At 41.4% G+C, this 125,091-nt stretch overlaps 2 protein-coding genes across 10 annotated transcripts; one reads left to right on the top strand and one right to left on the bottom strand.

The window, feature by feature from the left end:
- Positions 1 to 4,187: 4,187 nt before the first annotated feature.
- Positions 4,188 to 36,189, bottom strand: cog1 (component of oligomeric golgi complex 1). 2 transcript variants are annotated; one of them, XM_041217362.1, is made up of 15 exons: positions 35,875 to 36,189; positions 32,480 to 32,724; positions 30,074 to 30,255; positions 29,688 to 29,855; positions 28,628 to 28,784; positions 25,900 to 26,110; positions 22,791 to 23,591; positions 20,409 to 20,555; positions 16,694 to 16,855; positions 14,428 to 14,555; positions 14,208 to 14,316; positions 13,340 to 13,449; positions 12,266 to 12,344; positions 7,884 to 7,940; positions 4,353 to 4,415 (listed from the first exon to the last, which is right to left on the bottom strand). In XM_041217362.1, exons 1-14 carry the CDS (start codon positions 36,187 to 36,189, stop codon positions 7,923 to 7,925), a joined length of 2,832 nt encoding a protein of 943 aa, XP_041073296.1. In that variant the 3' UTR covers positions 4,353 to 4,415; positions 7,884 to 7,922. The 2 variants fall into 2 exon arrangements, with proteins under 2 accessions (XP_041073295.1, XP_041073296.1); XM_041217361.1 differs by lacking the exon at positions 7,884 to 7,940 and having other exon boundaries at positions 4,188 to 4,415.
- A 17-nt stretch (positions 36,190 to 36,206) lies between these two features.
- On the top strand, positions 36,207 to 57,825 carry LOC121293906 (soluble calcium-activated nucleotidase 1-like). 8 transcript variants are annotated; one of them, XM_041217372.1, is made up of 7 exons: positions 36,617 to 36,783; positions 41,129 to 41,192; positions 42,034 to 42,114; positions 45,869 to 46,524; positions 47,311 to 47,514; positions 50,102 to 50,259; positions 57,206 to 57,825. In XM_041217372.1, exons 4-7 carry the CDS (start codon positions 45,891 to 45,893, stop codon positions 57,212 to 57,214), a joined length of 1,005 nt encoding a protein of 334 aa, XP_041073306.1. In that variant the 5' UTR covers positions 36,617 to 36,783; positions 41,129 to 41,192; positions 42,034 to 42,114; positions 45,869 to 45,890; the 3' UTR covers positions 57,215 to 57,825. The 8 variants fall into 8 exon arrangements, with proteins under 8 accessions (XP_041073300.1, XP_041073305.1, XP_041073306.1 ...); XM_041217363.1 differs by lacking the exon at positions 57,206 to 57,825 and having other exon boundaries at positions 50,102 to 50,810; XM_041217365.1 differs by lacking the exon at positions 57,206 to 57,825 and having other exon boundaries at positions 41,129 to 41,174; positions 50,102 to 50,810.
- The last annotated feature ends 67,266 nt before the right edge of the window (positions 57,826 to 125,091 follow it).

A 125,091-nucleotide genomic window follows, 5' to 3' on the forward strand; every position in this document is an offset into this window, starting at 1 on the left:
AGCCTTTGGATTGATGGAAGAGGCAGAGATAAAGTTAGATGTGATCAACTTATATGTGGAAGCATAACTGCAAAACAATACACCACTAATTTGGAAAAGTTGAGATAGGGCAGTTATTATGATTCCTGTAGAAACTGATAACATTTACTTCCAATGGGTTCACGTTTGCCCATTTCACTAAGTAGTAACTTCAAGTGACCATCTCCAGGCACTTCCCTCAATTTTCAAAGTTTCCTGAACCCACTACCAGCAGTAAGGTTCACTCTGGTGATTCCCCCTGGCCACTCCATCTCCTAAATTCCTTAGATGGCTGCATAATGCATCTCTTCAAATAGAAACTGTCTCCTTTCCGCATCCATCTTGGATAGCTGACACAGCAGCCTCTTCTCTCTGCTGATCACACCAACTGCAGTTCTTTTTTTCTTCTTCAACCCAAAAACTTGGAGCCAGCAAATCTTTCTACTGTTAACGCAGCTATCCTTGACTTTTGTTCCCAGGCATGAGAACTTCACACCTTGCTCAGCAGGTCCCTTGACTTAGCTAGGCTTGTTGTCAAGAAGGATTTAGAATAGTCACATGACCCTCTTCATTTTAACCTTTATTTTAGGACACAGTCCAAAACATAATCTTATAAACCTCATAATTGTTACTCGGCAATCATAGATAGTGAAAAATCTATGGAGAGATTTCTCAGAGATATAACAAGTGGGCCTGAAGGAGGGTAATTGCTAATGGAAAAGTAGACAAGCATGGGACCAAGGATACGAAGCTGGAAGGTGAAAAGCCTGTATTAGAAGAGATCAAGGGAGCAGGTAGTAAAGTCCATTAGAGATAAATATACTGAAGAGAACAGATATGGAGATAGAGTGGGAAGATGGAGTTGAGGTAGAAGATCAGCTGTGATTTTGTTGAATGGTGGAGCAGCCTCAATGAGCCAACTGGCCTACTGTTCCTATTTCTTATGATTCTTATTAGGGTAGGTGGGGCCTCAGTTGGATGATAGACAGCAGGAAGACTTGGTGCACTAGAGAGGGGAAATCAATTCAGGAAAAAGCTTACTGATAAGCAATAAGTAGAGGTGAAAAAGGATTACAACAGTTAACAACATCATAGGGATAACTAAGGCAGTTGATGCTGTGGACAAGACAGAAACCAGACTAGAGATTTTCAGAATAAATTTTGGGAGATGAACACTAGGTCAGGAAGGTTAGATGTGGGATGATAGAAAATACACAAGGGGAGGGTAGGATTTTTGATGGAGGGTGCGATACTGGTTTTAGCTGTCAATACCTATGCATGACAAAAGGAAGCCATTTAGACAAGTAAAAATAGTTGTGTCTAGGATTTTGGGGGTGGGGGGGTGGGGCTGAACGATTGAAAAAATAAGTTAGTTTGAGGAAATGCCCTGGTTTCATGTTTTTTATGCTTGCTTGACTACTGCATATTAAGCAGTTACACATGTGCAAACCACTGAAAGAATTTGAACTCAGAGAAACTTGCTGTTATAATCTGATTTGCAGGACTAAAGCTTCAGTTTAAATGTTTATTATGGTAATTTCTCCAAGCCTAAATTGACCTACTACTCAGAGATCATCCTTAAGGCTAAGCAAACCATGGACTCTTGAAAGACCAACAACCTCCTTTGACTTCCTACCACCTCCACCACTACCATATATCCTGAGCTTCAATACTAAATGCAAGGAGCCTATGACCTTTTCTGTCCCAAAAATTTTTTCTTCCTCCTCTCTCGCCCCCATACACCTGCATTTGAGACTTCACCTTATCATTTCTGTGATTTGACTCAAATGCTTTCTCATATTTTGCCAATCCCGTCAAGGTGAAATGAAGGATTATGGGACTCAAATTTGGATCCCTAGATACATGGGATATGTATGATCACCTTAAATGCCTGATTATTTATAGTTGCCCAAAACGTCTCCAGCAGTATCTTATTGCAGTTACCTCCAGCATACCACAATGTTCCATCCTTGCCACTCCTACACGCTATCTCTTCCCCCTCGTTTTACATGCTGCTCCTCAGACATCATCAGTAACTACAAGATCAGTTTTTAATTTACTAACGACAGCAGTACTATCTTTCTATCATCACTCTGTGTTGGCATACAGCCGGAGATCAATTTATCGATGAACAAGAATTTTCTCCAGTTGCACAATGGGAAATCTGGTCAGAACAAGTTTCAAAGGGAATTACAAAGCAGTGACAGCCATTATTTGCAAAAATAATGGGAAAAGGGAATTTTTTTATTCCACTGACAAACTGTTCTCCTTTAGGCTCCTTGTACTTCCAAGATGTTTTGTTCTTAGTAAGAATGAGATTTTATTTCACCAGGGTCTCGTTAAGAACTCTGTAATAAATAGTTTATGTAAGTAGCTGAGTGTGCATTTTAAGTACCTTTTTGAATTTAAAACGTACTAAGAATTTCAGCCTGGTCTCAGATGTGAGTTCAGGCGTACATTGTGGCCACACTCCCTCTGCTGGCTCAAAACTGGGTAGAAATATTTTCTGCATGTGTTTCAAAGCATCCAACTTACCCATACTTGACACTGTGAAAAAGGATTATAGATTTTGTAATTTAATAATATAGAAGCCCTGTTTGATTATAATTTTAGGAATAAAACAATTTGGAACTACCCCTTTCATTTATTTTAAGTCAGTAACAAAGGTTTTCAGCTTCTGGTGACAGCTTACATACTATGAAGTTTGAATTATTTCTAGTCAATAACATGGCTGTTCACCACACAGCGCAGATACAAACTGGTATCAGTCTTGGTTAAATCTGAAATTTCCACTGGCTTATGCTAATCAATTCAAAGTTTGGATTTAATGTCACTCAGCAAGTTCACTCGTACCCAACATATTCCTTGTCAGAAAATCAATTCAGATACATAAGAAATAAAGTTTCAGATCATTAAGTTTCTGGCTGAGAGTACATATATTTGCCCAATAACAAAGGAGGAACACATACCAATAAATAATTTAGCCCTAATTATATCTTGAGCTATATTTAACACTAACCAACCAAGAAACTACAGAATTTCATACGATTTAAAACTAAACAGTGGAATACATCAAGATTAGTGCATAGATTGCATACTGCCATATTTTGAGACACAATGTCAAACCATAAGGCTACAATCAGAAAAAGGCTTTAGTTCCATTGAATTTAAGTGACTTTAAGCAAGATTAAATTTCAATTTCACAGTAGGCCCTCAAGAGCAACGTAACTTGAACATTTATCCATCTGTTACAAAGAGACTGTAACTTCAAGTGCTAAACCATTTACAACCTTCTGATATGAAATTCCAGTAAAATGTAATGGTTAAGGAAAATTGCTAGCTGCTATATTTGAAAGTGCAGCTTCATATTGGAGGTTATGAGACAAGAAAGTGTGCTTTTCCTCTTGTCTCACTAACAATGTTGCTTTGGGCACGCTATTGGATAAAAATGATCATGTGGCAATAATCCAACTCTCCATTTCCACGGGCACTAATAAAATAGATAATGCTTCAAGCCAGCTTAGGGAACCAGGCAGAAAACTATTTAGTGTTGATTTTACTGGTGAGAGAATTCCATTTTTTGTGATTTGTAAAAAAGGCAGTCTGTTTTCTGTTTGGACTGAAATCTTGAAACATTTTTTATGTTCCATTTATGGTTTTGCTACAAAGAAGAAACAGGAAATCTTCCCCTGAGCTTTCTTTTATTTCCATCTGTCCCCTATTAATGGAAGATGTAAACATTGAGATATATTGTAAGAGACTTCATCATCAAAATAGGACTACATATCCCATAGTGCTAATGGAAGTTTGCTATTTGATGGATGTGTACTGACAAAAACTGCACGTTGAAAGAGAATGGCTGCATGTGTGAACAGCTGAAGAATTCATTCATTGAATGCTGTTCCTGCACCCGAGAGACATGCTCATGTTACCAATCTGGTTAACTAATTCAGTGTCATTAGGAATGGATCTATATTTCAATTCAATAAAGGTCCAAGTTGGCGTACTGTGGGACAGATGATACTGATGTCTTTTCTAGAAAATATGTATCCTAATAATGGCAACAGATGATCATAGTTACATGAAAGTGGTTGCCCATGATTACAAATGCATCATTAGTACTTCTGTAAGTTACAACAGCAATAACATTTACGTTAGCTGATAGTCGATATTTTTGAACAGTATTTATTAATGTGCATTGGCATCACACTTTGCATCCACCATTTTTGTTTTGAATGCTGGCATTATCACTTTGTCATACTCGAAAGCCACCCTAGTTTAAAGAGGGAGGATGATGATGATGATGATGAAGAATCATCTTCTTGAAAAGCTGCCAGCTGCCGGAATAAGGAGCCAGGTCCCTGACTTGCATCTTCTGTGATCGACATGGGAAGCATCTGTACAAAAAAGAGACAACACAAAAAATGTTTTAGGTGCTATATCCTGGGTACATTTACCATTCAATAGACAACGTGTTATAATGAAACAGCGGAGCTCCTATTCTGTTTCATTATTTGCAGCTAAGCAACAATGCGCTTTGCAATAATTATACGTTTGTAGCTCTAAGAACATCATTTTGGCTTCCTTATCAAGTCAACCAGCTCAATCAGCAATTATATGAACTCAACCACCCATCCTCACTCCCCCAAAATCAAAACAGAAAGACAGCATTCCCAACATGCTCCCTTTCTGTCCCTGCAGAAACAAGGTTGAACCTTCCCAGAACAAATCCTTATCCATAAACTACAAAAGGTTTCTTGTTAAGAGTTCAGGTGGACCATGTGTTTCAAAACACATTAATCTATGCACACTTTCCACTGTGAATTGGAAGATTAGGTCATCTACTGTTATCACAGTTCACTAATAAAAATATGCAAACCAGAAATCAAACTGATTTGTCATGATTCAGTGCCATAATTTTTGAAGTAACATGAATCACACAAGTAAATAGATGATAGTGATGTGACAGTCCCTTCTATTAATCATGACAAAACAATGTCATTTCTAGAAACTACAAGCCTTTAAGTACTAACAAGTTTGGATTAGTTCTGGTCAGTCACACAGCTGTCCACCTGACAGAGCAAACTGGATCTAGGGACCATTTTTGGCTCCAACTGAAATTTCCATTGGCTCAATGTACTACAAGAGAATAGCTAACCTTTGGAGCCAAACCCTTCTATTTTGGATTTAATATCGCTCAGCAAATTCACATTAATTTCCCCAACACCCTCTCCTTCATACCAAATCAAACAAGCAGTGAGTCTTCCTGACAACACAACCAGCCACAAACTTTGATAAATTAGATTTGCAGGAGTGCAAGAGAAATCGCCCAAAAAATACATTGGAAACAAATATGAAGCATTTGCAATCATTTGTAGTAAAATCAATCACTCAAATATTTGAGTAAAACTGCCAACAGTTCACATTATAACACATTCTATTTATCCTGTGTACATCATGAGTACAATACTAACAAGTGAAGAGGGCACTCAAGAGTGCATATCTCTGCCACACTGTGTTAACTCAACACTTTTACAATTACACAGCTTTTCCCTGCTTGGTTAATGCTCTGTAACTACAAAGATGTAAGAAATATTTTTATTAAAAGCTTCTATCTCTCAGAGGAGGCTTTAGGCCAATCCACATCCAACAACCTGCTCTGAAAACTCTGCTCATATTTTGACAGCTGTGACAAATTCCACCTCAGCTGCTGAGACGATCCACAACATTCTAAATCAAGCAATCGACAACATTCTAAAAATAAGTCTATTTATCCCATCTCCCAATGTTAATGAATCCTATTTAAAAATTCCAAGATCCAGATCAGAATGCGCAACTTCGCCAAAAATGAATCAGCTCTCCCTTGGCCATACCCTGTGTACCAGTTTTTGTTGAAATATGTCCATTAGTTTTTCAGATATATTGTTTATAGACCAACAGACTAACAAACAGGGCTGAAAACCTTCAGTGGCAGAGGTAATCAGGAATTCCCAATATGGAGATGGTCATCTCAGGCAACTGACAGGAGAAAGAAGATCCGAATTTAAAACAGACTATCCAAAAGCTCCCCATTACACAGGTACTGGCTGAACGCCTTTCACCATCATTAAGTAATAATGCCTTAATAAAATGGATGATACCAACATAGATTCATGCTTGTTTTGTATTAGAAACCACTTTCATGTTTGTAGCATGCACATTGATAGACAATGAAACAAGCTGAATGGTAAAACAGCAGCCAGCAGTTCGGAGAACAAACACACTGCAATACAAACGTATTTTCCAAAGCAGTAAATTAAGTTAATGAATTTGGAATAGAAATTTATACGTTTTATTCAGTGAGCAACACAAGACAAAGACTATTAACCCTCTGCGGACTATGCAAATATTTTACTCTACAGTTTTCAGCTGAATCATCGATATTATGATAGAGTAATAATTTTGTGGCTGCTCAAATTTGATTTTCCTTGTCGGCACTCAACACCTGATATTTTTTTTTTGCATATGACACTGGATAAAAAATGTGTAATTTGAGAGCTACTTAAAAATTCAGTCCTCAAAGAATATGACGCATTCAATCTTAGCCAAATATTAAAGTCACAATGTCTTCATCTGTGGTAGCCAAAGGAAGGGAGAAAAATTGCCTCTTGCATCTGGGCTGCCTAAACCTCCAGTAACTTATAAAATACGAGTAATCAGTTGATTACAAGTCAATCTTGCTGTATTCCGATGATGATTCACAGCTTCAGCTAGAGAGCTCAACTGATGCACACTAAACTAGAACACTCACAAATCACAGAAAAATATCAACAGGGTAACAAGGGAAAAATAGGTAAATTACAAATTCAGGCAACTATAAACCAGTGCATTTGAATTGAGCAGATCATCAGAGCCTCCATAAGATAAGGTTTAGCCTCAACGTGTTCATGATTAACTTTTAGATTTTTTTTTTCGGTTTGTGTTACATGGCAAAAATTGAACTGTTATACTGTATTTAAAATCCATGACACTTTTGTTTCCTAACTCTAGATTGTGCTATCATTAATCGAATCAGGAGTTTGGATAAGACATTTGCACTTCTTTGTCCAATTTGGAGTAACTTCCATTTTGAATTTGATGCAGGTCTGGTTAATCACAAAACTTGCACAACCATCCAAAGGATTAAGAAGAGATTTTAAAAATTAGGTTTCTTGCCAGTCTCATTTCCTCATACATTAGGAAATGCTGGAATCACTTTCCTTTCCAACTCTTCAAAATACATGATAGAAACCAAGATAAAGAAAAATGGTATATAAAGGTTTTAAAGTTAGAAAATGACTAAAAAGACATTAGGCAAAAAAAATACAAGTTTAATTTAGAAAATAGAAATCGCAAAAAGTATATAAAAGAAGTGGGAATGGGGGTGGAGACAATAGGGCAAGCAGAGTAATTTTTTTAAATCTTACAATATTTAACTTAAGTTAGCAGCTTAGGATCAATACTATAGTAAGGGAGTGTAGTCCAGACATTTTAAATATTGCGGTTTCAGCTGAAAATTCAATGCCAGTCTACTAGAGAAACAGGAAGCTCTGAGCTTAAAAAAAACAATGTGAAGTTCATATTATTGTTTGGCTACTTGGAAGAGATGAGATTTCTTATCTATGTTTAGAGAAAATTCAAAGAATTGACCTGGTTCAAAGTAAGATTTGGTTTTAGCAAAGTTAGTCTTAAATAGCCTTGAATGTAGCTTCACACAACCACTACGCACTCACTCACCACAGATACACTGGTATTGATTGTTACCAGATCATAATACTGTCTACTGTGTATTGTTATTCAAGCTGCAATGCAAAGCCAAGTACACTGCACACAAGACAATGAAATACCCAGTGACGCTTCATCAAGAAGGCCGCAGCTGTGACAGTTCAATGTATCAACTGAAACTGAATTTACAGAAAGTAGTTAAATTAAATCACTCAAGTAAAAATTACATTTTGTAAAATAAGTGTCATATTGTACGAATATGTAGTGCAGTACCAACAATAAAGATAAAATACACGGTACCAATTTAACAATCAAGATTATCCACTGTCTTAGTATGTGGAACGAGAGAAGAGCCAAGGGGTGTTTTGTCAATATAATGCACTTGTTCTGCTGAATCAGTGTTTGGCATGTGCAGAAAAAGGTGTGCCACTTTTCAGAATATCATTGTACTTAATTATCAGTATCTGTGTATGGCAATGTACATTACAAAAGAGCAGTATGAATGAATTTTATTCATCATTACTATAAAGTTTAAGTAGTATACTCTATGCAGCAAAGCTGCAGTGTCCTCTCCAGGGCACAGGCATGGGCAAAACGTGAAGGCCCTGGGTTTCCCACAGGTCAAGGCCCCCCTCTTGACCTTCCTGATTGGATCCAAAGCACCAGCTTGGGACACACAACATAGCAGTGCCAAACAAGTCAATGTAATGCATCAAGCGTGTGGGTCAAGAGAGTTGACGTTTTTGTGTGCTAGTTTTCTTTTCATTTTCAGTATATACCACTGCCTAGCAGCAATGCAAAAAGATGAGCCTAAAGCACAAGCCTCTTCCTGTGAATACACATCCTCTCCATCTGCAAGTTCTCTGCTGTGCCTCCTCATGGTGACATACAGAAATTGGGTCCCTTGTGGCCACAGGCTAAAGCTTCTGAGGAGCCGTGGCCCCCCAGACACGTACTCATGAACCAAATTCCCAGCTATGTGAATAGCTCTGCGGCCTTGTGGACACCTTGGGAGAGTTGAAGGCAAAGGGAGTTGGAGTTGGAGTCCAAAGTCCAAATGTCTAAATATGTCATCTTTCCTGCAACCAAGCCATTAGGATGAACACTGACTTGGCTTTCCAACAAGAGACAAGCCTCGCTGAGAGTGGATCACTGAAAGGAGAAACATTACACATTCATCTGCCAGGGGAAGAGTGGAGAGGAAACGCATGAGCAGAGTGAAGGCTTCACTGTAAGGAACTTACAGAATCCTCCGTATATCTTTCAGAATGTGTTATCTCCGATCTCTTACGATTCTCTCAACAGCATTCTCAACATATGCAGCTACCACAGCACCAACTGTAACAGACACTTCCTAGTGTCCCAGGGTTAGCATGCATTCAAAGCAGAAAAACCATCTTCGTGTCAACGTCTGCCATACTGTCTAAGCAGATAAGAAGCAACAGTTCCTTGACTCGTTGAACAGTTTTCCCCCCACATACAGTACAGAAGTAAAATGGAACACACTTCAAGACACCATTTACAATATTGCACTCTCAACATATGGAAAGCAAGAGCGGGAAGTGTTGACTGGTTCAAGACTAACATTGCTGTGATGAAGCCTGTTATTGAAACTAAGTGATCAAATCTCATTCAGTACAAGAGGGATTTGCGTAAGAGGCTCTGAATGCATTATGAGCTGCTCAAAGTAAAGTCCAACAGTCTGCTGGGTGTGCACCAGTGACTACTGGTTAAAACCTTGTCAGATTATCCAGATGCCTTTCAACACAAGGAATGCTAGGGGTATGTACAATGGGATCAAAAGAGGCAACAGGTCCATCAAAGAAACCGGCTTTAATGAAAACAAAGGCGGGGAGGTCATCACTGACTGCAATAAACAGTTGGAGAGATGGATGGAACACAACCTTTAATTGTACCCTAGACAGAACATTGTAACTGAGAAAGATCCTGTCATGGAAGAACTGGATATTGAATCCACAGTGAAGGGGTTTAGCAAAGCTATTGACTCACTTGCCATTGGCAAAGCTCCAGGTGCAGATACTATACCCACCTGAACTCATCAAGCACACGAAACCAGCACTCCTGCAGCATCCGCACAAACTTCTCTGTCACTGCTGGAAGGAGGGGGCAATGCCTCAGGATATGCATGATGCAAAGACTATGACCCTGTACAAGACCAAGGGAGACGACAGCGATTGCAACAACTATTGAAACATCTCCCTGCTGAGCAGTGTGGGAAATGTATTTGCCCTGGCCAGACTCCAGGTCTTGGCTGAACCCAAATATCCCGAACCTCAGTGTGGTTTCAGAACTGGAAGATCTATAATTGACATGAGTTTCAGTCCGGCAGCTGCAACAGAAATGCCATGAACAAAGAAGGCCACTATATATTATCCTCATCGATCTCACCAAGGCATTCAACCAGATGAGCACATATGGTGTATTTAAGCTGCTGCAGAAAATTGGCTACCCCTGAAGCTGCTCAGTGTGATCTCCTCTTTCCATGAGGACATAATGGACAAGGTCAGCTATGACAGAGCAAGATTGGAACCCTTTGAGATCCGTAGTGGGGTCAACAGGGTTGTATTCTGCCACCAACAATCTTTGACATATTCTTCTCTTTGAACTGAAGGAATATGAAAGCTTCATCAAGAGAGCATGTCTACTTGCATACCAGAGCTGACAGAAAGCTGTTCAACCTTACCCAGCTGGGATCCAAGACAAAAATGCCCCAAGTCCTCAAACAGCTGCTCTATGCTGATGATGCCACACTCATTCCAGACTGAGGCACACCTTCAGCAGAAAACAGACAGGCTTTCTCCCACCTGCAAAGAGTATGGTTTGCCCATTAACCTCAGAAAGACAAGTGTCATGGTTCAGAATGTTGCTTTACTGCCATTAATCAACATTGACAAGATGACACTGGAAGTTGTTTACATATCTCGGCTCTACAATCACCAGCAATCTGTCACTTGATGCTGAAATCAACACACGCGTTGCAAAAGGTACAGCTGTTATGTCCAAGCTGAGTAAGAGCATGTAACAACAGCAACCTGAGAACATCAAACTGCGTGTCAGCCAAACCTGCATCCTCAGTGCACTCCTCTACAGTAGTGCATTGCTAACAGGAAAAACAGCTGAACAGTTTCCATCTTTGCTGTTTCTGACAAATCCTCAATGTCTCTTGGCAGGACAACATCAGCTCAGAGATCCTGGAGCATGTTAATTCCATCAGCATGCACTTATTGCTAAGCCAAGACATCTGGGCTGGTTCGGCCAGTTTCATCAGATGGACGACGGCCACGTACCCGAAGACTTTCTGTAAGGTGGATTGGGCACAGAGTCACAATCTGCTGAAAGTTCATACCTCTGTTATAAGGACACCTGCAAGCAAGATATTAAGATGGTTGACGTTTAACACTGACAACTAGGACACACTTGTCAGCTATGACCTCTACAGGCTGACTATTTGGTAGGGCATTGGAAGAGGCAAGGCGAAATGGAAAGCTCTGCTGGTCAAGAAAAGGGCCCAGGGGAAAACCAAGACCAGCAAATCCTGCAGCTTCTCAGCAAAGTGCCTTGATCTGCAGCAAATGTGGCAGAGACTGCCATGACAGAGTGGGGTGCCTGAGCTCCACTTTTAACACAGAGTTGACCATCTTCTCATGAGAAGGAAGGCTGCCAAAGATGTAACCATAAATAAAAAGCAATGCTAATTTGTCAGAATTCCACGGCCAGGGTTATTCAGTCGTCAGGTGGGCTCAGTGGGAGCAGTCGCGGAGCCAACCGTGATTGGCTCCGCACCGCGATTTCACATGGACGGGCCAACTGAAGCCCCCCTGCGTGGATCGCAAGCAGTAATGCTACCTGTGAGGGCAGGGGTACGAGAGAGGAGGGAGAGCAGGCCTGGCGCACAGTTCGCTCATGCGTGCAAAAGAGCGCTTCAATCTCCCCGAGGCACAGAGCTGCCTCAGGGAGTTTGAAGCGCTTTTTAAAAAAAATATATAAGGACATTAAAAATTTAATGAAACATGTCCCCTCTTGTAACTGTGCCACATGAGATGAGACAAGTTTTTATTTTCAAAATGAAGTTTTTATTTCATCAGTATTAGCTTTAGGAAACCTCATCCCGCTCGTGGATGAGGTTTCCTAAAAAAACGTAAAGGCTGACTCAGGCACGCATGCGCCGAACGAAATATCACACGAGTTCGCAATGACATCAGGATGCACACCTGACGTTATCGTGCGTCATTTTACATTCCGGCGTGTTCGGCACACCCGCACGTTGAATGTAAAATTCTGCCCCACCTTGCTATCATTTTATGAAGAAAAAACAGGTCAATGTACTAAATGCAAACAAACTTCAATGAGGTAGGTAAGCCTATTTTGTAAAAGCTAAAAGATTTAGACACTTTAAAAAAATAGTACTAAGAGTTATATTTTAAATCAAGTATATATACACACATCACAGTAATATGATAAGAAATAAAGTAATTACACTGACCTGATTCTTAACTTCATTTCCCTGGACAGATGATTTAGGCTTTCGTGAACTCGCCATACTAAGTGGCAACAAACCAAATCTGGAAACATAGATTCACAAGATTGATGCCATGTACAGATTAGTTAACCACTACTGACAAATTATTATGGATCCGAGCAAGTGAGAAAATTATCTACGTGAACATAATAAAATGTAATACATTGGCTGAATTGCTGAGCATCATCAAAGCAGAAACTGGAATTTGCTTATTGCATCAGCTGCACACACTCCTTCACTTTTTACCAGGGCCAGTTGGCAAGCCGGCACACAGGGGATTGAACTTCTCACCAAACACACACATTGTAAACTAAGCTGTTACTATAAACCCAGGTGGTCTACATGTACTTGAACATTAGCAGCATTACACAGCCAAATTATCATTTTTCCTTTACTATCTTACTGAGCCACTTAAAAAAGAATACTTTTCTGGTGTGTTGGGAAGATTTGGTTTGAGAACTTCAGTCTGCATGATAAACAAGCAATGCAATGCTTGTAAGGTGCTGAAACAGAATTACTGTGTTGGCTGATGTATTTCAAACTTAGTGGGTTTCAGGAAGGATTCTAATCAGCAAATGATATTTAGGATTATAACAAATAGACCAAGGAAATATTGTGGCTATAAGGTCAGATGGACTGAAGAGCTCCATCTGCCGGAAAATTTTAAAAATTGGGATGGGGGACGGGTGTCCAAACAAGCAAATTAAATTTAGTACAAGATCTTGCATTTACATAGCACCTTTAATGTTGTAAAACATCCAAGGCTCTTCACAGGAAATGTTATCAAAGAACATTTGATGAGCAATCCTTTAGGATGGAGGTCTTCTGGTTTCCATAATTGTTAAATTCCTATTATCAGAGCAAAATTATTTTGGTATATAGAGCTATGTAGTCTCAACTGTTTGCCATTTGAATAGAAAACAGACCAACAGTATCTAATGATCAAGCTTGGTCTGTATTGCAATTCTTATCAGACCACATCAACATGCACACAAATTTACTGTTTGCTGCTGCAGGAATGCAACGAAATTCATTTACCGGATCTGACTAGAAGCCAGCGGCAAGATGTTATGAGGTTCTTGTGAATTAAAAGGTCCACTTCTGCTGGTGTATTGTTTCTCTGTGCCTGTTAATAACCCAAATAGTACCTAAAGGACAGAAATATGTATATTTACAGTGTCTTTTCTACATAAATGCAACATTTTCCTTATCAGACAGTAGGGGCTGCTGAAAAATTCTGGCTCAAAGCCCTGCTTTGGCATATTTTACATTTCAAAGCCTGATGTGGCTGAAGACCATGGGCTTTCAATTCTGGGAAAACACTTTCAGCCAATGAAAGATAATTTTTGGAATTAGGGATTTAAAGAGCAAGACTTTAGATTAAAGGCACTGATGGATAGGGAACCAACTTATATCATTACGCATAGGCTGATGTATGAGCAGATTGATACAGTATAAGGTACAGATATGTTTTAGAGATATTTTAAAATTTAGTATGGTTATCAATATAGTAATGAAGCGAAAACTAACACTTAAAAATTAATCAGGCAATGATAAATACACTGCAAAGCTTGCAAAGAGCTAAATGAGCAATTAAACTTCTTTTCACTTAATGGAAAGTGTGTGTATATATATATATATATATTTCTAGTAAAATATGTGTTTTATTTCTACTTATCTGTACTGCAAATCATGGGGAAAGCGTAAAAGCAGGCAACCTTAGCTATCTATATAATATAGACAATGCTGTGGCTCTGTAGCCAGCCAAACGCAAGCTACGGTAATACTCCACCCTTACGTCAGCTCATCAACTCAGTTTCATTAAGTATTGGCCCAATATTCTAGCCGAGGTTGCAACTTGAAAAACAAGAGACAAATTTGTTTTGAATATGGCTGCTGTACTCACTGAAGTTCTTTGAGAAAGTTTGTTTAGATTGTTGTTGAGGTGTGGAGTAAAAACATCCAAATCAAATGGATCAATATGACTTTCCAAAGCATCTGCCACATGCTGAACCCTGTTCAAAAAACACAGAAGAATATCAACCTTAACATTTGGATCTCTGATATCAGGAGTATAAAAAAAATATAAAATTGAATAACTTTGCTATTTAATAGAAGACCAGTACCTCGGGTCCTGCTGGATCCTGCTGCTTTTTACCTCTTCATTTCTGGCCGTTAAAATTGAACCAAGGTATCTAAGATCAAAAAGTAGCTGCAGAGCTCTATTCTGGGTTAAAGGGAACGCAGAATCAATCTGAAGCAGAACACAAATTGAATAACATCAAAACGTTAGTGTCACATTTAGCAATTATGTTCCAAAGAAGCTAGTTCAGTAATCTTTCATTCTAATATGTTTGTAAATCAGAAAGAAAACAGTTTTTGAATGAAGGACTTCTAATCCTTAGGTACAGTGGATCTTACTTAAAACTCCACAATCACACCTTGTTGTTGAAAGTAGCAGGGTATAACCACAGGAAGCTATCAGCAAATTCTGCTATCATGGTAGCCATAGTGACAGACAGCCTGTCTCTTGTGAACAACTCAGCATACGCATGAAAAAGGAACTACCAACTTTGGCCAACAAAAAAAGGCCATGGAACAACAAATTTATAATTTAAGGTTATCAGGACACAATTTTATCCTTCTAGTAATGTAATTTTGACAAAGATAATTCAGCTGGTTACCTGCCTATCCCTTGAATGAGAAATAATTTGAAGCAATGAGGATCTAAATCAGAAGATAAAACAAGTTGCAATGAAAGAAAAACAAACAAAGCCACAAGTTCTCTCCTGGCCCATACAAAGTGCATTGTTGACTTTAGCATCTTGCAAATACTCTGAGATCAGATTGTAATTGGAGAGAGTGAGGAAAGTACTGCCAATGTAAGCAGGCTCTGCAAGTGTAATCAGGAACTAGTAATTTGAATGGCAATCATCTGACTATAAATCAAATAAAAAGGGATTATTCGGGGTTAAAAAGTTCTTCAAATGTTTGTTGTATTTACACAAGTCATTTTCTTGAAGAAACAGATGCAAAAAGTCAAAGCAACTATTTGAGACAAGTGCTTTGGGGAAGGTACAAAATTGCTGTTGCCTCCCACCATAATAAGAATGGTTGCGGTAATCTCCTGAAATACTGAAAGAAAAGCCAGTTAAATTATTAGCTTGTTTACTCTTTTTACATTTCAGTGTGAATTTAAGTTGTCACTTCTCATACTTAGATGAAATATTTAAAAGGATTTTCTGGTGTTTGAAGAGCTGTAGACCAGTTTGGATTGCATGTTAAAATGGAGTCAGTTCCAAATTTTGTGAGATTACAGCTCTGGTTACTTATTTTCGCAGCAGTAGGTCTGGAGAATCAGAGGTCTAAAACTTTAACCACCAGATCTCTTCAGCACACTTTTGAGCATGATCCATGCACTATTGAGGCCTGCAGTGCACTAGACACATTTAGAAGGAATGAAACAAGCCATCTATAGGAACTTTAAGATATTCAGATTTTTTTGTCAGCGATTATATACATCATAAAAATTGGGGATTAGAAGGCTGGCATTTTAAGGCATTTACATTATCATAATATTTTCATCTTTTGATGCAGTAAGTTTCTGAAAATAATACTTGTGAATTTCTGGTGAGTTGCTCCCACTCCACTGATTTAACTTTACTGAAAGTTATTCCAGTAGAAAAGCGGTCAAAAAGCTTCAACCTTCATCCCAATCTTACTTTTGAATTTAATGACACAGTGAAGAGAATGATCTTCTGCATGGATGCATGAGCTGCATAGTGAATTAGTAACACATGAGACTGAATATACACCATAAACTGAAAGCTGGCTGCTTAATTTCTGTATTGTTTTCAATAATTTTATTTTTGCTTCATGAAAACAATGTTTTTATTTAAACAGTTACAGTTGCCATCAGCACCTAACCAAATATAAAAGATGTTGCAAGTTGAGGTGAGTTGCTCTCACCATTGTGAACGTGGTCTGGTTAAGATAATAATGGTAATACATACAGTTTCCTAGGCAACACGAGACAGAAGCAAAATAAATTCCACTATCCCACTGAAATTAAAGATACCCTGTCATAATTTTCTATACATTATCCAGTCAATTAATGTAGATTTGTTTATCTCCTAATAGTAAAAGTGAAAGACAATTCTTCACGAGTAAACAAACTGATCAACTAAATAGAATAAAGAGCAAAGGTTGACTGGAGAGGAATTACAGATAGTGATGCATACTTGACTCCAATGAGACTTGCAATTGTTAATTTTTCGAAGTGCAATTCATGTCTCAGGATTTTCTCTGCATACTTTGTATAGTTATATTGCAGCTACAGTACTAGTTAGAGCCACACCAATGTGGCCTGACAAATTTTCTTTATATACGCACCTTATCTTGTTTTACAGAGCATAATGTTTCATAACCAGTAAGCACCTCATCCAAACAAGTCTTCAACAACTCCTGAAGTGTGACCTTAGGAAGAGCATGACCACCAACCCGGTTTACTTCTTGACAAAAGTTAAAAAGCAGTGACTGGACGTACCAAGATGGCTATCAAAAGAAAAATCAAAGACACAAAACAAATTGAGTGCTAGAATAATAATTGAACATTCCTGAAAAATTAATTTATTTAAGATAAACAACAGCTCAATTGGTTTAGTAATTATAAAACAATTAATGCTAACTGCTAAAGCAACTTTGAATTTTCTCAATTATATAATGAAATCTTCCTATTGGTATCTCTTTTACAAAAAAAGGAACTATGGTCTCTGACAGGCTGCTTATAATAGCCTTCAAACTACGCTTTCAGAAAACTATTTTTACAGAGAGCAGGTTGCTATCATTCAAGAAGCTGACTCAGAGAAGTTACTGAGGTTGACAAGAGGAAGCTGAGTGAACTTCAACAATGACAGTTTGATCTGAAGTGCCTCAGAATATCTTCATACCAACCATGAATATCAATTCAGCTCCTTCAGTTGGGCTCCGCAACACTTGGAAATCTCATTAAAACATCAGCAGTAGTTATGTAACGTGGTATTCCGAAAACATGGAGATAATTATCAAAGATATCACAGTTCTTTTATACAATTTGATTTTTTTTTCGATAGATTCTGATAAAGGGATTGAATGGCACTGTGGATTAGGACACATTTTTGCACCTCCAGCAGCTGGAGGCAAATCCACCAAGACTGAAAAGTTATCTACATCAATGACCTGGATACAACCAGGTGGTGCATTGGAATTGCTCAGAAATTACAAAATGAATTGAACAAAAATGTTCAAATAGGCAAGAAAAAAAAAATCACTTAACGTAGTCAATTATAGAATGATGCACATAGGAAGACAAACAACAGCAATATCACATCAATGGTGTTGAAATAGTTCGGATGAAATGGAAGAAACCCTAGCAGTCTTAACAGACTTGGCATTGAGCATGTCCTATCAATGTAGAACAGCAATCAAAGTCAAAAGAATGTTAACCTACAGAGCCAAAATAATAGATTGAACCTTGAATATTTCTGGTTCCCAAGAAACTGGAGAGAGATTCAAGGACTGGAGGCAATGAAGAGAAGGGTCACAAGGCTGATCCAAAGTAATTGTGGTCAGATTAGAAGGCAGGATTTGTACTTTTCAGCTCGTCAAAGAAGCGTCTATGAGGTGATCTTAGAGGTAGTAAGATTGTTATGAATATAGAGAAAGTTAACCCAGAATATTGCTTTAAATTATACTCTGGCTGCTGACCTCAAAGAAACTACCCACAAAGATCTAGCAATCTCTGCAGAGATCTCAAAGACAGCTTGAATCTCCATGGGGTTCTCCAGGCACCCAGCAGCAGTGATGTCAGCATGCAGTAGACAGTCAATCACACGCAAGTATTCTCACATACAGACAACTAGGAAGTTAAAAGCACTTATTATCCTTCACTTCTAATTTACATTTTCAGATAGTGAAATGAATTATGACTGGATTAAGATAGAAACTGAAATATTATAAACCAGCTTTGAAAAAACGTGAAATGTTGTCATCTTTGAGAAATACGATATTTCATAAATATAAAATTTTAAAAATCAGCTTTTCCAAACCAGTGGGCATTTACAGCAATAATTATGAACTTGATAATACATTAGAAACCCAGTTACATCTCATTCAAGAGGTGTAAATTTTTCAGGGTTTTCATAGCAAGGCTAACAGCGTAAAAGCGCAGTATTTCATCAATTCACTGACTGTTTTGGGATTGCAGTCTGGAGGAACCTCAAAGTGCACTCTGGAAAAGTGTAGGACAACTGTCAGCTCCTTCTAAATTTCTGCGATAATCTTTGCACATACGGACATGTTGGAAAAGTTTCCTCACATATGGAAGCATTGTTAACCTCTTGAACAGACTTGGACATTAGAGTCACACTTGGCCAAGGGAACAAAAGAACATATGTTCACGTGTCCATCTCTTCTTTTCCTACTCTGACTACTTAATAAAAATCACACCAGTACTAATCAGGTCTCCCAGGAGGAAAAAAAAAGCCTGGCTATATAGAATTGTTGCTCTTCAGTTAGGCATAATGATCATGAACAAGTTTAAAAATTCATGTAATAAAGACTTTAAAAAAAAAAATCTCATTTTTGGCCTATCTTAATCACATCAGGGCCCTATTTCTTCCAAGCGTTTCAAACTTGCAAAAGAAGCCTTCCAAAAATGGAGTTCCCATTCCATTATCATCATCAGAATGAATGTTTCAGTAGTAGTAGTATTGTAATTATATGTACAATTTTACATTTCAATTCTGTATTGTATATAGTCAGGGTTTATGTTCTTGCCACATGATCTAGATTAGATTACCGACATCTGTGGTTTCACATTACTATGAGCACTACTCTTACTGCTTCAAATAGCCCAGCAAATTCCAGCAGCAGTCAAGTAACAGTTGTACTTTACTATAAATAACAGTAGAAATAATTATGCACACGTGAACTAATGAATGTTCCAAATCTCTTAGAGCCATAGAAAGGTTATGGTGCAGAAAGAGGCCATTCAGCCCATTGTGTCTGTGTCGGCCAAAAAGAGAAAAAAGAAACTAGCCGCTCATTTTAATCCCACTTTCCAGCAGGTTACAGCATTTCAGATGCAGATCCAGGTATCTTTTTAAATGAGCAGAGCCTTTCAGCTTCAACCACCAATTTAGGTAGTGAATTCTGGACGCCCACCACCCTCTGGGTGAAAAAGTTTTTCCTCATGTCCTCTCTACCAATCACCTTAAATCTATGCTCCCAGGTAACTGACCCTTCAGCTAGGGGAAACAAGTCTTTCCTGTCTATCCTATCTAGGCTCCTCATAATTTTGTACACCTCAGTTAGGTCACCCCTTAGCCTCCTCTGTTCCAAGGAAAACAACCCTAGCCTATCCAATCTCTCCTCATAGCTGCAATTCTCAAGCCTTGACAACATTTTTGTAAGTCTGCACCACATTCACTTTGCTGCTTTCTACAACGATTCTAAATTCCAGGCTAACAATGGTGAAAAATAGAGAGTGTGTCATGGGTTAACACCACTTCTGAATTTTAAAGATAAATGTTATAATTCAACAGTATTGTAAACTGAGGCTAAAGTTTATCTTCTTGTGAAAATTTCTGGATTTACTTTGTTATACATGGAGGAAGATCTTTATAACATAATTGTAATTCTTCACACTAATGAGAGTAGCTACCATCACCACCTACCATCTACCCACCACAGCAACAAACGTGAGTAGTTTGGGGATTACCCTAATAACAAGCTGTACTACAATTTAGTGCATCACACACAGGGAGCAGCCGAACAGCATACATAGTTTGGGTGGGGGGGGGGGTGCGCGCGGTGCGGTGTTGAGGGAATAAAAAGAGGGCAGGTGCAGGAGGAGTAGCCCCCGTATTTGGAAACTAAAGTCTCAATCTTACTGATAAAACTAATATCGGACAAAATAAATTGAGGTTTTACCAGAATAAAAGCAAAAAAAATCACAAATTGATCACATATCAAGGAAGAAGTAGCGATTAATATGTCCGTTATGTTTTTTAATATAGGAAAAACTATCCAAAGAGTTCCAAAACAGACAAATAACAATCCTTCAAACCTGAACAGGAAGACGAATTTTGGACGTAACACTATTTCCAGCTTCTGTTTCCTCTTGAATTTCAATTTCATCCCAGTTGGTGGCTGTAGATAAAATAGCTCCAGCTGTATGAGAGTGCAACGTTTGAGTAAAACGGTAAACAAGAGCCTTAAAAGAAAGAAATCAAAAATATTTTTATAAAGGAATGACAAAAACTAGGAAAGTACAATGACTAGTTTTTACATCATTCTTAAAGTAAATTGTGTTTCGCTTTCCAGTTGTAACAATCGCAATGCACCATAATCATAAAACATTACATTAAATTTCTCAAAGTATAAATGAAATGTTCCCCATATTCTACAATTTCACTATTGCAACTTTTAAAGACTTTTAAAGGTTACTTAAATTTACAATCTTCATATTTCTTAATATGTATCCAATCTAATAAAGCATGCTGCCAATCATAAATCCAAACAATCTGCAGCACCTGTATGTAAAACATCTCTATTCCACAGGTTATGTGGCCTTCAGTTATTACCAAGCCACAAACATCATGCAAAAGTCATTTCATCTCACAAATGTTGCTCAGACTGAGCTATAATTTATCACCATCCCTAGTTGTAGGAGCCTTGCAAATAGACGTGCACTGCTGTTATTAGCTTTGCAATGCCGCATCTCATTTCAGTGGCATCTGATGACCTGGCGGAACAGTGGAACTCAATGTCAGGTCACACCTATCATTTTATATCAGGTGAACATTGTAGAAACCAGTCACTTTTAATAGCACATTAATTGCAGGACCACACTATGATTTTAAACTGATCATTAGCAGAACTTTTCCTTGTCCCACTGAGCATCCTCAAAATAAATGAAAATTAAAGCTACAGTGTCATTGCTTTTAGAAGTGTTTACTGCTCCTAATCTCAGCAAATTATTCAATAAGATGGTAGTTCTGAGGGTGAAAGTTGCAATTTAACACAATTCTTAAAAGGCATTTTATGTCACAGTGAAAAAGTCAGTGAAATACAAGAATTAAACTTTAGTATTTTACAATATAATAACTTAAAACTTAAGACATTTGAATAGGATTTCTTCATGTAAAGCTTGATTCTATTATCTGCATGAAAGTCTCTGTAAATATTCACAGAATAAAACAGGGTAAAAAGCTTTTCTATAGGTTTGAGTTCCCAAATTCCTGTTCAGATGCTCTCATTTACATTGCAACATGATTTTAGAAAGCGAGATGAAACATATGGCAAAAGGAAAGCACGCAGCTGTTAGTCCATGTGGTTGAAACCTTCCTCCTTCTCTTCTCTCTATTTCTCCAAGCAGCATTCAACTACACCAGGATCCCTCAGCAATGAGAAGCGACTGGAGTAGTGTTTCAGGTAAAATTTAAGAAAATGCTTCCAACAGCTTGGGCAATCACTGGGAGCTCTCCTAGGGGGAAGCTATGAATTTTTGCTATTAATCAAAGGCCTTATGATGTCAGAGGTAATAAAATCGCCATGTTTCTTATACAGATCCACCACTTGTAATGGCAGTTAAATCAACAGATTTGAACGATGGGCTATAAAACGGACTTTTTTGCTGTGAAAAAGAATTCCAGGCACACTTTAGCAAGGATCGCTAGTATGTCCTATTAGGATTTGATAACAAATACAGTAGATTAGGTTCAAGTGGAATTGTCCCAATTGAACAAAAACCTAATATATATGGTTAAAATATGAAATTAAATCAGGCGAAAGAAGAAATTGCCCATCTCTGACTGTGTAAATCTGTGTAAGACTGCTTATAATAACAAAAGATAAATATTTGCATTATATACAATCCATTCTTCCAGCTCTGTAATATTTGAATGGCAACTCTTCATTCAGCTCCCAGCCTCAGCTCCCACTGTATCTATTTGCTGGGGTGTATTTAATTTTAAATCAGTAACAGGAGCCTGGGCTGCATGCAGAAGGAAATGTTATGATCTAAACATTACATCCCCAGAGCAACAAATGATAGAAACCTCCTTTAGTGCAATGATGTAACAACCCCTTCCTTCCAACTTCAACTCTGGTTCCTAAAACCAATTTAAAATTGGAGATAGCCCAGAAGGACATAAAGGGCTATGAGATTACAAATCAGCAGAGGAAGACTGAACTGGAAATAGAAGGGAGAATCAGAGCACTGGGAGAGTAGAACAACAGCTGAACAGAGTACATTTGAGGACAAACATACTTTCCAGAAGGGGAAAAAAATGAATCACGTTGCCCTGTAACTATTCAGCATTTTTTTCTAGTTCAGTTTTTCTAAACTTTGGTTACATTTTTAAGGATGAAAACCTGAATTCACGTAACAATTCAGTATTGTAAAAAAAAAACACAATTTATAAGCAAACATCAGGTAGTCACTGACCTTTGATATAGTAACATTCCAAATCTTATAAGCACTCGTGCTCTGTTGCAAGAGCTGATCCTTTACTTCCTGCCACTTAACTTGGGCTGGTTTCATTTCTTGCAGCTTCCCTTTGCCCAGCTTCTTGATAGGACGGGGCTCACGTACAAGCAGGTCATTACTACTCGACTTACCCAAAATACACTGCTTTAAGTGAGGGCAGAGTTCTCCAATAGATTGGCATAACCGTGCCATGAAAAGGACAGCGTTGAGACTGCAATCATTAGGCGAGTATGTGCAATTTTGTAATTTCTCTTCTGCCATTTTAAGCTCTGCTTTCACACAGTCCAGGATGTATTGTACACAAGAAAGGCAATGTGTCTGTAGCATTTCTTCAACCTTAGCTGTATCAGCGTACCTATCAAATGCTGAACTCTGTAGCTGTGAAGATGAGTGATCATTTAAACTGTCCTTAGCTGCAGAAGAATCTGGTGGAAGGTACATAACTAAGTCATCCAATTTAACTTTTAATTTGGAGTCAAGTGCAGAACAGAAACTTTGAACACACAGTGTGAGAGCTTGGGCCTTCATAGAGAGTCCACTCTTTAAAAACTGGCTACGATTTGTAACGCTGACCCAGGCAGTGTCTGATAAAAGATCATTACTGTTCTCTGACCAAAGAAATGCAGCAACATTATACTCGAACTCAACAGATTTGTTGGGAGTAGAGCTGGGGTTCTTGACCTGAAGTTCCTGTAGAGCCGAAACTAAGAGCTGTTTGGAACTGTTTGAGATGGATTCTAAGCCTTCTTTTGTCAGTGCCTACAGGAAAGAAGGGCTTTTATTAAATGTGTCTAATAGAACCAACATCCCCAATTACCATCCACAATAAAAGCTTTGCTGATATTCTATAATTACATTTTCAATTTTATAAAATAAGATACAGTATTCCTTGATTTTGGTTTCAATGTGACAATAAGCATTCATATCATACCTTTGTTGCTGAAAAAAGGTACATGTTGCTGAAGCTTTCAATCTTGTAACCATCAGGACAGAAATCCCAAGAATGCCGAATTTCAAAGGGAACAAGAAATTTATATTGCATGTGAAAAAGGTGCAGATTGGTTGACAAGTGGATTCCAATTGGTTGAGGCGTCGCCATAGGGAATGCGCCAGGGACAGTTGTCCCCTATGCATTAGTTTAGTTGAAAAGGTGCAATGCCTGGACATGTTCTTTTTGTTTGAAGAGGACAGGGTCCTATGTATGAATATACGTAGATTCTAGCAAGAGTAACTTAGCCACATTGTGAAACTGACTGATAATCTTAAATTAGAGTCAGGGTTATACAGCACAGAACAGGTCCTTTGGCGCATTATGTCCATGCCATCCATCAAGCATCTATCTATTCTAATCCCATTTTCCAGCACTTGGCCCATAGCTCTGTATGCTATGGCGTTTCAAATACTCATCTAAATACTTTTAATTCTGCGATTGTTCAGTAATTGTTGTCCAATCCCGAGTGTGCTAAGAATTACACTAACAACCAATTTAAGATTCAGTCAGTTCGCAATGTGGCTCACTTACACTTGCTAGAAGTTACATATATTCATTTACAGGGTCCCATCCTCTGCAAACAAAAAGAACATGTCCATGCATTATGTCTTTTTCAATTAAACAAAAGCTTGGGGGACAACTATTCCCTGATGCATTTGCCATGGTAACACTTTGACCAGAGTCAACTTGCCTCGTTAGAATTTAAAAATCTTGGAGATAAATGTTCCCTGATGCATTCTCCATGGCAATGCCTCAAACAATCAGAATCTACTTGCCAACCAATCAGCACCCTTTTCTCAGCAGTACAAATTTCTTGTTCCCTTTGAAATTTGGTATTCTTGCAATTCTGTCCTAATGAGTGCATGTGAAAAGCTTCAATAGCAAAGCTCTATTACAATTACAATAATTGTAGCAGAAAAACTTCCCATAGGTCTTTACAAATCCTTAAGGATAAAATGAACACCAAGCCAAAGGAGGAGATGTTGCAGCAATGACCATGCTTGGTCAAAGATGTAGGTTTTCAAGTGATCTTAATGGGGGAAGAGGAAGTTGAAGAGGTAGCGAGGTATATGGAGAGTTCCAGGCATATGACTTGGAAATGGAAGACAAAGCCGCTACTGGCGAGACATGGGGGGGCATAAAACAGCAGCGTCTGAAGAACAGAGAGCTTGGGAGAGGAAGTGGGTGGAGGGGTGTTGCAACGTTGGAGGAGGTTAGAGATAGGAAGGAATGAAGCTATGGATAGAAGTTAAACACAAGGACAAGAAGTTTAAATTTGAGGCCTTGAAAGGATTGGAAGCCAAATGTAGGTCAGTGTGAGCGGGGGTGATGGGAGAGCAAAATCTGGTAAAGGAAAGGAAATAGTCAGAGTTATGGATTAGTGAAAGTTTATAGAAGGGAGGGATAGAAGGTAAGTTGGGAAAACACTGGAATAATTGAGGTTGGAAATCGCAGTGGACTGGTTGAGAGTTTCAGCGGCAGATGGGTTAAAGTAGAGGCAGAAATAGTTCATGTTACAGATGTGGAAGCAGATGTTCTTGCTGATAAAGAGGGTCTAAGATCAGAAGCTCAGCTCAATCTCAAATATGACACCAAGGCTGCAAACAATCTGGAACAGCCCAAGAAAGTGACATCAATGGCTAGGGCTGAAATCAATGATCCATGTAATAATAAACAATAAGCAGATTTGTTCTGTAACTTAACATATGACAAGAAGTTCTCTGATGAATCAGATACCCTATGTCTCCCTGTGTAATGTCAGATTGCTGGAATTATAAAAGAGGTAAATAAAACATAATTTTTAGCTTGATTTTTCACAACTTAGTAATTATAAAATACAGACCAATTCTCCTGATTTTAACCTTTGAAACCCATCTTCTATGGTTATTTTGGAGCCACAGGAGTGGATCATTTCTTTTTCTAAATTCACAGATAAATACGTTTACCCTATCACTATACAGAATACAAGAAATCACTAGCTGCAGGTTAACAACCACTCAGTTTGAGAAAGAACCTAAATCACTAAAAAGCACAAAAGTTGTTTGCATTTATCAGGATATGGCTGATGTTATCTACCTGCAATCTGTCAAGGAAGAGCTGCTGAAGGAAATCCTCCCAGAAGGAGAAAGGTTTCTCCAGTAGTCGACAGCACACAGTTTCCCAGTTCTGACTTATTGATTCACTAGTTAGGAGTTCCCACACTGCATCTCTAATTCCAGCAAGACCCTTCAGACTTTTCACGTAGATCAACAGGTTTCCAATTCCCATCTTTATGTCATCCTTACACCTTTTAAAGAAAATTAAAGTCTCGATCAAGTATAGGGCACGCACTTTATTTTCACAAATTTTACTTCGTTTGCATGATCGTTAGCTACATGTTTCTGTCAACATATAACTTTTTAAATTGCTATACTGTACTAATATTCCCCAATCTGTTTTGCCATATTGACCATTATGATACAAGAGCATGCTCTGACTACTAGGTGGCTCTATGGAACAAAATTCTAGAATCCCTCCCATTCTATTGCCACCTTGTACACAGAAGAATTTGTAGTCACATAGAGTGCCAATGTCATGGAAATTCATGGTAATGAATGAAAAGTGAAGGTTTTATCTAAAATAAGTGCTAAAGCAGATCCCAAGAACCAATCAAGCATGTAATTTATTAATGGTATAGGATTATGGAAGGTCTAGTGGTTCAGTGGATAAGATCCCTGTCCCTGGACCAGAAGCTCCAGGCTCAAGTCCTACTTCAGACTTGATGGCCACATAAGGAGAGTTCATAATGTGGCCAAACAGGTTGATTAACAGCCTGTAAGTCCTTCCAATATGCCTGATGGCAGGTGGTAAGAGCGGGACAGTCTTCTGGTCAGCCATACTGAAGGCAATGGTAAACCACTGCAGTACTTTGCCAAGCCAATCTAATGGAAGTTCATGGTCACCAATGCTCTCTTAGGGCATGGTACCTGTAGGAGGGGGAGGATAGGGTTATGGTAAAATGTATTTGTGAATAAACATTTCCAACTTAGTTTATTGCTGTGTTATGTTACAAAAGCATTAGTTTCCATCAGCTTGACTCAATGGCAGCCTTCTTTATATGCTGTCTCCTGCTACCGCAAAGATGGCCGTCGAGACAGATCTGCGTGTGTATTGGTTTTCTGAGCAAGCCAATAACCAATGATGCTATGCCCCAGTGTATGGCTTTGATTTATGGTCAGAGTGGGGAAGCAGGAACAGGAGCAGGAGCCAAAGTGTTGATTTATTGCATAGCCTGAGTATTTGCCTATTCTGTACCAAGGCAATTAAAGCTGTAATTTGCCACATAGGAACCAACTCCCAAACCATCTCATGTATTATGCCTTACTTTTCTTTCAAATGCTGAAGAAAAGAAACTCTTAATGCAACTGCATATATAGCACAATGAGAGCAAGTGTAGTGCCACACAAACTTTAAGAACACTGCTCCACAATCGAATTGTGCCAGAGCTTCATCAGTTTCTGGAATAATCCAATTTTCCCATTGTTACCAGCTTTAGATAACTACATAACCTTATATTATCAACTTTATCTTATGTTTAACAAGAAAGAAAATGAGGCATTTGAGTTCGCAAGGGAAAATAACCCTACATTCTGACATGGCTTGCTTTTTATTTATCAGCCTCTTGGGCTACTGCATTGCTGTAGGGAATCAGATGAAAATTAGAATGCCATAAGGGAATTGTATGAACCTTTGAACCAAGATTAGACAATTTAAATTTGAATGGCTACAAGTACAATAGGTCACTTCATTGAAAAACAGTGAAATCAGTAATGTGGTGTACACAGACATCACCAGCAAATGGAACCCGTTGCTCACAATGACACCACATCAGTACAACTGCGCATGCACCGCACTGGCAGCAAACACAACCTTCTTTATAGTCTGTGTCAGAAGTTACGGGCTTAAGTTGATAAGAGGACATAATATAGGGCAAACCACAGATGTTGGAAGAAGGAATGTTTGGGCTTTCCATTTGAATGAACTGTAGCCTCCCATATGTGGTGAGCTAGTGAGACTAAGCAAATGCTGATTTCCTTTCATAATGAAATACCAGTTTGTCTTCAGATCATACTCAAAAAAAATACATTATTTTACTTCTATTGGCTGAGGCAGAATTTAATTTCTGCCAGAGAAAATAAAGCATTTGGAATTTTCGCCATAATATAAATTATTGCAATTCCTTTGCATCGGGTAGGTTACAAACTCCTTCATATATGACTTTTTGTCCATGGGCAATATGCGCTTTAAAAGCCACGACTGACATAATGCTGGAATTTCTCCTGATGAACAGAGCAGCCTGTTTATTTCAATATGCGATACATTCCAGATTGCTACATGACCACAGGCACAAGTGCATCTTAGAGGGAACACTGCACAAGTGTGTAATCAGCAGTCTATCACACTTGAAGTTGTGTCTCAGTTTTTCTCTTTAACCAGCTATGCATACAAACACATCAACAGCTCCTGTTTTAAAAAAGCCCAATATTAAATTCACCTGAATAAAAGTTTCTGAAATGTGTATGCTATCTTTTTTTCAAATAATTTTGAAAAACAGACACTGCTGGAGGCTCAGAGTAAAGAGAAACAAGCACAAAAAGGAAGGAGGAGACAGTACAAACTGTTCAATGATCTTAATCTTAGGAGTGAAGAAATCCATGAGCTTTTTACATTTGCTGTTAAATGTAATTTTGGCAGTTAACCCACAGTGTTTTATTCTGTTACTGGTTTCTGCTCTTCAGTATGTAAATAAAATCCACTTGCTTACATGTTGATCCATTGCTGAAGAGTGTCTCTCAGGTAATCACGGTTTATTGGATGAGCGAGTGTCCTAAGAAGCGGCTGAAAATCCACAATAGAAGGTGGTAAATATTTGAACCAGGTCTCTGATTTCATCTCATCTTTTAACACTGTGATTCCTCTGTCTGCAAAGGTTAAGCAAAGATGTGTTTAGTTACCTGTGAATACAAAGAAATATTCTCACCAGTATTTCCAAACGTGCATACTGCCTAAACGCAATGATCTTCTATCTCAGATAACTGGATTTAAAGCTGCAGCTCTCACATTACTGATTTTTGACAGAATCCAATGCTATTATTATATAACAGTGCTTTCTTTAGTGTAGCAGGAACAATTAGCTCCAAGTTATGTTGCTGACACTTTTAAACCGTGATAAGACTCGTGGGCAAACTCAAGCTGAAGTATCTTCCTAGGATTGCTTGTATCTCTCCAATTCTAGTATCTCATGTAAGCAATCCTTCTTGTAAATTTGGTGAAAGAAGCCAGACCAGTGGATCACAGGAGGCGTAATACTGGAGTCCAACCGTGTCTTAAGTCAACAGTACCAACATGCAAGCTTTTTCAACAGGAGTCACTGGATTGTTATCAGAAGCTTTAACCAAATCTGTTTTTCTCTTCCCATCTACTCACTCCCATCCCCACATCCACTATTTCTGCCAAGAAAGATCAACAATTCAGCTCAGATCATGATCCAACCTAGCCTATATGTTACACATACCACTAATCCTTTGGAAAAGCAAGTTTGCACTCACTATTTGACCAGACAGCTAAGCATATTCAGAGAATTTTACATTACAAGAAATACTGTTACATATTATTTACAAAAAGAGGAAATAGTATGGGGACCTACAGAACAATGCTAGTCACTACACCTCTGCCAGAGTTTATTCCATTTGTCACCCACTTCTGCTGTCAATTGTCAAACAGTTGTCAGTCAGCAAGCAACCAAGTTCTAGAATAATTTCTGTAGGCATTTAACAAATTTAGAAACAATTTCTAAAGCAACTGACATTGACAGACCCACATACCTGAAGACTCATTTGTGATGGATGCCAACGTGTTAAAGAGAAGGCCGCTGGTCAGTGTGGTATCTGGCACTTTTCCTTCAGTCGGTGTATAAAACACAGCTTGAGCCTGATACAATGTGGTGGCTAACAGTTCAACAAGTGAACATACCTGTGCCTTAATACCAGCACCTAAAGACATAACATTAATTAATTTCTGTAAGGTTCAACATGTGAATAAGCTTTTCAATCCTTACAAGTAACATCAAGATAGGACAGAGTTTGTAATCCATTAGGATCAGCCCTAATAATTGGTTACAATAAATACAGTTTTCCTTTGTATTTATCCAAAGACTAGATTCAAACGGGACTCCTTTTTCTACAGAAATAAGACTAGGTCTGGTGCTCACCATGGTGGGGTTGATTAAGTAACTGCTGAATCGCTGATTTTCTAGCTAGAAGGAAATCAGCGAGAGCTTGGCGTGGTGAACTATCTTCCAGGAGCATTATGGAACAAAGAGCCTCTGCAATAGCTTGGTCTGACACTGCTCGGCCCTTCAGAAGCGTTTTACTCTCTTGTAAAATAGACGCTCTAGAAAAAACAAACAGATTGACTTAGAACCTGTATTGTTCCCATTTCAGAGCAGAATGAAGCTTTCATTTCAATTAAGAGACAGACCTGAATGATTAAGAAGGAATGAAATGCAGAACAAAGTGTGCTCATTTCTGATCATGTAATGGAAAGAACAGGAATATTTGCACTTTGCATCCAATAATTACAAACTACTTCAAGTTCCATTTGTATCCTATAAAACTACAGCTCCACTGTATTAGTCACTCATTCCACTTGAACACCATCATCAGGAGTCCGAAACTGTCTACTGCTGCTTCGTGCCAACAATCTTTGTGATCACTCCGGCTGAGAATGTTAAATTCATACTCACTACAACTGATTCAAAAGGCAGTTGTGTGCTGTAGTTTTAAATTTAACAGGAAATTAATTAAAATTTATTTCATTCATAGTTGCAATATCACTGCAAAATTGCTAAACTTATATGCAAACATATGAAGTTACAGGAATCTTGTGCCGAAAGATGGGAATATACTTTTTATCCAATCCTGGATAGTGGGTCACACTAGTTGTGCGGCTGGTAAAGAGCTTTGTGCCCAATACTAAATGGATTTTATACCCCAAGTGAACTTCATTCTATTAAGGATGTGTAGTTGAGGGAGAGAGATGTGGATCAGCTAGGAAGATTTTCAGTTGTGGCAATAGGAATGGGAACTTGTGTTATAACGCTGACCCACATCCTTGCAGTTATTTGTTGGCATCTTGAGAAGGCTGCCAAGAGTGATGTTTGGCTGTAATACAGAACAAAAAAAGGGAACAGCCTTGTTCAGAAAACTGCTGCCTCTGGCTGGCACTCCATTAATCATTTGAAAGAACCAATCCAAGACCAATTTACACTCAGAATAGCTAGATCCTATCTAAAGCTGCACAGCACGACATCCTCTCAAACAAGTTACAGGTTGGCCCTGTCTTAGAAACCTTACTTCCCAGTTCTGCAGTAAATCAACATAATGCTTTAGCAAATGGGAAAATTGAGATGAGCAAGGAAATGGGAAATCCTAACTTGATGACTACTTTTTAAAATATAAAATAACGACACAGTCACCATGAATAATCTCACACTAGAGTGGTGGGTAACAACAGCAACCCCAAGATGAATTATAAGGCACCTTTAAAGTAGTAAAAATGTCCCTTGCTGTTTCACAGGAGCAATCTTAACTTCTGTTAGCTCATTGTTGAGAGAGCAGTTAACTCATTGTTTGAGAGAGAAGCAACCAAAACATTGCAAGTTTATTGAGGAATTGGACACAGTGGGAAAATTACAATATATTCAATGCTATACAATACGGAGAACTATGGTAACATATTGCACAACCCCTCTCCACAAATGTACCATACTCTCTTTAGTTACAAATATCTAACTCTTGACAGGGTGTCTCAAAATGTAAATACTCGAGTTAGATGACACTGTGGATCAGCCGCCCATTATAAAAAGAGCCCGATTTTATTTCTACAGTTGCAGATGTATCCCACTGGATAAAATGGCTGATGGTGGCTGAAAACTGGTATAAGTCTGGAAGTTCTTAAGAAAACTATTTTTCAGTCAGTGACTCAATAACTATTTAACAATGGAAGCCACCTTCAAGATCATAACCAGAACATAACACCACAAGAGTTGCTGGTGGCTCTTCAGTTGGTATTCACAATGCAAGGAGTTTTTAAGAGCCAAAGCTACACCTCAGTATTGTATTAATTAAATTCTAACAATGGAGCTTGACATCGTGTCTCCTGTTTTGTGAAAATTTTTTTCCTAGCTTGTGTTGTGTCCGAAACTCTGCCCCTTGATCAATGAAGTTCAAGCACAGAATTTACCACTGTCTTTTCAATAGGAGTGTTGAAACAGATGCCCATGAGAAAGCTTAGACTTTCTTGCTGACAGATCTGTAAACATTTCCTAGGCTTTTTTATGTTTTCAACAACTACCAAGATTAATTCCAAAACAACTGCACTTTGCTGTCATTTAACAAACCCGGCTTAAAACTATCATAATCCTCAAAGGCAGACAATTTCACAGGCATACAACCAAAACTAGAAAGATGTAGAAACATATGAAAGATGATTTTAAAAACACTGCAATACTTCTGCTCAAACCTCCAAAATTGGTATTAAAACAATGCAAATATATTAAAATAATGGTAATTGACTGCCAAATGAAGTGAGTTATTTTCATTCATGACTGACTAACCTGAAGTGACCTGCTGCTGCTACTTGTCGAACAAGGATGGGAAAGCGGGCCAGAACAGGACTGTAATAGGAACCAGAGGAGTCCAACTGGAGGATACTATGAATGTGACAGCACAGCAGATACATTTGAGTAGCATGGAGATATTGTGATGACTCTAAGGCACTCCAAATTTTCTCTGGCATATTCAGAAGGAGCTTGATCTGTGCTGCCATACTGTAGAATTTCTCCTGGGATTGTTGCTGAGCCTGAAGCAGAAATATAAAATCACTGTCTGCATTTCACATTACTGTTACTCACATCTCTGTACCTAGTTTAAAGATTAAGTCTACCAAGATCATATTAACCAGATAAAGCCTATCTTTTACTTTCAGAGATACTGACTGATCTGCTGGCTTTATTCTGATCTGTCTCATTGTCAAAACATCTCCCTCAATTGCTTTTAATTCAAGTCTGATTATTCCCGTGGCCTAAGGTGCCATCTCTGGCTCCCCCTCCCCAACCTCCGTGATCTGTTGTCTCCCTACAACTCAATTTATGATGATGGAGTCGGTTTCCATATATTACTACTATAACCTGCTGCCTTTTTCAACATCAAGTCACAGATGGTCCTGAATTTTCTCCAACTAAATGTTGCAAAACCAATGCCACCCTTTTCAGTTCTTACCATAAAATACGCATCTTAGGTCCAAATTCATTCTTTTCCTGGAGAAACATTACTTACCCCCACCTCATTTGAAGGACAAAGTGCAGGAGCGGGATTGCCTCCGATTGGAGGGGTGCCACCATTTTACGTGGGTGGGCCAATTAAGGCCCACCCAGCGTGACATCCGCTCGGAAGCATTATGCGCTCCCTGTGCGGGCAGGGTGGATTCCCTGAGCCGGGAGTGCGCTTTTTCGCACATGCACACATAACAGCGCACAGATCTCCCTGAGGCTAGGTGCTGCCTCAGAGAGATCGGCTTGGAATTAAAATTTGTAATACAAATGATAAAAAAATTTCCCTGCCATGTCCCCTTATGTGACCCTGTCACATGAGTTTGGACATGTCCGTAACTTTTATTGAAACCTTTAATAAAAATTTAAATACCCTCATGAAACCTCATCCCGCCCGTGGATGAGGTTTCATGCCTTTTCTGAAGCCAGCCTGGGCTCCCGGCCTGTCTGCCAACCTTAAGGTTGGACAGGCAGGTCCTTTAATGACTTTAATTAGTTTTTCAATGGCCTCAATGGGCCATTGACAGATTGGCGGGCATGCAGCTGACTCGACTGTGCCCGCATCAACCTGAAAACGGAAATGACGCAGGTTGACATCGGGAGTTCCACGCAACATCATCCCGCGTCATTTTACGTGTCGGCGAGCAGGCCCCACCCCCGCTCGCCGACCAGAAGATCCTGCCCCTGGTGTTTATTACTGAACTCTATGTATACAACGTTGATGACCTAATTTATGAATAAATTTCAAATCATATACAATGGCAGTGCAAGATGGCTCCCTAACTGGCTACTAGGTCCTTCTCCTTTGCAATTTGATCCACTGCCTTTCTTAGTCCTGAACAACCACCACAGGCAGCGAGCTGCCAAAGTCATATAATCTCTACTATTTACATCAACCCCGTAACACCACACACTTCTGCTCCAAGCTCTTTCCATCTGATTCCAAAACTCTCATCTATGCCTCTGTTAATGCCAGATTCTTCCGTTCCAAAGATTTATTCATCAATTTACCATTCTTCAACCTCTACATTACTTCAGCCCAAAACTCAGCTGGCCATACTCTTTCCTGAAGAATTTCCTCCAGCATAAAAACATTTAAAATTCTTATTCTCATGTTTAAGTCCCTCCGTGGCCTCATTCCTCCTGATCTCTAATATTTTCCAGCCCTACAGGAAATCACTATTTGTTTGATGCCAGCTCCTTGTACATCTCTCCCTTTCCTTCACCCTACAATTGGTAGCAATGCCATCAGCCACCTAAGCATCAGACTTCATAAATCCTTCCAACTCTTTGCCAAAGGATTTGTTCACTATTTTTAATATCTTATTTGGTACAATATCCTTTTTTTTTTTAAGATTACACTGCTTGGATTTTTCTGCATTAATAGTTGATTTATAAATCTATTTTCACATACTGTCAGCAAGGTGCCTTTTTCCACTTTAAATATCATCTGTCTCTGCCCATATCACCACCTCAAATTCACATCAATATTATGTTCATCACTCAGATCAACTTTGCCAACCCTTTGACTAAAACATTGCTGCATGTATCCAAACAGACACTAATTCCCAAGTCAAAAACAGAATTACCTGGAAAAACTCAGGTCTGGCAGCATCGGCGGAGAAGAAAAGAGTTGACGTTTCGAGTCCTCGTGTCTATCACCCATCTCACCTTCAGCAGTCTCTATTTTATAAACTAGAATTCTCTCCCTCAACTCCTTTCACATCAGTATGCCTTGTCCTACTTTCGGAAACATCTTCAAAAACTAATCTCTTTGGCCATACATTTATTTGGTTACTTCCCCTGACTATACAACTAATGCTGCATACTGTTCTTTTGGTCAATTAAAGACCATGAGATGTTTACATTGTTATAACAAGTACTATTAATACAAATTGTAAATGCTGGATGAGTTAGGTGTTTGCTAATGTCATAATAAAACACCGAAAACATGTTAGCTGAAAATTGATAAACGCAAAAATACGTAAAACCATATGCAGACCATTATAAGTTTAGTGCTGCTTTAGACACCAGTCAAAATTGCACCAGAATGAATTAATAAAGATGAGACCAGTGGAATGGAGGGTAGAGAGAAGATAAGAAATAGGAACCAGAGTAAGTCATACTGCCCCTCCAACCTGGTACTGTTCAATAAAATTATGGTTGATCTTTGGCTTCATCCCCACTTCCCCCCTATTCCTACTACATTCCTTAACTCCCATAGCATCTAAAAATACTCAACAATTGAGAATCCACAGCTCTTTGGGATAGAGTATTCCAAAAATTTCACAGCCCCCCGATTGAAGAAATTACTAATCTCAGTCCAAAACGGTCGGCCCTCATCCTGAGACTGTGTCCCTTAGTCCTGATGAAAGGTCACAGGTCCGTAACGTTGACTCTGTTCCTCTCTTCACAGATGTGAGCATTTTCTGTTTTTATTTCAGATAACCAGCGTTTCCCCGCCCTCCCCCAAGTGTTTTGCTTTGGGCCGCCTAGTTCTAGGTTCTCCGGCCAGGGGAAAACAGCCCCCTCAGCATCTACCCTGTCAAAACTCAACAGAAAAATAAGCTGCAATAATGAGTGGCACAGCTTTCTGTCCCTTTTCGGCCCCTGTGATGAGGACGCTATATAAACCCGGGGCTGTTATGCAGAATTGGGCTGGCAGGCGCGTACACACACACCTGGCTGCGCTTGGCAGTAAGAGGTGCGGCTCTGCCGGTGGCGGACGGTTTGATGCGGGTGCAGTACTCGTACATGTCCCGCACCGAGGTGACCACCTTCTCGGAGCACAGCCTCATGTCGGCGATGGTGTCGGCTGCCTCGATCAGGTCGCGGTACCTCTCGCCCACCATCTGGCGCAGCTCCTCCTTCTTCTGCTCGATCTCAGCGCGGACCCTCCGCTCCACCTGCCGGATCTCCTCGGTGCCGTAGCGCTCGAAGAGGGAGCCGGGGTCCTGGATGTCGCTGACCCGCAGGTTCCTGGCGGACACGGCCATGGCGCCGGGAGGGAAACGGTCGCTCCTCCGCCCCGGTAGGAAGTGATCGGCAGAGCCAGGCCTCGGACAGTCTAACCTCCCGATTTAAACAAAAAACGCCACCAGAGAACTGGCAACGGAACAACCGGTAAACAATGGCTGAAGTCGCTGCTTTCCCTTCAGCTGGAACCCTCTCTCCAAACAGACGTGGCCCTCAGCGATGGGGGAAGCATAATGCGCTTGCGCGCGGGAACGAAGCCGTGGCGGTGCATGCGCAGTAGTCGAACCGGCCGGGCGGACGCGTGCGCACTTCTTGAACCACTCCAGCTGACGCGTGCGCCTTGATGGAACGGGGGGGTGGGGGGGGTCCGGTCGACGCATGCGTATTTGTGGTGGTGCGGCTGCGCCTGCGCCATTCGTGTCCACAACCCCCCCCCCCCCCCCACCCCACACCCACCACCACCACCTTGGCTGGGCTTGGGGGAATGAGGGGGGCGGGGCGGCTGTCTACGAGCGGAAGTTCACAGGTGAGTGAGTGAGCGAGCGAGCGAGCTCTCCGCCCAGGGGCTATAATGTGGGAGTGAAGCTTGGAGCGGCGGTGACACTGTCCGATCGGTAAGTGTTATCAGCTCTTTTATCGCTCTCTAGATCCCCTGGATAATACGCGTTTCCGACAGGCGAGGGTTTCTTGCCAGGTAACCCGGGGCCCCCTTTGGCTGGCATTACCAAGGCAATGGAGGGTGTTCGTCCCCCGCCCCCCCCCACCCCCGGTGTCCCCGGAACCAGTGGCAATGCTCTGCCTTGGGCTGCTTCCATCAGGAAGTTCAGCTGTAAAAAATATATCTGTGGTCTCGCCCAATTCCTGTGCCACTGCTACAGAGAGATCTGGTTAATACTAAAAGGAATATGAGGTGGTCAATAAAAGCATAGAGAAATCTGATTGTCAATCATTATTACACCCACCCTCCCCCCCCCCCCCAGGTCCTGCAAATCGATGGCACCTGTTACAATTTGTGGCATCGTTTTGCAACTGTTTGATATAAACTTTTCCGCCATGTCTGTATCCTGCAGTCTTTTGCAACCATGCCCTTCCCTTTTGCTTTAAGTGGGAGTACGGTATTATTCAGTTATTAAACCTTAGTGATGTTTTCCATTGGAAATTGGACTGTCTGTTACTACTAGAATAAGATCTATTTCCTGTAGGAGTGAGTTACCAGCTTTGGGCATGTGTTTCCAGATTTAAAGACTTTCGTGTAGTGATTCTGTCATGATGGGTCCCACAGATTTACATATACTATGTAAATTTCTGTATATTTAAGTATGATTATAAGTTTAAAAGTATAGTGACAATGACTGCTTGGATACCTGATCGATAAGCTACACTTTTTTTTTGGTTTTGGCCTGTGGGTGCCCCTGGGAAGACTCCATTTCTTTCTAACCTCTTGTGGCCTGCGGCAGTGTTGCTGGTCCTTTTTTAGCCTGGTAACTACTGAGTTACTTTGCATATTGTGGTTTATACTGATTGTCTGCCTGGAATGAATCACAATTGATCCCTATCACTCTTTTTCTTCTCCATCTCTCTCTTCCCCAACCACCATCACCCAAATCATAAGTGTGCATCCAGTTGGGAGAGCTTCACCCCTGAACCTGAAATTGATTCTGCATCATAGCAAAGTGGAAAACTCGTCAGGGCATTGTATGAGTAGCACTATAATTATACTGTGGCCCATTTTAATGGCACTACTGTAACGGATTGTAACTCAAACTATGATGCATCAATGAGAAAGAAAAAATGTTAATGTTTCTCAAGAAAGCGTTTTAATATGAAATGAGTAGGGTCGATATCCAACCATCTTGCCCTCCTCCAGCCAACCTTGGGGCAGACTTATGTGGCACTTGACAGTGGATTGAGTATCTCTAATCCTAGCTAGCAACGGAGATCCATGTATTGTTTATGGTTGGGATTATTTACAGTAGTTTGAACACTATTTCCCTGTAGATTTGTGGGAGACAATTCGCTTAGTGTATAGTTTTTAAACTATGTTGGTTTCTCCCCCATAAAATCCTAATTCAACGCCCTAATTCATTAGTCTTCCATAAGAATTTGGGTAATGACTGATATGAAATACCTGAGGTAAGTTGAACCAAAGTTAATTGCTCTGTTAGTTTTATTACCATTTATTGCAGATTACTTGGAGTCATGTTTCTCTAGTGAACTGTCTTGCCAGTTGCACCATTCACAAAGATCTGCTGGTGATCAAACAGCTATGTGCATCTGAGCTAAGGTTTAAGAGAAAACCAAACCAAAGCTTCCGAGAGATTGGCTGGTGGCCTACCGGAGTTAAGTCAGTTGCTCAAATTTTACCCAACTGGCTCAAACTTTACCCAGCTTCAAAGTAAGGAATTGGATTTATTTGCCAATTTTCTTGCCAAGATTTCCTCACACTTCGACTGTGGTTCATATGTAGTGATTAAATCTGCTGGCAGCATTGGTCAGAAGGTAATTCATGTTCATTTTATAGGCAGGAGTTAAACCAAGATTTTGATATGATTGTAATCCAATAGTGTTTAACTAATTGCTTTCCAAGCAGAGGTACTTGGTCTGAGTTGGTGAGTGGGGTTGAGGAATGAGACAGAAAAACAGAGATACTGGAAAAAAAATCATACCAATAACTATTGTACATAGGAGCAGGGCTAGGTCATAAGGCTCCTTCAGCCTGCTCTGCCATTCACCAAGATCATGGCTGATCTGATCTTGGGCTCAAACCAGTTTATCTCAAGTTTGAATATGTTTAATGACTTGGTCTCGGGATAGAGAATTCCAAAGATTTACAAACCTCTGAGAGAAGAAATTCCTCCTCATCTTAATCTTAAATGGACGACCCCTTCTTCTGAAACTATACCCTATCACTCTAGGTTCACCACTAGGGGAAACATCCTCCCAGCATCTACTCTGTCAAAACCCCTCAGAACCTTGTGTTTCAATAAGACTACCCCTCTTTCTTCTAAACTCCATTGAGTATAGGCCCAACCTGCTCACCATTTCCTCATAAGACAACCCCTTCAACCTAAGCATCAACCTAGTGAATCTTCTGTGAAGAGCCTGCAATGCAAACATATCCTTCCTTAAGTAAGGAGATCAGAACTGTATTCTAGGAGTGGTCTTAGCAATGCCTGTATACTCATAGCAAGACTTCCCTACTTTAATACTGCATGCACTTTTATCAGTCGGATCCTCTAAGGGATGAGTAATTGCTTTAGCTACTTTCCTCCTTTTTATGCACGTGGAAAAGCTCTTAATGTTTATTTTTATATTTTTGACTGTTTACTCTCAATCTATTTTAAAATTAGTCATAGGAATGGCAGCTGTAGGAAGTGAAGGAGAACTGGATAAGGTTTTTTTATTTTTGCAGACTTATTGTTACCATTCCTCGGAAAGCTATGAGATGCTGAGAATTTAATTTTAGGACCCAACCTGGAATAGCTTGAGATCAATGATATAACCAATAACACCCACTTAACACATATGTGCAAAGTTAGGCTCCAGTTCAAAACTACTGATTTGCTTTGTTTCTTGTGGAGACTGGGGGCAGCTAGAAAGTTGTGAAATATTTACCGACAATGGACCCATTTGGCAGATGAGGAAAATTAAATGGGTGGAGACAAAAAATTTTCATCATATTTCGCTCAAGTAGCTGGGCAAATGGGTGATCGTGAATGCTGCAGAAAGTTAGAGTCTGAAGAAACATGGAGAGACCTGGACTGAGTAAACAGGATGATGGAAATTGGAGAATAATGGAAGTCTTTTTTATCTTTTCATGAAATTAGCTGGCAAAGCTAGCATTTATTGCTCTTTAGAAGATGGTAGTCAGCCACTGCCTTGAACTGCTGCAGTTCAAGGGGTGTAGGTACACTCGCAGTGCTGTTAGGGAGGGAATTCTTGGATTTTGACTCAGTGACAGTGAAGGAACTACAATATATTTCCAAATCACAATGGTCTGTGACTTGGAGGCAAACTTGCAGGTGATGGTGTTCATTTGCACCTGCTGCCCTTATTCTGATAGGTGGTAGATGTTTGGAAGGTGCTGTCACAGATGCCTTGGCAAGTTACTGCAATGCATCTTGTAGGTGGCATAACTGCTGCTATGATGCACTGGTGATGGATGGGATGCCAGCCAAGCTGAAAGATCGGAAATTATTACAAAAACTGCAATGGTCCCAACCAATCAAATGGAAAGGAATGAACATATACAGCAAAAACCTATTTGCAGGGAGTGGGGCTTCTCTGCTTGGTTCCATGCATGAGGAATGGTTGCTGTCAAGGTTTAGTGGTCCTTGCTATAAGAATTTATTCTCTTACTTATTAACAGTTACTTTAAAATAATTTGTCAATGAAACCCTTGGTATATTTGAAAGGTTTGATGAAATGCTCTTTTACAAAGTCTATTTATTCTTCAGCATATAACCACACCATGGGACCTCTGTCATTCTTTATAATTTATCTATGCATAAGCACTACACAAACCTGCTTTTCTCTACAATCAAACAGCAATAATATAAATCCCATGGTCAGAAATCTCCAACATTTCATCAGGAAATGAATTAATTACTTTGAAAAAATGTGTTCTCCAGTTTAAGAATCTACACTGACTTAAATTACCTTATGAATGCTTAGCCTTTTACCACCATTTTAATGGGGACATTAGCCCCATGGAAATAAAAGCATTCACGCCTCTCTTAAGATAGCGAGGAACTTGTCTTGGAATATTATATAGTAACATTGCTCACAGTGACTTTCAGGCTATGGTTTCAGTAATGCTTTTTCCCCCCAAGGTGCTTGTTGTCGATCAGTAATATATAAAGCAAATGATTGTGACAATATTGAAAGCTTTTTGATTCAAGTATGAATCCTCAATTGATTATTTAAGAAGTCTTTCTTTTCCTATATTGTAATCCACAGTATAAACAGAATGGTGACAACCCAACACTGAGAGATGAAGTTGACTGTAATTTCCTGTTACTGGGTATTGTATAATTGAACCAAAAACTTAACCAATGAATCTCCATTAGCTGTTTTTCTCTGAATAAGCATATTTTAGTAAATATGTACTACTGCAATTCTTGATATTCATTTTAAATAAAAAGGTTGAATCTAAATTACTTTGTGAACTGCAACCATTAGAATGCAAGTTTGCTTATATAACCTGTCCAAAGTAAGTTCCTGATCATAGTTGTGGCATATGGAGAAGCATAGACCTCACAACTAAAGCATTTATTTGAAAAAAAATCAAACATAAATATCAAGCAAGATTCAGCTGTTGAAGCTGAAACCCCGCTGGAATACTGAATAATGAGCTCTTTTATTAGTTGCTATTGGGTAAATGTGGTGTTAGAGAAATCTGTGTCTTATTTGTAGACAGATATAGTCTGCTGAGGTGGGTTTTTTCCTGCAAGTTGATACTCTGTGGCAAACAGCCACATATGGTCATATCTGTAGTTTGCCTGTTTAGATCTCAAGGTAGTGCTTGTCTAAGCTGTATGCACCTCTGATTCTAAAGCACTCTGTTAGGTTTTTAGAAACTGGTGTCTTGAGTATATCATGAACACTTTGCTATTATTCTTGAATGCTGTTTTTCCTACATCGATGTATCTGATGCCAAGACTAATTGGTCCAACCTGAGTCATAGTGCTTAACTATTATGGCCTTAAATAAATATATATAGTAATTATTGCAACATTTCCTTTAATTGTGAATTTATCAAAAGCCATCATAAAACCATTTTACCGTCATTACGTGGGGTTGATTCATCGGTTAAGTTCTTCTGGATCGCTAATCCACAAAGTCATTTTCACTTTTCTACTTAGACTACAAACAGTTACCCACAGAACTAAAATCTGATAAGCTCAGCGCATCACAGAATGGAAACTTGATGCCAGCTCAAAAAGGTAAAGCCTTTTACAATGTGCCAGGTCTAAACCCTTTGTGATTGCCAGATAAAATTAAACATTGCAGTGCAATATTTTGATTAAATCATGCAGTAATTGAAAAATATATTTTTAAATTGGAGTAGCTGAACATATTTTGGTGCTATCTTCATGTAATTACTGGTTAGCGAGCAGATATAAATTACTCCATGTTGTTCAATATAATTTTTTCACATCTTACATTTATAATGGAAAAATGGTGGAGCCTGGTGTGCTATTACAGGATTACAAAGAATACATTATGAAATAAGCATAGCAAATTTTATCTGAATTGAAATTGGATGTTTAAAAATCGTAAGGGTCACCCGTTTGGATAGTGGGAGTCAAGGTTAGTCACCATGGTGCTTCTGTTTGCCAATTCTGATTTTGGAACAGTAGCACCATACGAGTGTCCTTTTGCACTTTTTGTCCTTTGCTCTTGGCATTTTCCATTCCCATCCAGTTCTCCATCAGACCCCAACCAGAAGTGGAAATTACATGTCCAGCAGTTCAAAACCACGCATGAAAATTTGGATCCCCTTTTTGTCTGAACAAGACAAAACAACACTAATGCAGTCTAAAATGAGACCCATGTCTTTAACAGCACTTAGAAAAGCTTGCAAGAGAAATTGAAGTTATTGTTGGGACTCTACCCCAGTGGAATGTGAACAGTATTTGCAGAGGCATACTGAAGAAGCAGCTGGACAAGTTTGGTTGGTTCTAGTCATCATGTAATTGACAACCGTGCCCTGTACACTAGAAAACAACAGTAGCATTCTTTCTTTAAGGTGGATCTCTTGATAATTGGGCTAAAGGCACAACCACCAGTGGAGGGGATGAAGAGTTGGGTGGATACGCAATAGGCAAGATTCCAAAGAATGTTGGGTGGACATGAGATGGTTATAGTGATAGGGAGGGGCAAGGCTCCGCAGGGATTTAAATGCCAGGATGAGAAATTTAAGTTTGAGGCACTGGGGCATAAGAAGTCAATGTATTGGAGTGGTATGAAAAAATCGTAAATGTTCCAAGTTTCATTTCCTCCCATAAATGGATCCAGAGAAGACTTTGCAGGAACTTGAAAAAAGCAAAACCAACCTTAATATAGTTACTGAATTAATTTCAGAAATATTTCAAAGACAACTAGACTTCACAAGCAATAGGGAATATCTTGAAGAGTAATCCTTTCTAACACAAATCTCCATCAGGTCTTGCTGCAAAATTAGATTTTCTATTCAGCTGGAATAGGAACAATCAATTTGAATCCTGATAATTATTTTTAAATTGAAATTTAATTTCCTCTAAAAGCTTTTTGTTTGACTGACTGAGCTGGTCAATTTTAATTGGCCATTTCAACAAGTATTGTAAGTTTGCAGATTCCAAGAGTCTGTGGCATAAAAATGTCAAAAACAAATTAAACCATTTTCCTAAGTATTAGAAATGACAATAAGGTATCTTTGTGATCATTTGAAAGTGAATTTCGTCTTCAAAGAATTCTGTTTGTGTTTCAAAGGAACAGAAACATGTGTTTAGTTCTCTACTAAATTTACATTAAGGTGCTTATATATGCACACTGGAATAAGTAGAAATATGATGACAGAACTGGAGGTAATTGTATAACATTTATAAATGTGGTGGGAACATCTGAAACATAGATGACCTGAGGCCGTAGAATCTGTTTCAATATTCAAGGCAATCAAGTATTCAGAAAGGAGAGAAAAGTTACTGACCAAAAAATCTCAAGAATAACTGGGAGGTAAAGGAAGTTGACGTAATGGAAGGGAATAAACCATAGGAAGAATTACTCCAGTTAGCTTTAATTTCTTAGCTACAAGAAGTGGGAAAACTTTATTCAGCATAATATAAATTAGGTGGGTAAGAGTCAGTGTTGGTAATGCATTACTACAATTCTTAACTGCTATTTCTAGGTCCAAAAACAGCACAGATTTCTGAAACACATTACTTTCAAAAAATGGAAACAAATTAAACCCTGGACTGTGACATGACCCCATAGCAATCAAGTTTGACATAACCTGGGACCCAATTATACAAGAGACCAGGAGCCTGGTTTATAATTTTTTAAAGGGTAAACTCAAATAGATGAGTGCGAATTGAGATAAACGGTTTTGAGGAGGTGGTTTGCCAAAATTTCAGTAGAAAGCAAATACCACACCTTTAATAATATAATGCTTCACATGCAACGCAAGTAGATAGCCTAAGATCAACAAGCTCAAATTAAATGTGCATGATCCTAAATAGGTAACAAACAGTCAAAAGTGAAAAGGTGAACCCCCACAAATCCTTCAGTGAGAAATGAGAAGGCACTCACTGTGATTAATGTAGGATTATGTAGAAACAAATTAGAAGGTTAGTCAGAAGAGGAAATAAGACACTGAAAAAACACACAGCTGTAACTGCACACAGTAAAAATAGTAAAAAAAATTCTCAGTATTGCAGTGAAAATCCTAAAAGATGCAAATGTACTTGAATCTGATAAGTAAGAGATAATAAGTATTCTGAGTGACACTTTCTCAAAGCATTCACTGGAATAGTTATGAATAACATGAATATATGGTTTAAAATGTATTTAACTCAAAATGTTGAGACTAGTAAGGAGATTTAGAGTGCTGATGGAACTAATGAACACTGGAGAAATACTGAGACTATAATCAGGCTAGCATGATGGCCATATTCAAGAAGAGTGCCAAAAAAGATGCAGGCATCCAAACATTTATTAGTCTTCTATTCTAAACAAGATAATTGAATCATTTAGTGGAAGTAAATTTGATGATTATCTGTGCTTTGTTGAGGGATATCTGTGCAACAACCTAGTAAATAGTAGTTCCAACCTTCTTGATTTCTTTTGAGAAAATGACAACCCAAGTTGACTGTAGTAAACCATATATATCTTAAGAAAACTTCTGAAAAGAATTTGATCATTTCTCATGTATATCTTAAAATTTAAAGTTATGGGGATTTAGGGGAAGACTTGGCTATGGATAAGAAATTGGCTGAAAATAGTGAGAACTGATCAGTGGGCTAATGTCACAGTGGGGTCAGAGGGAAGTACTCTGTGGGTGCCCCAGAGCTCAGTGTTGCTATCATACCATTTATACTTTACACAACAACTTAGATTAGATTCTAAAATTCAATGCAAATTTTGCAAACAGCACAAGTGAAGCATTCAATTTTATTTTTGTCATGCTAAACCAATCAGAACAGAAGAAATAGGGTGAGCAGGGAAGAGCATGTTAAACAGTTTTATTAATCAAAAATTTGAGTTTTTAGGCAAGGTCAAGATTACAGCAAGAAAGTTATCTTTTGCATTTGAATATATTTATTGGTATAATGTTAGGCTTTGCTTCAGTGTCAACTAAAGTTTAAAACCCTTTAGGATGTTTTAAATTCCTTGACTGTAGCTGCTGCTGAGTAGATTAACATACATATCATCTACTTTTTAATTATAGACTTGTTATATGTGGTAAAGATTTGCATTCTGTGGCATCTAGTAATGCCAATTATTGTAAAAGTAACTTATTTGCATTGAAGCCACAATAGTTACCAAAGCAATGTCTTCTGTTTTTGCTGAATACTATAATTGCACTGAAATTACATACAATTACCACTCTTTAGAACCATCATGCAAGATATTCTTCACAATTTTTGATTGTCAATCAATAAGCTATAAAGAAATTCTTCTGAATTTTAATTTGTTTAATCTTGTTTTTCTTTCACATAGGTTCAACTTCTGCTGCAGCTTCATGTCTGTACGCCTATATGGTTTATCCGATGGAAGTAATCCTATGAGCTCCCTTCACATATCTATTGGTGGTCTTCCTGTTATAGCTTCCATGACAAAAACAAGAGATTCACGTTTTCACCTGAAATGGAAGGCTATACTAGCAGCTGCTATAGTTCTCATCATACTATACCTGTTATATTTTCACAAGAGTTCCCCAAATAGCCCTCATCCACGAAATGTTCACAACTGGCAGATTGATAATTTTCCAAGGGACAGATACAATGACACTTACCCTCTTTCGCCCCCACAGAAGACCCTGGAAGGCATCCGATACCGTATTGGGCTGATTGCTGACCTGGACACTAACTCAAAGAATGAAATGAACAGTGACACTTGGTTTAGTTACTTAAAGAAAGGCTACTTGATATTATCAAACAGTGGTGATAAAGTGACTCTAGAATGGGACAAAAATGAGTCCATTCTCAAAACACATTTGGCAGAAAAAGGACGTGGCATGGAATTGTCAGAACTCATAGCATTTAATGGAAAGCTTTATACTGTGGATGATAGGACAGGAGTGGTATATGATATTGATGGCGATAAGGCAGTCCCTTGGGTAATTCTATCAGATGGAGATGGAACTGTTGAGAAAGGTACCACAGTAACTTATTCTATTTTTCGTTTGCACAAATAATTTCTACGAGTCTTGTGGAGTATTGTAGTTAGTCAATCACTAAAAATCTCGTCACCTTAGCATGGAGTCTTTACAAACACCTTAAGAGGTAAGGATAGAGAGACAGGCAGAAGATTTACTGAATATTTCTTCAGAAAGAGCTTTTTGCCATACTATTTGATCACTTTAAATTTTTATAGCCATCACCGGTAGTCAATTCTTGGATTATTAAACACATTTTATTATTTTGTTAAACCTAAAATTGTTATTTATATGTATGATAGTGACAGTAGCATTTCTTTGACCCTCTGAGAGCTTGGGAAGGTGATCTGTCCCAATCCATTGTCATTGCCAATATAACTAGCCCTTGGGTTTAGAATTTTACCCTGAGAGCGTGGAGAGTTATTTTCTTCACACTCTGGTCGTTTCCCAAAACCACTTACCCAGCCTAATGGAATTCGATATCTACCAAATAGGTTAATCTATACAAAATACAGTTCTCTAAGAAAATTAAAATACCGTGGAGAAAGGAGTAGTTATTCCAAACAGCAACATGGGAACTACTGTTTGAGGCACTTTGATAAAAACAGCTTTAACAAGCTTTCCCATTGTACCTGTTTAATGATGGTTTTGTGGGAGCAGTGATAGCAACTCCAAGCACGCAGCAATCTACAACAATCAGAGGCAAATAACATGAGTGTATCCTCAAACTCAATACCACAATGCCCCTTTGCTCTGACCTTACTTTGTTCTGCTATTCCTTAAGGTTTCAAAGCTGAATGGTTGGCAGTAAAAGACGAGCACCTTTATGTGGGTGGACTTGGTAAGGAATGGACTACCACCACAGGAGAGGTAGTCAATGAAAATCCAGAGTGGGTGAAAGTTATTGGTTACAAAGGTGATGTAAATCATGAAAATTGGGTGTCTCATTACAATGCACTCCGCACGGCTGCTGGAATCAAAGCCCCAGGTAAGAAACTTATGGAGAAGGGAAGATGTTTTGGTGTTGCATGTACATGGAGAAAACTTGTATTAATATCACAATCACTCATGTGAATGTCCCAGTGCAGCTTTGACTGATACTGATCGGCCTGGCAGAATGTTCCTTTCCCCTGTCATTCCTTCATTTCTGTTCCCCACCACCATCCACCCACCCACCCCCTATGGTTTTACTTTGAAAGAACCTGCAAGAATTTTCTTTAGCCTCAACTGACCTATGTTAAAGCACTTTTTAACTTCCTCTAGAATTTAGTGCTTTGACTGGTGTACTTCAGAGCTCATGGGGATTTTATTGACTCAACTCATCACTTGCCTGGATGAGTGCAGCTCCAACAACACTGGAGAAACTCAATGTAATCCAGGACAAATCAGCCTGTGTGGTTGGCACCCCATCCACCACCTTAAACATTTACTCTCTCCACCTTCAACCCACAGTGGCAACAGTATGTACCATCTACACGAGGCACTGTAGCAACTCACCGAGGCTCCTTTGACACCTCCTTCCAAACGTGTGACCTTTACCACCTAGAAATACTAGGGCAGCAGATGCATGCGAACACCACCACGTGCAAGTTCCCTTCCAAGCCACACACCATCCTGACTTGGAATTATATCACCGTTCCTTCACTGTTGTTGGGTCAAAATCCTGGAATTCCTTTCATAACAGCACTATGGATGTATCTACACCATTTGGACTGCAACAGTTGAAGAAGTCAGCTCACCACCACCTCCTCAGATGTAATTAGGGATGAGCAGCACATCCCATGAATGAATTTTTAAAAAGCCGTTGTTTTCTCTGAACCCAAGATAAGAATGTGAATTCTAGAATTTGTATCTCACTGACTGCTGATGAGATTTAAATTTATCATTTAAAGAGCATTGATTTTGGGTGCCCTTTTTAGCCATGATCTGCACTATTAACAATAGTCCTGGATTATTAAGAATTCCTCACCTCTATGGACTTATCCTTCTTTCCTTCCTCTCCGTCATTCCTTCATTTCCATTTCCCTGTTTCTACACACACACACCACCGCCCCCCCCCATGGTTTTACCTCAAAAACCTGCAAGAATTTTCTTTTGCCCACTCGACTTATGTTAAAATGTTTTTTTAACTTCCTCTAGAATTTAATGCTAGCCTCAACAAAGACAAGCTACACAAAGTCCACTTTACTCCTGAGAAACAATCCTAGAAATCTGATGGTTTGGTGTAGATGGCTTCATTTCACAAAAAACATCTTGGTTGTATCTCATCTCTTTTTTGTAATATTGTCAGACTTACATTACTATCAGGATGGTAAAGTGTTCACTGCAACTTTCAAGAGATCAAGGGCAGAATTTTACAGCCCTGTTGCGGCAGAGGGGAGGTGGGGGCAGGGTCGGAAATGCAGCAAACATTCAAAAATACATTGACTTCAGGACAGTAAAATTATGTCCCATACTTTCTTCTTTGGAGCTCTGGCATACCATACTGCCAGGGCCAATGGTTTCTATCATGACTATTTATTTAGTTTGATAAAATATTAGCCAAACCTATTACCTAAGCAATGTGCTATCTTGTTCCCATTGTGCTTTAAAAATTATGATTTTCTTAAACTATAGCCTATGCTACAGTTTGTTTTGTGAAGAAAAAAACTTTTGTGACACTAACATTGGCATTGCTTGCCTAGATTTATTGCCACGTGCACTTTGAGTGCTAACTGTCTTGGCTTTACTACTTTTTACTGGAAACATACAACTTAGTTATATTTTAATGTAAGGACCAGGAAAGCATGCCAAATACACCTAGAACTGGTTAACACAGTTAATGGAACTGGATAATCAGTTGGGAATTACACCAATCGGTTAATTGGCTAATCTGTTTGGAAATACACCAGTTAACCAGATAACCAAAAGTATTAATTTTCACTGCTTACCACATAACTATTAAGGTCTTTAAAGTAGAGTTTAAGAGCATCCAAATATTGTTGGTGGTGGTTATTGGCTTTCAGTTGGAAAGGCACCATTTTCAATGCCTTTACTTTGTAACCTTAGTATGCCTTCATCTTGGAAGGGTCTGCAGAGTTTTATTTAATCTATCAAAATTGTGCAGTTTCATGCTGCCTCAGAAGGGTCATTGATACTATTGTTAGCCAATTACCTGATGCTGCCTTTGTCACTAGCACTTCCAGTCTTAATTCAGGATTAAGTCTATCAGTTAGAATTATAATGTAATTTAGTTGTTTTTACCTTGCCATTTTCAAATGTTGGCTAGCCATTCTCATTGGTTTTATTGTGCTTTTGTGTATCATATATCTAAAGTCAGGAGGCCATTTTTTTTTAAAAGCTGCAGTTTATAATATGCTTATTAATGTTCTAGGTTTCTTTGATATTTTATTTACTGTTTTAAGTGCAGTTTTCCTTTTGTTAAATGACTCTGCTTTGTCATTAAAATAAGTGCAATTCGGAAAGATTTTTTTACAGGAAGCTTAAAAGCAAGGATTCAATGTAATTGTGTCTTTGTAATATGAATTACCTTGTCTGAAAATTAAATGTTTTCATTTCCCACCTCCTCAACATAGGATACCTCATTCATGAATCTGCAGCTTGGAGTGATCGACTGCAGCGCTGGTTTTTCCTGCCACGGCGAGCAAGCAGTGAGCGCTATAATGAGAAGGATGATGAGCACAGAGGAACAAACCTCATTATTAAATGTACTCAAGATTTTAAGGAGATCTTGGTGAGCAAGATTGGAGTTATTAACCCTACTCATGGATTCTCTTCCTTTAAGTTCATTCCAGACACGGACGATCAGATCATTGTGTCACTAAAATCTGAGGAAGATAATGGGAAAATAGCGACTTATATTATGGCATTTACTTTAGATGGACGCTTCCTTTTAGAGGAAACAAAAGTGGGGGATATAAAATTTGAAGGAATAGAATTTATATAAGCCATTTCTGGTCAAAAGTGCACAGATCTGAATTAAAGTACTACTATTTCCAAGAATATTCAGAAGGGCAGTTCTCCATGTTTGTATCATTCTTTAAAACGGTTCTTGATTGCCATTAATCTAAAGTAACGTTCTTTTGCGATACCATCCTCCATGTTTACATGTAAGAAACTGAATACAAGGTATTGCAAGATTCACACTTCTCTTTCCTTCAAACATCAGTCTGAATATATATTTTGCTGAAATTGTTAAAAATTTACTGGCAATGTTGCCTCATGCTTACGTGGTGTAAAGTCTACAACCAATCCATTAAAAAACTGGTCTTTTTTTTTTCTTTAAATGTAAATCAATACTGGTTCAGCTTGTGAAAGTGTTGACTTTGCATTTTACTGAATTTGCATAGCTTAGATCTAGAAAGTATTGTAAACTGGTCATCTAACAAGGGTAAGGTTCTAAAGTAATTACCAGGGTAGAATTTAGTCAAATAATATAAAAGCAAAATACTGCAGATGCTGGAAATCTGAACTAAAAACAGAAAAAGCTGGAAAAATTCAGCAGGTCTGACAGCATCTGTGGAGAAAGAAACAGAGTTAATGTGTCAAGTCTGTATGACCCTTCTACAGACTCTAAATGTTAACTCTGGCCAGGATTTTTCAGTCAGCATGCGGGGGTGGGCCTGACACGCGATGACAGGCATGCGTCCCGACATCATCATGCTGTCTCACGATGTTTCGCTGAGCGGACGCATGACGGAGTCAGCTGTGTGCCTGCCGATAATTAAAAGGCCATTAAGGAACTAATTCATTTCAAATTTTACGCTGCCCGTTCAGCCTAATGGTTGGCAGGCAGGTGAAAAGGCCAAGTGGCCTTTACGTTTTTAGGAAATCTCATCCACGAGCAGGATGAGGTTTCCTAAAGCTTTTAACAAAATTTAATTTTAAAAATTTCTGACGTATAAAAACATGTCCCATCTCAAGTGACACAGTCATGAGGGGACATGTTTCATTAAATTTTTATTCCATTTAATTATTTATTTCAAAAGCACTTTGGTCTCCCTGGGGCAGCTCCGTACCTCGGAGATTGAAGTGCTCGTTCTCACGCATGCGCGAAAGAGCACTGGCTCTGACACTCCCTCCTTCCCCCCCCGCCTGCAAAGGTAGAGCTGAGCGCTACAGCTCGAGTATTACACTGGGCAGGCCTTAATTGGCCCGCCCGCCGTAAAATGGCAGTGTGGAGCTGATCACGGGCACTGGTCGGCTCCATGACTGCCCGCTCCCGCCGAGCTTGCCTGACGTGGGAAAAATTCAGGCCTCTGTTTCGCTCTCCACAGACACTGTCAGACCTGAGTTTTTCCAGCATTTTCTGTTAGAATTTGGTCAATGTCACTGACTTTTTATAAGATATTCCATACTCAACTGGCACAAGTGATGGTTAAGCAGTAAGTAATTATTCTGTACCATGTAAGGAACAGACAAATGTCAAATATACAGGTGTGGAGTTTTTGCTAGGTTGCACTGGTTTTTCCAGCACGATTCACCCAAAATTGGCCAAACTTTTGCTTTATTTCAAGCCTAGGTTACATGCAGTATAAATTGAGTTTCCACAATCTTTATCACTGATTTAAAGCCATCATGCTGAAAGCCATCCCTGGCCACAAGCCCTGATCAAATTAATCACAGTGGCAAGTCTCTGTTAATTGTGTCCGGTGAGGAGGTTCCTTAAAACAGTTTTTTTTGGTCACAAGGGCACTAATATACAACTTTTCTTTGGCTAAGAAATTTACAAGGATGCACCAACAAAACTGGTAATTGGATCTGATTAGTTTTATCAAAGTCTTTTTCAGTGAGGGGCCAAATGGCCTACTCCTGTTCCTATTTCTTATAATCTTATGAAAAATGGGGTTTACTTTCAGATGGTGGACCAATATATAAAAAGTCTTAATGCAAGGAGAAACAATAAACAATTGCGTTATAAAATGCTGCCTAATTGCTGATTTGTGGAAGATTTTCCATTTGTGATTATGTAACTAAGGAGTGGAAATTTGAATCTAAATTCACTTTGGAAAACGAATGTAATTTTTAGTGCAGTTGGTACCCGGATTGCGCCCAAAGGATAAACTCTACCCTCGTAGAATTTTCTTTGCCATTTACCTTTTGGGGAAATGTTAGCACCATGTGGCAGAAAGGGGCACATGAAAACTAGATTTTATCTTTTATCCTGTTGTCCAGTTGCAGGTTGCTTCAGTGCTTAAGTAGAGGTGAGTAGGAAAATGTACTAAGGACAACAAAATAAGCACATTCCATTTACTCACTGTGCCTGATTTGGAGAAAATGCAGCAAACATATCAGCCTGATAATCAGTTGTAGCGAAACCTCAGTTAACAACGTGGTAGCAATTCCCTGAGCTACACTGACCCAATACAATGACATCACCCAAATATTTAAACAATACCTCTGTCAGTTATGTATTTTGTTTATAAAACCTTCAACAGAACTGCGAGGTTTCAATATTTCAAACTGTGGTTGTTAATGGTCATTTTAAACTGGAAACTGGCAAAGCAATGTCAATTCTTTCATAACAGATTGAGGTCCATCATCCAGAAATTACATTAAGCTGTTGGAGAATATATTTTGGGCCTATTTTAAGTAATTACATCAGCTGTTCTGCAATACAGCAATTCTGTTTATTAGAAACTAGATTGAGTCAAGACTAGAAATAAGATTCAAATACATCTTTAAAGCAGTAAATCAAAGAAAGGCTGGTAAGTCATCATATTGAGTTTATGTTCTATATATTTTAATCTGTACTTTACTTTCCCTCCATGTTTTTATTTTAGCCTTTGTGATCTGCATAATGGTTATAGTTGAAGGAAGTTGTATCTATTCTGCTCTTTACTTGGAGGAATAAAAGGCGATGGGTATATATCCAATCCTCTTTTGAAGGTTATTGACTGTGCTTCAGACAGTGCATTCCAGATCGTAACTTGCCACGTTAAAACAAATTCTCATCTCCTCCTCTGTTAGTTGTACCCTCTGATTACTGGCCAGTGTAACTGTTTTTCCTTGCTCAGAAGACTGATCATTTTGAAAATCTCTGTTAAAGCTCCACTTAACTTTTTAAAAGGAAAGCAAAATACTACAGATGCTGAAAATCTGAAATTAAAATTCTAAAATAATTTTCTTAATCTTCTCTTTAAGGAGGGCAATTCCAGATTCTCTACTCTAGTCCTGGCATAATTCTGGTAAATACTATTATTAGAAGCCAGAACTCCATAGCATTACTTACCACAATGAGCACAGTAATATAATGACCATGGTCCTCGACCAGCTGCCCTGATATACGACCTACTTGCAATTTCAAGATACAAAATGGATGGAGGTTAAATGATATGTGATTTGGCCATTTATAACAAGTGGTTGGCAGCCCTTATACTGATTACTGAAATCTGCTCACAAAACATCCCAGAAAATATTCTCCTGGATCAGCAAAAAAAATTCAAAAGGCTGTTGGCTTGTCCAAAGCCTCTCCCTCCCCTCCCAGGCTCTGAATTGTTAACTAGCCTGGCTTTTGTGCTGACCAATTCCCCACCATCTCAGAACCTGTGGGGCATGTTCAGCTGGCCACTGCAGACTGCAAACGATGCTTTTGCCTCGAAATGGCTTGGGCCTCCCACTGGCGAGAAGGTGTGAGCATTCCCCACTGATAGTGTTTCTGTGAAATATCCTTTAGATAGCAAATATTACCTGTATCAAGTCAGTTTATAAAATGTAAAATTTTGCAGTGTAGACAGTCCATAATCCTACACAATCTCCACTATTGATAAATGACAACTTATCTATATAGTTCCTTTAAAGTTATGAAATGTCCCAAGGCATTTCACAGGAGCAGTATAAAACAAAGTATGACACTTAGTGACAGAAGGAGATATTAGGTCAGATGACCAAAAACTTGGTCAAAGAGAGAGGTTTTAAGGTCTGACTTAAAGAAGGAAAGTGAGGTAGGGAGAAATGTAGGGAGGGAATTCCAGAGCTGTATATTGTGATTAATAGCAGAAGAGCATCATACCTCTGCCATATATCCACATCCAAGAATTAACTATAGGTTTGAGATTTATATACAATGTCTAAATTTGCTCACTTCAGACTGCTACGTAGCCCAGTCTGAAAGGTACTAATTACTGACCAAACCAAATTTGTCAGCAGCCCAACCCTGAGCTAACTGCAACTTAACTTTTACCAGAGTCTCCCAAGGTTGATATACTTACAATTGTAGGTAGTAATATATATTTCATGTCAGCATAATATTCAAGGCACTTCAACATTGTGAAAGCATTGACTGGGTGGGTAGCATTTTGAGTTAGAAACACCCACTGCTCTGGTATTGACACCCAGTTTATTTAAATTCTGGGGCCTCATTTAAATTCCACTGGCTGACCTCTCCATTCTGGGTGGGCAGCCAATGGGAAGAAGCACAAAGTCCACATGGAAGTAACTTGATGACACTTGCATATTTGGGCATCTTTGGACCCCAATCTTTTTCCCAGCTGTGAACACCTGGCACGAAAGTTACAGCAGGTAGTTAAAATCGCCCCTGTAGTGTCAGTGGTTACATCAAAGTTATACTGGTGCCTCAGTGTCTAAAATGCACTAAGTACAACAGTAATTTAATTATAACACTCAATATTTTGACATTAACCAGGTTACACTTGTTTATGGTATAAATGTTAGATTGTCCAAGGTTGACAGATGGTATTAATGTGTTTCAAGCTCTAAGTCAATATTCAGTGAATCATTGGTAGAACTCTTGCATTGTGTTACTTAGTGACAGTATAAAACCCATACAACTTCAAGAGTCAGACAGGCTGTGACATTGCACATTGATGCTCTTGAAACACTACTGAGATGTGTCTGCAATGTGTCATTGAGGGTGAAACAGGTCTTTGTCGGTAGCATAAAATGGGTAATAATGAATCACTGACCTGTTTTATATTCTGCTATGTTTTCTTTTCCATTATTTCTTAACTCGGATAAACCAACATGTACTATAGCTTTCTCTATTGACCTTTTAAATGGTACTTATTGCATAAAACGCATACAATTGACACTTTCTATTTATGACAGTTATATATACCCTTGATCACCTTTGTATCCAGGCAGGCAGGACAGGCTCAACCAGTTCTTGTTGAATGGTGTTTAAACTTAAGCTAATGTAAAGAGAATGCAATTTCACATGATTTAGGTAATTAAAAATCAGCTTAATAACAGACTCATTTCTAAAGGAATGAGTCAAATACACAACATGTCTTCAGACAGCAACAACTTTTGCCTGTGGGGACTCTCACAAGATGCGAAATTAAATTAATAACTAGGGCGTGAAGAGTTCTTGCAAACATCAATGGCGCGATTGGTTCCTAGGTTCTGGGTTCAAGTCCCACTCCAGGGCTTGAGCACAAAATTCTAGGCTGAAACTCCAGTGTAGCACTGAAGGAGTGCTGCACTGTCAGGTGCTGTCTTCCAGGTGAGACGTTTAAACCAAAGCTCCATCTGTCAGTTTGGGTGGATGTAAAGGATCCCATGATACTATTTTGAAGAAGAGCAGAGGAGTTGTTGTCAGTGTCCTGGCCAATATTTTATCCCTCAATCAAGATCATAAAAACAGATTATCTGGTCATTGCTGTTTGTGGGAATTTGCTGAGTGCAAATTGGCTGCTGCATTTCCTACATTACAACAGTGACTATACTTCGTTGGCTGTAAAGTGCTTTGAGACTGCAGTGATTGGGAAAAGCGCCACATAAATATAGGTTTTTTTTTTCTTATGTAGTTTTTATTCTAGATATCTTGACTCTAAAAATCTTTGTTTGCTAAATCGCACCTGCTTCTTTATGTATTGTATCACCATTTTGTCGAAATATTGCAATCACACAAGGGAATTAATTCATTAATGAATTCCCTTTGTTAGATTTTTGGAAATTAAGCTTTTTGATTGGACTATCTCTGCTTCAATTTAAATGGAAATGTATTAGCATCTGTTAATGGATTTTGGTATCGACATTCAGGACCCAATCATACGTGAGGATTTAACAATATGGCTGCACATGGATGCAATGACATTCAGCATGTTGGGTAAATGTTATGCAGTGTTTATAAGTGTACTAGAACGATTGCAGAATTTCCTCAAATTTGTATTAATTGCAGAAACCATGTTTTTAAATTGGCATTCCTCATCTGTGTTAAAACAGCACAAATTCATAAATGAATGGCTTTTACCTATGAAATGCAGTTATGTTGATGTTTTTAACCACCATTAAGCACTAGATCTGAACCAAGATGTTTGTAATTGTCATGTCAACTCTGCATTATATTCTCAAACTGTATCAAACTTTGATTTGCTGCTTTCACAACAGATGTATCTTTGTATTTAATGTGCCAGCTCTGCTGGTAAGTTTTAGTATCAAAACGTTAACTCCAATTACCGATAAAATCTTACACTGTCTTCATATTTTTTTGATATTGGCTCTAAATCTCTTGATTCCCTTTAATAAAATGTGAACAAGAACAAAATATTAATAAATCTTTTGTCTATTAAGTGTGTAGCCTGTCTTTATTGTTTTTAGTTCAATACTGCATAATTGATCAGTATTAAAGAAAGCCTAAATTAGCCGCATAATGTTCAAATGCTGCCACTTTCAGTTCAGTGTGGAAAGCTAATGGCCATTTCCTCTTGCTGTTGTAGGTTGCATAGAAAACTTGAAAGAACATAATGATTGAAATTGGTTTACACCAGCAGTGTGAAATAGGCTTGTCACGAAACAGCAGCCAATTTTTACTCGCCCAACCTTTCCACTGAAGTCCACCGAACGATACTTCAAACTCTTTTTGCAGACTCATTTTCTAGTCTCATTGCTTTTGCTTTGTTTAAAATTATATTTTAAAAATCCTCGCAATGTTTTAGCATGGAGCCAAGTCAACGGAAAATAAAAACTCAGTGTATAATAGGCTGCCGATTCACTTGGAGGCTGGTTTATGCTGCTGAAATGGACCAGTTTCACCCCCAGAGTGTCTCTGATTAACTGACCAAAGGTTAATCAATGCTTTTATTGTATTTAGATTACGTTAATATTTTGTGTAATTTTATACTGTGCATAGAGTGAGTAAGATGCTCAAACAAACTGCCAGCCCTTCCCCTTTGGTAAACCATACTCACTTTTTCTTGTCACCTACACACTTGAGATTTGATTAACAATTTCTCTCAATCCATTCTTTTACATACATTGTCAAAATATTAGAATTGATTATTAGGAAAGAACTTGAGGATTATATACTACAACAATCTAGTAAACAACAATTCTGAAGTGAAAAATCCTGCCTGACCAATTTTGATGACTTTGAGAAAGTGACTATACACATTGACCAGGAAACCCACCTATTTTGTGTGCTTTTACTTCCAAAAGGCTTTTAACAAGGTTGAACATAAAAGGATATTATCTAAGCTCCAAGCTTAGATTCCAGGGTAAATCTTGAGATTGAATAAGAAATATTCTGAAGTGTAGAAAACAACATGTATTTATTAGAGGAATAATAGGGTAAGGAGAGGTTCTGAATGAATGCTTCAAGGTACTGTTTCAATGATTTGGATTCAAAAATTCAATGCAAATTAGTCACATTGGCAAATGATACAAAACTAGGAAGAGCAGTGTTAAGGAGAAGGCAGTTCACAAATTACAAAATGAATTGCGTAAGTGGGCATAAAGGTAATAGATTATTTTAATTTAGGTAAGTATATAATACTACACATGGTGAATGTGAATGACTTAGGAGCTGTAGTAGATATTGTGACCAATCTATGGAAGCAATCAACAGAATTTTGAACTACAAAGCTGAAACAATAGAATATAAATCAGAAGAAGTCCTGGTTAAACTACAGTCGTCTGATCAGTCCACATCTTGAGAACTATCCAATTCTAGTCACCAAGAAAAAAAGGAATACGTTCAATTGCTGGAGGTTGTGTGGAGAAGAGTCACCAAGTTGATCCCTATTGCAGAAGGTCTGAGTTATAAGGAAAGGCTGGAGAAACTTGAGCTTTGAGATCAAAAGGTCACCTAAGAGATACACAAGGTAATTCGTGACATGGAAACAGTAAATCCAGAATACTTTTAATTTCAGGGGTCAGAGGTTCAAACCAGTAAACGGGTAAATTTACAACATTGTATCAGTAATTTCTTCACTGAGCAATATGTGGAATGGAATTACCTAGAATTTACAGGACAGAGACAGGCCATTCAGCCAACAGGTCTGAGTGATGTTTTTGCTCCATTCAAACGTCTTCCCAACTTACTCCATTTCATCCTATCAGCATATCCTTCTATTCCTTTCTCCCTCATCTAACTCAACCAGCTTCCTCTTTAAATGCAGCTGTACGATTTGCCTCGAGTTGAGTTCCACATTCTAACCATTTTGTGTAAAGAAGTCTCCTGAATTTGTTACTGGAACTATTCCTGTCTCAACATTTTATACATCAATGCAGCGGTAAATAGATGTGTGTTATGGATCTTACACAAAAGATCTGTTTCTTTGTAGAAAAAAATTGAATTACCCCTTTTCTGGGGTTACAATTACAGGTACAGTAAGGGTCACATTTGCTGCCTGGAAGAAACATAATGATTCCCCTCATTTTCCAAATTTCAGATTTAGGGTATTGTAAGATACATTTTACTCGCAAAGAATGATTACGTCTAAACATGATTAGTCTACATCTTAAAAGAACTGCACATAATTGTGTAATGTTGACTACAAGATACCTAAAGCTTTTAATACCCCATTATAATAGAGAAAAATGGCTTGAATATTGGGAGTGTCAAGCCAAATGATACGCTTGTGACCCAACTATCTCACTCTTTGTTTGCTCTGAAGAAACCATCCCCTTGGGAATATATACATTTCTTGTGTTTCTCTTTCAATGTGTGCTATTGGATGATGTAATTGGCATATAAGAATACCAGAGTTTCTCATTTTGGATACTCGCAGAATTTACACTGAAAGCTTCTAACTGCATCTTCAAGATTTTTAAGTTCTGAGGTAAGATATTACCATTGCATATGATTGCTATGCACTCTGAACTGTAATTTTACAAAACTTCTTTCAGCTCTATCATCCTGCATTTCCATTTGCTCTTTTCCTAGATGCCATTATGTTTCCTCTTTTGGCCCATGTTTTAGAGTATTCGTGAACACAATGTTTTCTTTCACAAAGTTGTTCAGATTGGTCTTGAATGCTTAACCTTCGCTATTCTGTGGCCCAGAGCTGAGTACCTTACCTGTATATGCTCCGTCACAAAAATTGCCTTCCATCTCCGTTATGTTGCATGTGACTACCCCTGCCTCATCTTATGCTGAAATCCTCATCTGTGTATTTGGCTTCTCCACACAAGAGTATTCCAATGCTTCTTGGCTGATATCCTATTCTCTGTCAACTGTAAATTTCAGCTCATCCAAATTTGGTGCCGAGATCCAATTCCATGTCAATCGACATTCCTTCATCACCCCCCTCCTTCCTGACTAACATTGGCTCCCAATCGCACAATGTTTCAAATTTATCATTCTCATGTTTAAATCCCTCTGACCAGCCTTTTGTACATTTCCTCCTCCCTTTGCTCCACCACTGACACTCAGGCTTTCAGCTGCCTAAGCCTCGATCTCTGGAATTCCCTCCCTAAAACTCTACACCACCTACTTGTCTTTTAAGGCTCTCCTTAAAACCAACCTCTATAGCTAAGCTTTTGTCACCCTATCGAATATCTCCTTCCATTTCTCACAATCTATATATTCTGATCGTGCCTCTATAAAGCACCTGGGACATTTTGCAATGTCAAAAGCACTTTGCATGTTGTTGTAGTAGCATCATTCTAGGAGTATCATCAACTCTCCTTGCATATGGGGCTGAAATGATTGGTTTCCAAAGATCACAACCATTTTGCCTTGAGCTAGTTATGACTCCATCCAATGGAGAGCTTTCCCCTTGATTTTACAGGGACTCACTGATGCCACATTTATTCAAATACTGCCTTAATATTAAGGCAGTCAACTTTCAATTTGCTTTTTTGTCCATTTTGGACCAGGGCTGCGGTGAAATCAGGAATCCAAACTAAGCATCAGTGATCAGGTTATTGCTGAGTAAGTGCTGCTTGTAGCACTGTTGACAAAATCTTCCATCACTTTGCTGATGACTGAGAGTAGGCTGATGGGGTGGTAATCAGATTGGATTTGCCCTGCATGATGTGTCTGGGCAATTTTCCACATTGTAGGGTAAATGCCTGTGTTGTAGGTATACTGAAACAGCTTGGCTAGAGATGCAAAACAAAAACAGAATTACCTGGAAAAACTCAGCAGGTCTGGCAGCATCGGTGGAGAAGAAAAGAGTTGATGTTTCGAGTCCTCATGACCCTTCGACAGAATCCCAGGAAGGGGTGAAATATAAGCTGGTTTAAGGTGGTGGTTGGGGGGGGGTGGGGGGGGGGGGTTTGGGGTTGGGTGGGGGGAGAGAAGTGGAGGGGGGTGGTGTGGTTGTAAGCAAAAGCAGTGATAGAAGCACATCATCAAAAGATGTCACAGACAGCAGAACAAAAGAACACCTAGGTGTCGAAGTTGGTGATATTATCTAAACGAATGTGCTAATTAAGAATGGATGGTAGGGCACTCAAGGTATAGCTCTAATGGGGGTGGGGGGAGCATAAAAGATTTAAAAATATTTTTAAATAATGGAAATAGGTGGGAAAAAGAAAAATCTATATAATTTATTGGAAAAAAAAACAAAAGGAAGGGGGAAGAAACAGAAAGGGAGTGGGGATGGAGGGGGGAGGTCAAGACCTAAATTGAATTCAATATTCAGTCCGGAAGGCTGTAAAGTGCCTAGTCGGAAGATGAGGTGTTGTTCCTCCAGTTTGCGTTGGGCTTCACTGAAACAATGCAGTAAGCCAAGGACAGACGTGTGGGCAGGAGAGCAGGGTGGAGTGTTGAAATGGCAAGCGACAGGGAGGTTTGGGTCATTCTTGCGGACAGACCGCAGGTGTTCTGCAAAGCAGTCGCCCAGTTTACGTTTGGTCTCTCCAATGTAGAGGAGACCGCATTGGGAGCAATGAATGCAGTAGACTAAGTTGGGGGAAATGCAAGTGAAATGTTGCTTCACTTGAAAGGAGTGTTTGGGCCCTTGGATGGTGAGGAGAGTGGAAGTGAAGGGGCAGGTGATACATCTTTTGCGTGGGCATGGGGTGGTGCCAAAGGTGGGGGTTGGGGAGTAGGGGGTGATGGAGGAGTGGACCAGGGTGTCCCGGAGGGAACGATCCCTACGGAATGCCGACAGTGGGGGTGAAGGGAAGATGTGTTTGGTAGTGGCATCATGCTGGAGTTGGAGGAAATGGCGGAGGATGATCCTTTGAATGCGGAGGCTGGTGGGTTGATAAGTGAGGACAAGGGGGACCCTATCATGTTTCTGGGAGGGAGGAGGAGGCGTGAGGGCGGATGCGCGGAAGATGGGCCGGACGCGGTTGAGAGCCCTGTCAATGACCGTGGGTGGAAAACCTCGGTTAAGGAAGAAGGAGGACATGTCAGAGGAACTGTTTTTGAAGGTAGCATCATCAGAACAGATGCGACGGAGGCGAAGGAACTGAGAGAATGGGATGGAGTCCTTACAGGAAGCGGGGTGTGAGGAGCTGTAGTCAAGGTAGCTGTGGGAGTCGGTAGGCTTGTAATGGATATTGGTGAAAATGATGGAGAGGTGGAGATTGGAAGCAAAATTAATAAATTTTTCCAAGTCCTGACGAGAGCACGAAGCAGCACCGAAGTAATCATCGATATACCGGAGAAAGAGTTGTCGAAGGGGGCCGGAGTAGGACTGGAACAAGGAATGTTCCACATACCCCATAAAGAGACAGTCATAGCTGGGGCCCATGCGGGTACCCATAGCCACACCTTTTATTTGGAGGAAGTGAGAGGAGTTGAAGCAGAAATTGTTCAGTGTGAGAACAAGTTCAGCCAGACGGAGGAGAGTAGTGGTGGATGGAGATTGTTCGGGCCTCTGTTCGAGGAAGAAGCTAAGGGCCCTCAGACCCCTCCATCATTTTCACGTGGTCCATCTCTGACACTTCCCTTCCCTTCCTTGACCTCTCTGTCTCAATCTCTGGTGATAGACTGTCTACCAATATCCATTACAAGCCTACCGACTCCCACAGCTACCTTGACTACAGCTCCTCACACCCCGCTTCCTGTAAGGACTCCATCCCATTCTCTCAGTTCCTTCGTCTCCATCACATCTGTTCCAATGACGCTACCTTCAAAAACAGTTCCTCTGACAAGTCCTCCTTCTTCCTTAACCGAGGTTTTCCACCCACACTCATTGACAGGGCCCTCAACCCTGTCCGGCCCATCTCCCGCGCATCCGCCCTCACGCCTTCTCCTCCCTCCCAGAAACATGATAGGGTCCCCCTTGTCCTCACTTATCACCCCACCAGCCTCCACATTCAAAGGATCATCCTCTGCCATTTCCGCCAACTCCAGCATGATGCCACTACCAAACACATCTTCCCTTCACCCCCACTGTCGGCATTCCGTAGGGATCGTTCCCTCTGGGACACCCTGATCCACTCCTCCATCACCCCCTACTCCCCAACCCCCACCTATGGCACCACCCCATGCCCACGCAAAAGATGTATCACCTGCCCCTTCACTTCCACTCTCCTCACCATCCAAGGGCCCAAACACTCCTTTCAAGTGAAGCAACATTTCACTTGCATTTCCCCAACTTAGTCTACTGCATTCATTGCTCCCAATGCGGTCTCCTCTAAATTGGAGATACCAAACGTAAACTGGGCGACCGCTTTGCAGAACACCTGCGGTCTGTCCGCATGAATGACCCAAACCTCCCTGTCGCTTGCCATTTCAACACTCCACCCTGCTCTCTTGCCCACATGTCTGTCCTTGGCTTGCTGCATTGTTCCAGTGAAGCCCAACGCAAACTGGAGGAACAACACCTCATCTTCCGACTAGGCACTTTACAGCCTTCCGGACTGAATATTGAATTCAACAACTTTAGGTCTTGACCTCCCCCCTCCATCCCCACTCCCTTTCTGTTTCTTCCCCCTTCCTTTTGTTTTTCATTTCCAATAAATTATATAGATTTTTCTTTTTCCCACCTATTTCCATTGTTTAAAAATATTTTTAAATCTTTTATGCTCCCCCACCCCCACTAGAGCTATACCTTGAGTGCCCTACCATCCATTCTTAATTAGCACATTCGTTTAGATAATATCACCAACTTCGACACCTAGGTGTTCTTTTGTTCTGCTGTCTGTGACATCTTTTGATGATGTGCTTCTATCGCTGCTTTTGCCTACAACCACACCATTTCTCTCCCCCCACCCAACCCCACCCCCCCACCACCTTAAACCAGCTTATATTTCACCCCTTCCTGGGATTCGCCTAGTTCTGTCGAAGGGTCATGAGGACTCGAAACGTCAACTCTTTTCTTCTCCGCCAATGCTGCCAGACCTGCTGAGTTTTTCCAGGTAATTCTGTTTTTGTTTTGGATTTCCAGCATCCGCAGTGTTTTGTTTTTTGTTTTTTGTTTTTATGGCTAGAGATGCAGCTAGTTATGGATTACATCTTCAGCACTTCAGTCAGGATGTCAGGACCCATAGCCTTTGCTTACCAGGTGCACTAGGTCTTTTCTTGAAATCGTGTGGCTGAAGACTGACACCTGTGATGCTTGGGACCCCAGGAGGAGGCTGAGAAAGATCATCCACCTGGCACCTCTGGCTGAGGATGGTTGCAAATGCTTTTCTTTTGCTATCGTTGGGGATGGGGTCGTTCATGGAACTTACTCCTCCTATTAATTGTTTAATTGCCCACTACCAATCATGCCTCGAAATGCAAAGCTTTGATCTGATCTGTTGCTTGTGGTATCACTTAGCCTTGCCTTTCACATGCTGCCTCCATTGTTTAGCATGCATGTCATCCTCTCTTGTAGTCTCACCGGGTTGATACCTCATTTTCAGGCGCAACTCCTGGCATGCTCTTCCAAACTCCTCACTGAATCAGTGATGTTGCCTGGCTGGATGGTAATGGTAGAGTGCGGACTATCCCGGGTCATCAGGCTACAGATTCTAGCAGAATACAATTCTGTTGCTGTCGATAGCCCACAGAGCTTTATGGATACTCAGTTTTGAACTCCTCGGTCTGTTCTGAAATCCAGCTCATTTAACATAGTGGTGTTGCCACACAATGCAATGGAGGATGTCCTTTGTGTGAACACATAACTTAACCTCCATGAGATTTGTGCAGTGGTCTCTCCCATTAATATATGGGCAGATGTATCAATAATAGAATGAGTGATAGGGATGGGGTCAGATAGGTTTTTCTCCCACTTTGCTTCTCTCACTACCTGCCACACACCAACTTTTATCTCCAACAAGAGAAAATCCAACCAGCTCCCCCTGAAATTCCCCCTTCCAAAGCGCATTATGTGATCTTGCTACCCTCAGTGCTTCTTCCAATGGAATTGAACTAAGGGTATGCACTCTGTATTAGGATAGATTTCTTGGTAATTTTATTTGGAAGCTGTTACACAGGATCATGGGTATTTTGCATATGTCAGACACCTAACTTCCTCACCCCACCCCAAAAATAGTTCCAGTATGAGGTAACAGGAAATGAGCCTGAGTTTCTTAAGTTTGCAAAACAAGTTGCCAGTCACCATCACTTCTTCCTTTCAGCACCAGATGGCTCTACATCCCACATACCATAAATTGAACCGAGTGCAGTATTTGGTTTCTCCAAGGCAGTTTATGCAGAGGGACTGTATTTATTTCAGGAAGTGGTTATTATTGCAGCAATTTAAAGCTGATACATTAGCACCTGCTACTTTGCTTTCCTAAACTGCCCATGTTAAGTTTTTATTCCTGCATGACATTGAGAAGGGGTGGTGTGGGGACGCAATCAGGGAACTTAGTGCAGAAATCATAAGCACTTGAAAATTGCTCTGTTTGAAAAATAAGATAATGTGGAGCTTCATCAAACTGTACGTGTGATCCATTTTTATTTCATGGGTTGGATTCCAAAGCATTCAATATTCCTTCAGGAAGTTTCATAAGATTTAATCCTGCATTCTCGATAACAACAGCTTGCATTAATATAAAATAGTTATCATATAAAACTGGTGCAAGGGATTTCGCAAAAATGTCAGGTATAATTGGACACTGAGCCAAAGGAGGAGAAATTAGGAGGGGAGAATGTAAGATTTGTTTTAAGTAGAGTTATACAGGAGAAGAGGGAATTGGAGAGGTGGAGGTAAAAATATGCAGAGATATATAATGGGTGTTCAAATCAATATCACCTATTTGTAAATTCACCTGAAATCAAAATTACCCCCATTGTTGCATTTATGGGTATTTCTCCAATTTTACTTATCCCCATTCAGGGATGATGACTGTAGTCTGACTGCTACACAACCAACATCAGAGACAACATGACAATATCATAAATAATAATGACATGGAAATACATACGTTACAAAGTAGTTTAAAGCCTTTTTCTGTGAAAGTGATAACTAAGCATTGTAACTTGCCGAAGGGCTACAATAATTCCCAGTCTGTACTGCAGATGGCATGAGTTTCAAATTTAAAAAACACAAATGCATTTAACACTGTAAATAACACATTGCTTAGGTTCTTAATCATTTATAAGTAATGCTATCATTGAAAAATAAAAAAAATGTTGAAATTCATCAAAATGGCAACGAATGCAAAAGCAGCTTATTTTCAATTAATCATTATTGCAATTGAATGACTGAAGTGGAATTTCAAGACTATGGGCTGGATCTCATATGGGCAGGGAGCATATTGCTCGCCCTCCTGTTGCACAAGTCAGCCTGCAGCAGAGGCACCTGAAAGAAGCCGACCTTGCAGACATAATGTGCTGCCAGCAGGCTAAATGAGCAGAGAGTGGGACTTACGCCTCTCAGTTGGGAAGAAGTCCAATCAGATTGGCTGGCTACTCTAGCAGTCCCAGCAGTGCCAGAATGTAGTAGTGAGCACTGTTGGAACTGCGAGGAGGCAAGGGAATTAAGAGGATTTAGGTCCCGGAAAGAGCAGTCTGGAGCATTGGACAGGGGTGGGGGGGCGGGGATAGGGGAGTCCAGCGAGGGAGTTAAGTTTTGGGGGCCAGGTCGGAAGGAGCAAAGGGGGGTATCATTATGGGAGAAGGTGTGCACAGGGCACCACCCAAAGGATGTAACCCCCTTCCTGCCATTCAAGCAGTTTCATTTAAAAAAAGTCCTGCCTGCGCCAACCATTTTATGGCATGGGCAGCATATTCATCCTGTCAATTGGCTTGGTAACAAGCTTAATTGACAATTAATTATTTATTTAAAAAGGGCGGGCTGCCGAAATCCTGTTATAAGGCATAGCTGACGGGTGGGCAGGAAGGTGATGGGCTTGACCACCCCTCATATTTTACAGGCTCCCTCACCCCCGCCAAAAACATGCCTGGCAGGGGGTACCATAAAATCCTGCCCTTTGTCACTGAAGATTATAATTTCCAAGTTATTTCATAATTAACCTGTCCCACATTCACTCCAGACTGCATCTTCCCTACATATTTGAAAGATAGCCCAGTACTTCCAACAGCACAGTAATGGACTTCTATTCAAAGTGCTTCGGTTTGAATCCCAGTCTTAGCTAACATTCAGATTTGGCTAACTTCTATGGACAAGTTTCAATAGTTTTCAGCCAGATTCCTTAATCTTAGTGCAAAGGAGTACTTTATCTCCAGGGGATGAAAAATTGGCAAAAGATTCTCTCCCACCCACAAAGCCAATCTCCTGCCACTGACTACAAAGTGCCATTAAGAACAACCCTGGCGAAGTTTATAAACTGTTCCATCCCGCTGGCTGGCTGAGCACAAGCTGTAAGGGGGAGGAACAAAAGGAAGAAAATAAATAAATAAATACAGATAAACATATTTGGAATAGGTTTAGGTTCCTATGAAATGAGCTACTATGCATGTATTGAATTAATAATACATCTCAACAAGGATCTGTGGAAGAAGTATTGGCACGTTATGGCAGATAAAGGAAACAAAATGTGACCAGTTTCTGAAAAAGACATGAGCTGTTCAAGAAACTATAGTGCAAAGCTGTTGATTCACTAGTTAGAAATAGGAATCTTCTATTTGTATGTATTTTGTTTAATATATTAAAAGTCTTGGTTGCAATGTGCATTCCCTTCAATGCAATACTTCTTTCATACCGTATTTCTTTCACCAAAATGTGTTGATTAGCTGCTTCTTCACTTTGAGTTAATTAGATCAGAGGAGTTAAGGAACATTAAACCAAAAGGTGAGAAAACCAGCTAGAAAACTCCCACTTTGAGAAGTTACCAGACTTCTGAAAACATCCAACCCCTAGATGACTGATTTGACAAACATACCAATAAAAGATGACAAAACAATCAAATCATTCAAACAACTGCAATGAATTAAAAATAAAAGAGTAGAGGCTTTGCCTTTGCCCTGACACCATCCAAATCCCTGGAACAGGATCACTAAAATAATACTGTTGGTGCCTTACAGAGCCAGCAGGATTTCAGAGTACCTCCCATATGGATACAACATTGTGACCTTCCCTTATGGCACCTGTAGATTTAAGTAGGCTCTCTGTTTCTAGGGAACCCAGGCATCCTAACTTGTCACTTCTTCTCCAAAAGCACCAGCAGAATTTTTTAAAAGCCAGTCAGGGATTTCACCAAAATTCCTGCCCCTTTACTCCAACTGTGCTGAAATTACAACCTCAATTTCAAGGTTAAGCCTTTCAGCACAATTAAGTGTTTCCCAAGAGCATGATCAAATTTGCCCATGAATTTGTTATCTGCATAGTTTCATCAGTGTCTTTATTTGAAGGAATTAGATTCTGCCAAAAGCCTGGGGTTGCAGTTGAAATTTTGATCAACTAGCTATCGCTCCTTTTTATGGAGATGACGCAGCCTAAAAAGATGTAGAATTACTCATTGCACATCCATAGCATTCTGTCAGAGGAATGATGATTTGCAACTGGAAAGGGATAACTTCACATACAGGAAAATTAGTTTTTACTTTATGTCAAGCAAACAGAAGATCATGGAGTTGTATAGCAGAGAAGGAGGCTATTCACCCATTGTTCCTTTGGCTCTTTGAAAGATCAATTCAATTAGTCCCATTCCTCTTCTCATTCCCCATTGCCCTGTAATTGTTTTCTTTTACAAGTATTTGTCCAATTCCCTCTTGAAAGTTACTATTGAGTCTGCTTCTAGATCACCCTTAACCTTCAAAATTCCAGGAAATACACCCTAGTTTGTGTAATCTCTCCTTGCAATTTAACTTTGGAGTCCATTTGGATGAGGTACCAGACCTGAGTGGTCAGCAATCATGGAACTGACCCCAGCAAGAGAGAGGAGGTAAAATGAGAAAACTAACAAGGAGAAAAAGCAAATGGGTGTATCTGCTAAACCTTTATAATTTAGCTGACCAAAAAAAGAACTGTATGAGAATGCATATTTCAACAGAATAAAACAGCTGGTCTAAATTGCTGAGCCAGTCAGTAGACATGTGATGTACTAACTGGAACCATATGTAGTCTGAACTTTATAACAATGCTATCATTAACTTCTTGAGCATGGTATGATACATATGTATCTCCTGGTTGTGCTACATGAGCTGCGCTCCATGAATTTGTTAAAACCACATATGTTATGCTTTTTATAAGATACCATTCTGTTTCTCATCATCATCTCTAACAGACCCTAATTATATACAGACACTATTCAGACATCATAGGTTTCTTGAGTTATTTAGAACATTGAACATATTAGGCCCAGCTGGCAGCAAGATGCTTTTATTTTTGAGCAACTTCAACAACTACTTGTATTTATATGGCACCTTTAATTTAATAAAGCATCCCGAAGTTTGTCACAGGAATGTTATAAGGCAAAATTTAACTCTGAGGCACAGGAGATATTAGGGCCAATGATCAAAAGCTTGGTCAAAGAGGTAAGTTTTGAAGAGCATCTTAAAGGGGAAAAATGAGCTAGAGGGTTGGGGAGATTTAGGGAGGGAGTCCCAAAGCTTAGGCCCGAGGCAGCCGAAGGCTTGCTCACTCATGCTGGAGTGATTGGGCATGATCAAGAGGCTAGAATTTGAGAAGCATAGGTATCTCAGACAGTTGTAGGACAGGAAGAGATTACAGAGAAAAGGAGGGGTGAGGCCATGGAGGGATTTCAAAACAAGGATGAGAATTTTAAAATCAAGGCATTGCTTTGCCAGGAGCCAATGTCAGTCAGTAGTGGTAGGGTAATGGGACTTTGTACGATTTAGGACCCAGGCAGCAGTGTTTTAGATGACCTTGAGTTCACAGAATACAGAACATGAGAGGCCACCAGGAGCGCGTTGTCAAGTCAAGGGTTTCAGCAGTGGATGAGCTGAGGCAGGGGGGATATTGGGCAACGTTACAGAGGTGGAATTAGATGATGTTAGTAATGGTATGGATATGTGGTCAGAAACTCATTCCGGGATCAAATATAACATCAAGGTTTTTGAACAGTCTGGTTCAACCCCAGCTAGATGCCAGAGAGGTGGTTGGAATTGGCAGCAAGAGAATAGAATTTCTGGTGAGGACTGAAGACCATGGCTTCGACCTTCTTAATATTTAGTTGAAGGAAATTTTGGCTCAACCGGTACTAGATGTCAGATGAGCAGTGTGACAACTTAATGACAGTAGAGTGGTTGACAGAGGTGGTAGTGAGGGAGAACTGGGTGTCATCAGAGTATATATGGAAACTGGCACTGTATTTGAATGATGTTGCCAAGGGACAGCATGTAAGCTGAGAAATAGGAGGGGGGCCAACGATAGAGACTTGGAGATGTAATGGGAGTGGGAGAAGCCATTTCTCTTGTTACTTTGCATAAGCTTATGCAGATATGTAGCTTAAATTATTTCAAGTTCTGTTCACAAGTAGTAAGTCAATTTGAAACTTAAAGTACAATTAATCTTTGTACATCTCAGCTACGCTACAAAAAGAAGTGAACAAAAACCTTCCAAACCATTTGGAACTTAAAATTCTTGTGGGGATGAATTTATTTCCAGTTTGCTCATGCTTGCTCAACTGGATGTATCAGTTTCTAATGAAAGTAACCAGAGTTGCCTTTCTGGATGACCTGATAAGATTTACCCCAAAACCACCAGAAATATAGTGCAATGTCTTCTGCAATACACCATGAGTTACATTTGAAATTAGCAATTTTCTTAATATGTGTTTCCTTAAAGGAACAGCAACATATAGTAGTGAGTTATTATGTAATTCCTATAATTCCCACACACTGAAGTACTGACCTAAGCTGGAAAGGAAAGATGGAAGAAGAGATTTCTTGTTCGAAATCTTGCCACACTTTCTGTTGTTATTTATCTCATTTTGTAAACCACAGAGATTAACTTCGCGGGTCCGGATTTGTGGTCTGACCACGGATAAGGCTGAAAATTAAGTCATTACTGCGATGGCCGGGAATCGAACCCGGGTCAACTGCTTGGAAGGCAGCTATGCTCACCACTATATTGCACCTCTCAACATCTCAGAACATCCCTTACAACCAATAATTTTTTTTTTGAACTGTAGTCGCTGTTATAACGCAGGCAGGCAGGGGGCAGCCAAATTGCACACAGTAAGATCCCCAAAATATGATAATGACCAGGTTATCTGATTTTTAAAGGTGTTGGCTGAGAGTTAAATATCGGCCAGGGCATCAGGGAGCATTGCTTTACTCTTCTTAAAATAGTGGCATGGGACCTTTCACGTCCACCTAGACAGATGGGGCCTTTGTTTAACTTGTAGGAATGGGTGGAGATGGTTCACTTTCCCAAAGGAGTGAAGGAAAATCAGAGGGATCCTGACTCCTCTCATGCACCACCTAACTGAGAAGAATGAAAGTCTGGCATTATTCATATTCACAAATTCTGACAGATTGAATATGACTACAACGCTGCTGGAGTTAAAACAGTAATTACATCAATTGTCTGTGGTGGAATCAATTAGGTTAGGCATGCTGCAACTTCTGAATATTAGTGTGACATATTCTATTGGAATTATAATTTGTGCTCAGGGCAGGCCTTAGTCTCACACCTCCTCATCATAAAAGAGAATGTCATCAACATTTAATATGATAACTATGAGAGGAAGGAACCTTGATTACTCAAAAGAACTTTTAAAATGGAAGAAATCACAGTAAGGAAATTCAACAGACATGCCATTTTTGGGTCAAATTAATTTAGTTTAAAGAATAATACAAAAAAATCACATTTCTGGTGAACAATCTCAAGTTCTAGCAATACAAGGATGAAATTCTTCATATTGAAGGGATAAACATACTGAATAACACAGGGGTGAATCAACATGATATGGAGGTATTATGTTTTACTATGTGAGAGCTTCAAGAGATGCACACAGGGTAGAAAACAAGAAGAGTTCCGTCATTCAGGCCACAAGGGATCAGCTCAGGAAAATTAGGAAGTCTTAAAGAAACAGCACAGGGGTCGATAGGTATTAGCATTATAATTGAGAATATAAAAAGAACACTATTATTAGTTAGTAAAATATGATGCAATCTGATGATGCACCTGAAAGTAACTTTATTATAACATTCTATTCTTTTATTTCTTTTTAGTTGTTTGTTAAAAATTTCAGGTCTCCTTAGATATTCAATTATGGGCACTGGTCACACCTGTAAGCAATCCCCTCATCTTACATTCAGGAGTGTGCCTGCACTGTTCAATATCTAATCATAGAACACCATACTTGAGAGAGCTGTAACCACAGTATCACCTTGTGATTTGAATTGGATATTGCATCTTTCACATTCACTTTTCGAAGCTTTAGATAACAGTACATGAGATAAGCACAGACATGAATTGTTATATTGGTACGAGGCTCTGCTCCTTTATTTTTGAAAATATGATTTTTCAACATTCAATGGACTGGAAAGTTTGCAATTTGAACTGAGATTGAAAAATTACTTAAAAATGCAAGGCCACATTCCAAGGTGAAGATGAGAAACATTTCCTATAATCCAGACACCCATCAAAACTTGTAACTCTCTAAGGAAGAGGCCTTAAAAATGCAAAGTACTGTATACTGAAACAATGGATGCCAAAGACAGACACACCCAAAACCTCTTAAAGTACACAATGGGTGAAGTATTTGAAGATAAAGCTGCCAGTCACTAGAAAGAGATTGCAAGTGACACAGGTAGTGACAAGAAAATCATCAGCAGAGGAAACAAGTTGAGGGCTACAATCTTTTCCCCTCTCTCTTTTAAAATAAGTGCGTTGCCCTGTTCAAGAAGCCAATTCTACCAGAAACCTACCAGTGGACTAAGATCTCATAATAATTGCAATATCTTCTACATCTAACCACACCCAAGAAACCAGCTAACCTAAATCAGCCAGAGCATTCAAAAATCTGTGCTTCAAGGACAATCAAAGGACACTTATCCATATATTCTTCTACCTTTTTTTTAATAGGGCTCTAACTCTCCTTATTTTTGATACCTGTATGTGCATGTTTGTGTGTGGGCCCTAAAGACTGCATGAGGGCCAAATGCTTGATGTAGCGTTTTTATTATTTTTCTTGGGTTTAGTGGTTACTAAATCTGCTCTTTTTTGACTCAAGAAAACCTTGTTTGATTGGCTCCTTATTGCTCACAGTTTAAATAATTAAATATATTCTGATTTGGGAAAGCCATATCCTGGTGAAAAAGAAATGTAAATCTTCGTTGTGACCAACCAAGGAGGTTGAATAGAGGGGAGCCAGTTCACCCCTTCTCACCTGGTCAGAACAAAATATTTTTATTTCACCAGCAGCAAGTGAATACGCAGAGTAACTAAATCAAATCTCACTCACTTCACTTAACTTCAAGCCCTTCCATGGAATGAAGAAAAATAATAAACCATGCTACCTTGTCCTAAGTTAACAGGCTAACTAATGCTTGATTTGATTAGTCTAGCATTGAAACAGACAATGCCTTGTAGGAGCTTGTTTAGCACTAGTCTTATAATGGTCTTCCTTGCCTGTGATTGGTAATGCTTTACAGACAGGCAGTAAAATGGAGAAGCACCACAAGATTATTAAACTTACTGTTTGCTAAGCATGTGCACAAGCTGCAAATTAAAGGAAAATATTATCTCCTAATGTTTTGCAGTATACATTGCAAACGTATTCATAGGAACTACTCCTTGGGTCTTTTCTGTCATTAGATAAGATCATGACTGCTCTGTAGCTTAACTCAATCTACCCACATTGATTCCATAGCCCATAATACCCTTACCTAACAAAAATCATATCAATCTCAGTCTTGATATTGTCAATTGACCTAGACTCAATACCTTTTTAGAGAAAGAGAGCTCCAGATTTCCACCATCCTTTGTGTGAAGAAATACTTTCTGATATCACTCCTGAATTACTTAGCTCTAATGTTGAGGTTATGCCCCCTTTTTTCTGGACCCTAGCCATCAGAGGAAATAGCTTGGGGGTGAAATCAGTCTACAGCAGCAGCAGAACACTGGCTGGTAATGAATCATCAGCTGATTTTTCACCACACACATTTTCATTTTCTATTGACTTGGAAATTATTGCCAAGGTTTTTAATTTCAAAATAAGTAAAAGTTATAGTGAGACTAGGAAACGTGTCTCCAAAAAGAGTTTGAGCTAATGTTCTGTGGACTTCAGTGGAAAGATCAGAATGTGGGAAAAAAAATGAACTCTCCAACACTATGGGCAGAATTTTCCCGTTGGCGTGGAGGGGTGGGCCCCGCACATCTGTGCGTAAAATGACGCACAGTGACATCGGGCAAGTGTCCCAACATCACCGCGCGCCATTGCGATATTTCGCTGGGCGGGTTTGCGATGATGTCCAACACGCGCCCGCCATGAATTAAAGGGCCACTTAAGGCCCTTGACTCACCAATCGATGCCGATTTTTCAGCATCCGTGCAATCTTCAGGTTGGCACACGGGCGCAATGGGCAGGCGGGTAGGACACATTTGTATTAACCTCATCCACAGGCGGGATAAGACAGCTCACTGGGTATGTGACTGTGCACAGTCAAGTATTTATTTTTGAAAGCCTTTGAAACTTGCCTGTGTCATCTACAGTATTTCAAAATGCATACCAGCTGCTTTTTCTGCACTCTTAACCTTCAGGTCAGCACACTGCAGTGAGTAATCTTTGCTGGGCCTGCAGGTTTCATGAAGCCTTCCCTTAGCCTGGGAATGGGAGCTGAACTGTCCAGTGGAAGCAGCTCCTCTGAGGAGGAAGGGATGGCTAGAAGGGGGAGGAGGCCAGGAGTGCACATTCAGCCTCCAGGGGAACCAGCTTTGGGAGGACAGGCGCAGGCACAAGGGATGCAGGGCCAAGAGGTAGTCCAATGTGGAAGAGGCTGCAAAAGACGCCACTATCCTGCTGCCATTGTATACAGGCAGCAAAGCAGCTACCTCAATATGTCTGAGGTGCAGTGCCGAAGGAGGCTCCATCTCTCAAGGGAGACAGTCATCTATATCTGTCAGATGATAGGGCCTGAGATCTCTGCTAACTGTGTGGGTGGACACCCCATGCCAGTGGCTCTGAAGGTCACAGCTGCCCTCAACTTCAATGCCTCTGGCTCCTTCCAGGGGTTGGTGGATGATTTTTGCTGTGTCTCCCATCAGCTGTCTACACTTGTGTCAAGCAGATTACAGATGCTCTGTTCAGATGTGCATTGACCTTCATCCACTTCCATTCGGACCAGGCAAGCCAGGCAGAGCGAGCCAGAGGCTTCGCAGCCATTGCTGGCTTCCCCCGTGTCCAGGGTGCTATAGACTGTACACACGTGGCCATCAAGGCACCAGCAGGTGAGCCCGGTGCCTTCGTCAACAGGAAGGGCTTCCACATGAACGTGCAGATAGTGTGTGATCACAGGATGCTGATTCTACAAGTCTGTGCAAGGCACCCAGGCAGCTCCCATGACACCTACATCCTCAGACACTCCCAGGTGCCGGGGTTCTTCGGTGCTCCAGCCCGGCTGGATGGATGGCTGCTGGGTGACAAGGGCTATCCCCTCAGAAGGTGGCTCATGACGCCTCTCCGCCATCCAAGGACAGAAGCTGAGCAGCGGTACAATAGGAGCCACACCTCCACAAGGGCTGTGGTGGAGAGAGCCATCAGTCTTCTCAAGATGCACTTCCGATGCCTGGACCGCTCAGGGGGCGCACTCCAGTACCCCCCCAGATCGTATCTCGGTGATACTGGTAGCATGCTGCACTCTCCATAATCTTGCGCTGGAAAGGGGGCAACACAGTGGACGATGAAGACGTAGACGAAGTGGCTGCAGCTGCACACGATGAGTCCAGCAGTGAGTCCAAGGATGAACACGCACAGGGAAATGCTGAGGGGGTAGACGCTGAACCAGGCATACTCCAGGGAGGCAAGGACACCCGGGAGGCTTTAATCCAATGAAACTTCAGCTACCACACCACAGATGCACCACCAGGACAAGCCTGAGCTGTAGGCTCCATACTTGACACATAAGTGCAAAATCTGCCAGGTTAGGAACAATCACTAAGGGCCTTGTTTATAAAGCTGAATGTCCAACAAAGCACTCATTACAATTTTGGAAACCATCCACACGCAGAAGAAAAGAGGCACCTTCAGCCATGGTGACATATCTGAATTTATTATGCCAAGCAAACCAACTTATGCAAAAAAAAATACAATTGTGTTACAAATCAAAACAAATCAGCTAGGGCCAACACAAAAGCACCAGTGAAAAACCCATGCTGTGCCTAAGGTGCTTTATGTTTTCATTTCCAGATGCTACGTCTTGGTGCTGGCCCCTCGCTGGGAGTGGAATCTGAGACAGCCTGCTGACTCTGCTGTCCTGTTGGCCTCGATGACCTTGGCAGTCGTCCTCTGGCCTGTGGAGCCTGTGCTGACCCCGGCTGGGAGAGAGTTGCCGGTTCCACAGCTGGCATCTCCCCAGTTGTCACAGCCTCACTGGATGCTACGGTCACTGGGATAGGAGCGGAGGAGCTGCCGCACTCATCCGGAGCGCCCTGAGAGATACCCGCAGAGATGACGAGCAGCTGCTGTGCCGATGTGATGTAGCTTCAGGACGCCCTGCTCACCGTGGATGGATGGGCACCGAGCTGGGAAAGTTGGTGCCCAGACCATCTCCCACACTGGCACTGACCAGCTGAGGTCAATGCTGTTGTGAGGGCTTGCTGGTCAGAGCTCATCCCCAGGAAGCTCTGACAGGTCTCCTGCAGCAGCCTCTCCATGAGAGTCACCAATCTCTCCACGGAGGATGCATGGCGCTCAGACATGTGGCTCATTGCTTCGGTAATCGTCCGCATAGATTCCTCCACCACGGAGAACAAGCCAAGCATAGCCTCATGTATCTCCCCCAGATGCTCCCGCACACTCGGCCGCATTTCCTGCCACTAATGTGTCATGGATGACTCCAGAGGCACATCATCAGACACCGACTGAGCATGTGCCTGGTCTCCTGCAGTCTTCTGACTGCTGGCGCCATGGGCACTCCCTGTCTCTGCCGCTCCTCAGCGACTGTGAAGTGCCCTCACCACTGTGCCCCGGGACACTAGCCCACGTTTGAATTCCCACTGAGGTGCTAGTATCTGCACTGGCGCCTGCCTCGCAGAAGTGGTGTGACGCTGGTGAGATTTCAGGCCCCTCAGCTGTGAGAGGGGGCCTCTGCTGCTCCTCCTCCCGGCCCTGCTCCAATGATGCTGAAAGGAAGAACAAGGACAGTGGATCAGTTAACGTGGAGACAATGACAAAGTGCACCCCTGTCCCCCTGATCGTTATGCACTCATCCTTCCATAACCAATGGTCAAGCCATGTTGCAAAATTAAATCACTTTACGTTCAGCAGTGCTATGGCTGTTGGGAGAACAATGCTGACCTCACTGCTGGGCATAAATACCTGGCCATGGCACCCCAGCCTCACCCACACCAGTGGACCTGGGCGCATGGCACCTCTCCAGATCCAGGGCCTCCTGTTTGAAGTGGCTAAAAATGGTGATCTGTGCCTGGCACCGCCAATCCTCACACGCTCTGCCGCGTTATTCTTCTCCTGAAAATGAGGGATGAGCATTGATTAGTGCAAATTGCACATGGACACTCTTTGTGCACAGTCCACCTCAACCAGAGTGGGACATATCAGGGCTCCAGACCTCCTCACCCCGCTGCTGCTGAACATTCACACAACGATGCTAGATCTGCTCCACACCCCCCTCCCCTCCCTTGGTCACATGCAGCCTACATCACATTAGGCACCGCACAGTATATCCTTCCATAGCAAGCAGGGGCAAGCATGTGGAGCGCAGAGGGAAGCAGATGGTTCGTTGCCACGCCACCTTGAAGCTCCCCTCCCAGCATGTCATCACCCTGACTTGGACATGTCCTGACACAGCACCTAGGTGCAGCTCCTCCAGATTGCCACCAGACCAGTCATCTGGTTCTCAGTGTAACACATGCTGCTGGGGCAATACACATCACTTCATCACCCTCTCAAGCTGACCTCAGCATGGACAATCTCTACTGGCCACCCAGCAAAGGACAAATTCCGTCAATAATTCAATGCAGTCACTACACTCAGACTTGGGGGTGGGGGGCAGCAGGGGGGAATAAGCCAACCTGCTGGGTTAAATAGCCAATGCCAACATGGTACTCACCTTGCTAGAGCGCAACAAGTCATTGAAGTGCTCACGACACTGGATCCAGGTGGGCCGCACGACATCTAGAGAACTCCAGCATCCGCAGTTTTTTTGTTTTTATCACCATCTCCTCCCTGGCGTGTTTGGTCATGTGGGGGGAACTCCTCCTTCCATCCTGGGGAACCAGCACCTCCCGCTGTGCTGCCACCTCCTCAAGGAGGGCAGCACGACAGTCATCTGAAAAACGTGGGGCACACTAGCCCCAGCCCTACCCTCCAGCCTGGCCTGCTCACCAGTAGCCCTCCGGTGAGCCCTTCCACTTGCCATTGTGAGCAATCTTGCAAAGGCTGCCAGTGCTTCAGTTAAACAGGCCGCTGGGTTGTCATAGGATCCGGCGGTCAGTGCACTCCTGCTATCTTCAGGAGTCGCGCATTACGCTGCACAGGCCTTATTGGCCTGCTCGCATAAAATGGCTGCACGGACCTGACAGCAGGTGGCAATCGAGTCCATGCCCGCCCATACTTGCTCTAATTGGCCCCCCCACCAACCAGAAAATTCAGTCCTGTGAGCCCGTTTCATGCTGCAAATATAGATCAATATTACCCCCTTTATCTCTATCAACCAATCAATTACCTTTAGTCACCTTAAGCCTCAATTAGATCAGCCCCCCTTTCTACAACACCTCATCTTCCAATTAGGTACTTTATAGCCTTCTGGACTGAAAATTGAATTCAACAACTTTAGGTCCTGAACTCCCTCCTCCATCCCCATCCCCTTTTGTTTCTTCCCCCTTTCTTTTGTTTTTAATCCAATAAATTATATAGATTTTTCTTTTTCCCACCTATTTCCATTAAGTAGTATGTCATAAATGATCAGCTGTCCTTTTTTACTAACAGGCAGCTTGATGTTCATTCTTGATCATGCACAACTTAGAATTATCAGAAGGCAAAGCATGATTTTCTTTAAAAAATTAAAAAAATAAAGTTCAGGATTGAGATCATCAGGTTTTAAGTTACAGCCCAAAAGGAACATGAGATAAGCAGATTTGTTGCTGACATACAGCAGGTTGTGGATGGGGAAGGTAAATGTGGTGTGATTATAGCCAAGCCCTGCATATTTTAAAATATTTTTAAATCTTTTATGCTCCCCCCACCCCCATTAGAGCTATACCTTGAGTGCCCTACCATCCATTCTTAATTAGCACATTTGTTTAGATATATATCACCAACTTCAACACCTATGTGTCCTTTTGTTCTGTTGTCTGTGACATCTTTTGATGATCTGCTTCTATCACTGCTTGCTTGTCCCTACAACCACACGCCCCCTCCACTTCTCTCCCCCCACCCAACCCACCACCACCGCCCCCCCCCACACACACACACACACACACACACACACACACACCTTAAACCAGCTTATATTTCACCCCTTTCCTATTTCTACTTAGTTCTGTCGAAGAGTCATGAGGACTCGAAATGTCAACTCTTTTCTTCTCCACCGATGCTGCCAGACCTGCTGAGTTTTTCCAGGTAATTCTGTTTTTGTTTTGGATTTCCAGCATCCGCAGTTTTTTGTTTTTACCCCTTTCTACAAGCCTAGTCTATGCAACAAGTCCTTATAATCTAATGCTTCTATGGTCCAGTATCATTTTGGTGAATCTGCACTGAAACCCCATTTTATCTCAAGTGCTGTCCCCAGAACTGGGGCACAATATTTCAAATGGATCTAATCAGAGCTTTATATAGCTGTAGCCTAACTTGCACCCCTATGAAGGTCAGCGCCTTTGAGGTAAAGTGCCTTGGTTTTCATAACTCAGCTTTTTAAACAGTCCAAATTAATAAAAGCAATTTGCTTGGGCAGCAGTGTTCTTAAGGGAGACAGTCTCATTGTTGATTTTTACACATACAGACTACTGCAAATGTTAGCGGTTGCAGCTGCATTATTTATGTGAGTCCTTTAAGAGTTTTGTGGGTGTTTTGTAGCTAGTTTATAAACTTTTAAACATCCAAATGAAAATAAACAGATTAAAATGAGTCAGCTGAAAGAACAGTGGACATTGAGAATACCCCCTTTTTAAAATTTGGAAAGAGTTTGTGCCAGTGAGCTGAGATAACTCGAGTTTGGCAGGGTGCTCTGCAATGGTCACATGGCTGGACTGGGTGCAACATTTTCCATTGCTGCAACTGTTCTTTTGCCCTGCTTATTGGCTAGTTGTTCAGAGCTTTTTAATATGCACTGTTTTTCTGTAGACCCAATTGTTTCTGTTACAATTAAGTACTTCCAGCACTGATGCACATAATGCAGTCTGACAAAAAGCAATTACTCCAACCCCACACCCCCAAATCCCTGTAATAGGTTGCAGCTGTAGATAATACAGTTCACTGTCGACAATTTCAGCTCCTTTTACGGTTGAAATCAGGCTTTTGCTGCTGGCCTGTCAAAGCCAAAACAAGCAACTTTTTATGGAGAAAATGTGTGTTAATAGAACAAAACCCTATGCGTACAGTGGAAATAAACGATTGGGGAGAAAATAAGCAACTTGTTAATGCCAAGTAAATGATCTAAGTCCTCTTGCAGAGAGTATACAGAACATTACAAAACATTTTTAAAAATCAATATTACCGACCTTTTATGGATCAATAATGTTCTTTGCTTCAGTCTAAAATAAATGTGCAGATTGCAAATTAAAGTAAAAACGGAATCTTCCAAAATAAGCTTTTTAAATACAAATCGAATTTAACCCATTGTTTCTGCAAAGGCTAGCTGTTAGTGCACATTAATAAATGATTACCCAGAAAACAATACTTAATACTTAAATTACACCATGGAGCTATGATGGAAAAGGTAAATTAGAAATTAAATAAAACTTCTGTATTGACATTCACATGACAGAGGAAAAAAATGTATTTAGGGCAAGAGGTTTTTGGCCCAATTAAGGTGCACCTCCCAAGATGGCTTATGATTTTGGGGACCTCTGAATCATTCCCTCCCCCTCTCCCCTCCCTCTTTCTCTTCCTCACCCCTTTCCCTCTGCTCCTCCCTTCTTTTCCCCTATCCTCCCTGCTCTTCAACTATCCTCCCTGCTCTTCCCCTATCCTCCCTACTGCTGAATTTACTGCGCTCAACTCACACCACAGCACATGAGTAGTCATTCTTAACAACTTAAAGCAAAAATAGAGAGTGGAGCCAATTGATTCTGGCATTAGTAAAAGGGAAGAATTGTGTGTTGTTAAATGCCCATCAACAAAACTTGTAATGTGACATTTGTTGGAAAATATTAGAAAGACTGATAACTGTAAAATGAAAGTGTAGCTACTGTTGACTGCAAGTACAATGACAAAGACCATAAATTAGCTCTGGCTGAATTCTAAAATGGTCCAATAAAATTACCATCCTGCCAGATCTTTCTCTGCCTTGCTGAATGGGTTCTTGACACTGTCGACCAACAACACTTCAACTAGATGCCCAGTCAATATGACATTGGCAGGGCAATGTTCTGATGTATCCATCAGATGAGCTAGTTACACAGGATCATCATACTGTAAAAGAAAAAGTTGAGATAACCCAAACATGATTGGAGTATTCCTGAGGCATCAATAAGCATGGAAGCGTGGACAACCATTGGCATCACCTCTTCCTTCACTCAGTTCAATACTAATATCTCCAATTATTAACTCTCTTTCAGCTTTGGTTTTAGGTTGCAGCTTTTGAGGCCCTGCAATGGTTTGGCACCATTCATTTCTATGGTCTGCAGGCTCAGCTATCTTCTATTTGCTTTCTCTGATAGAATGAATCCAGCTGAGACGGAGGTTGCCAATGCCTCTAATGCAGCTTAAAGCCTTCTTTGTGCACTTTACACAGACTTAGAAACTGTGGCCATGAATTTGTTCAAAGCCCAAGCATCCAAAGGCTAGAACTGTTTGCATTCATTAGTTTCTGGCCATCGCAGATTTTGGTACCAATAAAAATCAAATTAATTCATCACACTGCAGTCTTAAACCATCTCAAGTTAAACTTGATTTGTTTCCTTAATGTTGAATCCTTTTGTAAGGATGGGGACAAAAGTTAGTTGGAAACCTGAGCTTTCAGTTCAGCATGCTTGAATACGTTTGGATTTGTTTACAGTCATAAGATGGAAACTTGGAGCTGATTCAAATTTTCACTTAGTCATTGAGCTGGATTAGAGAGTAAGAGTGTTAGCAGCTCAAATTTCGTTTGGATTCTATGGACTTGGCTGGATTTGGATCAAACTGAACTAAGCCAGAGAGCCAAGGCCATTCATTCATTTATTTCTCTCTTTTTCTCATGGTTGATTAAATTAATTATCAAACATCAACCACGTGCGTTAGATCCTTACCAATAATATTTATTTACTGTACATTAACTCTAATTACACAGGAATATGATAGTGAAATCTTTTTAAAATGTCATCATGTTATCAAATGTCAATAAGTATGAATGAAATTATATAACTGAAACATGACAAAAAATATTAGTATTTGAGAATGAGGAATGCCACCTCTTGCATTTGGTGAGACTGAGCATACAGGCCTATTACATATACATGTTTCTTGTATGTCCATGACTTCCATAATAATACTCTATGATCGCTCTATAATTGGCCCTTGCTGCTATTGAACTTTCAAGTCTTCATCTTCAGATGATTCAGAGAAATCATTTTCTGGCTTCTGCTGTGTTGAATTTTAGCCAAATAAAGAAAATTGACAGATTCCATTCCATTAGAAGGTGAGACTAAGAAACTGGCTACAGTTTTCATTGGCACAAAGGAGGTCAAAAAGGAATCTGACGAAGTATTTCAAATCATGAGGAGTTTTGATAAATAAATCAGGAAGAGTTATTTTCATTGGTTGCTAATTCTGTCGTTCAAGGTCAATGCTATTTAAATTGTCCCAAAATAGAAGTCCAAGCACCTTCTCCAAACGCTAAGGCAAAAACCTGAATGCTCACTGTGAGGCTGGAATAGTTTGGCTCTCTGTTTTCAGAATTTTCTTTTACAGAGGTGCATGTTTTAGGAGTTGTCCATTAGTCTGGTCTGAGTGGTAGCAGTCTTGCCTCTGAGTCAGAAGGTTGTGGGTTCAAAGTCGACTCTAAAGATTTGAGCACTAAATCCAGGCTGACTCTCCACAGCAGTACCACAGAATGCTGCCATGATGAAGGGGTCTTGATGGAGAGAACCCTTCCAGTGAAGTATCTCCTTCATTGCACATTACCCTCCTGAAGGTTGATCCATTGTCCTATACACTCTGATGATTTACAGTAGTATGTCCTCACCCCAAACCATGGATGTTGTCACCATGATACATCTAACAAATACTGAATGATTAAATCAGTCACATGAATGATGAATCATATCTCACTGTTAACAGGCAGTATTTTTTCTACACTGTACAGTTATTTTTTAATTAAATTCAGCTGCTGGCAATGCTACTTTGACATCTGACTGCTGCTTTGCACCAGTAAACTCAATTTTTTTGAGTCAATCTGATTGTAATCCTAACTCACACCACCATCCTGTCATTATGATGTAAATTTTGGCTAACCAGTTAAAAGGCAAACAAATAGTACACATTTGACTTTCATGTGAGTCAGCACAGCTGGTGGTTTGTGATGATACAATTCCAAAGAACCCAACTACAGTCCTGAAGTGAAAGTCTTGCTTTCCAGTGTCATAAAATGCATCATTCTATAAAAAGCAACATTGTCATAAGCCGATTTGAATATTAAAACATCCTCCCATGTAAATCAAATATATCTATAAATATCTCCAGAACCCTTAATCCCCTTTCTCTATATGTATTGATCCTGATTAAAGTTTTCAATTCACGCAGAATTAATCATTTTCAGTAGTTCATTCCCACCATTCTAGGAGAAAACTGGTCTTCTAATCCACTGTCTTGTTTGTTCATTTTATAATGATATTCTCAAACAAAATAGCCTGCTTGCTTTCATTTTATCAATATGTTTCATTATTGTAAATGCTCTGATTCACATTAAATAAGTGCCATTACTCCCATCACCATGCATAGTGGCAGCACTGTGTACCCTCTACAAGATGTACTGCAGCAACTGAACAAGGCTTCCTTACTTGCACACCCCGCCTAGAAGGACAAAGGCAGCAGGCGCATGGCAACACCCCACCACCTCCAGGTCATATCCCATCTGACTTGGAATAAATATATTGCCACTCCTTCATCATCCCCGGGTTAAAACCTGCAGCTGGTCTCCCTACATACCAGCATTGTAGGAGTACATTCACTACAAGGACTGCAGCTAATCAAGAAGAAGGTCCACCCCACCTTCTAAGATTGGGCAAGAAATTGCAGCTTCATCAGCAATACCCATATCCTGAGAATTAACTTTGTAAAACCGTATCAAAGTAATCAAGTTGTGACCATTTTTTTTCACAATACAGTCTATAAAGCCTGAATTGTTTACTGTCACTTTTTACAATGTATCCATTTCCTTTTTGGGGCAAGGTTACAAATTAAGAACATAAGAAATAGGAGCAGGAGTGGACTATAGAGCCTGTCGAGCCTGCTCCACCATTCAATTTGACCATGCCTCAGCTCCACTTTTCTGCCTGCTCCCCATATCCCTTGATTCCTGAGAGACCAGAAATCTATCTCAGCCTTACAAATATTCAATGCTGGAGCATCCACAACCCTCTGGGGTAGAGAATTCCAAAGATTCACAACCATTTTAGTGAAGACGTTTCTTCTCATCTCAGTCCTAAATGACTGAAGTCCTTATCCTGAGGTTGTGCCCCCATGCTCTAGGTTCCCCAGCCATTGGAAACAACCTCTCAGTGTCTGTCAAGCCCCTTCAGAATTTTGTGCTTATCAATGAGATTATTCTCATTCTTCTGAACTCCAGAGAGTATAGGCCCAACTTACTTAGGCTGTTATCATAGGCCAACCCTCTCATCCCAGGGACCATTCCAGTGAACCTTTGCTGTGCCATACCCAGTGCAGGTATATCCTTCCTTAAATATGGAAACCAAAATTTCAAACAGTACCATAGGCGTGGTCTCACCAAAGCCCTGTACAATTGTAACAAGACTTCCTTAATCTTGTACTCCAATTCCCTTTCAAATAAAAGCCAATTTTGCACTCTATTTTGCAATATGACATGTACAATGATAGTAGGACTTGTTCTTACTTGTAAACCAAGTCCTTTCAGGTACAAGATCCTACACCATTTTCATTACTGACATTTGCTTCACAATCAACAACCTTTTGGAAGAGGAACAATGATCATCTCACGTTAAGCTCCCAAGGAAAAGAAGCTACTGCTTCATTAGCCACAATGACTCAATGGCTCAATGACTCAAGAAAATAAAGATACATAAGACAGTTGCAGACATGTATCTCAAAATGTAAGAGTGTGGTATCACCATTTATATTATGCCTGAGCTGTGGCTTAGTTGGTAGCACTCTTGTCTCTGAGTCTGAAGGTTATGGGTTCAAGTCCTGCTTGAAGACCAGAATACAAAAATACAGACTGATACCACATTGCAGTATTGAAAGAGTGCTACACTGTTGAAAATGTGATCCTTTGAGTGCAACATTAAAGCAAGGCCTTGTCTGTTCTCTCAGGTGGACATAAAAGATCCACTGATGCTATTTTGAAGAAGAATCAGGGCATTAACCCTGGTGTCCGGACCAATATTATCCCTCAATCAATGTCATATAAAGAGATTATCTGGTCATTATCACAATTCTGTTTGTGGGTGCATGCTGGGTACAAGTTGGCAACCATATTTCCTACATTACAATGGTGACTACACATCAAAAGTATCTCACTGGGTGTAATTGGGATGCCCTAAGGCCTTGAGAGGCACTATCTAAATACAAGGGTTCCTTTTGAAATTAGTTCAAATTAGCCTATTTCAAACAAAAGGGAGCTGAACAGACCCAAAGCGCATTTCCAGTACTGAAACTTGTGGCGCACATCCCTAATGGCAAGTTCTGAACAGGAGACAGCAAGCTGAATTTTACGCCAACAGGATTTTACATTCCCGTCGATGTCAATGGAGTTTAGAATGGCTTGCCGCATTTTACGGTTCTGTTCCTGCCTCGATGGGACCATAAAATTCTGCCAGAATCTCTTTCACATGTTGGAAAGCTACTTTAACTTATATTCTGCTATTTAATACTTTACCTGCTCAGTGTTTATTTTCAAACACTCTGTTTGGTGTCTTAGTGATTTCCAGGCAAGGAATCACGCTTTTCTTAAAGACTTGCAAATTAAAAATCTGAATTCCCAGAGTGGCGCTTTGGAGCACAGGTGAAAATTTTAAATTCTATTATAGTGGTAAAAGGTTAATCTATTTAGGAAGAAAATGTTCATTCAGTTAGTGGACTACATATTCGGTTTTGTGTTGTAATTGACAGCACACAGTTAACCTATTACAAGAAGGAAGAAACTCATGAATTAAACATAGTTCTGGATTTCTAGTTGAGTTCCACACAAACAAAATAATTCATATGCTCCAACGTGTTAAAGGAAAACACAGATATCGGTATGAGAGACAATAAAATGCACCACAATGTATCGTCATTGACCATATATTCTTACAACATTACTTCTATCTTTGACACATTCTTGAGTTATAAGTTCTACTTGGCAGAAGTGGTTCTGCCAACAGAGGTTTCTGCCTTTTCCTTTTTGCAGATTTGTATAAAGATCCTGCAGATTTGCATAAGGATCCTGCAGAGCATTTGCCAATTCACCACCCAAAGGCATGTCAAACAAATGGCTGATCATTGTTCACCTTTCCACCGAATAGCAGTAGCAGGCACTGCTTCCAAGTTTCACCACACTGCTGCATTTTACATGTGGCCACCCTGCATTGGAAAGATTTGCAACATGATAATTTCAGTATGACAGCAGTTTCACAAGTAAGATGCATTTTCTACGTACAAGTGGTGCTATTGTATGATCTTACATGTTAAAGCATTCTGAGAGTTGGAAGATTGCATGGAGGTTTTGATGGATGAGCTGTACAGCAGTAATGTGTTCTGAAGACATACTTTGTGGCTAGCGTACTTGGGACAAATAGCTGACATAGGAAGCTGCTAGCTAAATGTGCACCTTTTCCAGGTCTACCATCCTCTACCTTTATAGTCAGGTGTAGGAGGTCTGCTTCCAGAAAGTCTCTTCTCTGGGAGTGCCAATCAGGGCAATTTTGATTTGCTTCACTGCTCACATCTGCATAAAATGAGGCCATTCAGCCTATTGTGTCTGTGCTAGATCTCCCAAGAAACAATTCACCTAGTGCCACTCTGCTGCCTTCACCCCATAATCCTACACATTCTTTCTTTTCAGATAATAATCCAATTCCCTCTTGAATGCCTCAATTGAACTTGCTTCCAACATACTCTCAGGCATTGCATTCCAGATCCTATCCAGTCGCTGCATGAAAAAGCTTTTCCTCATGTCGTCATTGCTTGTTATGCCATTTAACTTAAATCTGTGCCCGTTTGTCCTCCATCCTTCCATTAACAGGAACAGTTTTTCCCTTTCTACTCTATCCAGACTCCTCATGATCTTGATTACCTCCATCAAATCTCCTCTTAACCTTCTCTTCTCACATCTATTTACGTAACTGGAGTTCCTCATCTCTGGAACTATTCTCGTGATTTTTTTATCTGTACTCTTTCTATTTCCTTAACATCCTTCCAATACTCCAGGTGAGGCTGAACCTAGTGTCCTATCCAAGTTTAATGAAACTTCTTTGCTTTTGTACTGCATATTCCTATTAATTAAGCCAAGATACTGTATGCTTTATTAACCCACTCTCACTTGTCCTACCACCTTCAATGATTTATGCATGTATACACCCAGGTCCATCTGCTCCTGCACCCCCTTTAGAATTGTATCCTTTATTTTATATTGTCTTCAACATTCTTTCTACCAAATCACCTCACATATCTCTGCATTGAGTTTGATCTGCCACTTGTCTACTCATTCCATCAACCTGGCTATCTTCTTTTGAAGCTCTACACCATCCTCCACATAGCTCACAATGCTTCTGAGCTTTGCATTGTCTGCAAATTTTGAATTTGTGCCATAAACACCAAGATCTAGGTCATTAATATATATCAGGAAGATCAGGGGTCCTACCACTGACTCCTAAAGAACTCCACCTTCCTCCAATCTGAAAAACATCCATTAACCACTATGCTTTGTTTCGTATCACCCAGCCAATTTTGTTGCCACCTCCCCTTTTATTCCATGAGCTCTAACCTTGCTCACAAGTCTGTTGTGCAGCATTTTATCAAGTATTTTTTGGAAGTTCCTGTACACCACATCAAATATTCCAGTATGCTTCCAGAATCTCTCAATTGGTGAGAAATGACTTACATCCTTAGTCTTTCTCTTCAATGCATTGAAAATAGGGATTTGATGTGGAAGATTTGTTGATTTTAATTTCCAAATGTTGTTTATCACAATCAAAAAACATGAGCATTTATGAGGATACATGCCCTCATTTTTGGAACAGAAATTGTGGGAATGCATGGAGTTTTCTCTAAAGCCCTTGATTAGATTAATTATAATCAAGGCACATTAAACATTGTTCCAATTGATGTATTGAGGTGGGATTTTACTCTAAGCACAGTTATTTCTTGTTCAGTGTAGATCCTGTGCAAGTTGTTTATCTTCCAGGAGAATCGTTTATTAGTTCAAATCTTGCACATAGTCCAGATGTGACAACTAGCAATTCTTGCCAACTACACTCATGAACATCAAAATCTGTTGGAAAAACTTATGTAATCTTTAAAGGAACTGAGTCATTCTTCAACTTGATCTCTGGGTAGTGTGTAACCACAACCCTTTTGGGATGACTTTGCTGTTTGTTAATAGCATAAACACAAAAGCAGCTCCTACATTTCATTTTGATAGCACTCACGGGTTCAAGATGAATTCCCTCAATGTGCCTATTGATAATACTACAGATGTAGCTGTCTATGACCTTCAGCCAGGGAAATTAATTAAGCCTGAAAAATCAAGCATATAACCAGTGTCAGGGATAACAGACCTATTAGTCCTTTTATTCAACGAATAAAACTTTCAAAAAAATGGAAATTTAGGAGTTCAGATACACATAGGCCAAAATTTTCTGATTTGGGGATAGGCCTTTGAGTCAATTTACATTACTGATGCGCATTGGGACCTGAGGAAGTCCCAATGTGTGCACTTCCGTGGTACTTACACAGGGATTTCAAACTTCTGATTATTGGTTTTGCCCTGCCCAGTTTGCTCCATAATTCCAGCAAGATTGGGATGAGATGATCAGAACCACAGAGACTTGGGTTGTTTGCGCTATACTTACTGTGGTTTTTGCATCTCTAAATAAATCAGCTGGACTATCATAGCACAATGGCATCCCCCCAGGCAATGCTCACTTCCACTTCCCCCAGGCAATGTTCACCTCCATTCCCAGGCAATGTTCACCCCCAGGCAATGTTCACCCCCACCTCCATGGCAATGTTCACCCCCACCCCCAGGCAATGTTCACCCTCACCCCCATGGCAATGTTCACCCCCACTCCCAGACAATGTTTACCTCCATTCCCAAGGCAATGTACACCCCCAGGCAATGTTCATCCCCACTCCCACGGCAATGTTCACACCCATTCCCAGGCAATGTTCACCCCCACTTCCATGGCAATGTTCACCCCCACCCCCATGGCAATGTTCACACCCATTCCCAGGCAATGTTCACCCCCACTTCCATGGCAATGTTCACCCCCACCCCCATGGCAATGTTCACCCCCACTCCCAGACAATGTTTACCTCCATTCCCAAGGCAATGTACACCCCCAGACAATGTTCACCCCCACCCCCATGGCAATATTCATCCCCACTCCCACAGCAATGTTCACCCCCACTCCCAGGCAATGTTCACACCCATTCCCAGGCAATGTTCACCCCCACTCCCACGGCAACGTTCACCCCACCCCCAGGCAATATTCACAACCAACTCCCGGTAATGTTCAACCCCACCTCCAAGGCAACGTTCACCCCACTCCCGGGCAATATTTACATCCAACCCCCACTGTAATGTTTACCCCCACCCCCAAGGCAATATTCACACCCAACGCCCATGGTAATGTTTACCCCCACCCTCCACAGCATTGTTCAGAACCCTACCTGGCAATGATCACCAACTCCACCCCCCCAAACCCCCACCCCATATTTCTGACAACAGTGTGAGGAAAATTGTACCAAAAAATTATTGCTACTTCAATTTCTACTTTAATTTGTTCACAGCCAACCTATTTCTTAACTGGCAGATATTTGTAATGCATTGTGATATGTCAGTGTCAAGTTATACAGCCTGAGAAACCTTCTTTGGATCAAAAATCAACAGTTTATTAAAAATCCATGTTGAAACTTAGCTTCTATTAAAGGCATGAGTAATGGTCTCACTTATGACCTCAAAGGCTTCCAATTTAAAATCCTCATGAACATTGATAGCCCTTCATAGCCTCTCTTGTCTTTGACGCTGTAACCTCCTCCAGTGCTTTGGCTTTCTGAGAACTCTGCATTCCTACAACTCTGGCCTTTTATGCAACCCCCACTCCCTTTGCCCCCACTGTTGGCAGCCATGCCTTCAGCTTTCAAGCCTTAAACTCTGGAATTCCCTCCCTAAGCCTGTCTGTCATCTGTTAAGATCTGTCTCCTCTTCTTTGACCCGGAGCCAAATTTTTCCTCAAAGTCCGCCTGGCCAATTTGCCCGTCCGCCAACCATAAGGTTGGACGGACCATGAAAAATCAGAGACAATTACAACTTTAATTCCCTTAATTGGCCTTTTAATTGTCGGCGGACGCTCTTCTCTTGCACGGTTCCACCAACTGAAATATCGCGCGAGTGCAGAATGACATCGGGATGCTCACCCGACATTATCCCGCACAAGGTCACAGCCAATTGGGTCAGGCACACGCCCGCACACCAACCAAAAAAATTCTGCCCATAGTCTCTAAACAGTACAATTTGCTTTTCCAGTGTCAGTCAGTAAAGTTACTGCCATTATTTTGAAGTACGTTCACTGCTCATTCCAAAAGTAATTTTATTATCATGCATTTGAGTTTGTGGCGATCATGATGATGGCACAAACTCAATCTACATATGCTCAACTGTTCCAGTCACTGCCCTTGCTACACTTACTGGAGCCCCTGAGGCAATTGTTAATTGGTACCTTTATGAATAGTAACCACACAGATTATCCCTTTAATCATTTTCAACATGTTTTTCATTTAACTAAAGTTCTCTTACTTCTAACTCAACTGCTTCACTATTTACCCCACTACAGTACTTATTAAAATGTTACAGAAAAATGCACATGGTAAGGTTTTGTCTTCTTTATGCTTAGTTCCAGAATCTCATTTTTAATCAACATTCTAATCACTTGCATGTTTTCTTCCATTCTTTGCTGACACAATGCCCTTGATATTAACTGGGATGAGGGAAAGAGCCAGGGGGGAATTATGGTCAGGAAACCTGGAAGTTCAACTTCTCTCGACGCCATGGAATTTTAATTCTGTGGCGTGGAAGTTTTTTTTAAACAGAGTCCCCACCTGGAAGCAGGTCTGGCTGATAGAAAAGGCTGCAGCCTTTTGGTAGCTATAGTAGCACTCGAGGTTAGTTGCAGTGGAGTGTGGGTAGAGCGTCATTGAGAGGGTTGAGGGGTGATTACTGGATTTGGGGGACATTATGGAAGAGAGATCAGGGGGGCGTTCAGAGGCTGGGGAGAAATGGGGGATGTAATGATGGACAGTCAGAGATCTTTGAGGAGACCAATGGGGGTTGGTAATTGGGGGAGATCTGATTGCTGGGGAGGGTGCATTGGTGATAATGTTAGAGGGGGATTGTGGGGGTTATTTAGAATTAGCTTGTTGGGCAGGGAGTAAGCACTCCTGCCTTTCCTAGCCCACAGGATGCAAAGACAATTACCTGTTGGATCCAGGCCTTCTCACATCCTTCAACTCATATCCTTCTTCTGAGCCCCAAAAAACCTGGCCTCCGTGGATTAACAATAGGCACCTTCTTAAAGTGAAGGAACAGAGCCTTCTTAAAATATTTCAATAACTGACCTGCTTCCTGAGAGCACATTGATTGTCATGAGCAAATTGGCATAGGATAAATAATATCAGAGAGTTGAAAGTGTGGCTCAAAGATAGGTGTGGGAGAAATGGGTTTCATTTCATGCGGCAATAGAGCAAGGTAGTGATATGGGTAATGGTAACCAGACTGTGACAGGAAGGGACAGAGAATACAAACATAAATGCACCAGCAAATGGGAGGCAGTGTTTAATGGGGTGACGGGGATCTTACCCGCTAGCTGGAAATCCAGTGAGAGCCCCACACTGCCTCTTTTAAGTAAGGACCACCATATTAAGTGCCACTCAGGCACTTAATTGGACAGTGGCAGGCCTGCCCTGGGATCAACGACAATCTGCCAATCAGAGGCCGGCAGCTCTACTGAATGGCAGCGCCACCAGGGAGACAGCGGCTGCTGCCAGTACAACATCCAGCCAAGGCTTAGCATTGTCACTGCATCACTGGCCATGTGTGAGTGATGGCATGAGAGGGTTGCAGGGTCGAGAAGGATGGGGAGAGAGGGGTTGGCGGCAGGAGCAGTGGGATAGCTCTCAGCAGGTACTCCCTTCCCAATGCCCAGTCCCTTGATCAGACACTGCATGCCTTTGAAAGAAGGACACTCCCCTCCAGAAGCCTGATAGCAACCCTGCATGATATTACTTGTCGTGCTCCCTGCAAAGTGAGCCACCTGGCCTGCCATTGGTTTAATAACAGTGGTGGCTGGATGAGGACATTAAGTGGGCATTAATTGGCCACTTAAGGTCCTTAATTGGCAGTGGGACAGGAAGGCTGTCCATGGGCCTTCCTGCCATGGACATAATCATGGGTGGAGGTGGAAACTTGCCACACGGGAGGGAGGTCATTAAATTCTACCCAGGAACAGAGCAGGAAAAACTTGTAAAAAAGTCAGAATTGAAGGTTCTTTACCTCAATGGGCATAGAATTCATAAGAAGACAGATGAATTGATAGCACAAATAGGAATAAATGGATATGATGTGAAAGCCATTACAGAGGTGTAGTTGCAAGGTGACCAAGTCTCAGAACCGAATACCCAAGAGCAGAAAAATAGGATGAAAGGAAAAGGAGGTGGGGTAGCTCTATTAATAAAGGATGAAATCAGTACAGTAATGAGAAATGACCTTGGCTCAGAAAATCAAGATGTAGAGTCGGTTTGGGTGGAGAAAAGAAATAGCAAGGGAAGAAAGTCACAGATGGGAGTTGATTATAGGTCCCCTAATAGTAAATACATTGTAGGACATGCCAAAAAGCAAGAAATGATGGGGGCTTGTAGAAAGGTACTGGAATAACCATGGGTTATTTAATCTTTATATAAATTGGCCACATCAAATTAGCAAAGTAGCCTTAAAGATGAGCCTATAAAATGTATTTGGGACAGTTTCTTGGAACAATACATTCTTGAATCAACCAAGGAAAAAGCTATTTTAGTGTTGATAATGCATAAGGAGACAGGGTTAATTAATGATCTCATTGTGAAGAATCCTCTAGGAAACAATTCTATTGTTGTTTTAAGCTCCTCCCTTCCTTTTACCCCTTGATTTTCTATTATTTCTTGGGTTGCTTTTTGTATCTTGTACCATGAGAACAGATACAAAATACTTATTCAAAGGATATGCCATTTCCTTGTTTCTCATTATTAATTCCCCTAACCTCATCCTCTAAGGGACCAATGTTTACTTTCGCTATTCTCTTCCTTTTTGTGTACTTGCAGAAGCTCTTACTGTCTGCTTTTATTTTTCTTGCCGCTTTACTCTCATATTCTAATTTCTCTCTTTTGCTTTTTAAAATCACCTTTGCTGGCTTCTAAAATTGTGGCTTCTAACACAATAGAATTTCACATTCAATTTGAGGGTGAGAAACCTGAGCCTGAAACTAGCGTCTTAAACTGAAATAAAAGCAATTACAAAGGTAGTAAATCAGAGTTCATTAAAGTAGACTGGGAAAATGGGTTAAGATGTAAGACAATAGATAAGCAGTGGTAGACGTTTAAGGAGATATTTCATAACTCTCAACAAATATCTAATCCATTGAGAAAGAAAGCCTCCATGAGAAGGATGCACTATCTTTGGCTAACTAAGGAAGTTATGGATGGTTTCAAATTGAAAGAAAAGGCATACAATGTTTTGAAGGTTAGTGGCAGGCCAGAACATTAGGAAAATTTTAGAATCCAGCAAAGGTGATTTTAAAAAGTAAAAGAGAGAAATTAGAATATGAGGGTAAAGCGGCAAGAAAAATAAAAGCAGACAGTAAGAGCTTCTGCAAGTACATAAAAAGGAAGAGAATAGCTAAAGTAAACATTGGTCCCTTAGAGGATGAGGTTAGGGGAATTAATAATGAGAAACAAGGAAATGGCATATCCTTTGAATAAGTATTTTGTATCTGTTCTCATGGTACAAGATACAAAAAGCAACCCAAGAAATAATAGAAAATCAAGGGGTAAAAGGAAGGGAGGAGCTTAAAACAACAATTATCACTTAGAAAAAGTACTTGGAAAAGAAAAGGGACTAAAGTCTGACAAGTCCCTGGACCTGATGGCACACATCCAAGGGTTTTAAAGGAAGTGGCTGCAGAGATAATAGATGCATTGGTTGTAATCTTCCAAAACTCCCTACATTCTGGAAAGGTCCCTGCGAGTTGGAAAATGACAAATTTAACATTTAAACTTAAACGTAATTAAATTCAAGAAAGGAAGGAAACAGAAAGCAGGAACTATAGGTTGGTTAACCTAACATCAATCATTAGGAAACTGCTGAAATCCATTTTTAAGGGTGTAGTAGCAAGACATTTAGAAAATCATTGTACAATCAAGCAGAGTCAGTCTGGTTTTATGAAAGGGAGGTTGTGTTCGAAAACTTCATTAGAATTCTTTGAGCATATATGAAGCAGGGTGGATAAAGGGTAACTTGTAGATGTAGCATATTTGTATTTCCAGAAAGCATTTGATAAGTTGCCACATAAAAGGTTACTCCACAAGATAAAAGATATTGGGGTTAATATATTATCAGGGGTAGAGGATTGGTTAACTAATAGGAAAATAGATTCAGGATAAATGAGTAATTTTCAGCTTGGCAAACTTAAACTAGTGGGGTGTCAGAGGGATCACTGCAAGGGACCCAACTATTTACAATTTATTTATGACTTGGATGATAAGACAAACTGGCTGGAATTTTCCAGTCCCATTGGTGTCAAGTAGGATGGCAGAGGGCACAATATGGCGAGAAGCCCAAAAATCGGTTTAACGCCGTTGTGAAACCAATTTGTGATCGTCCACTTCACACATCAATGGCAGTTCACTTTTCCCACCTCCGCACGTTGGGAGCATAATTTCAATACCTTAGCATCTCATTTTAAGCCCTGCTCGTCGGAATCATCCACCCACGCTGGATCATCCGGGCACATCGGTGTGTTTCACAACTGTACATAAGCAACGTGCACCTGGTGAACTGCACTGTGCTCAGGAATTTGAGGTTTGTTTGCCTACCTTGCTTCAGGCAGCACTCGCAGTCATCAACACTAGGCTTCGCAGACAGCACCACACCATTTTTAGGGAGGCTCACAGGCAGGTTTCTACCTACCAGACCAGCTGCAAGGCAGGGTTAGCTTTTGAACGGCTGCAGGGCTAGGGCTTGCTTGGGGAAGGGGGAGAATTGGCCTCAGGCAAGGGAAGAGGCTGCAGGGCGAGAGCTGCACTGGGAAAAGGAGGTATCCCTGAGTGTGTGCGGGGGTCACATGCTGATCTGTGCAAGTGGCCTCAGGATGGTGAGGGCCGAGGAGGCAGTCTCCATTGGAGATGAGGCCAGATGGAGATGTGAGGGTGTGTGTGATAGAGTGAGTGGTGATGTCCCTTAAGCTGGCAGTGATTGAGATGCCAGTGAATGTGTTATGGCCTTGTGAGTGTGTGATTTTAGAGTGATAAGATGGTTGCCTCACCCTGGTGGCACAGATGAGATCTGCACTGGATGGCTCACTTCTTGTGTGCAGCATTGGCACTGACCACCTCTACCACCATCTCCCAGGCCGGAGTTGTGAGACTAATGGGCCTCCTGCAGCCAGAGCAGGAGTAGAGGGCATCATGTCGGGCCTCCATGGCATCCAGAAGGTGTCCCAGGAATGCGTCACTGAATCAGGGGGCTGCACTCTTCTTGGCTTTTTGGGCCACATCTTCACCGGAACAGTCCTCAGCTGCAAGCATTGAGAAGTCTGCATGCGCTGCAGTTTAAATATGGCACCCTGTGTGAGGAAGCAGTAAGGTAATGATGTGGCGGGCATATCGGAGGGTACCCGCCAGTGAGACAGTGTGTTTCCTGCAGCTGCCTAATTAATGAGACAGGAATGGGATGTTGCAGCGTGAAAACCCACCATTGCGGCCGGCGGATAAAATGACTTTTTTCCCGCCTGCTATCGCACCTTGTACAAATCAGGGACTATTCTGCCCATTGTGTTGTAATTATTTTTTGCTAATGAGACAAACATAGGTGGGAAAGCAAGTTGTAAGGAGGACACATTGAGCCTGCAAAGGGATATAGATAGATAAATGAGTGGGCTAAAATCTGGCAGATGATATATAATGTGGGACAATTTGAGTGTGTCCACTTTGGTAGGGAGAATAGAAAGGGGAATATTATTTAAACGGAGAGAGGTGACTGAATTCTACATTACAGAGGGATCTGTACATGAATCAAGAACAGTTAGCATGCAGATACAGAAAATGATTAGAAAGGCAAATGGACCTTTGGCCGTTATTGCTAAGGGGATGGAGTATAAAAGTGGGAAGTCTTGCTACAATTTACAGGTCATAGGTGAGACCACACTTAAAGTACTGTGCAGTTTTAATCTACTTCTTTAAGGAGGAATATGCTTGTATTAGGGGCAGTTCAGAGAAGGTTCATTAGGTTGATTCCTGGGATGAAGGGGTTCTCTTATGAGGATAGATTGATCAGGTTTGGCCTATACTTATTGGGGTTTAAAAGAATAAAAGATGATCTTATTGAAAGATATAGGACCCTGAGAGGGCTTGACAGGGTAGATGGTGAGAGAATGTTTCCCCTCCTGGAAGTGTCTAGAACCAGAGGGCACAATTTAAGAATAAGGGATGATAACAAGCAGTGATGAGGGGTGGGGGAAGGGCACCCGCAGCCATGCAACCCACTCCAATTCTGATGCTGCCAGTTTGTTCCCCACCATTCAGGGTAGCCCTGAACAGACACCATCGACCTTGCCGTATCCAACGCTTGTGCAGAAACAATGCTGGCAATAGAAATCCAGGGAGAAGAATTCTGGGACAAACACGTCCCGGGAAGGCTTGACCCAGGACATGGGACAAGAGACCAAATTACAGGACAGTCCCAGAAAATCCGGAATGTTTGGTCACCCTGGGCGGCGCAGGCTCGAAGGGTCGATGGCCTACTCCTGCTTTTGTTGCTTATGTTCTTATGTCCGTCCCTCATCCCCTCCATTAAAACCAGAAACGGGCTGATTCATATTTTTAACAGTTTAAATTCCCGCATGACCCAAATTCACCAGTGAGTTGGAATTTGTGGCTGCAATAAAAAGTGAAGAAAGATTTGGGTGCCCTTATACCAAGAAACACAAAACGTCATCATGGAGGTACAGCAAGGAATTAGGAAGGCAAGTGGCATGTTGGTATTTTTTGCAAGGGAGCTGAAGAAAAGGTTTTCCTCAAATGTAAGTGGCTTTGGTGAGGCCACACCTGGAGTACTGTGCACAGTTTTGGTCTCCTTAACCAAAGAAGGATATACTTGCATTGGAGGCTGTTCAAAAAGGTTTCACCAGATTGATCCCTGGCATGGGAGGGTTGTCTTTTGATGAGAAATGAATAGATTGGGCCTATACCCACAGGAGTTTAGAAGAATGAGATCCAGCAATCAGGCAGGAAAGTGGAACTGGAGTCAAAGATCAATCCTGATCTTGTTAAATGGAGGAGCAGGCTCAAAGGACTGTATGGTCTACTCCTGCTTCTACTTCTTGGGTGCTTATAAATATTGCACAAACAGTTCTTTTGGGCTAGGTTTTACGGTCCCCCACCAGGTGTCTTTTTGGCTGGGGTCACATAAAATATGATGGATGGATAGTTCACCACCTTCCCACCCCACCCCCTCCCCCGCTCCGTTGACCTGTTCCCCATAAAACAGTAGGCGGCTGGGCACCATCATTTTTTAAAATATAATTAACTGGAAATTGAGCTTTTAATAAGCCAATCAGCTCTAATACTACATTGCTCACACCATAATATGGTTAGGGTGGACAGGCGGACAGGAGTAGAGACCATTGTTTTAACCCAACTAGTAAAAAGCCAGGAATGAAGAGGGGTACATCCATCAGAGAGTGTCCTGTGTGCATTCAAGTCACCCCCTGCCCCTGCCACAAGATGTTACACCTCCTCTGTCACTTTCTGCCCAGCCTCCAAAACTCGCTCGCCCACCCCCCTCAACCCCCTCCCTAGGCCCCCCTATCCCACCCTATCCAAAACCCCGGACTTAACTCACTCCTAGAAGCCATGTCCTCTTCCTCCCGGGCCTATTTGCAGTCCAAGCAGCACCCACTCGTGGGACTGCTAGAGCCAACAACCAATTAGATTGGCTAACAGCTCCTGAGGGCAGGACTTGCTCCCCACTGAGGGGCGGAAGTCCGACCCTCAATTCCTTAAAGCCATCCAGAGTGTTCTATTGCAGGGTGGCCATGTTGGTCAGTCAGTTTGGGGCCAGCATTTCTTCTGGGGGTTGGGTAATGAGCAGTACGCCTCCTGTAAAATCTAGCCCAATTATTTTCGTTCCCTACCCAACACAAAGTATAAATCCATAATTATGCACTGATGTCTTGCCAAAGAACCAGTGTCACATACATCTTTGCCAACAATAAATTCTCTGGCTACATCAAAATATGATTCAGAGCCAAGTACATAGATGAATATTTGAGAGGTGAGAAATAATTTATAAAATAGTCTATTATATGCTGAAGCATAGCATATAATAAAAAAAACCCACCAGAAATTATGCAACTGTAGTTACATCATATTTCCTTTCAGAACACTGCATAAACCAAATTAGGTAAAGGATTTTGCAATTTTGTCAATACTTTTGGATTTTGCTTCATTAAAATTGCTTTGTTGTCCTCTTGGCACTTTAAGAAGTGCTGCAGTGAAATACGTTTTGAGTGCACACTTACAGTTCTCAACACATTAGTTTACAGCAGGGGTTATGACTAAGCATCATATTCCTGAAATATCAATCTAACCCTCCAATCTCCATGTTCAATGTTGCCTGAGCTCCTGACTGTTATCGGCATTTTTTTTTTTACTTTCGATTTCCCCCATCTGCGTATTTTACTTTTCTCTTTAATAAAGTTGTTGGAGGACGAAAAGAAACATGCACAATTTGGAAACCTTGATGCCCTTGCATACCTCCTTATCCTTCTATGGAGTGGAACTGACAAAATTCTGAAGGCTGAATACCCTCTTGGAGATTCATGCCAAGGAACCTGAAAGAAGTGGAACTGATCAAGGGAATTTAACAACCAAGTGAAAAGTACAATCATCAGTCATTTAGAATACTTATATGTTTGCATTGGTATAAAATGAAACTTAAGCGGACAGCACTGGACAGCACTGCTAATTACAGATAATTTTGCTAATCTGTTTGCTTTTAAATTAAAAGAAGAGATCTGCTCATTTGCAACAGTATTGCTAAGCTGTAACCTTGAGCAATAATATAATTTAATTGACCTTCGTAGCAATTCTTTAGCATCAAGATCATCAGCATTACACCTAAATTGTGGGTGTACCGTGTGCAAAGAATAATTGAATTTAATGCTTTAATCCTTTAGCAATGTGATTATTTCCCTTCGAAAATAAACACACTCATTCCCCAGGTAACCATATTTTTGATTTTCTTTGTCTTTTTTCTAACCATTCCTGTCGCGTTTCTTGGCTCCCAACATAGATGACTGCAAATCAAGCCTGGTGGCAGCAAAATCCTTGGCAAATTCAAAAAACTTCAAAAGCACTGCCAGCATTTATGTAATACTTACATTAAATGACTAATGCTGTTTACTCCTCGTGATGTGAATGCAGCACCTGATGCCTATTAACTCTACAGATGAGAGCCGGTCAGTTATGCATTCAGATGAGCCAATGCTGAGGATTAAACCACTAGCCACAGCCCATTTAGATTACATTCTGATCTGATTTTCTGCATTATATTTAATAACTTGACTGGATCTTGTAATAGACAGCAACAACGTATAAAAATTGTCAATTGGCAGATAGTTCTGTCATTTATATTATCACATTTCTTAATACTTATGGAGTTTAAGCATTGCAGCAAGATTTGCTGGTATTTGATTTCATAGTTTAAAACAAGAGTCGGTGTCACTCATAGCATAAATGAAAAGTCTCCTAAATGGATCTACTAACTTTTCACGATTACTGTAGTATTTTTGCTAGTCACTTGGTGTTCTAATTTGGATCTACCTTCTTTCATTGACATCTGAATTGTACCTTTGTATTCTTATGAAGACATACACAGTCTTTCCCTGTGTGGACAGGTCCCTGTCAGGCAGAGCACCATACCATTATTATATTAGCAACTATATGACCTGCTCATAGTACTGGTAGGAACATAGTAATAGTCGTCTCTTCCTTTTACAACTTAAAGCAGACATTCTAAAGGTCAATGCTTTGCTAAGAATTAGCTTGTGGCCATCAGTAAAACAAACAAAGATGTTCTCTTTTTTTGTCACAAAGTCCATGTTATGAAGACAGAAAAAAATCCAAGCTTTTAGAAAGTGGATGCGAGTCAATTTTAAATGGTTCAGGTTGGCAAAGGATTCATAAGCCTTGAACAAAAAAAATTGCTTTGGAGGTTTTAGGGTTGAAAGATAAAAAAGAGGAATAAAAACATATAAAAGCAATCCAATATCTAACAAATGGAATCACTACCATCTCAAGCTCTAAAGTTAATCTGCCAGAATACTCATAGTGGGATGAGAGATATAAGCAAGAAAAAGAAATGATATTGTGTGTAGAATGATAATTGTGGAAAACAGCCATAAATCTTTAATATAAATGGCAATATAATTTGGTGTCATGCCTTTGAAAGTTTTTTAGTTGCATTTTCTCAGTAGCCTCAGACCATTTCAAGGATCTTTCATTGGAGTCCTACTCCTCAATAACAATGGAATTTTAAGAAATATCCAGATAATTTTTATTATGTGATTCATCTTCAGGCTTTATTAATTAAAGAGGATAATTAACCCTCTTTGAGTTGATTTTTATGTTTTTATTGGTACAGGGTTAATGTGGTTTCTTTTAGTTAAATTTGTTCAGTAGTGTCTTCATCTATCTGCACAAGTGTTACAACAAACGACTTTCACAATGGACAAAGTAGAATACATGTCAGAACAACAGAATAAACACAATGAAGAATACTGACTTCCCAAATTGGGCTTGTAGCTCCTGATGAAGGAGATGAGTTGACAGACTGAATTTTGTCAGTGCAGCAGAACCCATGACGACAGGCTGGGAAGCTGGGGAAAATCCTTCCTCGACCCTGTAAGGGACGAGATCCTACCTCCAAGAGGTGCTGGTCAGTCGGAGGTTGGCAGCGCTTTAGCCTCAGCAGTGCCACCATGAGCAGTGGCTGCTGCTGGGACTGCACCTAACTGAGAGGACCCACGGTGAGGTAAGGGGTCATCAAGGCTAGTCCGGCAGGCCCTGGGAAATTGGTAAGGGAAAGGATGGTATTCCAAGGGAAGTAGCCAATGCTCTCTATTGCCCACAGAGTGCCAGAATAAGAGACCCCGTAGCTGAGCCCACAGGGAAGTTGACAGAGTGTACCAAGCAGTCACCTCATGCAATGGAAGGCCAGTGGCAGGGGGAAGAGGCCCTTAATTAGCCATTTAAGTGCTACAGTTGGCCACTGGGTAGGAAGGCTGCCCCTCACCATGCCCACCACCAGCAGAAGTCTATGGTGGTGGGAAGGCAATAGGCACCCTTCCCCCACCTTCTCTCATCACTTTACAAATGCTCCCTCCCCCACCTCTCAGCCCGAGCATAACAACTGATTAAATCCAGCTCAGCATATGTGTAATCCTGGATGTAAATTTGATGATGTTTTTGATGCTATCACTCTCTATTTATCACTATTGCTATTAGCTGCAATATTTACAGCTTGTCTTTGTATGGTCTCAAGACTTTTTTTTAACTTATATTTCTTTATCTTCCTGTGCATTGTAAATATGGATGAGACATTCCTGGTAATTCATTCCCATGATTATTCTTAAGTCACAGAAACAAAACATGAGTGGGTTGCAAAGAACTTTTTCATACACACAATAAAATAGGAACACTCTAATGTCTCAACCCACAACACTGCAACGATGATTAAGTAGCATTGCATACATATTGCTTTTATTCCCATTGATGTGAACTATCAATGGGGTGCAGCTAAAAATACCTTTGTATACTTATGGAGTAGCACATTTTGGTGTAAATCCAGCTGATTAAAATAATTATAATGTAGCAGGAATGTCGAGTTAAATCAAGTCATATACCTACGCTATGTCTGATTGAGCAATCAGAATGGATATACTTTCATTGGTGCTGATATACTGTAACATAGTTCATCAATTCCAGCATAGACAAAGTCAGCACTAATATTGCTGAAATCAAAACCAAAAATGCTGGAAAAACTCAGCAGGCCTGGCAGCATCTGTGGAGAAAGAAACAGAGTTAATGTTTCGAGTGCTTATGACTCTTCTTCTATCTGGACCTTGGACATCATCTAAATATTGCGGGCAAGCTTCATTTTGCCTTTACAGGTAGCTTTCCATTCTGACCTGCATTTTGTGCCATCTGCCTCAGTAGACCTCAGGTAAGGTAGGAAGAAGCTATTGGATGGACTGATTGCAGTCCTGCAGCAGATCATCAGAAGTGCTGTGGAGCCAGGAGGACCATACCTGTTCCTCCTGGCTCTCCAAGAACCTTTTTATGCATTATTTAAGGAAAAAAATAGCCTACTCCTGCTCCTATTTCTTATGATCTTATAAACACTGATTTTTTTTTTGATAGAGGCTGCTGTGACATAACTCTGATTTGGTAAGTGCAAATCCTGCCCTGCACATCGCAGACCAGCTTCGATGAGAGGTTCCATAAAACAAATGTTAGACCCCCCCCCACTTCCAGAGGCAGTTGCCAGGAACACCTAAAGATGGGACAATCCAGTTTTGGGTTGGATGTTTTTCAAATGTCCTTGGTATGGAAGATGTCAGTCCCTAAAATTAGGCCTCAATTGCAACTGATTTGAGCTCTTAAAACAGGTGCAAAGAGGTCCAATTTCAAGCCAAATTTTCTTTAAATATTTAAAAACAGCTTCATATTCCTTAAAATCACTCTTTCACCATTAGCAAGACAAAGCAACTCACCAAGGCTCCTTCAACAGCTTCTCCCAAACCCACAACCCCTACTACCCAGAAGAATAAGGACAGGGGCTATGGGAACACCACGATCTCCAACTTCCCCTCCAAGTCATGCTCATTCCTGACTTGGAAACACATTGCCATTCCTTCACTGTCATTGGGTCAAAGTCCTAGCACTCCCTACCTAACAGCACGGGAGAATTACCTTCACCATACAGTCTGCAGCAATTCAGGCTGGCTCGCTGCCAGCTTCTCAAGGGCAAATAGGGATGGATAACAAATGCTAGCCTTGCCAGTGACACCCACACCCTGTGAATGATTTTTTAAAAATTAATGAATGAATTCTAGGATTATGGCAGAATGCATGATAGGGTTCAGAGAGGGTTATTTTAAGACGGGATAAGCTAAACACCAACAGTGAATCTCTGATGGCAGAATCAACAATCCTAGCCCCCAAGAAACTATTGTTTCTACCGACATGGACCTAAGTTCAATACTTACATGGACTGTTTCTTACTATATAAATCAGGAAAAGCTCCTGGGGGGGTGGGGTGGTGAATTCTATGTCATTATTTAAATCAACTCCTTTACATACAGATTTTGTCAATTATCATTTTGAAAATTATCTTGACAATTTGTTAAAATAGACTAATCATTTTTCTGAGGGAAGTAAGCCAATTTTAAAGAATCTATTAACCAGTGTTCAGTGTGTAGTCATGACAGTGTGATTGTCAGCCTGTAATGGCCTGTACATTTTCTGAGCAACCAGTTGATAAATGAAAGAGAAGCCAGGGCTGAATGCTCAATTTCATATTGCTTACTGCAAAGGTTTTCTTTCAGTATTTTGTTGAATTAAGTTGTTTTAATGCTCGTGCCTCAGCAGTTCACCTTAAATGTAGTGACTAAAAGTTTACTCTAACCTGCAGCGTGATTGCTCTCCCACTCTACACTAGTTTTTTTATTAACGAGAGGAAGTACAGCAACTTCAACAACTTTCAAACAAGGCATGAGGGAGACCCTCTACCTACTGAAATACAAGATATGAGCAAAGACTACAGCAAAACAAATTGCACTCATATGTATAAACTTTGTGGCTAACGGGAAGCAACCAGTCAAAGATCACAGCTGTGACACGAGGGAATCTCTGTGAAAGCTGTGGGCTGGAAGATAAAGTACACAAGCCAAGGATTTGTCCTCCCTAAAGCACGAGCTCTAAATGCTGACACTGAATATAGTAATCCTGGTCAACGAAAATGAAACCGCTGGTAAGAGTGCAACAGAGCAAGTGAATGAGGTAAAGGGGAGCAGCTATGGAGAACTAATGAGGAGGCACAGTTCTGATTAGCAGGAATATAGAGCTGGATTTTGAAGCTGACAATGAAGTCCCATCACTGGGGCTAAAAGTGAGTGGCAATCCCCCTTTGGCAGGCAGCGAGACCTGGGTGACATGTTGCTGGCAGTGACCAATTAAGAGGCCACCACTGGGGCTGCCATCCAGTTGAGGACTGCGCCCCTCCTCCCTCAAGAGCTGCTGGCCCACTCAGAGGGTGGCAACTCAGCAGCCTCAACAGCACAACTGTTAGCAGTGGCCATTGTGGAGGCTGCAGCACCACGAAGAGGAACACTCAATAAGCGAGTATCCTCGAAGACAGGTCAGTGTGGTTGGGGCAAGCAGGGTTTGGCAGCCTGGCCCAGCAATCAGGGGAAAGGGTGGGTGTCATGAACACTGGCAGTGCCATTGCTGTGATGGCGGCCATCACCGCTGGGAGGCCCTCTCCATGAGCCATGGAGTGCCCATAAGGAAAGCTCTCTTGGAAACCGATGTGGGGGTTAGGGGGGTGGTGGGGTGGGCGACCAGGTTTCACCTGGCTGCCTCCCTACTCGTCGGTGTGCTCTGCTGACACAAGGTAAAATGCCTTCAGAGGCAGGAAGTGACCCTTAATTGTCCACTTAAGTGACTTGATTGGCCACCCTGTGGGCCTGCCACTGGCAAAATAGCATGGGGTTGGGAAGATGTTGGGCCCCTCCCCCAATGCCTCCCCCCATAATTTTTCCAGCTCTCCTGCTTCCCAGGCCATCACCAATCAGCTGAGAAAATTCAGCCCATGGTGTAGAAGATTCCATGGCAATTCTAGGACATTTGGTGTAATGGAGAGAAACAATAAAATGGCTATGCAGCAGAAAGAGTTGTAGAGGTGAAGATTTTGTGGATTGAAATCACAAACATGTCCTTTAAACAATAAATTTGTTATATTATTCCACACTGTACATTGACGAAACCACTCTCCCTTGCTCCCGTTGTATGTAGTTGAGGAGGAAGCAGATGGTGTGGAATTCTGCTAGCCTTTAAAAGAATTAGCTGATTACCATTGCATATCTCCATTCCAAGGATAAGGAGTGAAATATTTGGCAAACTGGTAATACTTTTGTTTGAGTATCGAACTGGCATTTGAAACAACTTGGTCAGTTAAAGAGAAGCTTAATCACCGGAGATGTGAATCATAATAATTAGAGTTCTAGATTGGCATAGAATGAAGGGTGGATAACTTTTGTTATAAGTTTCATGTATTTAAATATAACAAAGTTGCAGACTGCTTCAAATTATTCAAACCAGAACAAAGGAAGTAATTGTGTTTGTTCATCTTTCTGAGGAAAATAAATAATTAAATCCTGATTCATTTGCAATCGTAAAGATAGTCTCTTTCATCTTTCGAAAAGACTTCATTTTTCTCACAGTCAGCAAATCTTTCATCAGAAGTTAACAGCTTTATCTCCAAACTCAGGAGAATAGTGACTCAGTGGGAAGGGAAGCAACTGCCACTAATTGCCCTACTTTACATCCCAACCAAGAACTTGTGAAACTCTCCCAATGAGAGGACGTTTGGGATTGCAATTTGAGCTGGAAGCTCATGAGCTCATCAACACTCAGGATATCGTATGATTTACAGAAAACAACAAGTTTAAAGATTATCCCTAAGGATACAAAAAGGAGCATTGTGAGAAATGGGATGGGGGGAACAGAAATCGGTCTACACTATGCCTATTTACCCAGCAGAAAATGAGTGCAGACAGCATCAAAATCCGGACACAATACCTTACACACTAAGGGCATCTGAAAGACAGCTCATCCCACATTGGGTTGGAAGATTTTTCAGGCATTTTTTTTATCACTGTCAAAAACAGGCATTAAGCCCATTCTTCTATAAGTAAGGGCCAATGCATGTTTTAGGTCTTGTCTGCTAATCTGGTGGTCACCAAGCAGAGCTGCCTTTATCTGCTCAGAAATTTTCAGCCATCTCCCAATTTGGGTTGCTGCCTTCACGCCGTTGGTTTTATGCCCCAAAATGGACCATGGCCAATTTTTATTCCTTAGTGTGAGCATATATTGTTAAATAGCTTACATCTTCTATATATTTTCATATAGCTTACTGTCATTATATGTTATTACATAGCCCATTTCCACATTTCTGAATACTTAGCAAAAGCATGAAATTAACAAGGTTGTCTCCCTTTACTGGGAATGTGAAATGGGAATAATTACTTTTTGATTTTCTAATAAATCCTGAGGCTTAGGTTTAATTAAAAAAAAACTTTTAAAAAGCAATCCGTGAATGTGAATGAATTTAAAGGAGCCTCTGTTTTGTTCCTGCCTCCTGAGACGAGATGGACAAGCAGTGAAGTATGTGAGTAAAGGATGCTGTAAGTTAGCTGATTGATAACATAAGGGTTTAAAATGCATTTGGCTTGAATACTATCCACCTGATGATCTGGATGACTTCTTATATCTGCACCAGTGTCATTAAAGTGGGAGTGAGACTATGGCCAGAATTGTATGTTTGCCGGTCAGGCAGGCCCAACTGATTCGGCGGTGGGCAGGCAACCAATTGCCATTGAACAAACGGGCCGCGCCACCATTTTCTGTGGGCTGGCCAATTAAGGCCCTCCCCGTGGGTAAGCAACTCCTGTGGAGAACGGGAAAATAGTTGCAGAGGGCGGGCGGATTCAGACTGCCGGTTCCAATGGGGATCCAACAGCCTGTATAAAGAGTGACCAGGCAGCCTGCTTGAGGCGGTGTATCATGGCCACTCGTGGAGAGAGGGAGGGAGGTCCAAGTGGACTGCAGCATGAGCAGGAGGAGCGGGGCAGGCTGCAGGAGAGGCCAGCGGGAGGGGAGTGGTGGGGGGGGGGGGGGTGCTGGCACTGTGCCCCCTGATTTTCCTTGCATGCCTTGCTGTCCTTCTGCAAGAGGTGGGCATCAATCAGCACCTTCTGTATCCTGAGGATGGGAGGAGGAGGGCCCCCCATGTCACCAGCCAGGCGTGGGAGGAGGTGGGTGACGCTGTAAGTGCCTATGATGATGCGCAGCGCACTGGCACACAGTGCAAGAAAAGATTCAATGATTTGCTGCGCTCTGGACACGTAAGTACCATGTCTGTCTTGGCCATTTGACCCAGAAGGCAGCCTTAGCCTTTGAGCCCCCCCACCATGTCTTGCTGTCATTACTGCATAGGGCATCTGTCACGTGCTGGGTGGGCAAATGGGTACTGACCATGCTTACACCAGCCTTAGTGGCTGAGGAGAAGAAGGGTTTTCCCCGTAGCAAATGTTGGTCTTTGTGGCATTTGAGTAGTCTGGGGGCAACCTGCAGGGGAAGCCGCATGATACATACTCAGAACTCCAACGCATGTCATATTGATGGTAATGAGATGGTGCAAGGGGTGCCTCAAGGTGCTTTGGGCAAGTGCCATCTGCTGGCATTGGCGCTGCACCCAGTTGGGCCTCCTTACCATGGGCACTAAGACCCATGTGCTATTCAAAGTGATGGATGCCGAATGTGTCCAAGGTGGCCTTTGAGGGAGGGGGTTGGGTCCAGCCATACTATCTTCTGGGGACTGATCACCAGTAGTGTGGACAGGAGCCACTGGAGCCCTCTGATGGGCCATTGTGGTTGGGGTACGGTGTGTGCGTGCAGACTACATGAGCGATCAGCCCCAATAAATGCTCTTCCCTGTTTTGCAGGCAAAACTCACCACAATGCCCGGGAGTGCCAAAGGACTGGAGGTGGGCACGCCCTCCTGCAGCACCTCACCAGGCCATAGAACTAGGCAAGAGGCAGGAGACCAGGGCGGCCAGAGGTGACAAGGCTGGGGTCCAGCGGCCAGGTATTTGAGGTCCACAGTCCCATTCACTCTGTCTACCCACCATCCAAACCACTGATGGTTGCTGTAATTGCTAATGCTGAAACAATGCTCATTCACAGTCTGAGACTTTCTGATGTGTGGGTCATACAGAAAGGACCCTCGTCCCCTCGAGGAATCGCGTCTCCACCACCTTCCAAAGTCACCTTACCCCATTTGTGAACACTATCACCATGGTCTAACATGCCATTGGATCGCTGCTGCACAGCCAAAGACTTATTCCATCTTAGGGGGTTTGGGACCTCCAGCACCTGCGCCAAGGGGAAATGTTGCCTTCTGCCCACCTGCTCTATGCCTCTCCTTATGGAATGAAGGCCAATAATGTGACCTCTCAATCTCCTGTGATCGACGGCAAATGTCACAACTGCTTGCGATGTTTCCTCAGCCTCGCAACTATCCAGGCCAGAATGCATCCAGGTCAGGTACCTCTGCACTCTCCCCACTCCTACGGTTCATAACATGCCGTGTGGCATTCCTGAGGCCACCTGACCAGCCTGTCTGCATGTGCGTTTAATGGTTGGGGCTCGCCTTGACTCTTTTCCACCCCACCAATGTTCTTCTCCTTAGGGTCTTGAAGGGTGAGTGACTTATGAGGCTGGGGGGGAAAGGGATGAAAGGTTGAACTGAATGAACGCTAACTGATGCACTGTCCTTGTTATTAATTTCAGCATCACCACCAGAGCGACCCGCACCTCGACCCCACAGCGCCCCCTCCACACCTGAGGGCCAACATGTGCAACTTGTGGCATATCATTTCAGCCAGCCAGGCACCAGCGCAGACATACACCTCGGTGGGGACTTCACCATCGACTAGTGTCCCGGGTCACAGTGGAGAGGGCACATCACAATCGCTGGAGGAGATGGTAGGGGCAGAGAGTGCCGATGGCATCAGCAGCTGGAGGGCTGCAGGGGACAAGGCACATGCTGAGTTCGGCACTGATGACGTACCTCTGGCATTGTCCCCAATGCAGCAGCTGCAGGGCAGGCAGCAGGAAGTGCGTTTGCATCTGGCAGGATTGCATGAGGGAATGGTTCAGTTGCTCTCTGTGACGGAGGAGTCCAGGCAGAGTGCACGAGAAGGTTTGGCCCTCAGGGCAGAGCTTCAGGCTTCCTCCAATGAGAGATTGGCGACTCTCATGGAGAAGGGCTTCAATCGAATGGAATATTTCATGATTGGGATACGCTCTGACCTGCAGCCCTCACAGCGGTACTGGCCATGGGTGGTCATTCCCAATGTGGGAGATGTTGTGGACACCAAGCGTAGGCACTCGGTGCCCATGCATCTGCGGTGAGCAGGGAGGTCGAAAGGGACCTCACGTCAGCGCAGATGCGGGGGAAGCCAGCAATGGCTGCGAAGCCTCTGGCTCGCTGTGCCTGACTTGCCTGGTCGCAGTGGTAGGTGGATACCCATCTGAACAGAGCGTCTGTAACCTGCTTGACACAAGAGTGGACAGTTGATTAGGAGACACCGCAAAGATCACCCACCGAGCCCTGGAAGGAGCCAGAGGCATAGAAGTGGAGGGCAACTGTGAGCTTCAGAGTCGCTGGCACGGGGTGTCCACCCACACAGTTAGGGGAGATCTCAGGGCCAATCATCTGACAGACATAGTTGACTGTCTCCCTTAAGAGTCGGAGCCTCCTTCGGCACTGCACCCCAGTCATATTGAGGTAGCTGCTTCGCTGCCTGTATACCCTGGCAGCAGGATAGTGGCGTCTTCTGCGGCCCCTTGTACCTTGAACAACCTCTTGGCCCTGTGCCCCTTGTGCATGTGCCTGGCCTCCCAAAGGTGGCTCCCCTGGAGGCTGATTGTCCACTCCTGGCCTCCTCCTTATTCTATTCCTCCCTTCATCCTCAGAGGAGCTGCCTCCATTGGAGAGGTCAGAACCCATACCTCCAGGCTAAATGGAAGCCTCCGGAAAGCTGTAGGCCTGATAAAGATTACTGTCTGCAGACTGATTTCAAAGTGCACAAGAAGCTCTTGGAAATCGATGAGAACTGCTAACAATCACACAGGCAACTTTTAAACACTTTTATCAATTATAACTTCATGTAAAACATGAACAATCCCTCTGAGTCCACATATCCCGACATTGCAAAAGTTTTCTTAAACAATCTCCTACCCGCTTGCCCATTGGGCCCGTGCGTCGACCCGAAGGTCACACGGGCCCCTCAAAATCACGGACAATTGGCAAGTTAAGGGCCTTAACCAGCCCTTCAGTTAATGGTGGGCGAACTGAGTGCGCCCACCCACCGAAATATCGCAATGCGCACGCAGACATCAGAACGCTCGCGTGATATCAGCCCGTGTCACTTCACGCGTTGACGTGTGGACTCCACCACCTGCACATCAGCTGGAAAATTCTGCCCTATGAGGCATTGCCCTCGGGGTGTTAAAAGTTCTTTTAATGAGTATTACACAATTACCTAAAGTGCACAGTAACAGATTAGATAGCTAATGGAAATTGGCCAAACCACATCAATGCTCATGTATCCTATAAGGAATGCCCGATTGTAAGGGGCTGAAAAGAGGGTTCTTTCTGCGTGCTGAACAATGAATGTTTACCTTGCACTTCGCTCTTTTAAAATAAGGCTAAGAAAATAATTTACACAAAGGATGAGCACATCCAACACAACTTTAATCACAGTGACCAGTTGATTTCAGATATGGATGTCTTGTGAGTGATTTTGAATACCTAACGATGCGTGTACCATGGCTGCTAGCCATCTGGTACATTTCTTTAACAAGAAAGCTACAAAAGCTTTTCTTTGCTTGTCACTGGGATAGATGACAATTGTACATTTTGTGATCTTCGCAGTATTTTAAACGTCAGCTTGCCTTATAGCTCTGAAAATAGAAGCCACAGTTCAGGCACACATTGGCCCACACTGGTTCCCAGTCTGCTAATGCCTTGAATTTAAAATTCTCAGTCTTGTGTTCAGGTCTTTTCTTGGCCTCACAATCCCTGTAACTTTATCCAGCCCTACAATGCACGAAACTTTATGTTCATCCAATTCTATAAGTATGTCACCAAAATTCAGAGCTCCAGTCTTTGGATCATTAGAGGCAGGATGTATGATCCAAGATGCACTTTGGGACACTGCAGAAGTTTGAATTTCTGATGGGCAATTTTCCTGCTCCCAACCCCTCCAAAAAAGTCACTGAGTCTGATTTAGAGTCAGGGACTTTGGACAGTTCTGACTTACCTGAAAAGTCACCCAGGAAATGTTAGACTAAAACATCCTAGTCTAATTCCTGTGTAACTATACAACTGAAACCCCCTCATCACACACTGACCACTGTCTCGACTCCCCCCTAAACCCCCTGACTACCCCTCCTCAGCCACTGACAACTCCCTTGACACCACCCCCACCCCCCCCCCAACCAACTACCTCCCTGATCCACAATCCTGGGCCCACCTACCCACCCAACCCACCACACCCACCTACCACTCTACCCAGCTGCCGCACTACCCACTTACCTCACCCACCTACCTACCTAAACTCATCCATTCACATATATACTCATTCACTAACACACTGAAAAGCCTGGGGACCTTTAAATACTCCCAGAATATGGCAACTGGTGCTGTGAAAAGGGGGCATGGCTTCTGCACAGATTCTCTTCACTGCGAGGATTCCTGAGCTGGGGAGTTCGACAGGATCCTCCATCAGAAGTCAGAGCCTTTTCAATGTGTGCAGGCAGGTGGGTAGTTTTCTGTCTGAGCAGCGTTGGACAGAGGGGTTTCACCTCAGACCTTTGGATTGACGTAGAAAAAGAAGTTAAAGGAAAATATTAAACAATAAATCAGAAAATAGGGAAAAAATGTAACATTAACTGTAACGGGCATGTGAAAGGGGTAAACAAAAATGTATCTTGTGAAAGCAAAGGACAAGTGGAAGGTCAAAAAGGAAAGGAGGAACTAATTAAACATCACTAAGACATAAAGGGTAGAATTGGTCCAAAGTGAATCAAGCAGAAATATAGGACCCAGTGGTTTACCATGAGTAATGTCAGCAGTTTAACCCAGAAGTTTGAATATGCTATTAGATGTGATTCAGTGAGAGTTAATTTTTTTTCCCCAGAGCCCTATTATGTGTCATGTATGGTAGATGCAATATCATGTCTTTTTAATCAAAATGTTTGCAGTGGTGGAATCAGAATTAATGGTTCTTCCTGGAGTGACTAGGTAAGAAAGTTTATTATTATGATTGTTTGCAGATCTTAGGACTGTGTGTTCTCAGACTAGACATGGCAACAATGCAAATAAACAGCAATGAAACAAACCTGACAAACCTGGAAATTAGAGAACAATGGGAGTTGAGTACCAAGGCTCAATGATGCAGTCACTTTTGTTCTAGATGAAATAGATTATTTGGTCATGAGTGTGGGGAACGCAGCCCAGAAATTTGCTGATGGCACAAAAGTTAAGGTTTTTATATGTCGCAGGGAGTGGCTGATACAGAAGCCTCCCCATGATGAAATATATCATGCAGTGTCTGTAGGGTAACAAGCTTGAATTAGTTTCTCCTGTCCCATGCATTCTTTAATTCTGAATGCTAAAACAAAAACAAGGTTGCAGTGCATCTTATAGATGGTACACAATGCTGCCACTGTGCATCGGTGGTGGAGGGAGTGAATGTTTGTGGAAGGGGTGCCAATCAAGCAGGCTGCTTGTCCTTAATGGTGTCAAGCTTCTTGAGTGTTATTGGAGCTGCACTTATCCAGGCAAGTGAGGAGTATTCCATTACACTCCTGACTTGAGCCTTGCAGATGGTAGACATACTTTGGGGAGTCAGGAGATGAGTTACTCACCACAGGATTCCTAGCCACTGACCTGCTCTTGTAGCCACGGTATTTATATGGCTAGTCCAGTTCAGTTTCTGGCCAATGGTAACCCCCAGGATGTTGATAGTGGGGGATTCAGCAATAGTAATGCCATTGAATGTCATGGGGGAATGGTTAGACTCTCCTTGTTGGAGATGACCATTACCTGGCACAAGTGGTGTGAATGTTACTTGCCAATTGTCAGCCCAAGCCTGGATATTGTCCAGGTCTTGCTGCATTTGGCCATCAACTGCTTTAGTACCTGAGGAGTGGCGAATAGTGCTGAATATTGTGCAATCATCAGCGAACATCCCCACTTCTGACCTTATGCTGGAAGGAAGGTCATTGATGAAGCAGCTGATGATAGTTCAGCCTTGGATACTACCCTGAGGAACTCCTGCAGTGATGTCCTGGAACTGAGATGACTAACCTTCAATAACCACAATCATCTTCCTTTGTGCTAAGTATGACTACAGAGTTTTCCCCCTAATTCCCATTGACTCCAGTTTTGCTAGGGCTCCTTGATGCCACACTCGGTCAAATGCTGCTTTGATGTCAAGGGCAGTCACTCTCACCTCACCACTGGAATTCAGCTCTTCTGTCCATGTTTGAACCAAGGCTATAATGAGGTCAGGAGCTGAGTGACCCTGGCAGAACCCAAACTGAGCATCAGTGAGCAGGTTATTTGCTAAGCAAGTGCCACTTGATAGCACTGTTGATGATCCTTTCCATCACCTTACTGATGATCAAGAGTAGACTGATGGGGCGGTAATTGGCCGGGTTGGATTTGTCCTTCTTTCTGTATAGAGGACATACCTAGGCAATCTTCCACTTTGCCGAGTAGATGCCAGTGTTGTAGCTGCACTGGAACAGCTTGGCTTGGGATGCGGCAAGTTTTGGAGCACAAATCTTCAGTACTTTTGCTAGAATATTGTCAGAGCCCATAGCCTTTGCAGTGCCTAATGCCTACAGCCCTTTCTTGATATGACATGCAGTGAATCAAATTGGCCGTTACACAGACAAATTCAGCATCCAATTTGCATGCAGTGTAAGGTCCCACAAACAGCAAATGAATGAATAACCAGATATCCTGTAGTCTGTTTTTGGTTAGGTGGTTTAGGGCAGAATGTTGGCTAGAAGACTCTGCAGTGCTTCAAATAGTGCTATGGGATCTTCTACGTTCACCTGAGCTGCCAGACAGGATCTTGGCTTAATGCCTCATCTGAAACAGAGCAGCTGTGACACTGCAGCACTCCCTTAATATTGCATTGGAGTATCAGCCTGGAGTCAGTTCCATAATATGACTTAATTAGTAACCAACTTTCTACCTCTGAAGTGAGACTACTAAACTCAATCAAGCTGACACTAATCACTAATCAGTACAACCACTTGAGATGGAGAGTCATCATATCTAGCAGTTTCTTGAGTAAAATTTAAACAATGTATTTCCACCTAATCCACAAGTGAAAGCATTCTCCACATCTGGAGATGTGAATGTAGCAGGGGCGCCTACGTCATGAACCCAATGAATGAGGTCGATGAACTATCTACATAAGATTTTTGGGTATCAAAGTTAGCTGACCTATATGAACAAGGTTTGAGATGACTTTGAACATTCAGTTAAGATCTGTTTCTAAACTTAATTTGCAGTCATTACTGAGGAAGCAGATTGTCCACAGACAATTCAGATAATTCATACCATGCCTGAGTATTAGTGCAAAAACCATGGCAACTCCCATCCGAGTGTATCTCATCAATGGTGGACTTTGTAGAGTAATCTGGCAAGACTTGAAATAGTACAAAAGAGCCAATCATTCCGGGGGGCTTCCACATGCCAGCTGGGAAATAGCCTGCTGGAATATAGCACAGTTTTCTTTCACATACCACGTCATATTGATATTCTTACAACAGAAGCTTTGAGCACCTTAGTGTAACATTAATGTTAAAACTTTAGGTTTCAGTTCTAGCTCAGCTGACTGCACAGAATAGGATGTTTGTAAATGGTTTCATGAAAACATACACTTTGGCAGTCCCAACCCAGGCTCCAGTAACCATGTGTAAGACATCCAAGAAGAACATATTTTAGTTTATCTAAAGAGTATATGTTTATTCAATGAACTGTGACCTTTCTTGGCTTAAACAGAGGTCTGCCTTACAGCCATTCATAATATCTCTTAATTTCCCATTAAGATATAGTAAGTATGTTCTGTACTTTTTCAAAAACACTCTATCTCCACATGATTGGACTCTCCTTAAAATACTGGTTCAAAATGGAAAGGCGATGCATCTGCATTAAGGTGGGAGATGCCCTCCAAACCTTTGATGACTCTCTGGCCCCTAAGTTGTTTGCATGCCAGACATGGACTCCCTGACTTCTTCCAGGGATTTTCATGGAACAGAGTCAAAAAACATATTGTCAGAGGCCATGGAAGTGGATGGCAAAAGCAGCCTCTGACCTCCACAAAATTTTTTAAACGTACTTCTTCTGCTACTCCTGGAGATATGACCAAAAGCTGTATTTCTCTCATTTTGATATTGTCTGTATGCATCTACTGGGGTTTCCAACCTTCTGGGATTGTTCTGGAATCTCTAAGAACTAAACATTAATCTTCAGGGAACTGCTGTGAGAAACCACATGAAAAAAAATCCAAGGGGCATTAAAAAATGTACTTTCTTTTTTTCATTTTCTTTGGATATTTGGTAAATCAAATAGTAAGTAAATTCCCAAATTATATGATCCCTCACTTTGTATCTAGAAGAGGCCATGCTTAGCACATGGACAAGACCAGATCATTTGACTTGACCTGAGGTCAGATTGCAAATTAATTGATCTAGAGACCAATGAAAGAATAGCGAATGGAAAGCGAAGAGACTTTTGTGCAACTCATGACTGGTTTCTTCTTGTCTTTTTCCTCACCCTACTCATCAATTCAATAGCACACAGGCCATGGTTGAGAGAGTAAACACATTCTCCATTGCTTATAGCTCAAATGCTCCAAGTGTAGTCCAGTGACTTTGGGAATGTCCAAGTGCAGTATAGTAGAAAAGAAAGCCATGCATGCAAAACTCTAATCTCAAGAAGATGGAGAGGATTTAACTTACTCTGCCCAAGTTATATTCCAGTATTTTCTGTTCCAGTCCAGGGAGCAAAGGAAAACTCCCTGGCACCACAGAACTGAAATACTAAACAGTTTTTCAATAAATTTACAATCCATGTCACTGGTTATCACAAACAACACCTACAACAAATAGATTAGCCTTGGCGGTACTTACAATCCTGTAAAAAGGTAGCCTTGACATGGAGACAAACTCACAGAAGGCTCCAAGATGGAGACTGGAATGCCAATCTTTAAATTGCAAGGTCTGCGTGGGGGACTGGGTGTTTACCAGAAAGGAGCAATATTAATAGAATCAGGGTAACTTTTCTAAACTTGCCAAGAACTTAAGGCCATGGATTGTTATTATCTTGATCAACAGCCCTCTCCTCCATTATTGTTGTACACTTTGTTATATTTAGCAATAAAAAAAATACAAACAATGAATTTTACAATCCACTGGCTGTTCTGAATGCGTCCCATCTGCTGAATAATACACTTACATGATAAAATTTGGCCACAGCAAACAGTTTAATTATTCTAAAATGGTCGCAATTACAGCAGATATAGGCCCATAACTTCCAATTTCTGAAAGCCATACCTGGGAAGCATCCCAGAAGATGTGCTGGGAGACCTCCTGGAAGTTCCCATGCAAGGGCGGCAGGGGAATTGCCTGGGAAATTTAAACTTCCGATGGATTTAAATCAGAGGGCAGAACTTTCTGCCTGTCAGGAGGGTGGGCCCGACCCAATCTCCGGCGGGCAGGGAGACGATCCCCACCGGAGAAGTGGGCCACACCCCCATTTTACGTGGGCGGGCCAATTAAGGCCCACCCAGCGTGACACCCGGCGGGAAGCACTATGCGCTTCCTGCGCAGGCGGGAGAGGATTCCCCGAAAGCAAGAGTGCGCTCTTTCACGCATGTGCATGATAGAGCGCACATCTCCCTGAGGCTAAGTGCTGCCTCAGGGAGATCACTTCTACTTTGAAAAAAATTAAAAATAGAAAAAAAAAATTCCCTAACATGTCCCCCTCATGTGACAATGAAACCTCACCTCGCCGCTGGATGAGGTTTCATGTTTTCTCTATTTGCTGCCGGGGTTCCTGGCCCGCCCACCAACCTTAAGGTTGGATGGGCAGGTCCTTTAATTGTTTAAATGATCCTGTCAATGGCCTCAATTGGCTATTGACAGGTCGGCGGGCCCGCAGCTGATTTTGCTGCGCCCCCGCCTTCCTGAAAATTTAAATGGGACACGGTGACATCAGGGGTTCTGCCCGACGTCATCCTGCATCATTTTACACGTCGGCGAGCGGGCCCCGCCCCCTGCTTGCCAAGGGCAAAATTTTGCCCAGAGACTTTGGATGGTTCCAACTCTCTTAGCAGAATAGTTACCCAGGAAAAGTTACGAAATTAATACCACTTCTAACTCCCAGGTAACTATAGTATTGACCCCTCCCTGAGCCCCCGACAAGAGCCCTCCGACTAGCCCCCACCTCCCCGGCAAATCTCCCGACCTCCCGACTACCCCCATCCTTCCCGACTATCTCCTGGCCTCCTGACCCCCCAACTATCCCTCACCCTCCTAACTATCCCACCACGCCCCCCCGACTATCCCACCAGTCCCCAACTACCTTCCCAACCCCCTGACTATCTCCCCAACTATCCCAACACTCCTTGACAACGTCCCAACCCGCTGGCTACTGCCTAACACCCCGCTGACCACCCAAAGCCCCCTATTGAACACCCAGCCCACTCCTCTGGCCATGCAACACCACCTGACCACCCAATGTCCCTTGGCCTACCACAGGACCCCAACACTCACCAACTACCATCCCGACCCCCTGACTACTCTGCCATGACCAGCTTACCACCCCCCCACTGACCACTCAACCACCAACCCATTCTATCCCTCCAGATGACCATTTGATTTCACTCAACTCCCCCCACCCAACCCCCACAACCCATCCAACCCCTCCCCACTGCACTGACCACCCAACACACCCCATCCTACCCAATCTCCTACACACTTACCTTCACCCTGACTTCAAAGTGACTGGGACCTTTAAATTTACTTGCTTTATGGTGGTTAGTGTCGTGAAAAGGGAGTGCATCTTCCTGTCGTCTAAGTCTGTTACACTGTGAAGGCCTCAGAAACCCACTGCATTGTACTTTTCTCACCCTACCTGAGTTGGAAGATTGGGCAAGGAAGATGCATCTCCTGACTGAAGTAGCAGAAAGGTCAGAGGTTCTGGCCCGATATTCCAGAGCAAATATAATTTATGGTAAAGCAATAGTCGCTTGGGAGTACAGAACTTGAGCATTGTTGAAAAAAGAGACATGCTGTCTAAGCTTTTCACCTTGCACTAATTAGGACAGATTCTCAAGAATACCAAATCCCAAAGGGAACAACAATTTATGTGAATGAGAAGAGGGCGCTGATTGGTTGGCAAGTGGACTCTAATTGGTAAAGGCATTACCATGGAAAATGCACCAGGGAGCAGTTAACTTCCAAGATTTTATTTAAATTCAAACCAGGCTGGTCGACTCTGATTGGTCATAGTATTGCCATTGGGTAATAACCAGGGAAGGGCAAACCCCAAGCTCTTGCTGAGTTGAAGAAGGCACAAAGCATGGGTGTGTTCTTTATGTTTGCAAAGGACAGGGCCCTGTATGTGCATATATGTAGCTTTCAGCACATTGTTTTCTCTGAGATTTGGTATTCTTGCAAATCTGTCCTAATGAGTGCAAGATGAAAAGTTTCAACAGCGTGCCTTTTTTTTTAGCAATAGTTGCAGTGTAGTATAGAAAAACATTAAACATCCATTTGGAGGGAGGCTAATTGTGAGTTGAAAAGGGTCTGGCCCCCATGCTTGGAATTAAAGATTGACAGGTAAAACAGTAGATGAGCAATGAGCAACCTTCAAACCAGAGATAGTTTAAATACAAACTAGACATATTTTCATTAGGGAAAAGGAAGGGCAATCAAAGCTCCTTGATGGCTAAATGTATAAACATTAAAACGAAACAGGAAAAAGAAAAATTAAGGGGTAGCATGAAAAGGAGCTGGATGTGATGCATACTGGAAACTAAGGATGGAAACTGTGGAAGCTCTAGATACAATCTTCCAATAAGGTCATAAGATCATATGAAATAGGAGCAGGAGTAGGCCATTTGACCCAGGGAACCTGTTCCAACATTCAATAAGATGGCTGATCTGATTGTAGCCTTAACTCCACTTTCCTGCCTGCCCCTCATAACCCTTGACTCCCTTATAGATCAAAAATCTGTCTAACACATATACTCAATAGCCCTGCCTTTGTTGCTCTCTGTGGAAAAGAATTCCAAAGACTAATGACATTTACAATCCTCTTTAAATATGGGGATTGTGTCAGAAGACTGGAGGATTGCAAATGTTACAATCCTGTTCAAATTAGGGGAGAAGGACAAACCCAGCAATCACTGGCCAGTCAGCCTAGCATTGGTGGTGGAGAAAGTTTGTGAGAAGTTAATCTGGGAGAAAATGAGATTGTACTTGGAAAATTATGGGTTATAAATGAAAGCCAACATCAATTTGTTAAAGGCAAATCATGTTTGTCTAACTTGATTGAGTACTTTGGCGAAGTCACGGAGACGGTTGATTAAGTGCGGTTCGGGTTTTGTGTGGACTTTCAAAGGTCATTTGACAGAGTACCACATAATAGGCTTGTTAGCCAATTTGAAGTCTAAAGGATTAAAGGGCAGTGGCAGTGTGGATTTCAAATTGACTAAGGGACAGAAAATAGAGAGTAGCTGTTTTACAGACTGCAGGGAGATATACAGTGTTGTTCCTCACAGGTGGCAATGAAGACCACTGCCCATTTTGATATACCTATACTTCAAATAAAAGCTATAATTTCAAAGTTTACTGGTGAGTGGAAACTCAGCAAAGCAGTAAGCAGTGAGGAGGATGCCAGCAGACTTCAGGAGGACATAGTCTGGTGAAATGGACAGACACTTGGCAGATAAAATTTATTGCAGAGAAATGTGAATCAATTCATTTTGGTAGGAATAATAAGGAGAGGCGATATAAGCTAAATGGTACAACTGTAAAGGGCAATAAAAGTGTCAATCATTCAGGCTCTTTAAAATTTCAACAGCTGAAACTGCAGGTACTTGAAACCTGTGTAAATAACCTGAAATTGACAGCAGAGACCAGCAACCCAGAGCTGTCATTCAAGCAATGATTTCTCCTGCTTCAGGTGTTTCAACAGGCTAATGAGTTCTTGGCTGAGAGCCTAGACATCCATTAAAGTACTAAAATACCTGGAGTGAGATCCAGCTGCCCTGCACCCCTCTGGTGTTGACACTGTTGGAGGGCAACTATGGAGTTCAGCCCGCACAGCAGTACAGGACTGATGCACTGGACCAAGGTTTCCATGGGGGCTGCCATTCTACCGGTGTTGACCTCAGTGTTTTGGCATTCCGGTGCTATCACCTCAGCCTGAAGGCGGATGGACTCCTCCACCGTGCCTTGCAATCTGAGGAGTGCAGCGAACATCCCTTCCTGATGTTCCCGAGCTTGCCTTTGCTGCTCCAGCTTTGCCTTTCCAACAACTGAGGTATGACGGAGTCCAGAGTCTCCTCATCTGGCTTAGACTCAGCAGATTTCTGGCTTCCAGCAGTCCACCGAGTGCCAGAGACCTGGGAAGACTCTGCCGCCGGCTGCCATTTTTTTTAATATATTCATTCACAGAATGTGGGCTTCGCTGGCTGAGCCAGCATTTATTGCCTATCCCTTGTTGCCCTTGAGAAGATGATGGTGAGCTGCCTTCTTGAACTGTTGCAGTCCATGTGCTGTGGATCAGACAGTGCGATGTGCTCACCAGATTGTGACCCTGAGGCTACTCTAGAACGAGGTCCCACTGAGGTGTGTATCTCTGCATTGGTGGAGGGTGTGGGTGAGCGCTGTGACAGGTCTACAATTAGGGTGTCATCAGATTCTTCTTCTGAGGTGTTCCCGGGGCTTAAGTCAAGGAAATGGGCCATGGACTTCCTTGGCTGCTTCCCAAATATGCCTGTGAAAGCAAGGAGAGATAATTAGTGTGTTGCAGCAGACTGTGAAAAGGGGGAACTCATTCACAGCATGGTTGTCTGATGGATGTTGCACTGCTGGATCCTCACATGGCTGAGCACTGCTGACCTCACCGTTGGCACAGGCATGGTCCATATCATCGCCAGCCAGCTGGATGGCTCTGTTTTCAAAGACTGTAAGGATCTTGATATCAGGCATTCCTCCAGTGGTCTGTGACCTCATCTTTTGTTGTGTGCCAGCTTGTCCTGCATGAATACAGAAGGAGAGAGTCTAAGCAGGATGCCTGCCAGGCCAGATGAGAAGGATGCCCGGCATGTGTGGGTGGCGAGTAGTGTCATGGACAGGGTGAGGCAGGGCAGATGAAGGTGCATATGAGAGAGTGAATGTGGTGTCCCTTGAGCTGGCAGTGAGTGAGATCCTTGTGGATGTGTGATGGGTTTGTGAGCGTGTGAGTTGAGAATGATGAGAAGGGTGATTTACTCTTGTGGAACAGAGGAGGTCATTCATCCTCTTGCGGCAATGGGTGGCTGTCCTCTTTTGACCACTGCTGCCATCGCCTCCCATGCTGGATTTGTCACCTTGCTTGCTGGTCTCCATCAAGACCAGGGGTAGAGGACTACACAGCGGACCTCCATAGCATCCAGTGGATGTCCAAGGGAGGCATTGCTAAATTTGAGGGCAGCATGCTTGCTCCCTTTAGCAGTCATGACTTTGCAGCAGCTTCCAATCCCTTAGAGAGTGTTAGCTCTGCGCAGGGGCACCCTTTAAATATGGCACCCAGATTACTGAAGGCCTGAGGTGACAGTAGGGCAGGCGAATCAGAGGACATCCCACCAGTGACTCAGCATGTTTCCCTGGAATTCATTATTAATGAGGTGGGACGTGCGGGGAATGGGATGATACTGTGCAAAAACCCGCCATTGTTGCCGGTGGGTAAGACATCTTTTCCCCGCCCACCCCCGCACTTTGTGCAAGTCTGGGATGATTCTGCCCTTTAGTTCTATTGTAATTAAAAACACCAGGAAGTAGAGGGTTGTTTTAAAGAAAGAATGTAGAAGTTTGGTATCTAACCGAATGCAAAAGCTGATCTTGAATCAGCAGGAGCTGCAATCGCAAATTATAACATCTGTCTCTATGCTCAGCTTCAAAAAGATGAAGCATGATAAATGTGTGATGAGCTCCCTAGGACAAGCTGTACTCAGATCAGGATTTTTATAAGCAATAGTAAAAATAACAAATCAACACATTTTTGTACTAGAGTCCATTAGTCAAGAAAAAGCCCTGATAAAATATATGGCACAACCTGCACGTGCTTAACAGAAAATTACTTTTTAAACTATCAAGTGTACTTCGAATATTATTATAACCGCATGGAGCTGTTAGAAAAATGAATCAGTCACATGCATTACAGGGATATCCCAGGGAAAAGATTCTGTGAATTAAAAGCCAAAATAGAAAAAAATCAAATAAAGCAGAAATAGAAGCCTTTTCAACTTTATTTGTCTGCTTAAGAAACTAGCAGGTGTTCTCAGTGAGCTATATTTACTGTGCACAGCCATACAAACAGGTAATAGGGTTACAAGTAATGATTGGATCATGATTTTACTTTTTATCACTTTGCATGAATTGGGAATTGTATTTCATGGGATTTTTTTTTTAATTTCATTCATGGGATGTGGGCGTCACTGGCCAGGCCAGTATTTATTGCCCATCCCTAATTGCCCTTGTTTAAAGGGCATTTTAAGAGTCAACCACATTGCTGTGGGTCTGGAGTCACGTGTAAGCCAGACCAGGTAAGGATGGCAGATTTCCTTCCCTAAAGGGCTTTAGTGAGCCAGATGGGTTTTTACGACAACCAACAATGGTTTCAATTTTATTGAATTTTTTATTGATGGTGAGATTCAAACCCAGGTCCCCAGAGCATTACCCTGGGTGTCTGGAATAACAGTCTGGTGACAATACCACTGTGCCACCACCTCCCAAAGTGATTTGACCAGTTGGAATTCCATGCCTGGATGAGGCATATGTGTTTATGTAAATTCTACTCTGGTTGACGTAAAGTGTTCTTTGGGTCCCCACAGGAAAGAAGGTGGTATCTGAAAATTATTTGAATAATTAATTTATTCAATTAGTTAATTACTAGTACTATTCCCTTGAAGCATTTGAAAGCAGTTGAAATTTTTTTTGGGAAGGGTTTTCTGAAGTGCTTTGTTAACGTGAGATCACCTTGTCCAAAGTGACAAAAGGAGAACATTCTAACCCTGTTAGGAAGATTGGCGTCCAAACCAAACCAAATTGACATACAGTCAGTACTAAAATAAGAGGTGTTGTATATCATTCTGAAGCTGCAAAGAAATTTTGGTGAAATAATGAAATGAGCAAAAGAGTGGCAGGTGGAATTCAGTGCCAGTAAATGTGAGATACATTAGGGTTATAAAAAAAAGTAAGAATTATGATTTGAATGGGGTTTATGCTGATTAATATGGAAGAGCAGAGAGATTTGAGGTTTCAATTTCGAAAGCCATTAAAAGCAGCATTTCAAGTGGAAAAGGTCGTAAAGAAAGCTAATGGAATATTGGGTTTTATGGCCAGAGGTATAGAATATAAAAGTCAAGGTTCAATGGTGAATCAATGGGCAGAATCTTGTTAAGGCATTGGGGCTCTCGCCTGCCAGATGGGGAGCCTGAGAGATACCCAGGGTGCCTGTTTTTGGGAAGGCCCACTGACCCATGTGCTAATCAGGCAGTGGTGAGGCCACCAGCGGGCCTTCCTCTGGAATCAAGACCCCAAGAGCTGAAGTTCCATCTAGAAAGAGCTGCCGACCAATCAGAGGCTGGCAGCTCTTGCGCTATCAGTGCCACTGAGGAGGCTGTGGCTGCTACCAGAAGGACACACCCCAGAGTCCCAGGATCGCAGAGGACCCAGGCTACAGGTAAGTAATGTGCAGGGGTGGGGTCCTGCAAGATGGAGGTCATAGGAGGGGGGTGCAGCAGGGTTAGCAGCAAAGACAGGGGGTGGCTCTCAGCAGGCTACCCCTTCCCAATGTCCAGCCTCTCGATAAGGCACTGATTGCCTT

This window comes from Carcharodon carcharias, chromosome 22, assembly GCF_017639515.1.
Source record: "Carcharodon carcharias isolate sCarCar2 chromosome 22, sCarCar2.pri, whole genome shotgun sequence".
NCBI classification, from domain to species: domain Eukaryota; kingdom Metazoa; phylum Chordata; class Chondrichthyes; order Lamniformes; family Lamnidae; genus Carcharodon; species Carcharodon carcharias.

Excerpts from the sequence above, each read along its gene's own strand:
- LOC121293906 (XM_041217366.1), top strand. The coding sequence starts at position 45,891 with ATGTCTGTACGCCTATATGGTTTATCCGATGGAAGTAATCCTATGAGC. Across the intron at positions 46,525-47,310 it reads AGATGGAACTGTTGAGAAAG|GTTTCAAAGCTGAATGGTTG; the intron begins GTACCACAGTAA and ends CTATTCCTTAAG. Across the intron at positions 47,515-50,101 it reads TGCTGGAATCAAAGCCCCAG|GATACCTCATTCATGAATCT; the intron begins GTAAGAAACTTA and ends TCCTCAACATAG.
- cog1 (XM_041217361.1), bottom strand. The coding sequence starts at position 36,189 with ATGGCCGTGTCCGCCAGGAACCTGCGGGTCAGCGACATCCAGGACCCC. Across the intron at positions 14,556-16,693 it reads GCTCTGTAAAACAAGATAAG|ATTGATTCTGCGTTCCCTTT; the intron begins GTGCGTATATAA and ends GTTCTGCTTCAG. Across the intron at positions 12,345-13,339 it reads CTGGCTTCTAGTCAGATCCG|ATTTGGTTTGTTGCCACTTA; the intron begins GTAAATGAATTT and ends CTATGTTTCCAG.